Source organism: Panicum hallii, chromosome 4 (genome assembly GCF_002211085.1).
Source record: "Panicum hallii strain FIL2 chromosome 4, PHallii_v3.1, whole genome shotgun sequence".
Lineage (NCBI taxonomy): Eukaryota > Viridiplantae > Streptophyta > Magnoliopsida > Poales > Poaceae > Panicum > Panicum hallii.
This window is the reverse complement of record NC_038045.1, coordinates 49,991,624-50,112,278: the sequence shown is the minus strand read 5'-3', so window position 1 is coordinate 50,112,278 and position 120,655 is coordinate 49,991,624. Positions and strand designations below refer to the sequence as shown.

The following is a 120,655-nucleotide window of genomic DNA, read 5'->3' as shown; positions in this document are numbered from 1 at the left end:
TTTTGACTTGGAGAAACAACTCTGATTCGCCCGTGGCCGTCATCTTTTGTTTAACCGCAGTTGGTGAGCGACAAGAGAACACGATCTGTACCAGTGTTCTCAGAATCAGGCTAGCGGAACGCACGAACTGCAGCCCGTGCAGATCACTAGCAACTTTTACACGAGGGGACAAGAACAATCTGCCACGCACCGTTCATCGGATCCCAGGTAACAGTAGCAGCAGTACCGCAAGCACTCACGTCGACCGATCAGAATTTCTCATCCGCCGCCGTCTTTCCTTAAACTAGCGCCACTGGCCGCCGGGGCCAGGCCAGCCAAGTCCCGGCGCGTCGCCATCGTCGCCACCACCACCCGCGGCCGCCGTCGCGTCCGGGGCAGCAGCGTCGCGACAGCGCCCGCCTTTCCGATTAAATTCCCCCCCGCCACCCTGTCGCCTCTCCGCTTTGTCCGTTCCGCTGGCCGCTCCTGCCGGGGGCGCGCGCGCGCGCCAGCCGGCCGGCTCTCTCGCCTCGTCCGCTACCGCCCCCCGCACCGCGGCACGGCATCTCCAGGGATCCGCTCCGCTGCGCTGATGATCGCGTCGGCTGGTGGTGCCGACGACGATGACGGCGACGGCGACGCTGCTGGCTCGGCCCTGGCGCCGCCCGCCGGCTTGGTTTTTCCGCTGTCCCGGGGCGCGCGTCGGCTGCAGTGGATCGGATACGGGAGTGGCAGTTGGGATTGGTCACTGCCTCACTGGCTCGGGTTTTACTCAGTCGGATCGCATCAGCATAGAAATTGACCCGAGTTGATGATGGTCACGAGCAGTGGCAGCAGGTTTAAAAATCCTGTGGTGGCAAAAGTCTCGTGCTTTGGAGTTTAGCCTACTTGATCGCCGTTAACTTTTTGTTATTGCTAATCAGTGACAAGTCGGATCGATCAAGAAGAACTTGGTGTTTGTGCATCACCCTTGCTAATCTGAACAATCTTACAACTCATCAGACTCATGGACTCAAATCAAATATATACATAAAAACGAGATGAATTCTGCATTCGAAACGCCTGCTTGAGCACACTGGTTTGTACTAGGAGTAAATGCTAACGAGTCAGCTCATCCTTTTCGCCTGCCCAGTTCCAACGTCAACGTAACGTGCCCGACAAGCATTTTTTTTTCTTGAGGGCCGTGCCAGACAAGCTTGGGAATATGAACGACAGATAAAAACCTAATGTGGCTGGCCACGTCAGTTCTAAACTATACTACAACTGTGTAGCAACGACTGTACTGTAGTACATGATGACAGCAAAGTTCCATAAGCATCCTCCTAATTTTTCTATCAGCGGTGCAAAAAGCAAAAACTTGTCCTTTCCGTGAGCACGAAAAGAAAAATGAGTAGCTAGTGCATCTCACCAAACATCCCTGCTGCGCGATGATGGCCCGTTTCGTCTCGGGAGTGGACAAGAGCGGACACGCTTGGGGTCTGTTCGTTCTCTCCTGGACGGCCAATCATTCTGAAATTTTGTGGTTATCTGAATAAAACTTAGTATTGACTAGTTGGCTCGTACTCCCTGTTCTGTCTTCACCTCTACGGCTCTACTGAGTGCCGATTCCTCCTTGTCAGACTTTTGGCCGTTTCAGTTCATTCGATCGTAGTATTTGATTTTTGTAAAGCCCTGCGATTTTATTTGATACAACTTCTAATTCGCTGCCTTCTCAGAAAACCTGTTACTTGCTTTGTGCTAAAACTCCAGCTTGGAGAATAAGATGGTGCTTGAAGGACCGGCCCTGCTTCGAATGCAAGACTTTTTTTTGCATGAAAACCATGAATTCATGGTGTTCATCATGGTATGCGCATGATTTTCGCCATGGTTAAAATGTTGTTTCACTAGCAAGCTCAATATCGTTTATTTAGTTCTTTTAAAAATATATAAAATGGTGAGCTCCTACAAATTTGCATAAATTTGTACAAAAAGAAAAAAATTAAAATAAAATTGGCATCATATTTTCATGCATATGTGACGGTTTAGAAGACATCTAGCAAAATTTACATAAATGGCAAGTGATACAAAAACTATTATTTGACTGGTCATGTAGAATTCAACATTGTTAAATTTTTCTATGAAATAATGAGACGATAAAATAGTTTCATCATTAGTTGATGAAATTAATTTTACATGAACAAAGATTAAGCTTTTCAACTTAATACTAAAAATGAGTTTTTCAATTGGAAATACTGAAAATTTGACACCAAGTTTTTCCGTCAACTTCATCTAATAAAAAACTTGAAATGATTTGCCATAAAGCTTATCGGGCTCTTCATATTTCCAACACTCTAAAAGAATATTTCAATAGGCGCCACAATTCTCAATACTTCTTATTGGCACGCTATTATTTTCCAAAACCTTCAAATCTAAACGTCACGTTCATACGGAGCGGCTCACTACCAAAGCATAAACAAATATGGAAGGAAATGAAGAAGCAAACAAAAGTGATGAGCTGCCAATCATTCAGTACATGGACCCATCTGGCCCCAGATGTCATTTGCACTGCAGTTACCCTGCTGGCCTACTACAGCTTGATCCCTGTAATTATTTTCCAAATCTTCAAAGTGAACGGACATATTTTTTATGCAATGCATCTCTTACATGTGGGCCTAGGTTTGACTAAATTTGAGACTCATTTTTATGCATCACGTTTTTTTCCCCGGATTTGTATCTGAAAACGCATTCAAACCAAGAAATGGGAGATTTTGCGAGTAGAGAAATATCTGGGATAAATGGCAATGTATTAATGAAGAGATAGCCTAGCCCAGCAAACCCTTAATAATCAGGCTGTTTGCCAAATTAAACCACGGATCCTAAAATTTTTTGGAGAAAATCTCAATGCGTTCCCTCCCTCTCTCCTTCCTTCCGTCTCTCAACGACTCTCCCCTATATCTTCTAGTCTCACCTCTTCGTCTCCTCCACCTAGTCTAGTCATCATCTCCCTCTCCCTCTCCCCGCTTCGTTCTCCACAAGCCACTGAGAGCGAGCAATGGTGGAAGCAGCTATGGCGATGAGGCAGCGAAAGATGAAGCAGGAGCGGGTGGCCGAGCCGACCACGATCCGCAAACTTGTTCGCGTCTTCTGGGACGACCGTGACGCCACGGACTCCTCCGGCGACGAGGCTGGCGCCGGCGCCGGTACCGCGGCGCGGGGAGTGCGCAAGTTTGTCAGGGAGATCCGCGTTGTGGAGCATCGAGCGCCTTGCAAGGTCATCACGCCGGCCCCGGCGCCCGCCGGGAGAGTTGCTGCCGGCGGTGGCAAGAGGAAAGCGCCGGGGGTTCCGGCGGCGGAGCCGAGGTACAGGGGCGTGCGGAAGCGGCCGTGGGGGAAGTACGCGGCGGAGATCCGCGACCCGTACAAGGGCGAGCGGATTTGGCTGGGCACGTTCGACACCGCCGAGGACGCCGCCAGAAAGTACGACAGCGAGGCCCGCCGCCTCCGCGGGCCATCGGCGACGACCAACTTCCCGGAAGCCCCGCCAACGCCGGTCCTCGCGCGACCGTCGCCCCACGCCATTCCCGCGGCGCGCTTCGGCGCGGCCGACATCTCCTCCGCCGAGGAGTCCAGCGACGAGTCCCAGCTTGTGGGCTCGCCGGTCTCCGTCCTCCTCCGCGCAATGCCGGGGGAGACGGACGACGCAGCGGGCCCTCCGGCGCTGAAGCCCACGACGGACGCCGCCGATCCCACCGCCGAAGACGAGACCTCCCCGATCTCTGCCGACGCGCTCCTGCCGCAGCTCGACGAGGAGGCGTTCCCGTTCGCCGGCATCATCACCGCCCCGTTCGGCGACCCGACCCTGGGCGTCATGTTCGAGGACCTCGCCGCGCCGCGGCTCGACCACCTCGCCGACGACGACCTCGGCGACCTCCCGCTGTGGCCGGGCGCGGACGGCTGCCGCTTCAGCGACATCGGCGACGGCGACTTCTTCGCCGCCGAATGATCAGCCTCCCCCCGGCCCGGCCGCCGAAAGTTTTGTCATTTGCCTTGTATGTATGGAGCCAGATGCTATCCATTCTTTTTTCTCCATTCTAAAATTCTCGCGTCAACATCTCTCTTCTCATTCGTTCAGTGTGTTGCGTAGCGATTCAGTACATGTATTCAGTGTGTTCCTGTTGCATTAGACAGCTCCGATCCGGATCGATCTGATTGAGAAAAAAAATGTATTGTAACCAGTTCGTGTGTGCTTTCTGTTCGAGCTCCTTCAAATCGATCGCCATATTGTTGCTTCAGAAATCGCGCGCGGTTAACTCATCGTTGACGAAGATTTCGGCGTCTGATTCAGACGCCAGTGATTCACTTCCGGGTCAGTTGGGGGTGGTGCTTGGACGAGAGGCTCGGTGTCACCTTCGATTTCGACACAAACAAAGATGATGGCGCAGGCCTTGAAGCTTGGACTAGTACTTGGCTGGCCTTTGATTGGACGTGACTTGTTGCTAGCGTCTGCATGGCCGACTCTCAAGGTAGCTTGACCGGCCACATATTGAAGCAGGTAGGCAATGGCCAACGCCTCAGCTTCAGCACTCTGCCGGCCATGTCCCAACTCCCAAAGCCCAAGCTTGTGTTGATAGTTTTTTTCATTTCTCAAGCCACCAAGTAGTTCACTTGTTGCTGCCAATGGATTTGAATTTTGAAATGACTTTTTACTAGATGTTGATGTGAAATGTGAGGATGCAGCTTATTGGCTTTGCTGAACTTGTGCATTGTTCTATATGCTTCAATCGCGGCAAGGGCATGTAGACGCCTTATAATGCATCAAGTTATGAGAACTGGATTAATGAATCATGGCGATGCGTTAGCACGCTTGCTAGCGCACGGGCACCACTGCTCGTGCGCTGTTTGCCTAGCCATGTAATCCACGCATTGGTTACTAAAGCGTGAGGGCCCACGCACACGTTTGTGCTTGTCCGGACTCGACAATGTGCTCCTTCCTAAAACTTCCTCCTCGGTCCATACGTGCGTTGGAGCAATTAACCTTTCTTCCATGCATTTCTCCTTTGCTTCCACACTAATTTGTCGCTATTGATCTCGCCACCTGCCCGACGACAGCTATGTTGCCCTCTTTCCCAGTCCGATTCATTTCCCAACGTGGGTTCGGCTGGATCCATGCGAGCAGGCAGAGCCGCGGTGCACAAACATAATGAGTATCGCTTGGCGACGACTGGATTCACAAGGCGGAGGCAAACATTGCTATGCTAGGGCCCACACAACGCCTTTTTTTCACTTTCCTTTTATTTCTTTAAAACATCAACGGGAAATTTTTTTTGTTCAATAAACTTCATTGGAAAGTGTTTTTAAGAAATTTTACAATTTTTCATGAAATGATACGGGAAATTTTTTTTCTGTAACTTATTTTCATGATTTTCTAGCAATTTTTATTATTGAAAACTTTGTTTTTAGAGGAACTTTGTTAAAAGATTTTTAATTAAAAATAAATGTCTGCTCTTTCTAGAAAACTTCTGCTTGAAAGTGTTTTTGGATTATTTTTATTTGAAACTTTGTTTTATCGTTTTCTTGTTATACTTTTTGTGTCAACTATTTCGCCTACATCAAGGCCAAGAATCCAATTTGAGTTGCATGTAGTGGATGCCCATTTGCTCGCAGAACAGCTTCGCAATGCCAAATTGTATGACCATTTGGTTGAAAATTAGGGTTCTAGGTAGGACCGTAGTATCTTAAAATCCGAAGATTGAAGGATGTTCAATTTGTTTGCTGTTATAGCCCATTTGGACTTTATTGCCTTTTATATCACGAAATACGCCTTACAACACATCAAGTTACAATACATGTAGATGTACATACGTACGTGGCAGCACCGTTTTTAGCAGCGTATACTGATTTGTGCTCCTGGCTTCACCCCTGCCGATTCCTCCTCGCGGCGACGATGGCGAACACCGAGAGGGCGGCCACCGACGAGGCCCATATCACGCCGGGGCGGTTGCGGACGAGGAAGCTCGTCATCCTCTTGTCGTGGTACTGCTTCACCTTCTCGATCTCCAGGTCCATGGCCAGGTACACGGACGGGTACGTCGCGTGCCCGTCGATGCTCTTGACCAGCCTGTGCACCTCCTGCACGCCGCCGGACCCGCCGCGGATCACGCCGGCGCGCCGGAGGATGCGGACGTCGGCGGCGTCCTCCACGAGCTCGTTCAGCATCTGGAAGTAGCGCGTGACCGGCTTGCTCTGCCCCTCGTACTCCCGCGCCAGCAGGTTCCGCGCCACCGTGGCCAGCTTGAAGTCGTACACCAGCGCCGGCAGCCACACCGTCGGCTGCGCGAACTCAACCTCGGCGCGGCCGTTCTCGGAGGCCTGCAGCCGGGCCCCCGACCGCCGGAGCTCCCGCGCCGTGGGCATGCGCGCCGGCCGGCCGGTGGCGCTCACTGCCGCGCCCTGCGGCGGCTTCACCACGCTCAGATGCAGGCAGTCGAGCAGCGTGCGCGTCGCCATGTCCTCGTCGGCGGCCACGTCCTTGAACGGGCTCGCCGCCGCCGGCTTCTTCGAGGAGGCGAAGGGCGAGTAGTACCAGCAGAAGCCTTGAACCACGTCGCCGAAGCTGTCCTTGTTGAAGGGCAGCCTGTACTCGCCGCCGCGGGCGTTGGAGCCCACGTCCTTGAACTCGCCGCGCGCGACGGTCGCCGCGACCGCGGCCTCGGCCACGGCGGCCACGTCGAGCAGGTCCCGCAGCGGGAGCTGGTTCTCGAGCTTGACCACGTCCGTGACGATGTCCTGCATGTGCCGCGACTTGAAGCTCTCGTCGACGCCGTCGCGGTCGGCGCCCCTGGCGATCGCCTCCTTGAGCTTCGGCAGGAAGCCGACGACGACGAAGACGCCGTCGACCACTCGCTTCTGCGTCTCGTCCAGGCCCTCCTCGGTGACCTCCGCTGGCGGGCTGCTTTTGCCTCCCTTGGTGCCCGGGTCATTAGGACTCGGAGGAGCACCCCCGGCCGGCACCTCCGGCAGAGCACCTCCTGCATCACCGGTCGGCGTCAGTGCCTGGATCCTGGCGTGGCATTCCCTGGCGAGGGCGAGGAGGAGGCTGTCGGCGCGCGGCATGTTGTCGTCGACGTGGTGGCCCGTGACGGCCTCGTAGACGAGCGCGGCCTTGACGCGGAAGCTGTTGCGGCGGTCGATGGCGCTACGCGGGTCGTGCGTGAAGAAGACGCTCGCCGGCGCGAACTCCGCGGGGTGCTCCGCGCGCATCCGCGCGTACGCCGTCGACCCCAGCATCGCCTGGTACGGCAGCGGCGCCGGCCGGGGTGCGCGGCGGCTGGGCACGCGCCCCGGCAGCTCTGCGGCCGCGGGCGTCCCCCCCACGCGCCGTTGATCTGCTCCCGCGGGCGTCCCCCCCACGCGCAGAGGCCCCGGCAGCTCTGCGGCCGCGGGCGTCCCCCCCACGCGCCGTTGATCTGCTCCCGCGGGCGTCCCCCCCACGCGCCGATTTTGATCTCCTCCCGCGAGCACCTCGGCCTCTGCGCCCATCTTCGCTCTAGCTCCGGCTGGCCTTCGCAGCCTTGCAGGTGGTGGTGGGCTTACGGGCCGGGGCGATCGATCGATGCCTCGATGGTTTTGGTGACTTGGCGTTGGCGTGGTGGGGTTTATTTATAGGGCCTTTGCAAGGGCCGTGGGGACAATGCTGCTTGCTGTATTGTTCCTGAGTTCGCCAGTAATCCCTTGCTTGGCGTGATCAGAGGCAGGCAGGCAGGCAGCTTACGTGACAGGGAGGAATGAGACTGCCCGTTCAACATGACATGGTATCATGGCCCCACCGTTAGGGATCCAGGTAGGCTGGTCCACTTGAAATGGCATACATCTAGGTTCCGGGCCTCCTGGCCCAGCTGTATCCTTGTCCATCATGCACGCACCATGGATTCATGTTTCATAACCTCTTTGCGAAGATTTTGGACGGTCAAACATCTCATACGGCGTGTCAGAAAAAGAAAACCACCTCAAACGGACAAAAGTGAGAATTTCACAACGTGCATTTCTTCTACACCAGGTTCGGTCAAATTGAGAATTTAGTTCAAAAGGAACGAATTTAACGATATTTTAGACAAAGACCGCTCTGGCCCTACTTTATATTGAAAGCAAATTTAACGATATTTTGTAACTGGTCGTTAAGGAATCTAGGTTGGACAAGCAAGACGATCAGGGATAGATCCCAAACTGATGGGTGGTTCCGGAATGGAGGTCCCTGCAAGTTGCCCCGCCAGACTCTCTGGCGTGGTGCCCCGAAGGGCTCCAATGCTCGCGTAGGCGTACGCCGTAGGCCGTGCCCTTGTTCCGAAGGTTACTGGCCAAGCGGACGGATTCCCAAGCGGACAGGGTGTGGTCACGCCAAGGATAATAAACCTCCTAAAGCATTTAGCATATGAAAACCCGTGCCTGTGGACACACGGCAAACCAGACGAACGGCCTTGCGCTTTAAGCTGTCTCCAACGAAAACTTTAAACCGTTCTCTACCCCCTGTATAGAGAAGATTCCTCCGTTCTCTATATGCTCCAGCAGCGTTCTCTAAATGTTCCTCTAAAATAGAGAACGCTACAGGTTTCCTTTATATATAGATTCTCTCTCCTCTTCTCTATTTTTTTTACGTTTTAAACACTGGATTAAATAAAAATAAAATATATCCATATCATTTGAGATATGATAAATACGTACGTACAAAAATTTGGAACAAAATACGTTTCTAATATAGGGTTTAATGTATAGAGAACGAGATTTAGAGAACGTTGTTGAAAAGAAATGAGATATAGAGGAGAGAATCTTGTAAGGCTATCTCCGAAGGTGCTCACTGCTGATACCAACCCATTCAAAACTACGCTTTCAATGTACGGACACCATTGACACTGATGTGGCGTAGCCATCAGCAGTGAGCACCTTCGGCGAACGGTCGAGAACGAGCGCGCACAAGAGGGCTCTTTCGTCAGGTAGTTCATCAAGAAAAACGAGGTATGGTTCTCTAAAGGGTCAAAAGCTATGAACCCTTACATGCAAAGGACAACATGTCATGAGCAACAATCTTAAGAAAACAGCGAGTGGTGTAACAGAAACAGAATCCAGTTGATTTCATATGTACCATCGGGAGGCTGCCTGCGCAGGACCGCTTCCAGCATCCTCCTTATTCTTCAAAACTGTCATTCATCTGGAGTTGGCACTGCATCACGTCCTTTTGAGACAAACCAGCCACAGCAGCAGGGGCCGTAAGGCTGACCTGAACAGTGGAGGGTGTATAGCCGGTCTGCTTCCATAGTTCCATGTATGTACAGGGTTTTTCACTCATCCTTCTGCTCATGGAAGGATGAAGAACTGAGGATATTCAACGAGACGCTACTTGTGCTTCCCTCTTTTATCGGACATAAGGTTGATCGATGAAGGCCCACTGGAAGATTTGTTCATATTGCTCCGCGGCATGGTCCCATGTGAAGTCTTTTGACATGCCCCGCTTCATGAGTCCCTCCCAGGAAGATTTGTGTTCTCTATATGTAGAAATCGCAGTTCGCAATGTCTGCAAAAGATCGTTAAAGTGTCAAAATACCAATTGTGAAATGCTTTGCCCCATTACAGCAGTGGTTTGTTTTACTATTGCTGGGGTCAAGAGAAAAAATAGGCACTGCATTTTAGTAAAACAGTAAACAAATGAATCCTGAAGCCTGGGGTGCATAAACTCTCTACACTACTCTCAATTGTCTTAGAAGAAACTTGCAGCCTTCGTAACTGATAGTTTCCAGGCTTGGTTCTATAACATATTAGTCAAGGTCAAAGCAATTATTAGTACACATATAACATTCTGGACAGAGTAGTAACTATAGGGGTGTTTGGATCCATGTCCTAATACCCAAAAGTGCTAAATTTTAGCACTAACATATCCAAACAGGAGTACTAATGGGGTGGGCTAAACTTTAGCCAAGACTCAAAAACTTTAACAGGAGTATGAGTGCTAATAGGTGCTAAAGTTTAGCACTTAACTTTGGCCCATCCAAACAGACCCACATTGATTGAGGTGAAACGTAATTGAGTGGAAGTTTTAATCAAAATCAATACAAATCACTTCTATTTAAGTATTGAACAAAAATAAAGCTCTATTTGCACATCAGAAGCATGTATCAAACATGTAATGCACATGCACCTGGCAGAAGTTAGCAGTGTTGAACCAAAAGGGTGAGGGGTAGCTGCTGCATTCATATTGAACTATATTTTTCAGGGCTTCATTTCCCACTAAGTACAACTTCCCATATACGTACCAGAATCAAGCATCTTTTCCCGTAGATCCAGTTACACATTGTCATCAGTAGAATCAACTAGACGGATGATGTTAACTCAACTGAGTTCATCAATGTTTAGTACACAAAAAGGGCCATTAGGGTACAACGGACGAGGACATTCTATGGCTAAGATCCTAACAGGAATCAAGGATTCAAGTTTAATGGAAACTCACCCACAGCATGTTTTCCGTTGTTAGGGGTGCGAACGCCCACCTGTAAAATATGTAAGCAGTGAAACTTAATCAGTTCATTGATGAAAGGAGCAAGCTACAGAAACCATTGTAAGCATTCAATTGATTCCACACAAGAAGGGGAAGAGCCTGCAAATACTCTAAAATGGAGCAGTACTTACCCTGTACCCTGCTCTCCGTTATCACCAAAAGGGTTGAAGTTCTCCACTGTATCCTGTTCAATGAAAGAAAAAGGTGAACAAACATTCTGCCTTGGTACTGATATTACAAGCCATTATTAAAGGATAATTGTCTTACTCTAAGCCCCCCAGTTGCATGGACAACAGGAACTGTACCATACTGCATAGCATATAGCTGATTGAGACCACAAGGTTCGAACCTGGATGGCATTAACAATATATCGCAGCTGTACAAAAAGGGAGATATCAGTATCTCACATATAAAATGTATTTGTTATGAGATGGCAAGTGAGTTCTTTGGCGATGTGTTGTTTGTATACCCTGCAGTTATTCGGTGGGAAACCGGAACACTAAATCCAACCCATCCACGAAATTTATCCCTGAAGTTCGACTCTGTAGATCTCATCCAGTCTTCAAGCTCTGGGTCACCAGATCCAAGCATCACCTACATTAAATAATAAAAAAAATCATTTGTCAACTAACTCTAGTTTTAGGTATAAGGTAACTCACGCCTATCCTTCATCGGTCTTCAGTTGAAAGAAGAAAAAAAAAAGAACTCAGGAGCCAGAAGAAGAATAAGGGCATGGCTCTAATTTCTCCAATACACAGCTATCGCTGAGATACTGTTAAATAAATTATGTTTCTTTAAGCGTGCGCACATGCATGCATGTGAAATGTAATTCAGTGTTCCGGAAAGAAACATGTTGAATCCATAGGGAACGATAACCCTCTTTTTTATAAATTTTTCTTGTCCAAGAACTAATTAGCGCCTTTTGTAAGCATACATAAAAAATCAAGTTGAAAAGAGAGGACTGGAATGGAGAAAGCGATTCTGCGCAAGGACATTAGAATATTTTGTCAGAAACTGAATGTTTGACTCAGTTTTGAGCTTACTGTCACGGAAAAGAGTCGGTGCTTACAAATTGAATGTCTTCCCGCATGAGGGTTGGCATGATAAGTTTAATGAGATCAATTCCTTTCTGATAATCCAATCTTCCAATGAAGCCAATCTGTAAATCAAGCTAATAAATCAATCCACTGTATTTTTGGAGAAAAAATGATGTCTGAAGCATTGGTAACTAACCAGAGGAACATCAGGCCTTATAGGTAAACCCAGCTCCTTCTGCAATGCAGCTTTACATTTGGCCTAAAACAACAATGCCAGGACACAAAGGATTAGTCACTGAGAGAAATTCGAGAAATGGGAGGAAGAGAATGAACATAGGAGGCAGTTATCTCAAGTGTCACCATACCTTTCCAGATAGATCATCAGCAGAATAATGACAAGGGATATGTTCGTCCGTGGCAGGGTTCCAATCATTAATGTCAATTCCATTTACAATTCCTGCAGAGTAGAGCCATAACAAATTACTCCCTCCAATCACAAATAAGTGACGCCTGAACACAAAAAGGGTTTCCAAACACAAATTTGACTAATAATTTTAGTTAAATAATATTTATTAAACATAGCAAAAGTATTACTTTTGCGGTACTACATTTCAACTTTCAAGAGGATTCTACTCCTATCATTTTCAGATATTCTAAATTCAACACATAGAAAGTAATTTGTAATTGAACTTTGGAATGATCGACTTAAGGCAACCCCAAAAAAAAATTAGTTATTTGTGATCAGAGCGAGTAATACTTATCATCCCACTCGGTTGTTTCCATGAAACAGTTTTTTTTTTTAAAATAAGTTCCACGAAACAGTTGAAGACAAATAAGTTAACATGAATATTGTTACCGTTTAACACACTCTTCCTGGAACTTAACAGCTCATCAAGGCCTTGTCCACCTTCAGCAGTTGTGACCTCCCATGAATAACCCTGGAAATGAAACGTAGATGAAAAGTGGAAGACAGGCGACAGCAGATTGAAGGAATAACACCTTGTAAAAGTTATTTACATAAAATTGTTATATGTAATATCACCTTACTGACGGTCACAATTCGATCTGCTGTCACAACTGCACCTTTCAAAAAATTAACCGCCTCACCCTTGTCAAGGGCATGCCTCCTTGCCCATTCAGGGAATACCCACTCCAGAGCTCCATACCATTCAGGTGGCAACCCCAGGTCAGGATATGTGCTTGCAGGCTCCACACCCTACCAGAATGAAAAGATATACGGTGCTGAGTGAACTGCACTGTCAGATTGTATATAGACAATGCAAATTGATAAGCTCGAACCTGATGTGCTAAATTATGTATTACTAGAATGCTGCGGGAGTCTTTATAAACACCAAATGGCCTATATTTTGCAGCAAGAAGGCTGAAAAAAATCAATGTTAGGACTATAGTGATTACATAATGGAAGCTAATTTAGCATTTTTTTAAGCCAATAGAAGGGAACAATAAAAAAGGGAAAACAGCAGAGCGCAAAAGGCACGCATCTAAAACCACACTTCAAAGTGATACAGATAACTCACAGTAAGCAGAAAACCATGAGCAAACGCATTAAAAGAAATAAGTATCATCTGAACTCTTTTGTATGAGAATAACATGATACAAGACTACCACTCAACTCTTCTGTTCATTGTGTATGCTTGGTGTTGTCCGAGTCTTTATCAGTCACACATAAAGGACCAGGTTTTACTGTTTACCACATAAATCAGTCTCTAGAAATTAAATGATTGTCATTTCACAGATATCACGTGCAATGACAGACACAACTGCTATCCGAACCATGCCTTCCTGTTTCAAAGTAAAAGGGATGGTTCAGAGTATTTGTAACTGATAGTCTGATAGGCTAAGAACTAGCATTACAATAGTAAGTTGAATACAAAATTTAACTATTTAAAAAATCTTGCTGCACTAAATTATTAGTTAATTCTGAAAATGTTGCAGAACTGATAAGAGGGGGGAATCAATGAATGTTAATGGAATATGACATGCATTGAAAAATAGAGATTCGAGGACAATGAATAAAGGTGTAGGCTTGCAGGGTTTAGATGAGAAGATTCACAACATACACTGGCACAAGGCTGGCATGCCAATCGTTCACAACAAACATGCAATTCTGTCCGTAAATATACCCTCCCAATTCAAGGACCAAAGGAGCCTCACAAGCAGCATAGCAAAGGAGTGTGTATCTGAACTGCAAGACATATATCACTTGATCAAATTTGTGATAGAAACTTAAACAGATCAAATAGGAGCTTAATGTAACAAGCTTCTTACCTGATTATCACCATAAGCACCAAACTTATCTCCATATAGATTTCCAGGTCTGTGATACGAGGGATGGTCAACAAACACCTAAACAAATGGCATAATTAGCATGAATCGAAAAAAAATTTAGCCCAAACACATATAAGAATTCTTCATCACCAATTGCAATAAGATGAAAGACATGACATGTATTAACTAGACACTCCTGCAAACAGTGGCAATCAACAAACATGATCTTCCCCACCTTTGAAAGTTTCCTGCTATCTCGAGCATATCATTATTCATTAATCCTTATCTCTAATGTCATCTTTAGTCGGTATCATGTTTGCCAACACAAATGCAAGACCACAGATGCATAAGACTTTAGGACCAGAGGCACAAGTGTGCTGATTTCATGGACACATCATAGCATTTTGGACCCCTCATTATCTTAATTTGGAAAATATTGTATGTTATCCAGGATACTGAAGACTATGGGACCAATAACATTAAGTACTAAAGTAACATTAGAACATGTACATGTCAAGAAACTCACATGACTAACAATCAGCGCAATCTTACAGACAAAGGTAGCAAGTTATTAATTCTAATCAGAAACAATAAGGTGATATAATACTTACCCAATCAACAGAATCTCTATACTCATGGAAAAAGGTTACTTCATGATCACCGCCAAAGCATGGAACCCTAATGTGCTTCTCGGTGTAAAATGCATTTGCATAATTTTTGTCAGAGGTACCATTTAAATATCTTGGCATTACAACCATCACACGATGACCACGAGCAGCAAGAGCAACTGGTAGTGAACCACACACATCTCCTAGACCCCCTGACTTTGCATAAGGAGAAGCTTCACCCGTTACAAAGACAATGCTATGTGTTACTTTAGCACGAGCTTGCTCCTTCCCAACCATGATCTCAGATTCTTGCTCCTTTCCAACCATGATCTTAGAGTCTTGCTCACTTGCCACAACTACTGTGTTGTTGATGGAATTTTCAGCAATCTCTGTATGTGGAATGAAGGACTCAAAATATTTCTTAAGGCCAGAGTAGAGGAAAAATATTAGCAGAATGTCAAGTAAAAACACAATATGGGTTCTTGTTCCATCATACCAAAACAAGTCTAGGAGTGAATAATAATGGTTCTACCAACATTCTGTTCTCAGCTAAATGACAAATTCAGGTTGCCAGATGCTCACTAGTTTCCTAAATTCGATCATATGGTCAGACAGTGTGTTTAATATATGCAAGGAAACAAAGAAGAGTTGTGGTCCTAGGAAGAGAGCAAGGTGGGCCAACAGCGTATCAATAAATATCAGCAAGGCCCCAAAAGAATAGATTCGTACCAAATAGGAACTAGTAGTCCAGTGAAAGGAACATGTGACTAACTAGAAGGTGCTATGGCTCCTCTAGAATATGGTATCTGACAAAATATTAATAATCTAAGGATCCTAAGATAAATTCTGAGTTTTTTTTCTTTTGCTATTAAACATATAGCTACTGTCATTCCATAACACATCTCCGCTGAAAGTCCTTTCTGATTTCTATCAACTGACTAAGATTTGGTCATTCCACTCTCAGTCTCAGTGTTTCTGAGGGCTGCTGATTCGGTAAAATCAGCTTCTGGCAGACTGATATGACACCCCAAGGTTATGCTAGGATATTCCGTGGTTTGCAACAACCCTGCAACACAGGTTACAATCGCATCACCAAGCCAGGGAAGAGACAAACATGCCAATTTCGCTCTACTTGCAAGGACATATGTGTCACCCGAGTGGCCGAGTTAGCCCCATCCCTCTTCCTACTAAAATATCTATGCTATGTCTGGTCAGATCTAACCACGTGCACGGCCCTCGAAACCTCTGCAGTGCCCCGCATCATACCGAGGTGTCGACACGCCGCCCTGGACCCCATCGTCTCTCATGATCCAATGCAGAAGCCGCAGAGTCGCCACGCGTGGGCTCAAATGCAGGTTTTTTTTCACATGCTACTAGTAATCATGCATACTCGATCAATACTAATTGCGATCAATTCAACACGAAATCCACCCTTCAAAAATCTACCCAACTTCTCAGGCCATTTCGTGCTGAACGACCCGATCAGCAGGGATCTGAACACACGTCGATTAAAAACCAACAAGAGGATTTGGACGCGCCGCTCTTACGTTCCAGCTCGAGGCCGAGGTCGAGGTCCCCCAGGCCGTCGTCGGGCACGGGCGGCGGCGTCGACGCCGGCTCCCGCTCGGGCGCGGGCTCCCGCGGCGGAGCGAGGAAGCCGGGCACGAGCGGGGGCGCCAGCTGCGGCATCGGTCGCGGCGCGGGGCCCTCCCTGCTGAGCTCCGCGACGCAGCGCCGGCGCACCGCCCGCTGTTGCCGCCGCGGGCGCGCCTGGTCGCCGCCGCCGCCGCCCCGCCTGGGCCCCGGGGCCCCGGCGGCCCGCGCGAGGAGGAGGCACGCGGCGCCCACGGCCGGCGTCGCCATCTGCAGCGGGGGAGGCCGGCGGCGTGCGTGCGTGGGGATCGCGCGCGGGGGAGAGCGAGGAGGCTGCGGGCGCGGGTGCGGGGGCGCGTCTCGTCCCGTCTCTTCTCTTCTCTCGCGGTGTGGTGGGGTGGGGTGCCGCCTCGGGCGCGCTTCCCGGGTGGCGAGGGATGGGAGGCGAGGAGGGGTTTTTGGTTTGAAGCACACAGCAAAAACGGATCGCCGGGGGGGGGGGGGGTGAGTAGGGGGGGAGGTGGAGCGGTGGTGGACAGGTGGGGTGGCGCCAGGGCTGCCAGCCACACGGAGCGTGCACGGGAGACGCAGCGGGATGGCCGGACGGACGGACGGACGGGGTCGGAGCGCTTTCAGTGGCGGCGTGGCGTGGCCGCGTGTGGGAAGGAAGAAACGGCTGGCTGATTCACCGGGGGCTCGTGAGCGGGTGTCGCGCTCGGAGACGGAGACGGAAGCTTTTCGTGTCTTCGGGAGAAGAGGAAGGCCGCTGGCTGCATGTGCTCTTTCCCGTCCTGCAGTCCTTGGCTTGGGCCCGCGTGCGGGTTCCGTCGTTCCGTGGCAGGAGCGGACGTGAATCGTGGGCGTCTCGATCTTGTGGTTGAGGTCGTGGGCTTTCGATAGGGTGTCGCCAGTGCTGCCGGTCACGTTCGGCAGCCGGCACCCACCCTACCAATGCTCACGCAACACAGGCACACAGCAAACCAATTAATGCTCTTGCTCTATTTTTCGGAGCTACATAGCCACCTTGGCTTGTACGTAGCCAGCCATCTTGCTTTTGTATCAAGCACGATCCAGAAGCAAGGATAATTCATCTCACTGTGGCCATAATTTCACATGGAGAATATCACAAGTTGGTGTGGGAATAGAATCAAGACACAAATGACTTCGGTCTCACACGCTTAGAAGTAGGATGGTAGGATGCCACTGCCCAAACTGGTGAGAAATTATTACTGGAAAGATGAGAACGTTTTTCCGGCGCTCTAGCCGAGGCAGGCAGATGAGAAAAGAGGATAGCAAATTTTTCACTGTGAATGTGATCATGATGGCTATTACCGGCTAGTGTCTACCAATCTGCACGTATCGATAACGGCCGATGCGAGCTAAAATTGACCTGCTTACATGGAGAAAGACAAAATGGTGATGATAAAAAAAAAACTAGTACCTTCTTTGTGCAGTTTCAGCAGTCTCCATAGTAGCAACTGGTTCGATTCAACTAGACCTGGCTTTTTTTCATCAAACCGAGAGAAGAGAAAGCTCGACCGCCGCGACGCCCACTCCGCCGCCTCCGCCCGCGTCGCCGCGCACGACGCCCTCTTCGCGCGGGAGCTTGCCGCCATCCCGGAGGACCGCTGGCGCTGGGCCCACGACGGCGACTACCTCGAGCGGCCCCTGGACTCGTCGGACTCGTCGCCCCGCCCGCTCTTCGGCGTCTTGTTCAATCCAGGGCATGCCGAGCGAGGACGTGGTGGGCCCACGGAACCGGGACCCCGGCGTCGCTGTCCGGGCGGCGGCCGTGTGCAGCCCGCAGGGGAGGACGGAGGTGGTGCTCACGGTAGGGATCATGGGTGGGCGCGAGGTGCTGGAGGACATGGCGCTCATGGAGGGTCTCCACGCGCCCTTGGGTTGGGCATCCGAGGCGCCGAGCGATTCGATCCATGCATCCCACACGGATCTAGTACTACAGCAGTACAGCTTCGATCTCTCTGACTAGCTTTTGCTTACTGCCCCACTTGTTTTGGTGAATATGATGCTACCAGTACCAGCCCGTGCAGTGTCAGTTCTAGTATTACTTAAAAGTTTCTCTGTTTGGGCAAGAAATACTGTTCTCATCATGTTGTTTTCCCAATTTATTGAAGTCTCTCTGTCATGAAGAGCAAGAAATTCAACGTGAAAAAGCCAAACGCTAACGATTTGTAGTACTAGGAACTCTGAATATCCTAACCTACTTTTGGCTTATTAGTTGATAGATTCCTTTGTCAGTTCATAACTCAATCAGTTTGTCAGTTAGTATGGGCTTATTCTAGAGCCTCTGCCTATGTCTGGCAAAATCTTTAGCTTTAAATTTTCGAGATGATGATTTTTCATCTAAGATTCCAATGTGCATGCTATAACAGTATTCGCAACCAAAATATTGCAGGCAACTGAACAATTAACAAACTCAACACTTCTAACATCTGTTTGCGTTCGTTCAAAAAAGAGACATCTGTTTGCTTGAGTGCCTTCCTCTCGGCGGCCGCCGCCTCCGTGGATCGGAAGAGCTCCTGGACGTCCTCTGCTCCATGTCTGACCAAGCTGATGGATCCCGGGCATCCCGCGCTCGCGGAGCGACTCTGATCCGCAGCGGGACGCACGCTCTGAGTCTCAGGCGTCGGCCATCATGACGTCGCCGTCGTAGTCCCTGCGGACGCCGCCGCCCTCGTTGGCGCGCCGGCGCTCGTCGATCCACTCGTAGTAGACGTCGATGGGCTCCGTCAGCGCGTCGGCGGCGGCGGCGTAGCTCGCCTCGCAGGCCCAGCACGACGCCTCGGCGGCCTTGCGCTTGGGATCGATCCGGCACTCCACGCTCTCGGCGCGCTTGCAGATCGGGCAGCGGAAGACCGTGCCCAGCTTGTTCCGCGCCTTCTTCGGCGCCGCCGTCACCTCGGGCGCCGTCGGGCTCGTCGCCGCGACGGATCCCGCGTTCGCGAAGCTCTGAGCTCGCAGGAGGAGGCGAGACGACTCGTCGGAAAGGAGAACGGAACGAGTTGAGCTGCGCTGCCTGGTCATCTTCTTCTCGCAAGATTTTGCCTTCCGAGAAGATTGTGCTGCCGAGAAGTGCCGAGGGCTGTTGGTTATATGATCGCTTCTTGTTCGTGTCCGACTCGAACTGGATCGTGCCCAGTCGGACTCCAGTACTCCACCCACCATCCGTGGCCCCACATGTCAATGGTTAAGGCGTTGACTGGTCCTCATACATCCAGGCCCCGCAGTGACCCCACCTGTCAGTGGAAGGTGGCTCCACATGTATGTGTGCCATTGCCAGCAACCGACCTGCCGCTCCCGAGCACAGGAGAGGCCGTCTCCTGTGAAATGCCCCGCCCTCGCCATGGCGTGTCGCCCAAACCGCCGCAACGACCACCTGTGCCACGCACGCCAACGGCCAGCGATGGAGTTCTTCCCCGACGGCGTCCACGTGCGGCTGCGGAGCCGCGGGACCGGCGGTTACCTCCACGCCGACGAGGACGGGGCCGGCGTCTCCCTACGCCCGCGCGCCCGCGCGTCGCTGAACGCCGCGTGGAGGGTCCAGCGCGTCGCGTGCCACGGGAGCGCCTACGTCTTGCTCCAGGGCGCCGCCTACGGGCGGTACCTCGCGCTCTCGCCGGAGCAGGCGCCTCCGGGCCACCGCGCCGTCCAGAGCGACCACGACGCGCCGGGCGCGCAGGCCATCATGTGGAAGGCCGTCAGGGCGGTGGACGGGACCGACGACGTCCTCGTGCGCCACTTCTCCTACCGCCTCCTCCGCGCTGACGGCAGGTTCCGCATCTGGAGCACCGGCGTCGCCGTCGACGAGTACGGCAACCGGGGCACGATGATGCATTGGTCGGTCGAGGCCATCCCCCCTAGACCGGCGCCGCCAGTCCTCCAGGTCCTTCTGCTCTGGTGAGCTCGCCATCCTAATAACCTATCCTCCTTGGCGTTCCTCCCACTGATTCGCACGGCCCGGGGTAGCGATTGGAAGTTTGAATCCAACAATTAGAGCATTGTGTTAGATTGATCTCTCTCTGGACCATCGGACCCCAACGGCCCGATGGGCCACCTCACCCCGCGCCCTGATCGGGGGCGTCCCAGCTGATCCCTAGCTGGTGGGCCCCCGTCGCGCCGCGCTATAAAAAGGTGGTGGGGGCCAGCGGCTCGAGACACGAGGTTCACCGGCCGTCGCCACCCCACCCACAGTAAAACCCTAGCCGATCTAGTCGTGCGTGGTCAGCGGCGGGAAGCTCCACTCCGGCCGTCTTCTGCGCCCCTGCCTCGACTTCGAGCTCACGGACGCGACCTCACCGCCGGTCACCGCGAGCGTGAACGCCTACGGCCGGACCACCCCGAGCTTCCGCACTACAACACCAATGACGGGCACATCTGCGTCATCCGCCGCTCAAGGGCACGAAGGTATACTTGCGCCCATCCCCTGTCTATCTCTCAATCTCTCTCTGTTTCTAGGTTAAGCAAATTGCACAGAGCTTTTCCTAGGGCCTGTTTAGTTCGGCGCCTGTAAAGGCAAAAAAATTTTGCGCAAAGAAATCTTACCAATTTGAATTACTAAATGAAGTCTATTTACAAAACTTTTTGCATGGATGGGTTGTAAATCGCGAGACGAATCTAATGATGCTAATTAATCCATGATTAAGCAATAATTAGCGGATGGTTACTGTAGCATCACTGTTGTGAAACATGGATTAAGTAGGCTCATTAGATTCGTCTCGCGATTTACAGCCCATCCATGCAAAAAGTTTTGTAAATAGACTTCATTTAGTACTTCAAATTAGCAAGATTCCTTTGGCATCTTTGCGTTTACGGCTTTTTTGCGTTTTTGCAGTGGGAACTAAACAGGCCCCTAGTCTAATCAATGCAGTAGCAGATCCTTATGTTTAACAATGGTATCAGTCGCCTATCTACTAGCGTTGATTAGATCTTGGAGATCCCAGAGCAAAGAATCCAAAGAAACCCGAGAGAAAAGCCCCAGAAACCCTAGATTAGAAAAACAGAAACCCTAACCCTAGCAACAGAGGAATTGGGACGGCGGGAAAGGGGACTTACCTCTTGTGCCGTCTGCTGTCGGTGTGCTCGGGATGCCGGCACGCCGACCAGACCCCGCGAGCGCTTGGACCTCGCGCGGACAGAGGCCGCGCGGGCCACTGCCGTGCCGCTCGCGCGCGCCAGATCAGGGCACCACGGAGAAGCCGCTCGACGGCGACGCGCCCACCTTGCGGTGGACGCGCGCGCCGGCGAGGGGGCTCGCCGTGGCGCCGCTCGCTCGGTCGCCGCCGGTCGCCGCTCACTCGCGTGCTCGGGTGGGAAGAAGAAGGCGCCGGGGATCGGGGAGAGAATAGAGCTAGGGTTTCGGGGAGAGCCGGTGAAGGCGTTTTTGATCTCCCGAAACGCACGCGCGGCCGTCGATCGCGATCGGACGGTTGAGGCTGATCCGTGCGCCACTGGGCTCCTTTTGGCCCAGGCGGGAGAGTGAAATGGCGGCCCGGGCCCAGGTTGTCTTCGCCCACGCCGCGAGCACTCGCGCGGGGGAGCACCAGGGTGAACAGGCCGGCCCGTGAATGTGACGCCCTAAAAATTTACCAAGTCAAATCACGCGTTAGAAGTTTTCGATTAAAAACCACTCGTCGTCAAACCCTAGCCCTAACCCCTGACCGTATCGCTGTCCCATCCCGCCCCGCCCGGAGGCCTGCCGTCCGCGCGCGGTCACCGCCGCGAATAGCGCCGGCGCAAGTCACTTCCCGCGCAGAGCGCGGATTCCGCGCGCGCGTGGCCGACCGGCCGCGGTCGCCGCCGCGACCGGCGCCGACACGCGCCTCCTCTCTTTTCTCTTTCTCTCTCCTTTTCTTTTTTTTCCTCCCTCTCCCATTTCTTTTTCTTTCTCTTTTCCTTTTCCTTCTTTTCCTTTCTTCTTTCTTTTCCTCTTCTTCCTTCTCTCTTTCTTTCCTGGCTTTCCCTGCCCCGAGGCCGCACGCCTCCTCCCCCTGGCCGAGCACCACGGCCCTCCCCCCCCACGCGCAAGCGCACGCCCGAACCCCCTCCCCGCGCGCTGGCCCCGCCCTGTGCCCGGCTGCCCGTGCCCAAGCGCGCGCGCGCGCGTGCACCGCGTGCCGCGCCGCCCGCCGTGCTGACCGCGCACGGCCGAGCCGTGGCGACGCGCCGCCCGCCGCTGCACCCCGCCTCGCCGCCTGCGCCGCCCCCTGTGCGCACAGCACCCGACCCCCCCCACATGCTTGACGTCGCCCTTGGCGCTTGCCGCCCGCCGTGCCACGACGCGGCCGCCATTAAGGCCCCCGCGCCGCTCGCCGGCCCCCTCCACCGGCCTCCATCGCCCACCGCCCCGGCCGCCTATAAAAGGGGCCGAGGAGCACCCCCGGCACCCCACGACCGCCGCCCCACGACCGGCCCCTCGCCTCCACCGCCCTAGCGCCGCCACCATACACCCCACCACCGGCCGCCGCCCCTCACCGTGGACCCGCTCCCTCACCGCGCCCCAAGCCGAGGTGAGGCCAGGGAACTAGTTCCCCGTGCCCCCCTCCCTCTCATCCCCCATTTCCCCGAGCCGCCCGTGGCCCGGCCGGCCGGATTTGGCCGCCGCCGGCGCCTCCCCCCCCTCCTCTGTTTTGCACGGGGAAGAAGGGGAGAGAAGGGAAAATTTTGCCCGAGGCCCCCTCCTTTTCCTATAATCCCCAAAAGAAACCCCCCCTCTCCTTTAATTATTTCTTTTGCTAATGAGACCCCATTCTTTTTATTATTACAAACCAAACCCCTCGGTGTATAAACCTAGTTATACTCGACACATTTTAACATGCCCAGATTATTTCTAGGAATCGTAAATAGGCCCTTTCTCTTTTGGATATTTACGAACAAGCCCTTGGACCCCTGTTTAACCCCTGAAACCACCTTTAACCCGTCATTTTATGTGCGAAACGACCTCCGATCGACCCGAAACTTTACCACGCCCTTTCTAGTATAGTTTTAGTCATGCCATTAAGAAACCACCCAAAGATATCACCTCTAACTCCGTAACTAAATTATTTCCGATTCAAGCCCAACGATAGAAGTTTTTAGTTCTTTCGCTTGATTGGGTGTCTGTTTGTTTGCGTCGTAGGACACGGAGTGAACGACGAGGTTCCCGACTGCGACCAAGCAACTGAGGACCAGTTCTGCGACCCCGAACCCGAAGGACAGTGCGTCGATCAGGACTTCCCGCAAGGGTTTGACGATGGCAAGTTCAATTCCGCCCTTTGATGCATATTTTTGTCCTAGTTTTTATAAACACAACCCAGTGGCCTGTTTTATAAATTGCATGGTTTTGCGTGCTGAAAACATGGTTGGATAGTCACCGGACTTGTGATAACCATACCTTGACTATTTGGCTTTGCAAAGAAAGTGTGTGTGCGGGTAAAACGTGGTTTTGCAAAGTGAGTCAGACGGGATGGATGGCATTTCTGTGTGAATTGCCGTCGGTGTGCTCGTACCTGTGTGGTAGGGCAAGGGAGGGAGATGTCCGTCCTGTCACCCCTAAGGACCGAGTTCTTGTGACATCTCACCTAGCTTCCTGTCGTGCAAACCACTTGACCGTTGTATGGGCAACGGCTTGGCCTAACCCCACTAGTTAGTCTGATAGCCATCAGGAGAGCTGGGAGCAACGGGTGATCAAGGAGACGGGATAAGCTCTGTGTGACTTATGCCTCGGGTAAACCTCGGTGTTAGGTCGAATGACCCCTTGATAGATCCCGTGGTGGCTAGTCAGGTCTAGCTAAGGTGGGTAAGGGCTTCGATGGGATCTGCACCGGCACTAAGGTGTTCGTGCTGTGGTACCCCACCTGTGGGTAAAGTTGCACACCTCTGCAGAGTTAAAATCTATTCGAATAGCCGTGCCCACGGTATTGGGCAAGTTACGGTGTGGTCACAAAACTAGTGTTTCTCTCTGGGAATGGTTGAGCTGGTGTGAGTTGTTTGGAAAGAATCCGGTGGTTGTGCCGCGTGCTACGGCGGACGGGGAGTCCGGTAGCGGTTGAAACTTGGATCCGTGTGGATCAACATCGTGTGTTCTTTGATACTTGAAAACTTGTTTTGAAAAGTGTTTTTAAAACGAACCCTTGCATATAATTGTGTTTCCGCAAAAGAACCGTAACTTTATCCTTGGATTATCCTGTGCATTTAATTCTGTTATAACCCCCCCCCTCGCGGTGTGATTGGACTTGCTGAGTACGTTTGTACTCACCCCGTTCTTATTTTACAGTGGAGGATCCCGACTACATCCCCGAGAACGACGAGTAGGGTCCTGTCCTGCACCCAGTCTTGCCTGTGGGTGAGGTCACCGTTGGAACTCCGCATGGCGCAAGACTCTGATGATCCCCTTTTCGTAGTTAGTGTAGTAGTATGGGTTTTCGTTGTAATCCTCGCGATAGTGGCGCTCCACTGCCCATTACCGCGAAAAGTTGTACGGTGATGTACCATCTGATGTAATAAAAGTGTTATCAGCCTCCTGGGACTGATAAAGTAACACTTTTAAGTCTTCCCTGATGGGGGGACGCTTCAGTGAAGGGCCGCTGCCGCGGGCCCCGCGCGCGCGAGGGGATGGTCCCGATGGGCCGTCACAGGGGAATGGGCCAACTGGGCTATTTCCAATGAAATGGTTGTGCATCTTCTTCTTTTTCAATTTTCAGAAGTGCCATTTTTCAATAGAATTTGCTTGAATTTGATACATTTCAAATTCAAACTTGATAGCACTTTGATGCACTGCTTATACAAGATATTTTTAGACACCTTTTTGATAGAATTACAGTTTTCCGCTGCAAAGATTAAATAGTTTCATATATTTTTTGATTACTTGTCTTGTAATTTAAATTTGAACCAACGGGATAATTTAAATTCTTCAAGGCAAAAAGATATTTTTCTGAGTTGTAATCTTGTTATTTTTTGACCAACGTTAACAATAACAATATTACAATGGTATTATTTTAATAGATATTTTTCATGTATTATTTCTATTTATGCCCAACGGTATTCTAGATTTAATACACAAAGAGATTATGCCTCAATTTTTGATAGATAATTTTCATGTATTAACTCTAATTCTGCCCAACAGTGTTTTAGTTTTAATACACAAGGTTATTGCATATTTTTATTTATGACCAACGTCGTATTTATACATATGCAATAATTTATTTGACTTTAATTTAATATTTTCACCACTCATGAATGTTTTTCAGGAGGAGTATCAATGATGTTTTCCATCAACGATATTCCTATATTAAAGGGAGACAATTACAATGAATGGTATAGAAAGCTGGACCTCTATTTCATCATGGGTGAATTGGATTGGGTCCTAACTACACCGACTCCCAAAGAGCCTGTGCTTCCTGAGAGAGAGGACACAGACACAGATGCTTCTTGGAAGCAAACAGAGCTTGCTTATAAGAAAGCAAGAGCAGATTATGAGAGACTTTATGCAAAATGGTTCCCTGCCAACAAGAAGTGCTTGGCAGTGATAAAGAACACGATTGAGCCTGCAATTATGGGCTCAATCCCAGATTGTGCCACCGTCATAGAATATCTTGAAAAATTAAAGAACCAGTACACTGGTTCTTCAAAGACTTATGCAACCTAGTTGATCAAACAACTGGTTTCAGAAAGATATAATGGTGGTGGCATAAGAGAACACATCCATCGCATGGTCAACCAGAATAACAAGCTAAAGTCATTGGACCTTGCCTTCAAGGAGGATCACATTGTCCATCTGGTCTTTGCTTCGTTACCAAAAGAGTTTAACATGTTTATTGTCAATTACAACACCCAACCAACCACTTGGGACATTAAAAAGACCATTGTCATGTGTACTCAGGAGGAGGAAAGAATAAGATCCACCACTGGCGGATCTTTAAATTATGTAAACAAGAAGAAAAATACCAATTTCAAGGGTAATTTTTCATCCTCCTCTAAAGGCAAAAGCTCTCATCAACACAGACCGCAGGAAGGACAGGCTCTAGTAGAGAAGGATCATTGTCTCTACTGCAAAGAAAGGGGTCACTACAAGAAGAATTGTCACCGATATTTAAAGATGATCATGGAGAAGAGAGGTGAGAACGTTATTTCATTTGTAAATGAATCCTTGTATATAGAATATTCAAAAACCACTTGGTGGATTGATTCAGGAGCAACTGTTCATATTGCAAATTTGTTGCAGGGATTCCATTCGACGAGAACCACTCAAAGAAGCGAAAAACAAGTTAGAGTGGCAAATGGAGCTCAGGCAGACGTTGAAGCAGTAGGAGACGTTCATTTGGAACTCGACACTGGCTTCATTATTGTTCTTAGAGATGTTTTATTTGTTCCTTCTTTACACAGAAACTTAATAAGTGTGTCTCGCCTGGACAAAGATGGTTATTCCTGTCTATTTGGAGATGGGAGATGCTTGATCGAATGTAATGATACAGCAATTTCAATTGCATTCAGAAAGAATGATCTTTATTTGATATCGTTACGCGAAAGTGTGAATTCCGTATGCGATAAGAGTGCGAATGTATTCTCGTCAACACTCGCGAATAGAAAACGTAAGAGAACTCAAGATGCGTCGTCGAAATTATGGCACTGTCGTTTAGGCCATATTTCGAGGGGGAGAATAGAGAGATTAATTAAAAATGAAATTCTTCCTCCATTAGAGTTCTCTGACTTAGAACAATGCATTGAATGCATAAAAGGCAAATTCGTTAAGAAAATAAAGAAAAATGCTAAGAGGAGCACAGGTGTATTAGAAATAATTCACACAGATATCTGTGGTCCGTTCAATGTAAAGAGTGTGGATGGATATGACTCGTTCATAACATTCACAGACGATTATTCCCGTTATGGATACATATATCCAATTAAAGAAAGATCGGAGGCTTTGGATAAATTTAAAATATTCAAGGCCGAAGTAGAAAATCAACACGATTTAAAGATTGAAATCGTAAGATCCGATCGTGGAGGGGAATACTACGGTCGACATACCCAATATGGCCAAGTTGCAGGACCTTTTGCGAAGTTCCTGATGGAACAAGGCATAGTAGCCCAGTACTCGATGCCGGGCGAGCCTCAGCAGAACGGAGTGGCTGAAAGACGCAATCGCACCCTGATGGATATGGTGCGAAGCATGATCAGTTACTCTACATTGCCAGTGAGTTTATGGATGGAGGCCCTGAAAACCGCCATTCATATTCTCAACAGAGTTCCAAGTAAATCGGTGCCGAAAACGCCGTATGAAATGTGGACAGGAAGAGTACCCTCACTGAATCACCTGCGGGTGTGGGGGAGTCCTGCTGAGGCAAAAGTGTTTAACCCGACCATTGCAAAACTAGATTTCAAAACGGTATCTTGCCATTTTATTGGCTATCCAGAAAGGTCAAAGGGTTTTCGTTTCTACTGCCCAGACAGATCTACAAAATTTGTAGAAACGAGACACGCAGTCTTCCTTGAAGACCAAATGATCCGGGGGAGCGGCACAGCAAGGAAAATTGATCTTGAGGAGAAGCGGGTGTATACACCCAATCCCGTGATTCAGGAATCATTTTTCCCGCTGCCCGCTGAGTCTGCACCGCCAGTGCAAGTCACTGCGATGCCAACACCTGTAATGGCTCCTTCTGTGGTGACGATGAATGAGGAAGAGGAACCCATTCATCAGGCTCCTGACGAGCCAATTGCCGCACAAGAAGAGGAGCACCAGCAGCCCCAAATAGATGAGGCACCACAGGCTCAGGCTAATGCGAGACCTCAAAGAATAAGGAAGCGCGCTATTTCTAACGACTATGAAGTCTATAATAGCGAAGAAATTTAAATGGAGGATGATCCCATTTCATTTGAAGAAGCCATGAGAAGTGAACATTCGTCGAAATGGCTTGATGCTATGGAGGATGAAATAAAATCGATGAGTACCAATAAAGTATGGGACCTGGAGGAAATTCCTAAATGAGCCAAAACAGTAGGCTGCAAATGGGTCTACAAAACTAAATATGACTCCCAAGGGAATATAGATAAATTTAAAGCACGACTCGTGGCAAAAGGATACACGCAAAGAGAAGGAATTGATTACAATGAGACTTTTTCCCCAGTCTCATGTAAAGATTCTTTCAGAATCATAATGGCTCTTGTAGCTCATTATGATCTAGAATTACATCAGATGGATGTGAAGACAGCGTTCCTGAACGGAGATCTAGAAGAAACCGTCTACATGGCACAGCCGAAAGGTTTTGTCGTGGAAGGCAAAGAAAAATTAGGATGCCGTCTGAGGAAATCGATTTATGGGCTAAAGCAAGCTTCAAGACAGTGGTACTTGAAGTTCGATAAGACAATAAAAGAATTCAGGTTTAGAGAAAATATCGAGGACAATTGCATTTACGCAAAGTTCAAGAATGGGAAGTACGTCTTCCTAATCCTATATGTGGACGATATTCTACTGGCAAGTAGTATAGCTGTACATCGGGTCGGGCCGGCCCGGCCCGACTCTTACATGGGCTGTGCCAATCTATAAAAAACAAGCTCGGCCCAGCACAGTTAAACTAACGGGCCGTGCCGTGCCGCCCATCGGGCTGGCCTCTCGGCCCATGGCACGGCCCATACACTCTTAAACGGGTCGTGCCAGCCCATTTAGCACGACAGCCCGTTAGACCCATTAGGTCTGTTGGGCCTTTACAGCCCGTTCATCCAACACATGATTTAATTATTTAAACAACAGAATAGAAGATGTATATAGAAAATTTCAAATATATAGCACTCAACTCAACCAGAAAATATTATACAAATACACAATCAAACCATCCAAAATAGATCACCAAATAGTTTAAGTGATACGAATTGCCCAATTCAGTTATGGGTTGCCTTAATGTTTGGCTGCCTCGTTAAAAACCTTTCTAAGTAAAAACTCATATCAACTACATGAGAAAACCTTAGAAAGGAAAAGAGTACAGCCGACAACCCACTCTCACTTGGGCTTAAGACGGCGCTTCGTCGATGTACAAGTCCTCAAATCCAGAGAGAAGCTCCTCATTCTCCAAGTCATGCTGCTGCCGAGATGCTCCAAGCTCCCAGTCCTTCAAACATGAAAGCATCTCCACCATCTCGCATGTCAAGCTTCGACGCCGCTCTTCAATTACCCTGCCAGCAAGAGAAAAGGTAGATTCTGAACTAATAGTAGACACAAGAACCGTCATAATATCTTTAGCAAGGATAGATAGTACCGGGTATAAGCGCCTGTGATCATGCCACCAGCTCAAAATGTTAAAGTCATCATCAAAATCAGAAATAGGATCACTATCAAGATATGATGACAACTCAGATGGCTGAGAGGCAAGCAGGGGGGTTGTAGCAGTAGCAAATGTAGATGAAGGTGAAGCAACTGCATCAGAACCAATTGCATCAAAACCAAAAATCTTCCCCCAAACTTTCCTCTTCTTTCCAGCAGTATTAATTTGAGGTTGACGATGCGACTGAATGTTACTAAATTTCTGCTCATACTTAGCAAACACTTTAGAAAGCTCAACACGAACAGATTCATAATACCAAGAGTAATCATGATTGGTAAGCTGCGAAATAAGAGAGAGTGCCTTATGAAAGCCTCTAATCTTAGCCCTAGGGTCAAGAATAAAAGCAAATGAATACAACATAGGAATAGTCCTCCAGTACTTAAACAACTTAGCTTTCATAGGCAGTATAGACTCCATAAGCAAAGGATCATTCTCATATTTATTCAGATGAGTAGCAATCTCAATAATATGATGCAACATGATAGGGGCAGTGGGATAGTAAACACCAGACATCTCAACGGTAGACTCATAGAACAATTCAAGAAATGAAAGCAGAGTTTCAGCAACATACCAATGATCTTCAGTGAGAAGGGTCTGACCCATAGCCTGCTTATAGTGAGTATGGATAAAAACAGAGAAGGTACTCTTGTAAGGAAGAAGGTGCTTTAACATGAGATAAGTGGAGTTCCATCTCACATCCATGTCCAAGCCAAACTTTCTAGGACGGACACCCATAGCAATACAATAAGATTTGTATGCAGCAATCCTTTGATTAGATGAATTCAAGAAAGATATGGCAGTTCTGAATGCTTCAAGATAAGGTTTCAAACGCTTCAAACCAGATTTAACAATCAAGTTTATAATATGACATGCACATCTTTGATGCAAGAAAACAGAACCAATGTATCCAGAGAATTTAGGAGTCAAAGAAGTCATGGCATTAGCATTAGCATATGCATTGTCAAGAGTAAAAGAGAAGATCTTATCAGTCAACTTCCACTCATCAAGCACAAAACCAATTCGCTCAGCAATATTAGAACCAGAATGAGAACAATCTATAAGACGCAAGCCAAGCAACCTCTTCTCTAGTTCCCAATTAGAATTAACAAAATGAGCAACCACACTAAGATAATCCTCCTTAGCATTACCATTACAAATATCAGATGTAATTGCAACAGAAGAACATGCATTTAAACAGTCCATAAGCAAAGTACGAGATTGATTGAAAAGCTTAGCAACATCTCTAGTGGTTGTCTGCCTAGAAATAGGGGCAAACCTAGGATTATGAGCACGTTTGATATAATTAACGAAAGCATTATATGCACCAATGCCAAGAGGCAGATCTAACCTAGCAATCATACGACATAATTCAGTACGAGCAAACTCAGCATTGTACTCCCAATTTCTAACAGAACCATCAGAACTAAACTGAAGCACAGATTGAGACCTTGCAAAACGATCAGCCTTCTTACTACATGAAGCAAGATGCCTAATTAAATGACCAGTACCATTAGTAGAAACACTAGTAAGAACTTTCTTGCAGAGGGTGCATTTAGCACCAGAACATACCCTCTTACCATTCACCTCCTCATAGATCTCCTCGAAGTTGTTCCAAACGTGCGAGGTGCGTGCCCTTCTCCTGCCCTTGCTCCCCCGCCCCTGCTGCGCTGCCATGCCGGAGGTCACCGTAGCAGACGGTGCTGTCGGTGACGGCGTCGGCGTGGACGACGGGGTCGATGTGGACAAGGGCACGGAGGTCGGCGAACTCGGAGGGGATCCATCGGCATGGTCGTAGTCGATGCCGGATGGATCGTTGTCGGCATCGGCATCGGCAAATGTCATCCGCGGCGGCTGGAACCGGGGTACAGGAGGAGGTGGGGGACGATCCCCTAGGCTCGGGTTGGCCCGCGACCTCGATGAAGAAGCCATCCAGGGGCTGCGGCCGCGCGGGGGGCCGCCGGTGCCAGGGGCGCGGGGGGCGGGGCCGCCGGGGGGGCGCGGGGGGCCGCCGGCGCCGGTGCCCGGGGGCCGGGGGCGCGGGGGGCGGGGCCGCCGGGGCCCGGGGGGGTCGCGGGGGGCCGCCGGGGGCGGGGGGCCGCCGGTGCCTGGGGGCGCGGGGGGCCGCCGGTGCCTGGGGGCGCGAGGGGCGACGGGGCGGGGCCGCGGGGCCGCCGGGGGCCGGGGGGGCGCGTGGGGGCGGGGGGCCGCCGGTGCCGGGCAGCCGGGGGGCGGGGACGCGGGGGCGGGGCCGCCGGCCGCCGGGGCCCGGGGGGGCGCGCCGGCGCGGCCGCGCTGGGGCCCGGGCGCCCGGGCGTGCGGCGCAGCGGCGTTGCGGGACTGCGGCTGGCGCCTGGCGGCTGCGGGAGCGGGACTGCGGGAGTCGGGGAGCGTGCGTGTTAGGGACTTAGGGTTAGGGTTCTGGGAGGGGGCGCGGTTTATATACTACACGGGGTTATTGGGTTGGGCCGTGCCTTATGGGCCATATCGGGCTGTGACGGGCCACAATTAACTGGGCCGTGCCGTGCCGCCCATCGGGCTGTCTTCTCGGCCCATGGCACGGCCCGGCCTTTTTCTCGGGCCTGGCCCGGCCCATCGTATGTCGTGCCGGGCCTCTTTTGGGCCGGGCCAAAATCACCGGGCTGCGTGCCAGCCCATTTAGCCCGGCCCAAATGTACAACTATAGCAAGTAGTGATGTCAGTCTGCTACTGGAAACAAAAAGATTTTTATCCTCGCATTTCGAGATGAAAGACCTTGGTGAAGCAAGATTCGTTCTAGGAATCGAGATTCATCGAGATAGATTGAAAGGGGTATTAGGACTGTCGCAAAAGACATATATAGAAAAGGTCCTAAAGAAATTCAACATGTATAAATGCAGTGCCTCACCTGCACCTATAGTTAAGGGCGACAGATATGGGGAATTTCAATGTCCCAAGACCCAGTATGAGATCGATCAAATGAAAACGGTACCATATGCTTCTGCTGTGGGAAGCTTACAGTATGCACAAGTGTGCACACGCCCTGATATAGCTTACGTTACCGGGTTGCTTGGCAGATTCCAGAGTAATCCAGGACCAGAACACTGGAAATTGGTAAAGAAGGTTCTGCGCTATTTGCAAGGAACCAAAGGCCTCATGTTAACGTACAAGAAAACAGAATCTCTGCATATCGTAGGATACTCAGACTCCGATTATGCAGGAGATGACAGAAAATCCACGTCAGGATATGTGTTCACCCTGGCCGGGGGAGCAATATCGTGGAAAAGTTGCAAACAAACCGTCACTACATCGTCCACTATGTATGCCGAGTTTGTTGCGTGTTATGAGGCTACAGGGCAGGTGAATTGGCTAAAGAAGTTCGTACCCGGTCTGAGAATGGTTGATGATATATCTAAACCATTACAGTTGTACTGCGATAACGAGCCCGCAGTAATGTATGCTCACAACAACAAGACAAGTGGTGCTGCCAAACACATAGATATAAAGTATTATGTTGTGAAAGATAAAGTCCAAGATCAGATTATAAATCTCGAGCATATAAGCACAGTGAAAATGCTTGCGGATCCGCTAACGAAAGGCTTACCACCCAGCGTGTTCAAGGAACACGTAGCCGGCATGGGGCTAAGGGATAGCCTGTGATCTTCGGACTACAAGGGTCCAAAAGGTTAAAGAATCCGTTTCTGAATGGAAGCGTGAATTGTAGCTGCTAAATCCATCGACAGATGATCGTGACGATGAGGCATGCTCTATACACAAATCTATGACGAAACGCGAAAAGGTAAAAGTAAAAGAAAAGTACAGGGTGAGATCAAGGGGGAGACTGTTAGATTGATCTCTCTCTGGACCATCGGACCCCAACAGGCCCGATGGGCCACCTCACCCCGCGCCCTGATCGGGGGCGTCCCAGCTGATCCCTAGCTGGTGGGCCCCCGTCGCGCCGCGCTATTAAAAGGAGGTGGGGGCCAGCGGCTCGAGACACGAGGTTCACCGGCCGCCGCCACCCCACCCACAGTAAAACCCTAGCCGATCTAGTCGTGCGCAGTCAGCGGCGGGAAGCTCCACTCCGGCCGTCTTCTGCGCCCCTGCCTCGACTTCGAGCTCACGGACGCGACCTCACCGCCGGTCACCGCGAGCGTGAACGCCTACGGCCGGACCACCCCGAGCTCCCGCACTACAACACCAATGGCGGGCACATCTGCATCATCCGCCGCTCAAGGGCACGAAGGTATACTTGCGCCCATCCCCTGTCTATCTCTCAATCTCTCTCTGTTTTTAGGTTAAGCAAATTGCACAGAGCTTTTCCTAGTCTAATCAATGCAGTAGCAGATCCTTATGTTTAACACATTGAACTCTGAAGTCTGCATTTGAGGCACCAACGAACGAATTCGAAAATCTTCCCAACAATGCAGGCCCCTTAACAATTGCGATTTATTCTGAATTTCTGTCTGCTGTTCGTTGATCTGCAGTTCTGCACCGGATCATGATATATCTTTTTAAGCATGACAATTTTCTGGGCGAGCTCTAGTTATCGTCTGGCCTGTGACATCACCATTCTAGTTTTTCTCATATATCATGATGTATGTTTGAATCGAAAATAGACACATCACTGTTAAGGACGGTTGTCTGAATCTGAACATTTCGTTACCATGCATGTATATTCAGTTTTTTTTCCATTCAGTTACCAGTTCGTCAATTTGTTTCGTTTCGCTAAGCACCATCGTTCCATGGCAGCAGAATCTAGTAGGCCTGTTCTGCCGGCCGCGGACAATCCGATACGTGTGGGCCGACGACCACGGGAAATTCGACGAGCTCGGCTGGGCCACGTTCAAGTTCTACGGCCGGCGGTCCTTGTTCAACCTGGACGCAACTAGTTCGGCTTCCAGAAAATGGGATTGAGATAGTTGATTGGTGGCAAAAGGAGCTCGTTCAACTGCCAAAGAAGACACGAAGACTGAAAGCTGCCATGATGATGTATTGTGCATGGAACCTCTGGAAGGAAAGAAACAGGCGTGTGTTCGGGCAGAAGGTCAAGAACCCGGCAGAGGTGATGCAGGAGATCAAGCTTAAAGTGGACACTCGGAAATTGGCTTGCGGAGGGCCAGAGTTATCTTAGTTATTTATGCATTGCAATTTATTTTCAGTTCATGTGAGACCGCTCTTTTATGTAATATCAACTATGTAAAACACTATCCTTACTTCTCCTTCATTTATTCCCCTTCCTTAAATGATAGAGCAGTGCTCCTGCTAGCTTTTCAAAAAAAAAAAAGTATCACTCCGTTTGCCGCGTGGATTTATTTGATTTTTACTTACGAATACTGCTACCACCTACCAATAAAAGCATGTGAGTGCACATCGAATCGTCGTTTCTCAGTTTGTCAAGAGGAACAATTGTTCCACTTTAACAATTTATTTGAACAATTGTTCCGCGTGAACGTTTAAATTTTTTTGAACGTGGAACAATTTATATATCAAGCTGGAATAATTGTTCCACTTTAACAATCAATTTGTTTTACCTCCGCAATTCCAGCTAGAAAAGAAATTGTTCCACCAGAAGTGAAAGAAAAATGTAAGAATAAAATTTACTTTTAGAAATAGGAAAAGAAAAAATGAGAAAGAGAAAAACAAATTGAAAACGCACCAAGAACTAGCAAGTGAAACGCCGGCGCGCTGACGGAACCCGTCGAATGCTACGGCGAGTGGGTGGATACGAAGCGACGGCGATGTCTGACCCTGACCGTGCTGCAGTTAGTTTCAGGCGGCTCCACGTTTCAGGCCGATGTGTTGCTACCATTTTGCCTGATTTTGCCGGGGCTCGAAACTGCAGCGCAGAGAGAAACAGGATTCTGACCTGGAAACGAGTAGCATATCACTATATTGTAGTTATCTTCGGCTTGGCACAGAGGCGTGAGCACGCAAACGGCTTTGCAAATTGGGAACATGCAGCAGTGAAGATTGATTGTGCATACTCAAAATTCAGTAAATAAAGGGTGCTCGATTCTCTGCCAGGAAGAGCAGATCTCTGATTCCAAGTCCTTGAGCACATGTGATCAGTGATCTAGAATGCTTAAAGACTAGGATCTGATATAATGTGATACCAATCTCTACTTTGTCAAACATCTCCCATAGTCACTTTCGATGTATCGGTTGCAGTTGTGCATAAAAGGACCAGGCTAGGTTATCACAGTGTTGACTGATATTGACAGATCAATAAGTGGTTGTCACCCAATACAGATGAAGATACTATACAACCAATGTTACTGTGCAAAATCTTGAAGCATTATTATGCTTTCACCAGTTTTAAAGTTCTGAAGCTGAAATTACGATTCAAACCACTTCCAGACGTGTTGACTTTTCAGAAGTTATCAGAACAAAAGCAGTGCTACCAATTCTCATCTCATTGTATCCAAAGCAGCAATAGTTCTGATTTCTGAAGGTGAAGAGATGAATTGTGACATTGTTATCAGAAACCTTGCTCTCGTATTCTTCTATTGTGCATCAATATTTGGGTGCCGCAACTCCAAAGCCACTGAATTCACAAAGGAAACAGGGTTTAGTAAACTAGGTAGGAAGCAACGGTGTTGCAATTGTCGCAGCAGTGCAAGATAAGCTGTTCAGCATCAACATCAACATCAACATATCGGTTGACAAGTGAAAATTTTGAAATTTTGGACGGTGATCCAAGCAATGGCACAGCTTAATTTTCTGAACTGATGTGGGAATATCTAAATCCAATAAGCTCTATATTCGGACTATTCTTAGTAAAAGATACTGCAAAGCCCAAGAGAAATGCAAATGAACGACAAAACCTGAAACTATTTATATCAATCTACCCCTGCTTATGTATCGCTTGTTTTAGATTAGTCACCACCAAACAAACCATACCATTCTCCTATACGCATGACTAAAATAAGAAATGAAAATCCCAAGAAGAGGATATAAACGCAAACAACTATACATTCAAAACTAGAGAAAGTCTCTGAAAATATGTGAGCTATAGCCTAAACTAAACGGTAGGCAAGTTACTTTTACTACTGTCATCTGTACAGTACCACGATTTTCTGAACATCTGCCATGCAGAAACAAATTTATTGATCTACAGCAAATTCAAGACCACAGAACTTCCCTGAGCATATGACCAATTATACTGTGTTTTGAAGTTAGTGTACCTACTGTGGTCTCATTAGCATGGTCAACTGAACCCCTTTCATGAACAGAGAAACAGATAAAAGTTGCTGAACAGACAACTGAAAAAAACTGCAAAGTTCTCACCTGGTGACCCTGTTGTGAGGACAAAGATGTCCATGGGCTCCTCGCAGCGAGGCAGGTCGATGACCAGAGGGGTCCGCCGACCATAGATGCCTGCTTGCACGCACACCGTGATGCTGAAGTTCCCTTCGTCGCCGATGAAGTTGGGTTCGTCCAGAAGGTACAACACCCTGCAAATCAGGAGGTACACGGACCTGCCGTAGAACTGGAACGTGGCCCAGCCGTGCTGGTTGAAGTGGCCGTGATCATTCACCCGCACGTACCGGATCGTCCGCAGCGGCTCTACGCTGGGCTGGGCACGCCAGGTGAACAGGCTGATTATGCCGGGTCCTCCTAGATTCTGTTGCAATGGTGGCAGAGTAATGTTTAGGAAACCAAAACAAATAGACAGCAGCAGCAACTGAATGAACGAATCTGAATACACATCGACGAGAAAGAATTCTTGCAGAATCAGAACTTCAGAGCGACAGGAGTAGTAATCTTGGCACAAAATGTACCAAGAATAAAGTATTACAGCCTGAGCTTCAGTAAATTCAGACTATGGCAACAATGCAGTTATCAGATCGAGAAGTTCTTGGAGAGAATCTACGCAAAAATGGAACATACAGGATTGGTGTTCCAAGTAGTAACCCGTTCATGGAATCGATAGGTTCGAAGAATCATTCTCCGCCCAAATCAAATGCGAGAAACCATTCACAGATATTTTTTACCGTGAATGTTCTATCAGTAAACAGGACAGGATTGGTTGTTTTCGAATAGTTCCAGAACGAACTTGTCAGTGAGACCTTGTCGGTTTTGACATTAAAGAAAAACTTATCAGCTTCTAGCTTTGTGTTCGGGGACCTTGGGGAGTAGTCGTCGTAGCCGTGAACGAGGCCTGTAAACTGGTGGCCGGCCATCTCCAGCGGGCCCTGACGACCTGGCGTCAGCGCAACAGAGAATGGGCTCCGTTAGAAACACACAGGGCACGCCGTGGCCCAGTCTATTCGAATTTCGAACCGCGCCAACACCAACACGGCCCAACCGAAGTACCCTGCATAGCTACGGGCACTGTCAGCGCTGATAGTTAGCTTAGGACCGATCGATCCTCCTCTGTTGTTACACCTAGCGCTAGTCTTCAGTTCAGGTAACACGTCGCACGGCCGAGGCTCGCGGCAACAGATCATGAAACTGGAAGACGCTGCACACTATACATAGAGGATTGGTTCCAAACGCCGAGTTCAGAAGGCACTGCAAAGTCGTTCAGGCATTATTTTCAGATGGCTGTTTTGGTTTCAGCAGTATGCGAGTTCATCAACAGGAGGACCAAAACAAGCCGTTCCCTGTCATAGAACGCATGGATGCTAACGAGCAGAAACAGATAGTTGTCGAGCTTTCTGAAACTATCTGAAGTTCTGAACAGAAGAACGGCACCCAATTCCAATTCTGCTGTCCTTGTTTCTTCGCCCGAAGCAGTGATACTTTTGATTTCTGTAGTCTGTAGAGATGAGTCGCGAAGCTGCTGTCACAAGTCCTGGTCTTGTTAACTCTAGCGTGCATCCATATCTGGGCGCCGTAACCCCGCAGCTGAATTCGCAGGTCCACCTTCCGCTGACAGGTGGGACCATTGTCGCGGCATGGATGCGAGTCGGCCACGCAGCCGGTGCTTGGTTCGATTCAGACGCGGGCACGGCCTACTGCTGTGTGTACTTGTATACCCAGGGGGCTCGCCGCTATGCTACGCAACTACTAGTCCCCTGCATCTACGGAGACGAGCCAATCTCGCGCGGCATGGGTTCCACGGCGGCGGCGGCGGAGGATGCGCGCGTCGCGAAACGCGCAAGGCTAGCCCCACCGGCCGGCGACGCCGACCTGATCAGCGGCCTCGACGACGACGTGCTCCTCCGCGTCCTCGGGCTGGTGGGCGACGCGAGGGACGCGGCGCGCACGGGCGCGCTCTCGCGGCGGTGGCTCGGCCTCTGGACGCGCGCCCCCGCGCTCCGCTTCTCCTCCCAGCCGGGGGGATTCTGGAGGGCGGCGCCAGCCAGCGCCGCCTCCCTGGAGCGGTACGCCGCCTCCGTCGACGCCGCCCTCGCCCGGCGCGCCCGATCCGGCTGCGCCATCGAGCGCCTGTCGATCGCGTACGCCGCGGGCTCCGAGCACTACCCGGTGGAACAGCCGTCGTTCGCCGACGCCGCGGAGTGGTGGATCCCGTGCCTCCGGGACACCGTGACGGAGCGCATCCTGGAACAGCTGATGCCGGCGTCCGTCCGCGCCGCGCGGGGGTGGATCGGGTACGCGTTCCGGCACGGGGTGAAGTCGTTTGACCTGGACCTGCAGCTCCCTCTGGTGCGGTCGAATTTTCTGTGGGAACGTGACGGCGTCGAGGAGGTGGAGCTTGACGACGAGCTCCCTAGCGCTGTCAGGCTGGAGACCATGCGTCTGGCGTTAGGCGGCGCACAGCTCCGGCTCCCCGCCGCCATGACATTCGCGTCACTGACGAATCTTTCGCTTGAAAGGATCGGGATAGCAGCCGGCGGCGCTGCCCTCCTCGGCCACCTCGTGTCGTCGGCGACCTGCCCGCGCTTGCAAAAGCTGCGCGTGAGGTGGATTTACCTTCCTGCTTTCCACGAAGAGATGGCGATCGAAGCCGACGTGCTCTCGGAGCTGTGGATGGAGGACGTTAGGATCCTGATGTCACTGAAGCTTAGAACTCCTAGGCTAAGGGTCTTGCACATATACAAGTGCTTCCACGTGGCGCTCAGGATCTCAGCTCCGAGGCTAGAAGAACTTGCAATAATATTTCAACCAGCATGCCCACCTAGGTGGCTTGAGATCGATGGTGACTTGCCATGCGTGCGAAGCCTGAAGATCTGCCTGTGGTCGCATCTCTCTCGTTTCTCTGGTTATCGCGAGGCTGATAACGATAAAAACATGTTGCTCCTCAGACAGTGTAGCTCCCTCACATGCCTTCAGGTGTTCCTTCGCGGTGCAAAGGTACGTCTCCCTGTGTCATTACTAGCATAGCTAAAACCAAACACCCTATGAATGGCTAGCTTCAGTAAAAAAACGTATGAGGAATGGCGGGCAATACAACTGCATTTAACTTTCCATTGATATTACATTTAACATCATTTGTGAGTTAAAAGTAGACAAGTTTTTTTCTTGGCGAAGTTGAAAATAAAATAGATGAGTTGCTCAGTTTTTCTTGTACTTCTATCTCAGATGACTTTAACTTGATTAATGTTTCCACTGAATTGTTAATTTTACTAACATTCTTCAAATGAAATTTAACAGTCCATCCCTCCAAATATTTGTGCTTGTATCTCCTATGTGTTTCTTTCTTAGACTTGCATTTGTTCTACAAACTGGATTTGCATAAATTTGTCATCCTATTTGCACAAATGTTCAATTATCTATAACCTCATTGCTCCTTTCCCCCCTCTAATAAGGCTTCCAAGAAGGACGTGGACATGATAAAGAGTAGGGTACCACACCTCCCTCATATCACATCTTTGGCCGTTAATGTTGCTTGTTCGTTTAAGCGGCATGGCTATGGTGCTAGCGTGGCAAGCCTCCTCACACGATTCAGCAATCTGAGACGGCTCAGCCTACATTTGCCCTTCTTCGACGAACTGGTGAGCACCTGCTTATCCTAAATGTTATATTGAAGTACTTCCTTTCCGCTGCTCTAAACCTACATGTATGTATAAATATCTGTGCTGCAGGGCAATAATCTACCTGCAGGACTAGATCTCTTGTGCCATCACCGATACCATTGGAAATCCAATGAGATTTCCATGGCTCACTTGCAGGAAGTAGAGCTCACAGGGTTGACAGGAACTGACTGTGAGGTCTGGTTCATGAAAACCATGCTGGCAAGCGCCAAAGGACTCTTTAAGGTGGCTATAAGTTTCAACCCATACTGCTGGCAACATCAGGGGAAGATGGATGCGTTTGAGCGTATGCTACTTGATGAAGGAATGTGGACTTCCCACCGTGACACACATATGCTTACATGTCTTAGGGAATCGATACCTGCATATATAACTTGTGAGATGTGAGGTGTGATGAGACTTCAAAAACCTATGTTTAAAATAAAACGCCAAGTAAGTTATGTTTGTGTATTATGTATGCACTAATGCCTTTTTCCAATTATGACCCAATGAACATGGTTACTACAATCACTACTGCTACTGTATAATGGTTTCAGATTTTTTTTTTCAAGTTCTGAAACTCATAGGCCAATTCAAACCGCATCAGGTCAGCACAGCACATCAAACCTACTAGCAAAAACAGACAGGACTTGCCGAGTCTCCTGAAGCTACCAGAAGAAAAGAAGTACGGCCTATTCTCATCTCATTGTAGCCAAAGCAGTAATACTTTTTGATTTCTGAAAAGATGAACTCTGATATTGGGTACAGTAAAAACTGACACTGGTCAGGGGCAAGGTGCAGAGCAAACACCAATATGTATCACCAAACAGAATGGTGGTAACTACAACTAAGGTTACTGTGCAAAATCGTTGCAGCACTATTTCCACATAATGCTTTCACCAATTTGTATGAGATCAAAAGAACAATTCAAACTTCTTCGGATCAGCACTAGCGCCAAACTTACTACCATAAACAGGAGTTTTTTGATGGAACAATATCAACAGTTGCAGTTCTGCATTCTCAAAATAAAAGACAAATTACAGTTCTAAAATTTGTACGGTAGATTTTCAAAAAAAAATGTACGGTATACTAGACTATTTTCAGGATTCCATTACTTTCCAAATAATAATTAAGAAAAGGAGAGTTGATAAAGTTCTGGGTAGAGTGTGATTTTCAGTTGGTGACTCCAAACCTAGTTCAGAAAACATTGGCTGTGCAAAATCGCCCAAGCATTATTTCACATAATGCTTTCACCAATTTCAATTTCTGAAACTCGTAGGCCAATTTAAACAATATCCGGTTAGCAGAGTTCATCAGACCTACGACCAAAAACAGGACCTGCTGAGATTTCAGAAGAAGTACAGCCACATCTCATTGTTTTCACATAATGCTTCTAGCAAATTCAAGTTCTGAAACTAAAACGCCAATTCAAAAAACGTTTGTCGTCAGCAAAACGCATCAACCCTACTAGTACCAAAAACAGGACATGCTGAGTTTTCTTTAGCTAATCAACTATCGGGATAAAAGAAGTACAGCCGATTCTCAACTCATTGTTTCCGAAGCATTGATGTTTTGATTGTCAAGTCTGGTTTTGTTGTCAGAAGTCTTGACTCTGCTATTCCTCTACGGGGCGTCGACGTTTGGGTACTGTAGCCCTTGGGCTGCTGAATTGGAAAAACAATGGTCCAGTTAGGAAGTAGGCACCATGTATTAGTGTTGCAACAGTTCAAAATTTGATATTCAGTAACAAGAGATAAGATCATCATGTAGGTACACAAGTGCAAAAATGTAAATCCTGAAAGCAATCTAAAGTATTGTCACATCTGAATTTTCTGAACTGATACAGTAATAGATGGATCCAGTAACAACTTCTAAATTCAGAGCATCTCTCGCATCTGTGAGAAAGACAAATACACTATAACTACAACTAACGATAAACTATTTATATTCATCTACCTCCTCCTTATCCATATCTTGTTTCATATTGCCATGCAAATGACTAGAATAAGAACCAGAAACCCAAGAAAAAAACTAGAAAAGCATAAAACTATGGCCTACTGAATATATTACAAGCAGCGACAGGTTTTTTAAACTCTCACAAAAAGTTCAAAACTAAAGAAATGCTGTGACTGCAAGCATATGAGCAATGGCACACTGTATCCTCACCTCTGGACCAGCTCTCATAAACAACAATCTCCACAGTTTGGTTATTGAGAGGCAGGTCGACGACCAGAGGGGTCAGCCGCCCGTGAGAGCCTGCCCACACGCACATAGTAATTCTAACAGCGTGCCACTCCTCCAGCAGGAATGCCAACTCGTCCCTGAGGCGGGACACTGAATGGCCCTCGAAGACTAAGAGCTTGGTGCTCTCATAGTCAATATTCCCGTATTCGTCTGCTTTCATGTACAGGATCATGCGGCGCAGCAGCATGGGATTCTGTTGCAATGGAACAGAGCACTAGTGATACAGAACCAAAACAAGCAGACAAACTGGTAACTGAATGAACAAATCTGAATATGTTTCACGGTGAGAAAGGAAAAGTGCAGACCAGACCTAGATAAACTGCTCTAGTGATCTATCAAGAAATGACCAAGATTCGACACTACGTCGAATAGCTCAAATTGTCCAAACAAACGTCATGAGAAAGAATTCAGACAACTGCTGCCTAAAGTAAACCAGGTTCCGAGGCATAAGAATGTAACAACCAAATACACAGAAATAGAACTTTTGAGCGGAATTGCTGCAATCATTGGGCATGAACGTAACATAACACGCAGCATCCAGTAACTAAAGTTTCAGTAACAGAGGGAAAACATCTGACAAGAATGCAACGGTTGCGCCCAGGAGAATCGAATCATCAGGTTTCAGTAGTTCTTGCAGATGAATTAAAAAGTTCGATAGATTCCAACAACTCTGCTCGGCCCAAATCAAAAGCGAGAAGGTGGAAGGATGGGGAACGGTGAGCTCACCGGAGTCGGCGGTGGAAGAAGTGGCGGTCCCACCCTAGCGGGGACGGCCTCGACCGCCCAAAGCCGTGACCATCTGCGGTTCTCGGGGTTGTGGAGGAATAGGGCGTCGCCCCGGTACCCGACGGCCTCCCAGAGGATGTCTTGCTGGTCTAGGTCATTGAAGTAGCAGCACTGCACGACTCCGTCGACTCCGTCTGGTGCGTAGTTGATGTACTCCGGTGAGGACGCGAGGTAGCGGCCGTAGGCGGCGCTGTGCAGGAGGACGAAGCTGTTGCCGCTGCGCTCCACCCGGTGCACCGCCCAGACCGTGCTCAGCGAGGCGCGGCGCGACCTCAGCGAGACGCCCACCCCGTCCTCGTCGGCGTACAGGTACGTCCCGTGCGCGGGGCTCCGCAGCCGCACGTGCGCACGGTCGGGGAGCAGCTCCATCGCCGGCGCTGGTCGCCTGGTGCTGCTGCTGCGGCCGGGGCGGAGGCGGACGGCGGCGAGGGAGTGGGCTCCGTTGCGAGGAGGGAGGCGGTGGATAGGGGAGAGAGCAGAGCAGAAGGTGTTCGTTGCGAGGCGGTTTCGTTTGGGCGCCGAGGAGGAGGCGGGGGCATTTCAAGCAAGGAAGGCGACGGGCTCGGGTGGAATCGCAAGCGCAGGTCGGTTACGGAACGAGCCACCTGTCCGCCGGCTGGCAGCCAGCGCTCCAGCCTCTGTCATGTGGGCCCAGCGCTCCGGGGCCCAGGTACGGGGACGCCGGCCAGTGTTCCAGAGAATGGCCAGCGCTCAGGTGCGAGGCGGACGTCGTCGGGGAGGGCGTTGATCCCGCACCCGAGGCCGCGCCGCCGGGAATGCCTCTGGCATGGTTCCAGGCCTTCGGGTCGCAGGGCGTTCCATCGAGCAGGTAGCGCTCACGCAAACTGAATTTGTCAAATCGGTGAATGAAGGAGCCGGGAATCCATGGAGCATCAGAAGAATCGCAATCCTGCAGGAAAAGCAACAATCGGACAGCAAAATGACAGAAAACGAATCGGATCGAAGAGGAGATGGGGAGAGGAGGGAGCTACGGACCTAACCGAATGTAGTCTGCAGCCTGCTGCCTGCTTGCCGGCAAGCCTGCAACCGAGCGTCTGCCGCGGGAGCCGAGTTCCACGGTTCCGTTCCAGCAAAAGCTGTGCTGCTCATCAGATTTTCCGATTCATATTCTATACCTCCTCCTCATCAGACATCAGATGTACTACTTTTCGTGAGTGCTCCTCAATTGTTGTTTATAACAGACCAAAGATTGCTAAGAGGTCACGGTGATATGGATGCAACTATGTAAGAATAAAAATCGAATTGGTTGCCCAGATGGCTTATGCTGTGAAAAAAAAAATGAATCAGGTGCCAGAATTGTGTCCAAACCAAGTTGCTTCCTGTCAGAGTAATGCATCAAACCTACTACCAGAGTTTCTGAGATAACTGAAACTTGAACTTAAAGGCGACAGACGATTCTCGTCTTTTTATCTGAAACAACGACATTTTTTATCTCTGAAGAGATGGATTGCGAAGTTGTAATCAGCGGTCCTGGTCCTGTATGTCTCCAAGCCTCCAAGGTGCATCAACATCTGGGCGCCGCAACTCCTCGGCGGCTTGAATTCGCCACAGGCGAGGTGGTAACATATTCAGTTAGGCAGAATGTCATGGATGATGCTACTGTTGCAGCAGTTCTTATAGTCTAACATACACTTGTAAATTACCAAAAGAAAGAAAACAAGAACAGTAGTTTGTCGGGGGGAAAATAGCCACTAATATTTCAGGCATTTGGAAGTTCTAAACTGGGGATCGGATTTTTGACACAACTGAATGTTCTGAGCTTCGCGTGGTCGCAGTTTGCAAAATGTGTGTCTGCTCGTCAGTATGACCAACTGATCACCTTTCAGACGACTAGGAGAAGGGACGCCAACTCACCAATTCTGGCACTGGAAGGACTGGCGGTGACACTCTCGGGGTGACGGTCTCGGACATCCAGTGCACCATTGTGCTCCGGTTGTTGCGGTCGTCGACGGTGACGCCGGTGTCCGCCCTCTGCGCCGACGGCCGTCCACATGACGGCTTCCAGGTCCGGCTCGTCGTAGTTACGCTGGACGGCGCGGTTGGAGCGCGAGGTACCGGCCGTAGGCGGCGGCGCTTTGGAGGAGGATGTAGGTGTGGTCTCCGAGCCTGAGCGCAACCTGGATCAACCAGTGCCCGAGCACTGCATGGAGCATCTGATGCTGGCGTCCGTCGACGCGGCGCGACGGTGGATCCGCTACGCTTTTCAGCACGGGGTGAAGTCTCTGATCATGGACCTGCGTCTGCCGGAGCCTACAAACCTTTTCGGAATGTACTGTGACTACGACGACGAGGACCATGGCGGCAAGAACGGCAACGTCGGCAAGAAGCCAGTGGTGGTGCTCCTTGACGATGACCTCCCTAGCCCTGCAAGCCTGGAGACCATGCGCTTGGGATTAGGCCGCGCGAGACTCCGGCTCCCCGCCGCCATGAAATTCGCATCGCTCACGGATCTCTCGCTCGAGAGGATCAAGATCGTAGACGGCGGCGCTCGCCTCTTCGCCCGCCTCGTGTCGCCGGCGAGCTGCCCGCTTCTGCAGAGGCTGCGCGTGGCCAGGCTCCGGTTCCCCAACTTCAGCGAAGCGTCGCGGCTCGAAGAGCTGCTCTCGGAGCTGTGGGTGGAGGACGTCAACGTGGTGGCGCTGGAGCTGAGGACCCCTCGCCTCCGGGTTCTGCACGTAGACAAGCTGTACCACCGGGAGCTCGGGGTCTTGTTGTTCCAACTAAGGTGCTCGCCTAGGCGGATCGAGGTCGATGGAGACTTGCCGTGCGTGCGTGTCCTCAAGCTGTATCTGTGGTCACATTACTGTCACCAAGCCGTTCATTGCGGTGAGCAGCGCAATAACGATGGTAGCATGCTCATCCTCAAGCGTTGTAGCTCAGTCACAAGCCTTGACGTGACTCTTGACGATTCAACAGTCTTAGGCACCTCAGCTTGCACCTACCCTCCTTCCTCAGCCTGGTGAGCACCAACTTAAACCTGCCAATCCTACCTACTTACCTTTGCAGTTGATTCCTCTCCCCAACCTGTTGCACTAAATCTACATGTACCTGTTGCATTGCAGAGCTATGACCTGGGTGCAGGAATAGGCCACTTGTGCGATCACCGAGACCATTGGACATTTAGCAACAACGAGATTTCCATGGCTCACCTGGAGGAAGTAGAGCTTACCGGATTGACTGGGACCGACTGCGAACTCCGGATCATGAACGCCGTGTTGGCAAGTGCGAGAGGACTCCATAGAGTGGACATAGGTTTCAACCCAAAGTGTGGGCAACATGAGGGCAAGATGCATTTGAGCGCATGCTACTTGACGAAGGAATACGGGCCGCCCACCGTGTCACGCGTATGATTGCCTTTCGCAAGTAATTCATATACTAAGGTTGCCACCGTTTGATATAAAAAATTTGTCAAATTTGACTAAATTTTTTGTTGCTCAAAGTCCATTGGCAAGACTAATAGCGTAACATCCCGGGTTTCCACCCAGAATGTTAATGTGCAAAAATTTGAATTTTCGAAAAAATTTCGTGTGTATGCCTTGGCTAGAACCAAATTTAAGTATAAGCTCTCTCCATCTCGAAATCTTAGTAAATTCAACTCAACATTTTAAATTAAGGATCACTAAGATGTTAGTGTGACTATTTGGAGTCTTTTGGACTTAATTTGCAATTTATCATGTTTGAAATTGTTGTTTGGTTTCTATTTGAATGGCCTTCAAAGTGCCTGATTCAATTGAGTGGAATTTGAATTTGATTGGGACATTCAAATTCAAATTCAAACCCTAATCACCTTAACCACCATGGGCCGGAACCCAACACACGCACAGCCCACCGGCCCACACGCGCACGGCCCAGGCCAGCTTCTCTCCTTCTTTCTCCCACCGCACAGCGCAGCCCACGCGGCCCACAGGCCACGGCCCAGCCCAGCCAGCCGGCCTCACCGCACCGCGCCCTTTCACCTTCCGCTCGGGGCAGCTGACAAGCGGGGCCCGCTTGTCAGCTTTACCTTCCCACTCTCTCCGTGCCTTGCAGCGCTCCGTCCCGGCTCCGCTCGCTCCGCCCCGCGACAAGGCGCCTAACCGCCGCGCCGTTTCCCCTTTCGCCTGTGCCGCGCTGCCCCCGCTCGTGTCACTGGCTGCCCTGCGCCTCGCCTGTCCCCGCTCCGCGACACGGGAGCGAAACCGCTGCGGCTCCCGTGTCGGCCACCGAACCGCGCAGCACCGCCGCGATGCTGCCATGCGTCCCGGCACGGATGTCGAGATTTCCCGACCGCAGCCGCACCCCCAGCCCTAGCGCCGCGTATAAGAAGCCTAGCCGCAGCTGCGAAACCCTAGCCACCCTGTTGCTTTTCCCCTTTCCGCCGTCGCTACACCAGGAGAGGAGGAGGAGGAGGAAGAGAAGGAGCAGGAGCACCGCGAGGACGGGGACGATGCCACCGCGCCAGGAGCACCTCCACTAGGCTTGTGCCCGGACGACAACATCGACGCAGCCGCGCGCCATGCATGGCCCCGATCCGCCTGCACCGACCCACCACCGCGTCAGGCCTCTCCCCTCGCCAGCGAGCCCACCGGTGAACATCGCCGCCACTCACCTATCCCTTGCTATCGGCGTGAGCCACGGGCCGCCGATGAGCCCTCCTTGGCCCAGCCTTAGGACCCCTTTCCCATCCGGCCATCGTGCCGCTCTTGTGCAGGAGCCCGCCGCGCCGCTTGTCGAGACCGCAACCGTCGTCGCCCTCCGCCGCCGCGTCATGTCGCGGGCCCGGAATGCCGGTGCCCCGTGCACGGCACGGCCACGCCGCGGCCCTCGGAACCCAGGACCCGTGCGCATGCATGCGCAACCGCGCCGTGAGGCCGAGCCGTGCCCCCGCCTCGCCGCGCCGCCGCTCGGCCAAGCCGTGCCCCCACACCGTGCTGCACCACGATCCCGCCACGGCCTTGCCGTGCGCGGTGACCACGCAACGCGGCCGCGACGTCGCGTTCGCGTCGCGGCCAAACCCCCTCGAGCATTCCCTCAAGCACGCCCGGGGCGCTTGTCACACACACTGGCACCCACACACACACACGACCACCCGGGGCCCGAGCCGCACTGAATCTGGCAGCCACACCAGATCTGGTGGGAGACCGTCAAGCAGGCCCCGCCTGTCGGGGGGGGGGAGCGTGGGGCACTGCCCCTGGGCCCGTTTTGTCAGAAAGAGAGAGGGGGAGAATTATGGGTTGTGGACCAGCTTGTTAGACCAAGCCGGCCTGCACGCCTAGCCAGCCCAAGGACCCGAGCCGGCCTGTTGAGTCGCAGGTCGAGCTGACCCGTGAAGCCAAGCCGAGCTTGGTTGTGCCTTGAGCCGGTCGTATCCCTTTTCTTTTTCTTTTACCCGACCTGATTGGGGGCCCCACCTGTCAGCCTCTGGGTCAGACTGACCCGTGGGACCCACTGACCCTATGACCCGTTGATCGGTCAGCGATGACATCAGCAGGGCCCACTGCTGACGTCAGCAGGTACTGACCCCACCAGTGATGTCATGCTGACATCAGCATGCCACGTGGCATGCTCTGGTGATGCCACGTGTCACTGCTGAATGTTTTTCTTTTCCAAAATTCATTTATTAATTCCAGAAATAGGTTTTTCCTTATAAAATTCATAATAAATCGAGCGGATCTCCAAAAATTATGAAACTAGTTCCATAATTCCTCTAAAATCATGAACTAACCGTTAGAGTATGTTTTGTGGTGATTTGGATCTTATTTGGAGAATTTTGAGTATTTTTGCACTTTGGTCCTTGCTCTTACTTATATTTGCGAATAGGACCTGACCACGAGGAGTTGACCGACGGCCAGGACTACCCGGAAGTCCAGGAGGACTTCAAAGAGACGCCAGGTTCACGCCCATCTATGATCTAAATACCTACTGGCATTGCTTGCTAGATATGCTATTGCTACTTGTGTAATTCTATCGAGATGAGCGTGCATAGCCTATCTTATTTACCCGTACTCCTTGCAATCCTATCACACTTGTTAAAATATATGAAAAGCCTTGCCGTACCTTGAATGTGTATGTGTGAGAATGGATGGATAGTCTTGGCGTGAGTGGAGATACACTACTTAGGAGTTGGTGTTTAGGGCTTTTAGCCGGGAGCGGGCGAACTTAACTCGATCATGGATCGAGGGCTTGGGGTGTGTATCTTGGCACACCCTACGGAGTACCTGTGGTGGGTACAACTTGCTGGTTACATGGTTGAGGTGTTGAGGGCACCCGTCAAGGGTGCAGTTGCGGACCACCGTGGTGGAGACGTATAGGATGAAGATGCCCGTTTCGGCAGTTAAGGACCGGGTGAGGGTAACTATGACTTGTGAAAATATGTCAAGCGTGCACACAACTTACCCATTATGAGGGTGGACCCGGTTTGGGGCTAGCAAGTGCGGCACCAAGCCGGCAGGAGGATCGAGTTCGGTGCAGGGGCAGGAGGTGCTGACCTCACGTTCCTTGAGACGCATGGGAGGCTTCACGGTCCCGGGACGACCTCTTGTGGGAGGATGCGCCCAAGACCCGGGAAAGCCGAATGGTGCCGTGGCTCCTAGTCCTGTTTCAGTAGACCGGTGTTATGTCTATTAGTCGGCTGATCTCCGACTTGTGTCGATTCGAGTGGGTCCAGGTGTACAATCCCTGCAGGGTGAAATCTATACGTATAGCCGCGTCCTCGGTCATGGACATCCCTACTCCTCTGTTGCTCTCATTAGTTAGTGTTACTCATGATTTGTACCTCCCTCTTGAATGACGCCCTGCTAGGGGGTAGTTGAGATGCGAGGAAAATGAGTCCTCACATCGACTTGGTGGTTTGGAAGCAGGTGTGCGTTGACCAGGAGTCCGGAATGCCGGAAGGGCCCGAGTCAGGGATGGAAGAGGAAATGAATACTTATATATGATGTTGCATGCATAGAAAACTCCAGCTTTATCCCTTGAACTTTGTTATACCTTTAGTATAGTCCACTGTAAAGTTTGCATTCAGATGGTGACCTGAACCTATCCCACACCTTGGGGATAGCCTGGTACGATGCAGGATCCGATCCGGAGTTCGACCCCAACGATGATGGTTGGTACGACTGAAGCCCGTGCTACGCTCGAGTTACCTGTGGAGAAGGTTCCAGAAGATGAAGGACGGCGAGAGGCCTAGTTACCGCTTTGCGTTTTCTGCTTGAATCGCTCTAGCCGAGAGGCTTGTAATAAATTCTGTACTACAAATCCTATAGATTTATGTAATAATTAAACCCATATTTGATCTTATGTGGAGTATGACAATAATATTATGCATGCAATGAGTTCTGTATGTGATAGCGCTTGATCCAGAGACTATCACAATGATACAGAGAGTCGGATTCCTCGATTTGAAAATCCGGTTTGTTTCAAATAGGATCTTGTTACACTTTATTGAGTCATGTATGCATGAGATCCCGTTTGCTAGAAAAGAATTTTGCCACACACTACACCAAAACAACTCAATTTCATCGGCCGCATTTATTTTCGTCAGCCTATGGCAAGTTGATGAAAACTTTCATCGGCCTACCCAAGCCGACGAAATTAAACTTATTTTCGTCCATCTAGTCACGACCGACAACAGAGTTAATATTTTCGTCGGCTTGGCCAAGACCGCATGGATTTATTTGATTTTTTACAAACGAAGACTGCTGCCACGTACCGATAAAAGCATGTGAGTGCACATCGAATCGTCGTTTCTCAATTTGTCAAGAGGAACAATTGTTCCATTTTAACAATTTATTTGAACAATTGTTCCGTGTGAACATTTAATTTTTTTTGAACATGGAACAATTTATTTATCAAGCTGGAATAATTGTTCCACTTTAACAATCAATTTGTTTTACCTTCGCAATTCCAGCTAGAAAAGAAATTGTTCCACCAGAAGTGAAAGAAAAATGTAAGAATAAAATTTACTTTTAGAAATAGGAAAAGAAAAAATGAGAAAGAGAAAAACAAATTGAAAACGTACCAAGAACTAGCATGTGCTGCAGCGTTCGGGACGCGCACACAGCTAACCAGATGACGTAGGCCACAGGCTAAGTAAATGGGCCAAAAAATCATGTCACACCTCGCGCGTGGGCCGTGAACGAACAGTCGGGAAAATGGGCCGTGAACGAAGAGGCCATTACTGGATACTCCAAAATCACCACATGGGCCACGGCTACTTTTTTTTTTTGCAACGCCCATGGCCCAACACAATACATCCCTCGGTCCGCGCGCGAGGCTTCCCCCCGCGGTCGTAGCGGCCCAGGTAGCAGGCCTCGCACACGGTCTCAGGCCCACAGCACAGAGACACGTGGCGTCCGTTCCATTCTCCTTTCTCCCCTGCCAGCCCATTGCATCTCGCCGCCCTCCTGCTGCAAACGCGATCGCTGGCGGCGGCGCAGCCGAAGCTAGACCATCACGGTCTTCACCTGCCCAAACTGCAAGCATGGACCACCCCGGCCGCGTCAACCGTCGAGTGCCGCACCGACCTCGAGCACGGGGTCGCCGAGGCGTCATGCGGCGTCTCCGCGTCTACGACCTAGGAGCCCCTACGGCGCCGGCGCCCGCGCGCTGACGGAACCCGTCGAATGCTACGGCGAGTGGGTGGTTACGAAGCGACGGCGATGTCTGACCCTGACCGTGCTGCAGTTAGTTTCAGGCGGCTCCACGTTTCAGGCCGATGTGTTGCTACCATTTTGCCTGATTTTGCCGGGGCTCGAAACTGCAGCGCAGAGAGAAACAGGATTCTGACCTGGAAACGAGTAGCATATCACTATATTGTAGTTATCTTCGGCTTGGCACAGAGGCGTGAGCACGCAAACGGCTTTGCAAATTGGGAACATGCAGCAGTGAAGATTGATTGTGCATACTCAAAATTCAGTAAATAAAGGGTGCTCGATTCTCTGCCAGGAAGAGCAGAGCTCTGATTCCAAGTCCTTGAGCACATGTGATCAGTGATCTAGAATGCTTAAAGACTAGGATCTGATATAATGTGATACCAATCTCTACTTTGTCAAACATCTCCCATAGTCACTTTCGATGCATCGGTTGCAGTTGTGCATAAAAGGACCAGGCTAGGTTATCACAGTGTTGACTGATATTGACAGATCAATAAGTGGTTGTCACCCAATACAGATGAAGATACTATACAACCAATATTACTGTGCAAAATCTTGAAGCGTTATTATGCTTTCACCAGTTTTAAAGTTCTGAAGCTGAAATTACGATTCAAACCACTTCCAGACGTGTTGACTTTTCGGAAGTTATCAGAACAAAAGCAGTGCTACCAATTCTCATCTCATTGTATCCAAAGCAGCAATAGTTCTGATTTCTGAAGGTGAAGAGATGAATTGTGACATTGTTATCAGAAAACCTTGCTCTCGTATTCTTCTATTGTGCATCAATATTTGGGTGCCGCAACTCCAAAGCCACTGAATTCACAAAGGAAACAGGGTTTAGTAAACTAGGTAGGAAGCAACGGTGTTGCAATTGTCGCAGCAGTGCAAGATAAGCTGTTCAGCATCAACATCAACATCAACATATCGGTTGACAAGTGAAAATTTTGAAATTTTGGACGGTGATCCAAGCAATGGCACAGCTTAATTTTCTGAACTGATGTGGGAATATCTAAATCCAACAAGCTCTATATTCGGACTATTCTTAGTAAAAGATACTGCAAAGCCCAAGAGAAATGCAAATGAACGACAAAACCTGAAACTATTTATATCAATCTACCCCTGCTTATGTATCGCTTGTTTTAGATTAGTCACCACCAAACAAACCATACCATTCTCCCATACGCATGACTAAAATAAGAAATGAAAATCCCAAGAAGAGGATATAAACGCAAACAACTATACATTCAAAACTAGAGAAAGTCTCTGAAAATATGTGAGCTATAGCCTAAACTAAACGGTAGGCAAGTTACTTTTACTACTGTCATCTGTACAGTACCACGATTTTCTGAACATCTGCCATGCAGAAACAAATTTATTGATCTACAGCAAATTCAGGACCACAGAACTTCCCTGAGCATATGACCAATTATACTGTGTTTTGAAGTTAGTGTACCTACTGTGGTCTCATTAGCATGGTCAACTGAACCCCTTCCATGAACAGAGAAACAGATAAAAGTTGCTGAACAGACAACTGAAAAAAACTGCAAAGTTCTCACCTGGTGACCCTGTTGTGAGGACAAAGATGTCCATGGGCTCCTCGCAGCGAGGCAGGTCGATGACCAGAGGGGTCCGCCGACCATAGATGCCTGCTTGCACGCACACCGTGATGCTGAAGTTCCCTTCGTCGCCGATGAAGTTGGGTTCGTCCAGAAGGTACAACACCCTGCAAATCAGGAGGTACACGGACCTGCCGTAGAACTGGAACGTGGCCCAGCCGTGCTGGTTGAAGTGGCCGTGATCATTCACCCGCACGTACCGGATCGTCCGCAGCGGCTCTATGCTGGGCTGGGCACGCCAGGTGAACAGGCTGATTATGCCGGGTCCTCCTAGATTCTGTTGCAATGGTGGCAGAGTAATGTTTAGGAAACCAAAACAAATAGACAGCAGCAGCAACTGAATGAACGAATCTGAATACACATCGACGAGAAAGAATTCTTGCAGAATCAGAACTTCAGAGCGACAGGAGTAGTAATCTTGGCACAAAATGTACCAAGAATAAAGTATTACAGCCTGAGCTTCAGTAAATTCAGACTATGGCAACAATGCAGTTATCAGATCGAGCAGTTCTTGGAGAGAATCTACGCAAAAATGGAACATACAGGATTGGTGTTCCAAGTAGTAACCCGTTCGTGGAATCGATAGGTTCGAAGAATCATTCTCCGCCCAAATCAAATGCGAGGAGCCGAGGAGCGCAAGAAGGAACTCACCGTTTTTGGAGTTGGAAGGACAGGCGGCGCCTGTCTCGGGGGGATCTCCTCGACCATCCAATGCATCGTCGTGCTCCTTTCGCTGAAGCTGCCAATGTCATCATCGACGGTGACGCAGGTGTGCCAGCGGCGGTACCTGCCGTTGGCGCGGAGGCTTCGGGCGAAGCCACGGTGTCGCAGGACGACGACGCCGTCGCCGGCATCGCCCGCCCCGATGGCCCTCCACATGACGGCGTGCAGGTCCTCCTCGTCGTAGTCGCGCTGGACGGCGCGGCGGCCGCGGAGGCCGGGCGGCGGCTCCATGGCGGGCGAGAGCGCGAGGTACCGGCCGTAGGCGGCGCTGCAGAGGAGGACGTAGTGGAAGTCGCCTCGCTGGACCAGGTGCACCCGCCACGCCGCGTTCAGGGATGCGCGGCGCGGGCTGAGGGAGACGCCCACCCCATCCTCGTCGGCGTAGAGGTACGCGCCGCGCACGAGGCTCCGCAGCCGCACGTGGATCCCGTCCGGGAACCGATCCATCGCCGGCCGCCGATGGTGGTGGTGCGCGGCGGCGAGCGGCGGAGCGCGCTGCTGCGAGGGGGAGAGGAAGAGCCGGGGGCGGAGCAGGCAGGTGTTCGTTGCGACGGTTTCGTTTGGGCGCCGAGGCGGCCATGCGGAACGTTTCAAGGCGAGGCCAAGTCGGTTGTCGCCGTGACGTGCCGCCCGTCCAATGACAGGTGGGCCAACGTCTGGGCTTAGAAACGATCGAGACGGCCTTCCAAAAAAATTAAACAAATATGCATGAGAAAAAAAACCTAAAGCACAGTACTATTTTTTAAACAAGTGGCTTCGACAGTGATTAGCCCTGCGAAACTAAAAACATTTAGCAAAGCTGAGCTAGAATTAAAAACAAGACCATCAATCCACTATCGCACGGGGTGAAAGAAATAAAACATCAAATCCAACATTAAAAACTAGTTATTAAGCTAAAAGGTAATTCATGGGATGAAAGGAATGCAATCTATCGCCAATGTCAACAAAGTTCGACACGCTCGGATTATCATCTCCCTCTGGTGTTCACGGCGTTGCAACTGAGCCCAATGCTGGAGTTAGTATCATATGTTCTTGAAGCCCATAATAATAATATTAATTTTGATCTTTTATTTAATTTACTTTTTGCAAATTCTATGTAATAATTGACACTATTTTCAATGCAACTTAATAGGATGATATTTTATCAGCTAAATCACTTAAAATGTGATTTATATCAATTATATGTGGTATCGTAGAATCGTAATCGTATGGAGCCTTCGTGCCCTACATGATAAATGAAAATTAAGATACTAGATTGGATCTGTATTATTTTGGCTTGATAAGATCGTATTCTAATATTTCAAGATATGGATTGGCATCCTGGTAAATAATGAACCTTGAAGTCCTTACCGATCATTTTCCCTTTAATTAACTCTCGTGCCCGAGATTGCGTCAATTTTATTGTATACTACACTGCAGTAGTACTTCGTTTTTATTTACATGTCGTATTAGGTTTCTCCTAAGTCAAAACTAGTTAACTTTGACCAAATCTTATACTATCCAACGTATGCACTATCAATATAAATTTGATATTGTAAATGTTAGTATTAGATTCAATAAAATAAATTTGATATTGTAAATGTTAGTATCAATGTATACTTTATGATGGTCAAAGTTTGTTAAATTTAACTTCGGATAAAAATAAAAACATAGGGAGTATAGAACAAGTTTTTTACTGTGAATGTTCTATCAGTAAACAGGATTGGTTGTTTTCGAACAGTTCCAGAACGAACTTGTCAGTTTTGGCTTAAAAAAACTTGTCGGTTTTGACATTAAAGAAAAATTTATCAGCTTCTAGCTTTGTGCTCGGGGACCTCGGCGAGTTGTCGTCGTAGAGGAGGGCCGTGATCGAGGCGTGGCCGGCCATCTCCAGCGGGCCCTGACGACCTGGCGTCAGCGCAACAGAGAATGGGCTCCGTAAGAAACACACAGAGCACGCCGGGGCCCAGTCTATTCGAATTTCGAACCGCGCCAACACCAACACGGCCCAACCGAAGTACCCTGCATAGCTACGGGCACTGTCAGCGCTGATAGTTAGCTTAGACCATCTCCAGCAATATTACCCATCTCCTAACCCATATTGGGGAGAATCCTATGGGACCCACAATTTATCCGAACTCGGTCTGTCCTCCGTTTCCAGCAGTGTCTCGGTTCGGCCTCCCCATCCGGCCGGCGGCGCTCGCGGCGGTTGGTTCCCGCGGGCGGGCGGAAGAAGGCGGAACAGTCGCCGGCGGGCGGAAGAAGGCGGAAGCTCACGACGCGGCCACGGCCTGATCTCGACGCCTCGACGCGCCCACGGCCGAAGCTCACGGCTGAAGGTATGTCTCTCTCACCCACATCCATCGTCTTCCCCATCTCCCGGCGCGGCGGCGCGGCGACGCCACCGAGCGACCGACGCCGTCTTCCTACTCCCCCCCCCCCGACCCTCGCGTCCTGACCGTATCGAAGGTTGTTTCACGCCATCCACTAGCGGCCCCTCTCCGCCGTCCACTGGCACTGCCTGCCTTGCTCATCCTCTCTGCCCGACCAGGCTGCGCTGCCCGCCGTCCACTAGCACTGCCTGCCTTGCGAACCCCAGACAACAAAAGGTAAGCAATCCCCTTCGTGACACCTCTCAATTTTGTGGGATTTGATGTTGAACCCTAAAATTTGGGGGCAAAATCAAGAAGCCCTACATCTAGGAGCATGGCTAGTGCTCGCTTTCACTAGAGAGCGTCAATAGGAGGCTAGTAGGATAATATTCACTTATTAACACTACACTTGCATGCCATTTTTACCTGCCCACTCTTTTGGCTGTGCTGTCTTATTTGCGTGTTGTCTCACTCTTTAGTCTCCTTTCCTATAGATATTGTGCTCAAATTATATGATAATGTGCAACTTTGATATGGATACGAGCTATGCATGGATGATGTCAAATAGTGTTTGCATTAGTATGCAAATTGCAATTTAGTCTACCTGTCACCTGGGAGGAATATAGTCCAAGGACTAGCCTTGAGGGCAAAGAGTGCTACAAATCAGAACAGGTGAAACTTTGGGTGCTATTAAATTGTAGTGGAACATTTCCGTGCTATTTTGCTAAAGTTGGGAGTTTTGAGGGAAACAAGCCATGGTCACCAAATCGAGCTGAAATTTTGTTCACTGGGTTAAGTGGACAATGTGGCTTCACTCACCAGGAAATTGTTAGTGTTCACTATTGCAAATTTAATTCAACTCAGGCTATTTTTAGGCTGCTTACAGCTCAAGTTAGATTTTTCGGTCCCTGGAGTTGTGAGGTTGCAGAGGGTTTCTTTTTCTTTCTCTCTCTTTTTCTTTTTTTTATTGCAGGAGGTTTTGCCCCCAAATCCATTATGAACCTGATGATGTTACATACTGAACACTAAAAACTAGGGCATTGAGTTAGGATATAGATATAATTTATACATTTATACAGAGTGATTCAAAGCAGATCCCTAAACTGATTTACCACTTGCCACTGTATGGAATGAAATATACCTTTTGTTACTTTAATGACAAATTGCTTGTGACAATGCTGTGCAGGTCAATGTTTGTGCAGCTAGAGGTAAAATTTTCCTTTGTTGCTATTAAGTTATCTGTGAGTTTTGTATGATTCAAGGAGACATAGTCTTCAGCTAGTGGGTGTGCTCGTTGATGGAAGACGACCAGATTTTAGTTGAGCCAGATGTAAATGTAGCTTGGTTGAGTGCCAATGTTAACTAAATACTTTCTGCAATCGTTGCCATTTCATTACGTGTTCTGAAATCTTGACAGTACAGTTTGAAATGATAGCTCATGTGTATGTTTCGATTTAGGTTTACGATGGCATGGCTTCGAAAGCTTCGGCGTGAACACAGGCAAGGGAGTTGCAGTGTGTACGACGACATATTGGTGGCGACCACCATTGCTCGTATCGGCACAGAGGAAGAAGAAAACAAACCTAACCCACGTCGGGGTTCAATTGTAGGACGCCGGACCATTGCACGAGATAGATACAGTGGGTATTGCCGTTTGGCGGAGGACTATTTCGTTTCCAACTCGGTCTATGGTGAAAACTTGTTTCGCCGCCGGTTAGTGTCCAACTATTTGTTTACCTTCTCTCCATCCTTATCTTATTATGGTTTCGTTGTCTTCACAGGTTCCGAATGACAAAGAATATGTTTGAAGATATCAAGGACGCATGTGAGCAAGCAAACGTATACTTTAAATGGAGACAAAATGCTGCGGGAGTTTGGGGCTTGGCTCCAGTACAAAAGGTAACTGCTGCTTTGCGCATGCTTGCATACGGAGGTCCAGCTGATAGCCTAGATGAGTACCTTCGGATGGGAGAAAGCACCATAATTGAGAGTGTCAACCAGTTTACACGGACCATTGTTGATCTATACGGTCCTAGGTACTTAAGGCAGCCAACAAGAGATGAAATACAAATATTATTGCAAGTTGCTGAAGCACGTGGATTTCCAGGGATGTTGGGTTCGATTGATTGTATGCATTGGGAGTGGGAAAATTGCCCTACCGCTTGGCATGGTCAATATAGAGGTCACTTTAAAAAACCTACTCTTATTCTTGAGGCAGTTGCTAGCTATGATACATGGATATGGCATGCTTTCTTTGGACTTCCTGGATCATTGAACGACATCAATGTGCCGCATCGTTCACCAGTGTTTGACAATCTAGCAGCGGGTAATGCTCCGGAGGTTCAATTTAATGTAAACGGTAGGGAGTATAACATGGGCTACTATCTGGCAGATGGTATATATCCCCCATGGGCTACTTTGATCAATGGTATTCAACAGCCCAGAACTAACAAGCACAAGGAATTTGCGAGCAGGCAAGCAGAATTTCGTAAAGATGTGGAACGGACTTTCGGTATTTTGCAAGGACAATATGGAATCATCAAAGGGCCAGCGAGGCTATGGGATCAGGTCGACCTAAAGTACATTGTAGACTGTATCGTCATACTACACAATATGGGTATCGAGTACGAGAGAGGATTGCCTCAGCTGCGGGCAACGGACTATGAAGGTGCGACGGATCCCAGATTGGGCGATGACAATACAAACGTGCCGGAGCTAGCATTGTTGATGGAGAACCACCGTAGGATCCAGAGCCGACAAGGAAATGCACAGTTGAAGCTTGACCTGATCGAGCATATTTGGAGCAAGTATGGAGATAGGGCCAACAATTAGTGTGCAGTGTTGTATGGATTAATGTATCAGTTTTTGTATGGAGTCCTGTATGGAAACATGGGTATCAGTTGTTGTATGGAGTCCTGTATGGATTAATGAATCAGTTGTTGTATGGAGTCCTGTATGGATTAATGTATCAGTTTTTGTATGAAGTCATGTATGGATTAATGTATCAGGGATGTATGGAAATGAACAGTTGAAGCTTGATCTTATTAGCCATTCTGAATGGATTGTATTTGCATACAGGTTGATGCCATATTGAAGTATATACAGGTTGCTGAAATTTGCCCTATTGAACAGCATAATTCCTGAAAATAATTTGCCATATTGAAGAAACATTTGCTTGAAACAACAGCAGACAATGTACATGCCTAGGTTCAATTATCGTCATACTAATAACAACAAACAAACTGCACCTCACAACATTGTTTTCACAGAACTCTCACAGTCTCAAAATACAACTTGCTGCCATATTGAATACAATCTACGTACAGCTAAAACCATATAGAAGCATAATTCTCATAAGCATAATTCTCAAAGCTGAAACCATTATTCTCACAAGCATAATTCGCACAAATATTACAAACCATTGTTCTCACAAATACAAATTTTACAAACCATTGTTCTCACAAATACAAATATCCTAAACCATTGTTCTCACACATACTCGATACATGGCTGTCATGGCTGACAAGCAGCCATTACTTAACTAAAACAATACGGCTGTCATGGTTGTCAAGCATCTGAACGCCCGCCACTTGCAAGCGCCCTCGAGGCAATCTTCTTCTGCTTCGCAATATAGTAATCCCTGACCCATGGTGCCAACTTCTCCACATCAAGACTCATGACCTTATCTTCTTGTTCTTCCTTTTGCAGGTTCAAAATCTGAGTTGCAATCTCCAGTTGTTTCTGCTGAATCGAAACATGTTGCTCCTGCAGGGCAAGCTTCCTCTCAGCCCGTGTAGCAATCGCCTGGGCTTCCTCAATGGTTGCAGCCTCTACTCTTGCATCGTACTTGGACCTATCTTCATGAATCTTTTGCAGCACGTCTATGTATGCTGAACTACTAGAAGAGGTGTCAGCAGGGGTAGTGCGCAGCCTTTTTGACTTGTCTCTTCCTGGTGGCCGGGTAGGAACAGATGAACCCTCAGTCCCATCTTGAACACTAGCACCCGGAGAACCTTGAGACACATCTTGGACACTAGCCTTCTTGGTGCCTTTCTGTCACTCCTTCGCTAACCAATCATTCCATTTGTTTGAATGGCGAAGAATTAACCAGCAATGAATCAACTTGAATGGGTTTCCAACGATACCGGCGTACATTTGCAGAGCGTCCTTCACCTATACATATATAATATAAGCTTGCGCCGACACATGTATCACTTATGAACCATCGAAACTATTGAAGAATTACCTTGTCATCTTCACTTTTCCCACTCTGATTGCACCTAACAATGTCACTATAGAAACCACAGAAGCGGGCGGTATCTTTTTGGATGTCTCCCCATCTGTGTTGCAGAGAACTGAGAGACCTCACAGTAGGATTCCTAGTAACTTCATTGTAGTACTCACTTATCCTTGTCCAATATGACTTGTAAGTTTGGTTCACCCCAACTGCAACATCCTTTGACACGTTTAGGTAGGCAGAGCAGAGTGCCTCGTCTTCATCTTGAGCAAAATTCTTGGACCTCGAGGTAGTACCCTTCTTTTTTCCACCAGGAGCCAGCATACTTGCGGCCTCTGCCTCCTGAAACACAGGACCATCAATCATTCCAGAATGAAGCACCTCCTATATGCATATTCATAACCTGGTCACTGAGAACTATATACGACATACCTGGTCATTCGAAGGCACATCAAGCGGGGTGCCATTCATAGCAGTGAGGTCAATGGTGGGTGTGTAATTTATTTGACCATTGTCCTGCCCCTGGGAACTAAATTCATTCCAGATTGATTCCATGACAATTCTACAAATGTAGAAGCACAAGATAAGTCATGTAAACTTAAGCAAATAAAATTTGTACAAAGTGCATCTCATGAGAGAAAACAGGAGTACTCATGATGTATATTTCTTATATATTTTCTTGATGTTCTTCAGATACTGTCTACTCTGTTTTCTTCATGGTTCTATGGAAAATAGCAGCCTGGTATTGGAGTAAGATAATCTCATGAAGTTTAGGTTAATCTGCTGTGTTGGTTTTGCATTAGGGAAATAGACCATTTTGATAGCAGCCTGTGCTTTACTGTCATACATTAGTTTAGTACACAAATTCAGACAATGGAAACACAAAATTATTTTGCTTCGCCAATGGGCTAAACCACAAGAAACATAGCTAGATGATAATTTATACAGTTAGTTATATTACTTTGCGAGTCCGCGTGACCATTCAATAGCTTCTGGCTGCATGTCAAGAATAGATTTCCCTTATTCACCTATGCTTGGACTTTTCTCTGTTGTCAGACAATGATTGATCGGTTGAACGACACACGACAGGATCAACGAAACAGATGGACAAGAATATCTGAAATGAGGATATCTCAGGATAAGATGCACGATGCAATATCTGACCTATAGCTATTGGTTGCTTTGATGGAAATTCAACCACCACCCTTCGATTATATTTGCACCCTTCGATTATATTTGCAGTATGTTATATTAGATTGGCAGAACCATTTTTTTATGGGAAGTCTGAACTTTCATTGAACATTGCTCTTTTAATTTATATTTGCAGTATGTTAGGTCAGATTGACCGCTTCCATGGTGTGGATTTAAGGTTGTTTTACTATTTGATTTGGGGCTGGATCAGTAGATCAATGAGCATGTGCTGCTAAATCTGGTTCTTGGTTTATGAACCTATTGCTATTGGGACTTATGTTGACATAGTATTAGGGAGCTCACTGCTAATTCATTGGCATTGAGGTAAGTCTATTCCCTGATCCATTATGTGCCCATTTCAATCACAACAACTATTCTCGCATTCATATTTCTTATCTTCTCTGTCGTGATGCATGATAGTTTCATGGTTCATCAGTTTTCCATCAGCAACAAAGTGCCTTTCTGAATAAAGTGCTTGATAGTTCAGTGTTCAGCAAATTTTGTTCATGAATTCAAGAGTGAAAGCTAGCTATTTTCCAAAATATACAGATTGGCTAAACTATCTACAGTGGCATCAGTTCCATCTTTTCCCTTCGCCTAGATCTGAGAGGGAAATCCCTAGGTCAAGGGGGAAGGGCAGAGCAGGGGCATGCATACCGGGTGGGGGTGCTTCTGGACCCGACGAAGAACCTCCCCTAGTAGGGCTTGGCCTCCGGAGCTTGCAAACCGTGCCGTCGCCGTCGACCTCCGACCTCCTGCCGATATACAGGCTCGATGCGGTGCCTACAGGCCACAAAAATGCATGGGCGCAGTACACCGGGGAAGGGCGCAAGTGCGGAGGAAGGAAGTAGAGAGTGCACCGCCGCTGAATCCAGTGCTGGCGGAGAGGGGGAAGACGAGCGAGAGAGAGTACCGTGGGGGAAGACGAGTAGAGGAAGATGAGCAGAGGAAGACCGTTGGCTTCGACCGATGGGGGAGAGAGAAACACTCGTACAAATGGGTGGCTGCGGGGGGCGCTGCGGGTTTTGGGGGGCACGTTGGGGTAATTGTTGGAGGCGTGAACAGTACCGAATATCCTTTATTTTAGGAGAAACGGTGGGATACGGGGTGCTGCTGGAGATGGTCTTAGGACCAATCGATCCTCCTGTTGTTACACCTAGTGCTAGTCTTCAGTTCAGGTAACACGTCGCACGGCCGAGGCTCGCGGCAACAGATCATGCGCATGTATGAAACTGGAAGACACTGCACACTATACATAGAGGATTGGTTCCAAACGCCGAGTTCAGAAGGCACTGCAAAGTCGTTCAGGCTGTTAAATACGGATCGGCTACCGCATTGATTAGATTAGGAAAAACATTGATGCTAATACAAGCCGTGCAACAGAGAGAGACAGGGGAGGAGCACGGGTATACCTTCGTGCCCTTGGGTGGCGGCTAACATCGACGTGCCCGCCATGGCGATGTAGTGCGGGAGCTCGCGGTGGTCGAGTCGAAGGCGTTCGTGCTCGCGGTGGCCGAGGTCCAGGTCGCGTCCACGGGTTCGTGGTCGAGGCAGAGGGCGCGGAAGATGGCCGGCGGTGGAGCTTCCCGTCGCTGCCGCGCACGACTTAGATCAGATAGGGTTTGACTGTTGGTGGGGTGGCGGCGGCCGGTGATTCTCGTGATCCGTGCCGCTGGCCCCCACCTATCTTTATAGCGCGGCGCGACGGGGGCCACCAGCTAGGAAAGAGCTGGAGCGCCCCCGATCAGGGCGCAGAGGTGAGGCGGCCCATCGGGCCCGCTAGGGTCCGATGGTCCAGGGAGATCAAATCTAACAGTCTCCCCCTTATCTCACCCTGTACTATTCTTTTACTTTTACTTTTTCGCGTTTCGTCATAGATTTGTGTATAGAGCATGCCTCATCGTCACGATCATCCGTCGATAGATTCAGCAGCTACAATTCACACTTCCATTCAGAGACGGATTCTTTAACCTTTTGGGCCCTTGTAGTCCGAAGATCACAGGCTATCCCTTAGCCCCATGCCGGCTACGTGTTCCTTGAACATGCTGGGTGGTAAGCCTTTCGTTAGCGGATCCGCAAGCATTTTCGCTGTGCTTATATGCTCGAGATTTATAATCTGATCTCGGACTTTATCTTTCACAACATAATACTTTATATCTATGTGTTTGGCAGCACCACTTGTCTTGTTGTTGTGTGCATACATTACTACGGGCTCATTATTGCAGTACAACTGTAATAGTTTAGATATATCATCAACCATTCTCAGACCGGGTACGAACTTCTTTAGCCAGTTCACCTGCCCTGTAGCCTCATAACATGCAACAAACTCGGCATACATTGTGGACGATGTAGTGACGGTTTGTTTGCAACTTTTCCACGATATTGCTCCTCCGGCTAGGGTGAACACATATCCTGACGTGGATTTTCTATCATCTTCTGCATAATCGGAGTCTGAGTATCCTACGATACGCAGAGATTCTGTTTCTCTGTATATTAACATGAGGCCTTTGGTTTCTTGCAAATAGCGCAGAACCTTCTTTACTAACTTCCAGTGTTCTGGTCCTGAATTACTCTGGAATCTGCCAAGCAACCCGGTAACGTAAGATATATCAGGGCGTGTGCACACTTGTGCATACTGTAAGCTTCCCATAGCAGAAGCATATGGTACCATTTTCATTTGATCGATTTCATATTGAGTCTTGGGACATTGAAATTCCCCATATCTGTCACCCTTAACTGTAGGTGCAGGTGAGGCACTGCATTTATGCATGTTGAATTTCTTTAGGACCTTTTCTATATATGTCTTTTGAGACAGTCCTAATACCCCTTTCAATCTGTCTCGATGAATCTCGATTCCTAGAACGAATCTTGCTTCACCAAGATCTTTCATCTCGAAATATGAGGATAAAAACTTTTTCGTTTCTAGTAGCAGACTGACATCACTACTTGCCAGTAGAATATCGTCCACATACAGGATTAGGAAGATATACTTCCCATTCTTGAACTTTGCGTAAACGCAATTGTCCTTGACATTTTCTTTAAACCCGAATTCTTTTATTGTTCTATCGAACTTCAAGTACCACTGTCTTGAAGCTTGCTTTAGCCCATAAATCGATTTCTTCAGACGGCATCCCAATTTTTCTTTACCTTCCACGACAAAACCTTTCAGCTGTGCCATGTAGACGGTTTCATCTAGATCCTCATTCAGGAATGCTGTCTTTACATCCATCTGATGTAATTCTAGATCATAGTGAGCCACAGGAGCCATTATAATTCTGAAAGAATCTTTACATGAGACTGGTGAAAAAGTCTCATTGTAATCAATTCATTCTCTTTGTGTGTATCCTTTTGCCATGAGTCGTGCTTTAAATTTGTCTATATTCCCTTGGGAGTCATATTTGGTTTTGTAGACCCATTTGCAGCCTACTGTTTTGGCTACTTTAGGAATTTCCTCTAAGTCCCACACTTTGTTGTTACTCATCGATTTTATTTCATCTTCCATGGCATCAAGCCATTTCGACGAGTATTCACTTCTCATGGCTTCTTCAAATGAAGTGGGATCATCCTCCATTTGAATTTCTTCGCTATTATAGACTTCATAGTCATCAGAAATAGCGCGCTTCCTTGTTCTTTGAGGTCTCCCACGAGCCTGAGCTTGCGGTGCCTCATCTATTTGGGGCTGCTGTTGCTCCCTTTCTTGTGTGGCAACGGGCTCGTCAGGAGCCTAATGAATAGATTCCACTTCCTCATTCATCGTTACCACAGAAGGAGCCACTACAGGTGTTGGCATCGCAGTGATTTGCACTGGCGGTGCAGACACAATGGGCAGCGGGAAGAAAGATTCCTGAATCACGGGATTGGGTGTATACACCCGCTTCTCCTCAAGATCAATCTTCCTTGCTGTGCCGCTCCCCCGGATCATTTGATCTTCAAGGAAGACTGCGTGTCTCGTTTCTACAAATTTTGTAGATCTGTCTGGGCAGTAGAAACGAAAACACTTTGACCATTCTGGATAGCCAATGAAATGGCAAGATACTATTTTAGAATCTAGTTTTGCAATGGTCGGGTTAAATACTTTTGCATCAGCAGGACTCCCCCATACCCGTAGGTGATTCAGTGAGGGTACTCTTCCTGTCCACATTTCATACGGCGTTTTCGGCATCGATTTACTTGGAACTCTGTTGAGAATATGAATGGTGATTTTCAGAGCCTCCATCCATAAACTCACTAGCAATGTAGAGTAACTGATCATACTTCGCACCATATCCATCAGGGTACGATTGCGTCTTTCAGCCACTCCGTTCTGCTGAGGTTCGCCCGGCATCGAGTACTGGGCTACTATGCCTTGCTCCATCAGGAACTTCGCAAAAGGTCCTGGAACTTGGCCATACGGGGTATGTCGACCGTAGTATTCCCCTCCATGATCAGATCTTATGATTTTAATCTTTAAATCGTGTTGATTTTCTACTTCGGCCTTGAATATTTTAAATTTATCCAAAGCCTCGGATCTTTCTTTAATTGGATAAATGTATCCATAACGGGAATAATCGTCTGTGAATGTTATGAACGAGTCATAACCATCCACACTCTTTACGTTGAACGGACCACAGATATCTGTGTGAATTATTTATAATACACCTGTGCTCCTCTTAGCATTTTTCTTTATTTTCTTAACGAATTTGCCTTTTATGCATTCAATGCATTATTCTAAGTCAGAGAACTCTAATGGAGGAAGAATTTCATTTTTAATTAATCTCTCTATTCTCCCCCTCGAAATATGGCCTAAACGACAGTGCTATAATTTCAACGACGCATCTTGAGTTCTCTTCCTTTTTCTATTCGCGTGTGTAGAAGAGAATACATTCGCATTGTTATTGCATACGGAATTCACACTTTCGCGTAACGATATCAAATAAAGATCATTTTTTCTGAATGCAATGGAAATAACTGTATCATTACATTCAATCAAACACCTGCCATCTCCAAATAGACAGGTATAACCATCTTTGTCCGGGCGAGACACACTAATTAAGTTTCTGTGTAAAGAAGGTACATATAAGACATCTCTAAGAATCATAGTAAAGCCAGTGTCGAGTTCCAAATGAATGTCTCCCACTGCTTCAATGTCTGCCTGGGCTCCATTTGCCACTCTAACTTGCTTTTCGCTTCTTTAAGTGGTTCTCGTCGAATGGAATCTCTGCAATGAATTTGCAACATGAACAGTTGCTCCTGAATCAATCCACCAAGTGGTTTTTGAATATTCTATATACAAGGATTCATTTATGAAAGAAATAATGTTCTCACCTCTTTTTTCCACGATCATCTTTAAATATCGGTGACAATTCTTCTTGTAGTGACCCCTTTCTTTGCAGTAGAGACACTGATCCTTCTCTACTAGAGCCTGTCCTTCCTGCGGTCTGTGTTGATGAGAGCTTTTGCTTTTAGAGGAGGAAGAAAAATTACCCTTGAAATTGGTATTTTTCTTCTTGTTTACATAATTTAAAGATCCGTCAGTGGTGGATCTTATCCTTTTCTCCTCCTGAACACATATCGCAATGGTCTTTTCTATATCCCAAGTATGTGGTTGGGTGTTGTAATTGACAACAAAAGTGTCAAACTCTTTTGGTAACGAAGAAAAAACCAAATGGACAATGTGATCCTCCTTGAAGGCAAGGTCCAATGACTTAAGCTTGTTATTCTGGTTGACCATGCGATGAATGTGTTCCCTTATGCCACCACCATTGTATCTTTCTGAAACCAGTTGTTTAATCAACTAGGTTGCATAAGTCCTTGAAGAACCAGTGTACTGGTTCTTTAATTTTTCAAGATACTCTATGACAATAGCACAATCTGGGATTGAGCCCATAATTGCAGGCTCAATCGTGTTCTTTACTACTGCCAAGCACTTCTTGTTGGCAGGTAACCATTTTGCATAAAGACTCTCATAATCTGCTCTTGCTTTCTTATAAGAAAGCTCTATTTGCTTCCAAGAAGCATCTGTGTCTGTGTCCTCCCTGACAGGAGGTACAGGCTCTGTGGGAGTCGGTGTAGTTAGGACCCAATCCAATTCACCCATGATGAAGTATAGGTCCAGCTTTTTGTACCATTCGTGGCAATTGTCTCCCTTTAATATAGGAATATCATTGATGGAAATCATCATTGATAATCCTCCTCAAAAATATTCATGAGTGGTGAAAACATTAAAATAAAGTCAAATAAAATTATTGCATATGCAAAAAAATACGATGTTGGTCGGAATTTAAAACATGCAATAAACTTATGTATTAAGTCTAAAACACCGTTGGGTAGATTTAGAGATAATACATGAAAATTATCTATCAAAGATTAAGGCATAATCTTTTTTGTATTAAATCTAAAATACCGTTGGGCATAAATAGAAATAATACATGAAAAATATCTATTAAAGACAATACAGTAGTAATTGCAATATTGTTATTGTAACGTTGGTCAAAATTAACAATACTACAATTCAGAAAATTTTCTATTTGCCTTGAAAAATTTAAATTATCCTGTTTGTTCAAATTTAAATTACGAGACAAGTAATTAATAGCATATGAAACTATGTAATCTTTGCAGCGGAAAACTTTAATTCTATCAAAAATATGTCTAAATTTGTCTTTTATAAGCAGTGCATCAAAGATCAATCAAGTTTGAATTTGAAATGCATCAAATTTAATCAAATTCTATTGAAAAATATCTCTGGAAAAGGGGAAAAACTATGCACTATTTCTGTTTGAAAACAGCCCAGCCAGCCCAGCCAGCCCAAAACATCTGGCGGTGGCCCAACTGCAACTGGGCCCGCATGCACGCAGCGCGCGCGCGTTGCTGTGCTGGACGGCGGCCCGTTAGCGCTCCCCCGCGTGCGCTCGCGGCTCGGGGCCGAGGCAACCTGGGCCCGGGCCGCCATTTCGCTCGCCCGCCTAGGCCAAAAGGAGCCCATTCACGCGCGGAACGATCGCGATCGACGGCTGCGCGTGGATCTCGGCGGAACAAAAACTCCTACCGAGCCGTTCTCCCCGAAACCCTAGCTCATTTCTTCTTCCGTTCCACGCCTCCTTCTGCCCACCCACACGAGCGAGCGAGCGACGGCCGGTGCGGAGCGAGCGGCGCCACGGCGAGCCCCCTCGCCGGCGCGCGCGGTCACCGCAAGGTGAGCGCGCCGCCGTCGAGCGGCTTCACCGTGGCGCCCAGATCTACGGCGAGGCGAGCGGCCCTATGCCGGGTCTACGGCTCGCGCGGCCTCTGTCCACGCGATGCAGGAGACCTCGCGGGATCTGGTCAACGCGCCGGCATCCCGGGCGCGTTGACGGCGGACGGCCCAAGGGGAAAACAGGTGAGTTCCCCTTTTACCGCCCCTTTTCTGTTGTGAGCTAGGGTTAGGGTTAGGGTTAGGGGATCTGTGCTGGGATTCTCTGGGTTCTTTTCTGAGGTTCTACTCTCTTAACCTTCCAATACTAATCAACGCAAGTAGTTAGGCGACTGATACCAATGTTAAATACGGATCGGCTACCGCATTGATTAGATTAGGAAAAATATTGATGCTAATACAAGCCGTGCAACAGAGAGAGAGAGACAGGGGAGGAGCACGGGTATAGCTTCGTGCCCTTGGGTGGTGGCTAACGTCGACGTGCCCGCCATGGCGATGTAGTGCGGGAGCTCGCGGTGGTCGAGCCGAAGGCGTTCGTGCTCGCGGTGGCCGAGGTCCAAGTCGCGTCCACGGGTTCGGGGTCGAGGCAGAGGGCGCGGAAGATGGCCGGCGGTGGAGCTTCCCGTCGCTGCCGCGCACGACTTAGATCGGATAGGGTTTGACTGTTGGTGGGGTGGCGGCGGCCGGTGATTCTCGTCATCCGTGCCGCTGGCCTCTATCTATCTTTATAGCGCGGCGCGACGGGGGCCCACCAGCTAGGAAAGAGCTGGAGCGCCCCCGATCAGGGCGCAGAGGTGAGGCGGCCCATCGGGCCCGTTAGGGTCCGATGGTCCAGGGAGATTAAATCTAACACAAGCATCATTTTCAGATGGCTGTTTTGGTTTCAGCAGTATGCAAGTTCATCAACAGAAGGACCAAAACAAGCCGTTCCCTGTCAGAGAACGCATGGATGCTAACGAGCAGAAACAGATAGTTGTCGAGCTTTCTGAAACTATCTGAAGTTCTGAACAGAAGAACAGCACCCAATTCCAACTCTGATGTCCTTGTTTCTTCGCCCGAAGCAGTGATACTCTAGCGTGCATCCATATCTGGGCGCCGTAACCCCGCAGCTGAATTCGCAGGTCCACCTTCCGCTGACAGGTGGGACCATTGTCGGGGCATGGATGCGAGTCGGCCACGCAGCCGGTGCTTGGTTCGATTCAGACGCGGGCTACTGCTGTGTGTACTTGTATACCCAGGGGGCTCGCCGCTATGCTACGCAACTACTAGTCCCCTGCATCTACGGAGACGAGCCAATCTCGCGCGGCATGGGTTCCACGGCGCCGGCGGCGGAGGATGCGCGCGTCGCGAAACGCGCAAGGCTAGCCCCACCGGCCGGCGACGCCGACCTGATCAGCGGCCTCGACGACGACGTGCTCCTCCGCGTCCTCGGGCTGGTGGGCGACGCGAGGGACGCGGCGCGCACGGGCGCGCTCTCGCGGCGGTGGCTCGGCCTCTGGACGCGCGCCCCCGCGCTCCGCTTCTCCTCCCAGCCGGGGGGATTCTGGAGGGCGGCGCCAGCCAGCGCCGCCTCCCTGGAGCGGTACGCCGCCTCCGTCGACGCCGCCCTCGCCCGGCGCGCCCGATCCGGCTGCGCCATCGAGCGCCTGTCGATCGCGTACGCCGCGGGCTCCGAGCACTACCCGGTGGAACAGCCGTCGTTCGCCGACGCCGCGGAGTTGTGGATCCCGTGCCCCCGGGACACCGTGACGGAGCGCATCCTGGAACAGCTGATCCCGGCGTCCGTCCGCGCCGCGCGGGGGTGGATCGGGTACGCGTTCCGGCACGGGGTGAAGTCGTTTGACCTGGACCTGCAGCTCCCTCTGGTGCCGCCGAATTTTCTGTGGGAACGTGACGGCGTCGAGGAGGTGGAGCTTGACGACGAGCTCGCTAGCGCTGTCAGGCTGGAGACCATGCGTCTGGCGTTAGGCGGCGCACAGCTCCGGCTCCCCGCCGCCATGACATTCGCGTCACTGACGAATCTTTCGCTTGAAAGGATCCGGATAGCAGCCGGCGGCGCTGCCCTCCTCGGCCACCTCGTGTCGTCGGCGACCTGCCCGCGCTTGCAAAAGCTGCGCGTGAGGTGGATTTACCTTCCTGCTTTCCACGAAGAGATGGCGATCGAAGCCGACGTGCTCTCGGAGCTGTGGATGGAGGACGTTAGGATCCTGATGTCACTGAAGCTTAGAACTCCTAGGCTAAGGGTCTTGCACATATACAAGTGCTACCACGTGGCGCTCAGGATCTCAGCTCCGAGGCTAGAAGAACTTGCAATAATATTTCGACCAGCATGCCCACCTAGGTGGCTTGAGATCGATGGTGACTTGCCATGCGTGCGAAGCCTGAAGATCTGCCTGTGGTCGCATCTCTCTCGTTTCTCTGGTTATCAAGAGGCTGAGAACGATAAAAACATGTTGCTCCTCAGACAGTGTAGCTCCCTCACATGCCTTCAGGTGTTCCTTCGCGGTGCAAAGGTACGTCTCCCTGTGTCATTACTAGCATAGCTAAAACCAAACACCCTATGAATGGCTAGCTTCAGTAAAGAAACGTATGAGGAATGGCGGGCAATACAACTGCATTTAACTTTCCATTGATATTACATTTAACATCATTTGTGAGTTAAAAGTAGACAAGTTTTTTTCTTGGCGAAGTTGAAAATAAAATAGATGAGTTGCTCAGTTTTTCTTGTACTTCTATCTCAGATGACTTTAACTTGATTAATATTTCCACTGAATTGTTAATTTTACTAACATTCTTCAAATGAAATTTAACAGTCCATCCCTCCAAATATTTGTGCTTGTATCTCCTATGTGTTTCTTTCTTAGACTTGCATTTGTTCTACAAACTGGATTTGCATAAATTTGTCATCCTATTTGCACAAATGTTCAATTATCTATAACCTCATTGCTCCTTCCCCCCCTCTAATAAGGCTTCCAAGAAGGACGTGGACATGATAAAGAGTAGGGTACCACACCTCCCTCATATCACATCTTTGGCCGTTAATGTTGCTTGTTCGTTTAAGCGGCATGGCTATGGTGCTAGCGTGGCAAGCCTCCTCACACGATTCAGCAATCTGAGACGGCTCAGCCTACATTTGCCCTTCTTCTTGGAACTGGTGAGCACCTGCTTATCCTAAATGTTATATTGAAGTACTTCCTTTCTGCTGCTCTAAACCTACATGTATGTATAAATATCTGTGCTGCAGTTCTATAATCTACCTGCAGGACTAGATCTCTTGTGCCATCACCGATACCATTGGAAATCCAATGAGATTTCCATGGCTCACTTGCAGGAAGTAGAGCTCACAGGGTTGACAGGAACTGACTGTGAGGTCTGGTTCATGAAAACCATGGTGGCAAGCGCCAAAGGACTCTTTAAAGTGGCTATAAGTTTCAACCCATACTGCTGGCAACATCAGGGGAAGATGGATGCGTTTGAGCGTATGCTACTTGATGAAGGAATGTGGACTTCCCACCGTGACACACATATGCTTACATGTCTTAGGGAATCGATACCTGCATATATAACTTGTGAGATGTGAGGTGTGATGAGACTTCAAAAACCTATGTTTAAAATAAAACGCCAAGTAAGTTATGTTTGTGTATTATGTATGCACTAATGCCTTTTTCCAATTATGACCCAATGAACATGGTTACTACAATCACTACTGCTACTGTATAATGGTTTCAGATTTTTTTTTTCAAGTTCTGAAACTCATAGGCCAATTCAAACCGCATCAGGTCAGCACAGCACATCAAACCTACTAGCAAAAACAGGACTTGCCGAGTCTCCTGAAGCTACCAGAAGAAAAGAAGTACGGCCTATTCTCATCTCATTGTAGCCAAAGCAGTAATACCTTTTGATTTCTAAAAAGATGAACTCTGATATTGGGTACAGTAAAAACTGACACTGGTCAGGGGCAAGGTGCAGAGTAAACACCAATATGTATCACCAAACAGAATGGTGGTAACTACAACTAAGGTTACTGTGCAAAATCGTTGCAGCACTATTTCCACGTAATGCTTTCACCAATTTGTATGAGATCAAAAGAACAATTCAAACTTCTTCGGATCAGCACTAGCGCCAAACTTACTACCATAAACAGGAGTTTTTTGATGGAACAATATCAACAGTTGCAGTTCTGCATTCTCAAAATAAAAGACAAATTACAGTTCTAAAATTTGTACGGTAGATTTTCAAAAAAAAATGTACGGTATACTAGACTATTTTCAGGATTCCATTACTTTCCAAATAATAATTAAGAAAAGGAGAGTTGATAAAGTTCTGGGTAGAGTGTGATTTTCAGTTGGTGACTCCAAACCTAGTTCAGAAAACATTGGCTGTGCAAAATCGCCCAAGCATTATTTCACATAATGCTTTCACCAATTTCAATTTCTGAAACTCGTAGGCCAATTTAAACAATATCCGGTTAGCAGAGTTCATCAGACCTACGACCAAAAACAGGACCTGCTGAGATTTCAGAAGAAGTACAGCCACATCTCATTGTTTTCACATAATGCTTCTAGCAAATTCAAGTTCTGAAACTAAAACGCCAATTCAAAAAACGTTTGTCGTCAGCAAAACGCATCAACCCTACTAGTACCAAAAACAGGACATGCTGAGTTTTCTTTAGCTAATCAACTATCGGGATAAAAGAAGTACAGCCGATTCTCAACTCATTGTTTCCGAAGCATTGATGTTTTGATTGTCAAGTCTGGTTTTGTTGTCAGAAGTCTTGACTCTGCTATTCCTCTACGGGGCGTCGACGTTTGGGTACTGTAGCCCTTGGGCTGCTGAATTGGAAAAACAATGGTCCAGTTAGGAAGTAGGCACCATGTATTAGTGTTGCAACAGTTCAAAATTTGATATTCAGTAACAAGAGATAAGATCATCATGTAGGTACACAAGTGCAAAAATGTAAATCCTGAAAGCAATCTAAAGTATTGTCACATCTGAATTTTCTGAACTGATACAGTAATAGATGGATCCAGTAACAACTTCTAAATTCAGAGCATCTCTCGCATCTGTGAGAAAGACAAATACACTATAACTACAACTAACGATAAACTATTTATATTCATCTACCTCCTCCTTATCCATATCTTGTTTCATATTGCCATGCAAATGACTAGAATAAGAACCAGAAACCCAAGAAAAAAACTAGAAAAGCATAAAACTATGGCCTACTGAATATATTACAAGCAGCGACAGGTTTTTTAAACTCTCACAAAAAGTTCAAAACTAAAGAAATGCTGTGACTGCAAGCATATGAGCAATGGCACACTGTATCCTCACCTCTGGACCAGCTCTCATAAACAACAATCTCCACAGTTTGGTTATTGAGAGGCAGGTCGACGACCAGAGGGGTCAGCCGCCCGTGAGAGCCTGCCCACACGCACATAGTAATTCTAACAGCGTGCCACTCCTCCAGCAGGAATGCCAACTCGTCCCTGAGGCGGGACACTGAATGGCCCTCGAAGACTAAGAGCTTGGTGCTCTCATAGTCAATATTCCCGTATTCGTCTGCTTTCATGTACAGGATCATGCGGCGCAGCAGCATGGGATTCTGTTGCAATGGAACAGAGCACTAGTGATACAGAACCAAAACAAGCAGACAAACTGGTAACTGAATGAACAAATCTGAATATGTTTCACGGTGAGAAAGGAAAAGTGCAGACCAGACCTAGATAAACTGCTCTAGTGATCTATCAAGAAATGACCAAGATTCGACACTACGTCGAATAGCTCAAATTGTCCAAACAAACGTCATGAGAAAGAATTCAGACAACTGCTGCCTAAAGTAAACCAGGTTCCGAGGCATAAGAATGTAACAACCAAATACACAGAAATAGAACTTTTGAGCGGAATTGCTGCAATCATTGGGCATGAACGTAACATAACACGCAGCATCCAGTAACTAAAGTTTCAGTAACAGAGGGAAAACATCTGACAAGAATGCAACGGTTGCGCCCAGGAGAATCGAATCATCAGGTTTCAGTAGTTCTTGCAGATGAATTAAAAAGTTCGATAGATTCCAACAACTCTGCTCGGCCCAAATCAAAAGCGAGAAGGTGGAAGGATGGGGAACGGTGAGCTCACCGGAGTCGGCGGTGGAAGAAGTGGCGGTCCCACCCTAGCGGGGACGGCCTCGACCGCCCAAAGCCGTGACCATCTGCGGTTCTCGGGGTTGTGGAGGAATAGGGCGTCGCCCCGGTACCCGACGGCCTCCCAGAGGATGTCTTGCTGGTCTAGGTCATTGAAGTAGCAGCACTGCACGACTCCGTCGACTCCGTCTGGTGCGTAGTTGATGTACTCCGGTGAGGACGCGAGGTAGCGGCCGTAGGCGGCGCTGTGCAGGAGGACGAAGCTGTTGCCGCTGCGCTCCACCCGGTGCACCGCCCAGACCGTGCTCAGCGAGGCGCGGCGCGACCTCAGCGAGACGCCCACCCCGTCCTCGTCGGCGTACAGGTACGTCCCGTGCGCGGGGCTCCGCAGCCGCACGTGCGCACGGTCGGGGAGCAGCTCCATCGCCGGCGCTGGTCGCCTGGTGCTGCTGCTGCGGCCGGGGCGGAGGCGGACGGCGGCGAGGGAGTGGGCTCCGTTGCGAGGAGGGAGGCGGTGGATAGGGGAGAGAGCAGAGCAGAAGGTGTTCGTTGCGAGGCGGTTTCGTTTGGGCGCCGAGGAGGAGGCGGGGGCATTTCAAGCAAGGAAGGCGACGGGCTCGGGTGGAATCGCAAGCGCAGGTCGGTTACGGAACGAGCCACCTGTCCGCCGGCTGGCAGCCAGCGCTCCAGCCTCTGTCATGTGGGCCCAGCGCTCCGGGGCCCAGGTACGGGGACGCCGGCCAGTGTTCCAGAGAATGGCCAGCGCTCAGGTGCGAGGCGGACGTCGTCGGGGAGGGCGTTGATCCCGCACCCGAGGCCGCGCCGCCGGGAATGCCTCTGGCATGGTTCCAGGCCTTCGGGTCGCAGGGCGTTCCATCGAGCAGGTAGCGCTCACGCAAACTGAATTTGTCAAATCGGTGAATGAAGGAGCCGGGAATCCATGGAGCATCAGAAGAATCGCAATCCTGCAGGAAAAGCAACAATCGGACAGCAAAATGACAGAAAACGAATCGGATCGAAGAGGAGATGGGGAGAGGAGGGAGCTACGGACCTAACCGAATGTAGTCTGCAGCCTGCTGCCTGCTTGCCGGCAAGCCTGCAACCGAGCGTCTGCCGCGGGAGCCGAGTTCCACGGTTCCGTTCCAGCAAAAGCTGTGCTGCTCATCAGATTTTCCGATTCATATTCTATACCTCCTCCTCATCAGACATCAGATGTACTACTTTTCGTGAGTGCTCCTCAATTGTTGTTTATAACAGACCAAAGATTGCTAAGAGGTCACGGTGATATGGATGCAACTATGTAAGAATAAAAATCGAATTGGTTGCCCAGATGGCTTATGCTGTGAAAAAAAAAAATGAATCAGGTGCCAGAATTGTGTCCAAACCAAGTTGCTTCCTGTCAGAGTAATGCATCAAACCTACTACCAGAGTTTCTGAGATAACTGAAACTTGAACTTAAAGGCGACAGACGATTCTCGTCTTTTTATCTGAAACAACGACATTTTTTATCTCTGAAGAGATGGATTGCGAAGTTGTAATCAGCGGTCCTGGTCCTGTATGTCTCCAAGCCTCCAAGGTGCATCAACATCTGGGCGCCGCAACTCCTCGGCGGCTTGAATTCGCCACAGGCGAGGTGGTAACATATTCAGTTAGGCAGAATGTCATGGATGATGCTACTGTTGCAGCAGTTCTTATAGTCTAACATACACTTGTAAATTACCAAAAGAAAGAAAACAAGAACAGTAGTTTGTCGGGGGGAAAATAGCCACTAATATTTCAGGCATTTGGAAGTTCTAAACTGGGGATCGGATTTTTGACACAACTGAATGTTCTGAGCTTCGCGTGGTCGCAGTTTGCAAAATGTGTGTCTGCTCGTCAGTATGACCAACTGATCACCTTTCAGACGACTAGGAGAAGGGACGCCAACTCACCAATTCTGGCACTGGAAGGACTGGCGGTGACACTCTCGGGGTGACGGTCTCGGACATCCAGTGCACCATTGTGCTCCGGTTGTTGCGGTCGTCGACGGTGACGCCGGTGTCCGCCCTCTGCGCCGACGGCCGTCCACATGACGGCTTCCAGGTCCGGCTCGTCGTAGTTACGCTGGACGGCGCGGTTGGAGCGCGAGGTACCGGCCGTAGGCGGCGGCGCTTTGGAGGAGGATGTAGGTGTGGTCTCCGAGCCTGAGCGCAACCTGGATCAACCAGTGCCCGAGCACTGCATGGAGCATCTGATGCTGGCGTCCGTCGACGCGGCGCGACGGTGGATCCGCTACGCTTTTCAGCACGGGGTGAAGTCTCTGATCATGGACCTGCGTCTGCCGGAGCCTACAAACCTTTTCGGAATGTACTGTGACTACGACGACGAGGACCATGGCGGCAAGAACGGCAACGTCGGCAAGAAGCCAGTGGTGGTGCTCCTTGACGATGACCTCTCTAGCCCTGCAAGCCTGGAGACCATGCGCTTGGGATTAGGCCGCGCGAGACTCCGGCTCCCCGCCGCCATGAAATTCGCATCGCTCACGGATCTCTCGCTCGAGAGGATCAAGATCGTAGACGGCGGCGCTCGCCTCTTCGCCCGCCTCGTGTCGCCGGCGAGCTGCCCGCTTCTGCAGAGGCTGCGCGTGGCCAGGCTCCGGTTCCCCAACTTCAGCGAAGCGTCGCGGCTCGAAGAGCTGCTCTCGGAGCTGTGGGTGGAGGACGTCAACGTGGTGGCGCTGGAGCTGAGGACCCCTCGCCTCCGGGTTCTGCACGTAGACAAGCTGTACCACCGGGAGCTCGGGGTCTTGTTGTTCCAACTAAGGTGCTCGCCTAGGCGGATCGAGGTCGATGGAGACTTGCCGTGCGTGCGTGTCCTCAAGCTGTATCTGTGGTCACATTACTGTCACCAAGCCGTTCATTGCGGTGAGCAGCGCAATAACGATGGTAGCATGCTCATCCTCAAGCGTTGTAGCTCAGTCACAAGCCTTGACGTGACTCTTGACGATTCAACAGTCTTAGGCACCTCAGCTTGCACCTACCCTCCTTCCTCAGCCTGGTGAGCACCAACTTAAACCTGCCAATCCTACCTACTTACCTTTGCAGTTGATTCCTCTCCCCAACCTGTTGCACTAAATCTACATGTACCTGTTGCATTGCAGAGCTATGACCTGGGTGCAGGAATAGGCCACTTGTGCGATCACCGAGACCATTGGACATTTAGCAACAACGAGATTTCCATGGCTCACCTGGAGGAAGTAGAGCTTACCGGATTGACTGGGACCGACTGCGAACTCCGGATCATGAACGCCGTGTTGGCAAGTGCGAGAGGACTCCATAGAGTGGACATAGGTTTCAACCCAAAGTGTGGGCAACATGAGGGCAAGATGCATTTGAGCGCATGCTACTTGACGAAGGAATACGGGCCGCCCACCGTGTCACGCGTATGATTGCCTTTCGCAAGTAATTCATATACTAAGGTTGCCACCGTTTGATATAAAAAATTTGTCAAATTTGACTAAATTTTTTGTTGCTCAAAGTCCTTTTGCAGTGGCAAGACTAATAGGATCTTGTTACACTTTATTGAGTCATTGATGCATGGGATCTCGTTTGCTAGCAAAGAATTTTGCCACATCTGTGGCTGCAACCAAACATTTAATTAAACTGGTCAAACTTGGCTAACCTTGAATGTGGCAAAATTATGGCAAGTTATACTTGCAAACCATTCAGATCCTATAATTGAAGTAGTACATAGCACTGTTTACAGAATCCAAAATTTTGCATATAAAAGCTGCATTATTCTTTCTTTACTCATATAATGATCTTATGACATTTCAAGATATTCAACTATGAATGAATTCGATTTGTTTATTACCCGTAGCAACGTACCAACATGATGCTAGTAATTGATCAAGTTCGAAACGTTTAGAGAGTTGCCGTACGGGCGCTGCCGTCTTCTCGTCACCGAGCCACAGCCTGCCCGCGGAGCCAGCCACCCCCGCGGCCCGCCTTGATGCCATCGTGGCCCGCCTTGTGCAGGGTGCATGCACTGGCGGAGTACAAGACCAGAGCGATGGAGGCCGGTGCCGTCCTACATGGTGAAAAATGTGAGCCCACCAACAAAGCCTCCCCTTGCTACAACGCAGACCGTTGTGTGGACAGGCCGCACCCAACCACATTGCCGGCCAGATCGGTCATCAGACATAGTGGACGGAGAGAATAATATGCGCATATTAATCTCTCAAAAAGAGGAAGAAAGAAGAAGCATGAAGCACGTGGGCGATGCATGTGAAAGTAGTACTCAGCCGAAATGCAAAAAAGTTCTATTTCAGACACGATGTATGTGATTTGGAAAGCAATTTATATATACCAGTACATATTAGAAAAAATGTTTTATCATAAAAAAAATTTAAGCCGCTTTTCGGTATAATCTATTTCCATCATTTCTAAATATCCAAACGTGGCACTAAAAAAACTCTATGCAACCGGAGAAAAACCACTTATTTGTGAGTTTAGGTTTAGTGCGCCAACATGAATCCTTAGCTGATTGCTCTAGCAATTTTCACTGGTTTCCACCTTAATTTCCTTTAACTTTTAAACTTGGTTGGTTTTCTCCTTTTCTTCAACTTTAAAATTTGCTAAAAAAAATACCACCCCTAACTTTTACAAGTTGGTAGTTTGGTACCGTGCTACGTGTGGAACCGTATTATTTTATTTTATATACGGACGACTGTACACATGTCGATGAGTGGATCAAATACGCACGTGGGTAAAACGAGGGAAAAAAAATGAAGAAGTCGGAGACCAGCCGGCCAACTACCAGACGCGAGGCAGGCAGGCGCACACGGTATTCTTGAATTAAATGAAAAAAACTTGGCCGAACCCAACCGAAGACGGAGCAGCAGTAGAGTCCTTTACTCCTCGTCTTCGTCTTCCGCATCGCAATCCTCGCCTCGCCCGCCCATCTTTATTTACCCGCCGGCCAGATTTCCAAATCAAGCGAGGCGACGAGGACGAGCAGTTGGGGGATCGCCGCACCCGGAAAAGCTAGAGGCGTGGACCCGGGCAGGGGGCAGGGATGGCCATGGACCACGCCGCGGCGGAGGCGGACCACCTCGCCGCCGAGAGGGCCGCGGCGCGCTTCGACGTCGAGGCGATGAAGGTCGCGTGGGCCGGCTCGCGGCACGCCGTCGACGTCGCCGACCGCATGGCTCGGCTCGTCGCGTCCGACCCTGTAAGCGGTTGCTCCACTCGATCCCCTTCAGCCCTTCTTCTTCCCTGATCCCCAATCCCGCCTGCTTCCGCGTAGATCAGAAATTCAGAATCGTATGCGCCTCCGCTCCGCTTTCTGCTGCTTGCTTGCGGCATCCTGCATCTGTGTAGCTCTGCACTTGCCCCGACAGAGATTTCCTCCCCCAACTTTTCATCTCCGCCACTTAGTTGACTTCATAGAATCCATGCTTTGCCTTTTCCGTTCCCGCGAATTAATTACAATTTTCACTTTTTTAGTAAAGCGGCATGACCTTTGCATCTGATTTCCGTATATTCTCTCCGTGCCAAAGGAAAAAACAATCAAGCAAACGGATTTCAGCTGACTCAATTCAGCTTTGAACGCGTTCACCTCACCCGCTTTTCCTTATATTATTAGGATTTATGAATATTCTTAGCTCCACTGTTGACTACCAATTTTCTCAGTGCTTCCCTATTCGTTAACCTCACGATGCTGACTCAGACCATAAACTTTTGTCTTCAACAGTAATTAACGTGTTGGCTTATTCTAGCATACATGATTGCTTTCCGGTTTCAAACTGGATATTAGGCTCCATGTGTTTTGTCCAAGAAGGCAACAGTTAGATTGTAACAGTCATGCTAAAGGCTAAAATTGAACCAAACAAACACCCAGCCTTCGGCTCTCTAATGTGTGTGTTCAAGACAAGACATTGCATCAAGAATTCAAGATACATGTTGCTTCAATTACAATTATTAAATTCCCTTCTTGACAAGTTTTCACTTACATTTGCACCTGCTTGACACATAGGTCTTCCGCAAGGATAACAGGACCATGCTCTCCAGGAAGGACTTGTTCAAGGACACTCTAAGAAAAGCAGCCCATGCGTGGAAGCGCATTGTCGAGCTACGTCTTACAGGTCCCAAGTCAACTTATGGATTACCAGCCAAAGATCTATCAAGCCATATTTCTACATACAGCAGTCTTAACTGATGTTCTACTGCCTTCTTCTGTTGTGGATTGACAGAGGAGGAAGCAGGTCTGCTGAGGCAATACGTCGATCAGCCTGGTTATGTTGATCTGCATTGGGTACGACTATCAATTCTTTATTGCATCAAAATATGTTCTGATCATACTACGATGAAGCCTTTGTTACCCATGCTGTGTGCTAATGTCTTCTGGAGATAGTGCTAATCCTCAGCATATTGTTCTTCCTATTGTTCTTGTATTTCTGTAAAAACATGGCCTTCCTTTTAATAAGAAACTGTAATAAGATTCGCGCTATTGGATAACAGATAGTTGCTTTGTAGAAGCTTCATCTATATTGTTAACTTATGAAAACTATGACATCTTGCAGGGCATGTTTGTTCCTGCTATAAAAGGGCAAGGAACTGAGGAGCAGCAGAAGAAGTGGTTACCTCTGGCTTACAAGTTCCAAATAATTGGGTGCTATGCTCAGACTGAACTTGGTCATGGCTCGAACGTTCAGGGCCTTGAAACAACCGCTACATTTGATCCAAACACAGATGAATTTGTCATCCACAGTCCAACTCTGACCTCCAGCAAAGTAATTTTTTTATGAATTACCTGCTGTCTTATTGACTTATTTAAAGGATGTATTACTTTCCTTTTCCTTTTTTTAATATTATGTTAGCCATTAATATCTTCTTAAAGATCTTCTTCCACAATTTGTTACATGTTTCCTTCATGTTGGCAGTGGTGGCCTGGTGGCTTGGGGAAAGCTTCCACTCATGCAGTCGTGTACGCTCGGTTGATAACTGAAGGAAAGGACTACGGCATACATGGTAGAGTGTTTGCTTTTTGGTTACCTTTAAGTACTCTCTTTCTTTGTGACTTATGCATGTCCGGGTTCCAGGTTTCATTGTGCAACTGCGAAGCTTGGAGGATCACTCCCCGCTTCCTGGTGTTACCCTTGGTGATATTGGTGGGAAATTTGGTAGTGGTGCATATAACAGTATGGACAATGGTGTTCTGCGATTTGACCATGTGCGCATCCCAAGGGATCAAATGTTGATGAGGTTTGCCCCTTGAGTTATTATATTTCATTCTGGCACTTTATCAATTCTTTTTTTAGGCTAACCCTCTTCAAACCTGATGTTATTACCTTTTCTTTCTAGACTTTCACAAGTTACAAGGGAGGGGAAATATGTTCATTCAGATGTTCCAAAGCAGCTGCTTTATGGGACAATGGTTTATGTTCGTCAATCAATTGTGGCAGATGCTTCTAAGGCTTTGTCCCGTGCTGTTTGCATTGCTGTACGATACAGTGCCATTCGAAAGCAGTTTGGCTCTCAAGATGGTGGCCCTGAGACTCAGGTATGCTAATACTGAGCCTTTTGTATCGTCATTTAATTCATTTTCTCTGTTAATTTCTGAATAAATTTGTGAATCAACTGCCTAGTGTTATGCCTATGCTTAACATGGATACTTTCTTTGTCATTTGGTTATCAACAGGTGACTAATGCATTCAAACTGGTTACAGGTTCTTAATTACAGGACTCAACAAAGCAGACTCTTTCCATTGCTGGCTTCAGCATATGCATTCAGATTTGTGGGTGATTGGCTCAAGTGGTTATACACGGATGTCACTCAGAAACTGGAAGCTAAAGATTACTCAACACTGCAAGAAGCTCATGCCTGTACTGCTGGTTTGAAGGCTGTGACTACATCTGCAACAGCTGTATGTATCATTAAATAATTTCAGTGATTCTTTAGCTATCCACTTTTTAATGGTTTATTACTGTTTGTACTGGATGGGGTATATTCATTTGCCCTCATTGGCTCTAATTTACAATTAGTTTGAAGCAGAGTTGAATTAATAATGGTTATTCCCAAGTAGTATAAAGTGGTTTGTAAAACTCTTCCCACTACGAAATGGGCAAATGTTGCCTTTGTCACTTCATCTTTCTTAGGTATTAGTAGTTCATAAGCTGGAATCGTGTGTTACCTAGATTGTCACTTGATATAAATTATCAGTTGATTTACCTGTAGACCTGAAGCTTCACTCTATTTTTCCAACAGAGTAAATTCTGGCCTGAAGTTTGAGCCATATGCATGTTCTATAACGGTCTAGTCAATATGTATAACAAAGGATGTCTGACAATTCATCGTTCTTATGATAACTCCTATCTGTTATGCAGGATGCAATTGAAGAATGCAGAAAGCTCTGTGGTGGACATGGTTACTTGAACAGCAGTGGGCTTCCTGAATTGTTTGCTGTCTATGTTCCTGCTTGCACTTATGAAGGAGACAATGTTGTTCTGCTTTTGCAGGTTTGTATGGTTCTGATGATACTAATCAACAGCAGTACTTTTGGCTACTGTTATTGGTTGAGTATGTGTCGCATGGCATATTGCATTCCATAGAAGCGGTTTTGCCTTTGCCTCTACTCCATTTTGGTTAATGGTATATTAACATGCAGCCTTTTGATGGTACCTGCAGGTTGCAAGGATTCTAACGAAAACTGTTTCTCAATTGACCTCTGGAAAACAGCCTGTTGGTACAATGGCTTACATGGGCAATGTACAACATCTGATGCAATCCAAATGCGCTGTCAAAACAGGTACTCATTTATCTCATTCTCAAGTACATTTGTACTTGTTCCAGGCATCTTGAGTATAATGCCTGCATTGATGATGGTAATAATTCATGTTTGATGACTCTCAACAGCTGAAGATTGGCTTAACCCTGCTTTCATACAAGAGGCATTTGAAGCTAGGGCTCTCAGGATGGTGGTAAACTGTGCCCAGAACATAGGCCAAGCGGCAAACCAAGAAGAAGGTAGGAAACATCACGCAATATCACATTCCTTTTTTTCATTAAATTTTACTTGCTCAATTCTCTTCGGAATCAACTGTACTAACGATGATTGTGTGCCTTGCAGGTTTCTATGAGCGGTCCCCAGATTTGCTTGAGGCTGCGGTAGCTCACATCCAGTTGATCATTGTAACCAAGTGAGTATCAATTCTTTTCAACCTTGTTGATGATGTGCCATTCCTTCCATCGTCTCTTTAAAAAAGGGTGATGATTCATTGTTACTCCTCTTCTTTATGTGGTGCTAGGTTCATCGAGAAGGTGCAGCAGGACATCCCTGGACATGGAGTGAAGGAACAGCTCCAGAACCTCTGCAATGTTTATGCCCTCTACATTCTTCACAAGCACCTGGGTGACTTCCTGGCAACCGGGTGCATCACACCCAAGCAGGGAGCGCTGGCAAACGAGCAGCTGGGCAAGCTTTACACACAGGTATGCTGGTCTCTGTCTCCTCTGCTAGTAGCATTATTATGACAACAAAGTGTAAGTCGGTTGCTGGATGGTGATCTCCAACAGGTGCGTCCGAATGCTGTTGCACTGGTGGACGCGTTCAACTACACGGACCACTTCCTGGGGTCGGTGCTGGGGCGGTACGACGGGAATGTGTACCCGGCGCTGTACGAGGAGGCATGGAAGGATCCCCTGAACGAGACGGTGGTGCCCGAGGGGTACCACGAGTACCTCCGCCCCTTGCTCAAGCAGCAGCTCAAGCTCTCCAGGCTCTGATCTGACCGGACACCTCCAGGAATTCACCATGGTGGTGGTGTCCTCGGAGAATCCAGCACCCCCTCCTCTGAACGGATGAATTAACGGGTGAAATGAGCAATTCTATTCTTTGTCAAAGCCACGAAAGAGGCATATATATAAATATACATGTAATACCTTGAGTGCGGATCATATCAGAGGTACATTCGATCAATAAAGAGAAGCGGGAGTTTGAGCATATCTACTCTGTTGCTAAGTATTGTACGTAGTGTGATAGGTAGAATAATATGTATATGGACAAGTGCGTGTAGTTGATGAAGTTCCATTTATTTGCTGGTATCTATTCTTCTTGTCACCAAACAGAGATTAAGGTGCTATCTACAACTACAACCAATCATAATTTGTAAAATTGTTCAAGTATTACTTCCACGTAAAGCTTTCAGCAATTATTAAGCTCTGAATCTTTTCAAAAAGAAAAAAAAAATCTTAAGTTCTGAAACTGAAAGGCCTGTTCAAACACTTCAGGAAGCTGCTCATGCCAGCTGGCAAACGGCAGGTAGGGCCAGTCAGTCAGCGCTGCAGCTTTTAACCACTGGCATGTGGGACAAGGGTAGCATGCCCTTCCCAAGCCGCAGCGCAATTGGCAAGATTGTCCAATAGTGGTTGCTAATCTAAAAAAGTTTGAAAGTTTTTTTTTTATCGTTCTTACAAAATTGCAGAGCATGATGTCGCTGGAGCTGACGACTCCTAAGCCATCTTCTCCACTGCACGTGCAAGTGTGAGCGTAGGAGGGACACCACGGGCCATATATTACCTGTGCTTTTACGAGCAAGGAACAGGTTCAACAGTGTCCTTAATCTCAAAAGAAAAGATATATTACACTTTAAAAGTCTACTGGACCTTGTTTTCAGCATAATCTTCCACTCATTTCTAAAAAAGAAACATCATACAAATCATATGGAAAAACTAAGTTCAGAAAACTCTTGATGCCAGGTGGAGGGTAAACAGCAACATCTATTTACCAACCAATAGAAATGAAAATGGTAACTGGGTAACTGCAACCACTGTGTCAGTTCCAAGAAGTCTACGTGAGCAGCGCTGCAATTTCTCCCAAGCGTCGCTGTTGCCCACCAGTCTTGGAACCCCATACCTTGTCTCCGGTATCTTAACCATGTTGCTAGCACTGGTCCCAAATGGGCCAACGCATGCATAAATTCATTACAAAGCAAAGCCCGGGACGCAAAATGGAATGAGCAAAACTGGTTGAAACCAAATGTATTAGTTACTTATGCCCCCTTAGGGAGGGCTCCATAGGAGGGTGGAGCCGGAGCCGGATCAGGCGGAGCTGGGTTTTCCGGCTCCGCCTGGTTGCTGCACAGAAGGGCTCTGGCTCTCCCATCCTTCCCGCCGGCAGGAGCGCTCCGATGAAGCGGGTGTTTGGGAGGGCTCCTACAGGAGCTGCCGGCGGAGCCATTGCGGAAGCCCTTCCAAACGGACTCTTACTAAGACTGGTAAGCATAAATTTGTCACGGCGGGAAGTTCGCATTTCTTCATCAAGTAGCCTACGCTCAAATGCATCCATCTTGCACTCATGCTGCCAGCATTTTGGGTTGAAACTTATATCCACTTTACGAAGTCTCTCGGCGCTTGCGATCACGGCTTTCATGAACCAGAGTTCACAATCGATTCCTGTCAATCCAGTAAGCTCCACTTCCAGCAGGTGAGACATGGAGATCCCATAGGATGCCCAATGGTCTGGGTGATCACATTCCAGATATAGTCCTTCACCCAGATCATAGTACTGCAGTACAGATGTATATATGTAGGTTTAGTGCAACAGATTGGAGACAGGGATCATCTTAAGCAAAGGGAAGTAAATAGGATGGACAAGTTTAGAGTTGGTGCTCACCAGGGTGACGAAGAAGGGTAAATGTAGGCTGAGGTGTCTAAGGTTGGTGAATCTTGTGAGGAGATTTGCCACGCCAGCTCCGAAGTCATGCCTCTCAAATGCTTCAGAAACCTTAACCGTCAAAGATGTGATCTGAGGGAGGTGTGGTACCTTCCTTCCCTTTTATCAAGTCCACATGTTCCTTGACCAAATTATTCTTCGGAGTGAAAAAAAAACAGGCAACGAGGCAATAGATATGTTGGACATCATAACAAATGCAAATCCAGCACGTACGGTACAACAAAAGTAACCAAAAAAGAAAAGAAAAGAAACAACTCGTACCTTTGGGCCGCCAAGAGTGACTTGAAGGCGTGTGCGTAGGCTGCAGTGCTTCAAGAGGTGTGTGTAGCTATCGTTCTGCTCGCCGCTACAATAATGGAAGTCACGAGCACGATGCGAGCACATACAGAGCTTGAGGCTCAGCAGGCACGGCAAGTCCCCGTCGACCTGAAGCAACCTAAGCGGGCATCCTTGTCGGAAGAACAAAGCAACTTGTTCCAGCCTCGGAGTCCCACCTAACCCGCCACGGCCTGTCTAACTTGTGGCGCTCAAAACGGCCGCCACACCTGCGGCGGAAAAAGTGTGGCGCGCCGTGGCGGGTTAGGCGGCACTCCAAACAGCCCCTAAGCACCTCGAGGTAGCAGTTGTCTATGTGCAGAACCCGGAGGCTAGGAGTGCTCAGCTCCAGCGAGCCAGAGCCTTGCACCGCCCAACGACAGACGCATGGTCTCCAGCCTCGCAGGGCTACGGAGGTCGTCGGGAAGAAGCACTGCCGGCTTCTCGGCGCCGTGGTCCTCTTCGTCATCCTCACGTACTCCTCCACAGAGCTTTGGACGCGCTGGCATCAGATGCATGTCGAGGATCAAAGACCTCACCCCGTGCTGAAATGCGTGCCGGATCCACCCTTGCGCCGCGTCGACGGCCGCCGTCATCATCAGCCGTCGCTCCAAATCGTGGTCAGAGTCGGCACCGGTTGATGCGTCCCTGTTACACGAGATCGCCAGGCTCTCGATGGCGGCGCCGTCGGATTGGGTAGCACGCCTGGCGAGGATGCCGTTGACGAAGGAGACGTACCGCTCCACGGCGGCGCACCTTTCGGCGGCGCTAACTGCGGCCCCGGGCACCGGCCGGGACGCGAAGCGGAGCGCGGGGGCGCGCGTCCACAGGCGGACCCACCGCCTCGAGAGCGCCGCCATCCGCGCCTCGTCCCGCACGTCTGCCACCAGGCCGAGGACGCGGAGGAGCACGTCGTCGTCGAGGCCGCTGATCAGGTCGGCGTCGTCACCGGGTGCGGGTGGGGTTAGCCAGGGCCGTCTCCGAGAATGCGAGGCCCTGGTGCCAAAAAAAAAAATTAGGCCCTATCTTAAAAGAAAAGATCACTATAAATTGCACAATTTCGATACAAAGATACGTTCTTAATAGGTACTAATGTTTACCTTATCTTCCGCTGAACAATATCCATCAAATTTTCTAATTCTTGAACTAGAGGACATGATGAGTTGATGACTATTTGATATTTGATCAGCTCTACAGAATCGACAATCTACAAGTACGGCAATCTACAAGCAGGAACAACAAATTAAAACATGTGGCTAACGCTAACGGAACGTCAAGCAGGGCAGAAAATGAGAAAACTAATCTGCTGTCGCGTGCGATCAGCCGATCAGGATCAGGCGTGCTTGCGTACTGTACTACGGTGGAGTTGCGTGATTGCAGCCTGCGTGATTGCGTCCGCCAGTCCACCCTCTGCAGTTCTGCTGTCGCGGCCTCCGTTCTTGCGGGCTTGCGGCAATGCGGCGTTGCGTTAGGTCTAGCGCAGGCGGCGGCGATGTTCTGCTGGAGAGTAGAGAGAATTTGGATGGTGCGAGACGTGGGTCCTGGAAGGTCGATCGTCGGGCGCAAGGCATCGAAGACCCAACCCAAGGAAGTCACGTAGACTAGACACACGTAGACAGGTGGGCTGCTGATCGCTGATCCGTTTTGGGCCTTAGGCAGGCCTGCAAAATTGTTATTAATCTTTTTATTAATAGTTAATGTACTAAAATTTGGAGGCCCCAACCAAAACGAGGCCCTATACCATCGCTCCAGATGCGCTGCTCCAGCGACGGGCCTGCGGTTAGCCTCGCTCGTTTCGCGGCGCGCGACATTGGCCTGTTCACTAGCTTACTATTGGATTGGAAGGCTACGACGTACGCGTGCCAGGAATCGTGCTTGGTCTTAGAATAGGACCTTTTTTACTTCAACTTGTTCACGCCTTATTATTATATATAGAAGTCGCCGCATGTTCTCATCCGCATCATCTCCAAATAGGAGATCTTCCAGCGCGCAGATATGATCATCTACGAAAGGGAGAGACCCTTCCAGCCCCCAGATATGATCATCTCCGAATAGGAGACCTTCCAGCGCACGATATGATGCAGAGGCCAGTGGAACACCTATAGTAAGACAACGCGTTGAAACATAAACAAGCAGGCGGTGCGCTCTCACGGCATAGTATTTTTCTTTCTCATTTTCATATATTTACTAGTAAATATGCTCGTGCATTGCTACGAGAAAATATATAAATATATATATTGATTAGTATATAAATATATTTTATATATTTTATAATAATATGGTATGTGTCGAGCGAGGATTTTAATCCTTTTCTATTTTACTCTCCAATTGCTAATTCTAAATGGTTTTGGACTTTTAACTCAACAAACGGTCACCTGGATTCCGATTAGAACTTCGGTTGATGGATCAAGAAATCATTGCTTACATTTTCTTCCAAAATATTTTACTTTCCTCTATTTTTCCCTTCTAATTTTATCTCTATACATATTTAGTTATTTTTTTCCTTCTAAACTTTAGGTAGACATTCCTAATTCATTTTCCATAATTCAATATCATCGTCTACTTATTGATTACTATGTATACTAATGTATACTAATGTGCATATGTTTTTTCCATTCATATCTTTATTCTCATTTTTCTATTTTTTGTTCTTCTTATAATCCTTTGATGTATAATGTTTATTTCTATTTTTGTTTCCTTCCTTTTTCATTCTAAATCTCATGTGGATATCTATTCTTAAAATTGAAACTCTTCTTTTTTATATATTCTATACTAATTTATTCGCCTAATTTGTTCGTGAAATAATTTATTTACTTTATATACTAACTTATTCAGCACCTGTTCATATTCTGTTTATCTAAAAAATTAATTTACTTGTGATGTGGATGAAGTTTGTCCTTCATGTCAAATTATTTATCAACGTCTAACTAATTTGTTCGTAATATTAAATTATTTGTTCATTTTTAGACTAATTTGTTCGGTGATGTTGACTCATTTATTTGTGATATTCAATTTTTATTGTTTATCCTATACAATCAAATATTCATGGTGTTTAATCTTTTGTTCATGCTACACTATTATTTGTGTGCTATGTTTAATATTTTGCATGTTGTTTGATTATTTGTTCCCAGTCATCGAAATTAATTATTTCATATTAAAATTTACCTTTAAAAGAATATCTTGCAAACATAGGCAACTGTGATCTTATTATGAAGATCTTATCATAATAATATAATGATGCAATCTAAATTTATTTTAGATGGTTGGTTTAATATCTATACAATATTTATTTTAGAATTTGCATGCACGTGGATGATATCATTATATTTATCTTCTCTTGCAAGCATACACTAACTCTCTCTCCTTAACATCAGTAGTCTCATAACTAATAAAATATGTAGGGATGAGTCGCTGTCCGCAGTGGATACATGTATACATTTATCCGTGCAATTGCGCTGAATTATTGGGCTCCGGTTCATCCAATACCGTACCAATTAACCGCTTCAGGATGGTTTACGGTAGTGTCCCCTCAGGTGACGTCTAGCGACACCCGGATCTCACTGAAGTATATCCGGTGTAGAAAAGGGAAATGCAATCCTTTTCCTTCTCCACATGGCCTAATACTAAGGTTAGTGGCATCTCTAGAGATCTTCCAATAAGTCTTTTCTATCTCCTCTCTTTAATTCTACGCCTGATCATGGGTCGGGTCAGGTTCGAATTGGGTTTAAAAAACTCAGTATTTTTTCTTCAATCCGAGTCCGGCCCAATCCGACCTCGGATTTTTCGATCTGAGCCTGACCCGATCACCCAACACGTGACGTGTCAGATCGGGTTAAAGAAATATAGTATTTTTTCTTTGATCTGAACCCGGCCCAATCCGATCATCAGACCGGATTTTTCAGTCTAAGCCTGACCCGACACGTGGTGGGTCAGATCGGATTGGATTAAACCCTATTTTTATGTACTTCCGATTGAGTCGAGTTTTTTTTTGGAGGGGGGGGGGATTTTGGCCCGAGCCCAGCCCACATATTGATCGGGTCGGTCGGGTCTTTTTTCGGGCGAGTCAGATCAGATTCGTCAGGTCATCCGAACCCGTGATCAAGTATTTTAATCCTAACTGCTATGGGTAATATAAGTTATGTTGTTCTTCTAGGATCTATGCATTTTGATAAAATAATTCGATCGTAAATGATATAAAATTATATTACGCACAATGAATAATTCTATTTAAGAAAAAATTGCCTGGAGTAAAACGGCCTCCACAGCCCAGCCCGCGTTCTCGAGAGTAGGCCCAGCAGCTACCCCCGGGAAAACGGCCCAACGGACGGAAAGGAAGTGAGCGCGCAATTTTGAATTTCAAATTACCCCGCGCGTAAGATTCTTGCGGCGGGACGCCAGGAAGGCCCGAGCAGAAAAGAGGGAAGCGAAGAGAAGAAGGCGGAGTTGACCAACCGAGCAGACGCAGCTGGCAACGATGAAGTTCAAGATGTTTTTTTGACGACGCCGGGGCGACATAGATCATAGATGCCGGGACTAGCCATGTGAACGGAAAAACGGTGGCGGAGGAACCGAGCGGCAGAAATTGAGAGCGGAGCATGGAAAGGAACGATCCAGAACTCAGAGCTGGAAGGGGTGTCGTCGGAGGTGCTAGCCGTAGCAGGAACCGAGAGTGAGTGGAAGTGCAGGAGAGCAAGCTCAGCGAAGGACACACCTGGTGGAGCGGAGTTCGACGCGCGCGCGTGGCTCGCCGCCTCGCGCTCGGCGCTCGTCATACCGGCGCGCAGCAACCTGCTTGCCTAGCGGGAGCTGCCTGTCGCTTGTCGTCCTCGTCGAGCCGCGGCCGCTATTTGGCATTTGCTCCCTTGACGCTCGGGCGACGGTCAGGATGCCCCTAGGCCCTGGAGGGGCGGTGTTGCGGTCTTGCGGAGCGCCGACCGGGAGTGGAACCGTGGCGCCCAGCGAACGGAGGGATGGGATGAGGTTCTCTGGTAGAGGAGGAATGAGGAGGAGGGGAGGGTGATGAGAGTCGAGGGTACAGTGGAGGTTCCAACGGCCGGGCAGCGGAGGAGCAGGCCGGCGCGGGGAGTTCCGTGGACGCGAGCGAGCGAGGAGCTCATCCCAGGAGCGGTTTTTCATCCGGACAACTTGGATCGGAGGGAGATGGAGGAGGGGACGGAAGCGAAGGCGGCGCGGATGGAGTACTCATCGGCGGCGGCGTTCGTGGAGGGCGGCGCCCAGGACGCCTGCAGCATCTGCCTCGAGGCCTTCTCCGACAGCGGGCCCCTCCGGGGTACTCCTTCCTGCTGCCCTGCGGCCATGCTGAAGGAAATTGGTCTTTGGATTTGGGTTGTTCGGCCTCTTTAACACGCTTGCTCTTTCTTGTTTGTGCTTGGCGCAGGTGACCAGCTGCAAACACGAGGTCCACATCCAAGGCGTTCTTGAGTGGTGAGCAGCTGCTCTGTAACAGATTCCTGCAGTTCTTCAGGTTCTTTTCATATCTGCGTTGCTAGGGTCATAGTGGTTGCGTCTAGGACTGCACAGCTCTTCAATTGTGTTGCCATGTACTCGCTGGTAATCTTGGATGAGTGATAAATGCACCACTAATCTGAATCGGATGGATTGCGATCTCTGCTCTGAAATGTTTGGTTGTCAGTTGCCAGCATTGGTGTATTACATGTGTATTGTAATTGCATTATGCTTTATTATCCTTAACTGTTACTCCCTCCGTCCTAGTATATAAGGCGTAACCACATCTATAGATCAAGGAATATATTTAATTCTCTCTATCAACACTAGTATTACAGCATCGATGTACGTGCGTATAGAGAGGACGCGCCTTATATTATAGGACTTGAGTAAAAAGTGGTTACGCCTTGTATATTAGGACGGAGGGAGTACTTCTGAATTCTGATGCATTTTGATTGATCTTGTAGCATTGTAGGTGCCAAAGAAGTTCCTAGTGTCCCATGTGTTGGCAGGCAATCAGCATGAAGGACCCTATGAGGTAGAAATTCTACTATACCAATGCATCGACTGAACTTCAGTTTACGATTACAGCTTGGTCTGACTTGGATTTCTTGCCTACCGCAGCCAAGAGCTCCTTGAGGCTGTCGAGGAAGAGCGGAATGTGCAAGAAAATCATGCTTGTACAACAACTATTTTTTGCCAGCCTCTGCTAGTCTGCTTGGAGATTATGAGGTGTGGTACATGCTGATATTCATATTTGGGAGTGTGCTTCCAGTAATGGCAAATGATGGCACGCCTAGTGATATTCAGATTTTGAGGTCTGGGGGAAAATATATTCTACTTTCTACCTTGTTCAGTTATTGCATTATTGAGTTATTGGTTCACTTGTGAGTTGTGAGGATGCTGAAGTGAGGTGAGAGCAGCGCGACTGTTATGTTTGGGCGTCGAGGATGAGGCAGGGGCATTTTAACTTTTCAAGGAAAGCGATGGCCTCCTGGTGGACGGTGGACGGTGTACCAGCTGTCAGCCAGCCCTCCAGCCACTGTCATGTGGGCCCAGCGCTCCAGTCCCTACTAGTAGTCGCTATCGGCAACACGCAGGCGCTCCAGTGCCTTAGGAAGCCCAACACGCAGGCGTCCGAGGCCCAATTCACGGTGTTTCTCAATATTGTTGACAGCATAATGCCCCACTCATTTCCTGACAACAATATTGAGAAACGGGATCACACAAACTTTAAGCCTGTAGCCTTTGGTGTATCAGAAGCAAGGTGCAGAGTAAGCAGCAACATCTATTTATCACCCAGCAGAGATGGAAGATGCTAACTACAACCACTGTTACTGTCCAAATAGTTCGAGCACATGATGCTTTCAGTAATTTTCAAGTTCTGAAACATCTAGGCCAATTCAAACAGCATCCATCCAGTCAGCAGAAGGCATCATGCCATCATTCCTAGTTTCTTACTACCAAAAATAGGAGGACTTGCAGAGTTTTCTGAACCTATTGCACCCCAAGAAGTACAGCCATTTCTCATCTCATTGTATCAGAAGCAGCAATGCGTTCCATTTCTGAAGAGGTGAACCGTGATGTTCTTGCAATCTTGCCAGAAGTCTTGCTCTCGTATTCCTCTACGCTGCATCAACATCTGGGTGCCGCAATGTCAAAGCTGCTGCATTCACGAGGGAACAAGGAAAAAACATACAGTTAGGCACTAGCAGCATGCTGTAGCTGTTGCAGCAGTTCAAAATAAAACATTCAGCATAGGATCAAGATATTGGTTGGCAGGTGTAAAGAAAACTGAATTCGCAAGGGAACAAGGAAAAAACAGTGACAAGTTAGGCACTAGGCAGCATGCATTGGTGTTGCTATAGCTAAAAAAAAGGAAAAAAAAGAACAAATTGGGTGACAAGTGAGAAAAAATACTGAGATTTCGCGCAACTTGTTTTTCTGCACTAATGCGATAATATATTAATATACGAATCGAGTAATTTCTTATGAATTTTCTCAGACACGAAAGACAAGAAGGCAATACTACATGCAGAAACTGCATATTCAGAACTGCAGAGCTCTCTGAACATCTGAGCTTCTATTGCCATCAGTGTGACACTACGATCTATTGAACATCTGACATGCAGGAAAGGATTTACTGATCTCTCATGGTAAATTCCAAACTACAGAACAGCCGTATTCAAGCTACCCTGTTGCTCAATTCCCATCGGTATGATCAACTGAACACCTTTCATGAGAACACAAACAGATAACAGGTTCCGCAATGGCTACTGAAACAACTGCAAAGCTTTCACCTTCTGACCCGGTGGTAAAGACAACGATCTCCATGGGCTGCTCATCGGCAGGCAGGTCGATGACCAGAGGGGTCAGCCGCCCCTGCGAGCCGGCCAGCACGCAGAGCGTGATCCGGTGGAAATTCTCGCGCAGCTGGTTCGCCAGGTCGCCCGTCAGGTGGAACAAGGACCGGCCGGAGAACCCGTACGTTCTCCTGTCGAGCGGGTCGAACTTCCCTTGGTTGTTCGCCCGCATGTAGATGATCGTCCGCCGCAACACCACTCCACGGGGAAGCTGTTGCAATGCAACACTGGTGTTCAGGACAGCACTGGCAACTGAATGGACAAATCTAAACACATGTCGCAAAGAGAACAGAATGTTCAGAGTTTCAGACCCACCCAGATAACTAATCCTGATTGTGATGTGGCAAGATCAGAAAATCAAGAACTGCACTGGGCACTCAACTAAGAACCCCATGCTTTCAGAACACCACGGACTAATGCAGATTAACTAAAGGAAGACAAATTCATAAGGCAGTCGTAGTTGTTAATCCTACCTTATTAGGGGCATTTTGCAAGAAGATGGCAAGTTTTGGTCATCTGGTACGAAATGGGGCGGCGAAAAGGGCTAGTCTGATGACTCTGATCAAGAACTGCTCCCTAAATGCAGAGGACCAAGGATTCAAGAACCCAAAACCACTGCGGCCAACAGAACTGAAACCAGGACTTTTGACAGAAAGCAGTAGTGATCTTGGCACAAAATGTACCAAGAATTGCGTGAATATCAGGCAGAACTCAGAAACTGACAGCATCAGCAACAACGGAGGATCATCAAGTCTCATTATTTCGCGTCTTCTTGCAAATTGACTAGAACTTTCGCAGAATCGACAGATTTCAAGAACCATGCGCCGCGTCCCCCCAAATCAGCTGGAGAGTTCCAAGGAAAGGGGACGGCGAGCTCACCTCAGTTGGGCCTGGAAGGACTGGCGGCGCCTGTCTCAGGGGGATGGGCTCGACCACCCGATGCATCATCGTGCCGGCGTTGTCCATGTCGACATAGACGGGGGAGCGCAAGACGGGGTTCCAGGTGGCGGCGCGGAGGAGGCGGTTGGAGACGTGGAGCATGAGGACGTCGTCGGCCTCGTCCGCCACCCTGACGGCCTCCCAGAGGACGTCGCCCTGCTCCGGGGCGTCGTAGGCGGCCTGGACGGCGGTGTGGCCGGCGTAGACCAGCGACACCCGCTGGGGCGAGAGGGCGAGGTACCGGCCGTAGGCGGCGCTGTGGAGGAGGACGTAGCCGCCGCCGCCGCGCCGGACCCGGTGCACCCGCCACGCCGTGTTCAGGGACGCGCGGCGCGGGCTCAGGGAGACGCGCGCCCCGTCCTCGTCGGCGTGGAGGTACGCGCCGTGCATGCGGTTCCGCAGCCGCACGTGCGTCCCGTCACCAAAGAACTCCATCGCTGCTCGGCTGGTGGCGGCGCTGCTGCTTCCGAGGGTCGACAGCGGACGGCGGCGAGGGAGCGGGTTTCTTGATTTCTTGGCGCTGTCGCGAGGGAGAGGCGAGGAGAGAGCAGAACAGGTGTTCGTTGCGACGGTTACGTTTGGGCGCCGAGGCGGGGCAGGGAATTTCAAGCGACGGTCTCCTGTCTGGAGCCTGGAGGGCTCGCACGCGTCGTAGGTCGGTGGCTGGTTGCTGCACATGCCACCTGGCAACCGGCAGGTGGGGCCAGTCAGGTTCGGGCTTTCAATCAGCCATCGCTGCTGCCATTGCCCTGTGGGGCCATGAACGATCGAGCTCCTACCTGTCAGGGATCAAGTTCGAGTCCGACGCGAACAAAGGCTCATGCAGGTCGCAATTCTTGCTGCGTACACCTGACTGAATTCAGCCTCTCGAGTCTCGATTCTTTCTGCTGGAACGAGGTCGTTGATCGGCCAAATCAAATCAGAGTTTTCTTCGCGGCGTTGTTCATGCAGCTGTGAGGATACCGGAAGCCTGAAACTAGGAGACCCTCATTGCAAGTGCACGTTCAGATATGAAGCTTTCGATTGTGCTCTTTGGGGGCAAGGGCAAACCGGTCCTTGTCCTCATTCTCCACTGCAAGGTGAGCAGAGCAGTCTACTTGGGTCTTGGGGACGACACCGGAGAGATGGGCAGTGAACTGTTATATGCATCTCAAATGAACTGCAGATACAAGTATACTACATAGAGCTGAGAGCCTGAGATGTTGCTTCCATTCAACTTTTTGTGCTTGCCTAGATGCAGCAAATGTTTCAAATATATCTTTGGACAGCAGTTGTAGTTGTGCTTGTAAAAGCAAGAAAAGAGGGCGTAATATCAACAATGCACCTTCATCTAAAAAAAACTCAAATTACACGTTCAGAAAATGTGCACTATCTTATTTTGAAAAAAATAGTGTGCAAACTTTTTCAGCATCATGCCCCACTGGTTTCCTGACAATATATCGAGAAACGTTGGTAGAAGTAGAACTGTGACTTTCAGTTTAGGAGCAAAGGTGCAGAGGAAACATCAATATGTATTGGTATTATCACCAAACAGAAAGGTGGTAAGTACAACAATGTTACTGTTTAAAAGTGTAGGTTCTCAAACTGAAGGGACAGTGACTTCAAGGACTTCCGATCAGCAGAACGCATCAAGCCTACTACCAGAACCAGGAGTTCATGAGTTTTCTGAAGCAGTCAGAGTACAGCCAGTTCTCTTCTCATTGTATCCGAAGCTGCGAAGCAATGATAAATTCGGTTTCGGAAGAGATGAACTGTGATGTTGTTGTCAGAAGTCATGCTCTCATATTCCTCTACGCATCAACATCTGGGTACACTAACTCCTGACCCTGAGCAGCTGAATTCACAAGGGAACATGGCACAGTTAGGCACTAGGCAGCATGCACTGTGTTGCAATGCAACAGCACAAAATAAGTCATTCCTTACAAGATCAACATCGCATTTGTTATCAAATCAGTAAATACTTTCTATATGAATTTTCTTAAACACAAGTCGAAACCAAAAATCCAAGTACATTATACTACCTGAAGCAACCACATATTCAAAACTCATTATCTCAAACAAAACATATTCCAAGCTACAGAAGGTCTCTGAACACCTAAGCTAGAGCTAGAGTAAGCAAGTCACAGCTTCTGTTGTCATCAGTACAGCACTAGTTCTATTGAGCATGTCACTTGCAGGAACAATTTTACCGATCTCTCGCAGCAAATTACTTGCATATGAGCAATGGTACACAGTATTCAAGCTAGTCATCTACTCTATTCTCGTCACTATGATCAACCGAACACCTTTCATGAGAAGTGGAACAGATAACAAGTGCTGCGCAGACTGACTACTAAAGGAAACTGCAGAGTTCTCACCTGGTGACCCGGCGGTGAGGACGACGATGTCCATTGCCTCCTCGTTGGCAGGCAGGTCGACGACCAGAGGGGTCAGCCGCCCCTGGGAGCCTGCCCGCAAGCACAGCTTGATGCCGAAGAACCGCTCGCGCAGAAGGATCGACAGGACGCCCGTCAGCTGGAACACGGACCGGCCGTAGAAAATGAACCTCCTCCTGGCAAGCGGGTGCGGGTCGAAGTTGCCGTCATCGTCCGCCCGCACGTAGGCGATCGTCCGCCACAGCACCATTGGACGGGAGAGCTGTTGCGATGGACATCAAAACAAGCAGACAACAATGGTGAGCGGTAACTGAATGCACAAATCTGAATTCACGTTGCAGACAACATAATAGGCAGAATTCAGTAATAAACAGGTTCGGTAACAAAGGAGGAAAATCTGGCACGAACGGATTCTACAATTTCTCCCAGGAGAATCAAATCATCAAGTTTCAGTAGTTTCCGCAAATTGGCTAAAAAATTCGAACACTCGATTGATTTCATGAACCCTACTCGGCTACTCCGACCAAATGGATGCGAGGAGTTCAGAGGAGGGGGACGGCGAGCTCACCGGAACTGGAGCTGGAAGGACCGGCGGCCTCCGCCTCGGGGGGATGGCCTCGACCACCCAATGCGTGCGCCGGGTGTCGTGGCTGTCGTTGTCCCCGGTGACGCCGACGAAGGACGTGCCGTCCCTGCCGTGGCGCAAGAGGACGTCGTCACCCTCGTCCCCCGCCCTGACGACCACCCAGAGGACGTCGTCCTGGTCCGGGGCGTCGTAGGTGCGCAGGACGGGGCGGCGGCCGCGGCCCTGCGGCGCGGACCGGGCCCGGAGGGCGAGGTACCGGCCGTAGGCGGCGCTGCGGAGGAGCACGTAGGCGGCGCCGTCGCGCGCGACGCGGTGCACGCCCCACGCCGCGCTCAGCGGCGCGCGCTGCGGGCTCGTGGAGACACCCGCCCCGTCCCCGTCGGCGTGGAGGTACGTGCCGTGGACGCGGCTCCGCAGCCGCACGTGCGTCCCGTCGGGGAAGAGCTCCATCGATCGCCCGGCGGGTGGCGGCGCTGCTGCTGCCGGGGCGGAGGCGGACGGCGGCGTGGGAGCGGCGCTGTGTTGCAAGGGGGAGGGTGGGAGAGGAGCGAGCAGAGCAGGGCAGGGCAGGTGTTCGTTGCGCGACGGCTCCGTTTCGGCGCCGACGCGGGGCAATTCAAGGCGACGGCCGACGGGCTCTGGTGGAGGACTCGCGAGTGCAGGTCGGTCCTTGGGCTGCTGGCAACCGACTGGTGGGGCCAGTGAGCCACGGTGCCACTGGCTTGTGGGGCCATGGACGGTGGAGTCCCTCCCTCGTTCGTGCCCACCGCTGCTAACTTGCTTCGCGAACTTGTGTCGAACTGTTGCGATTCTTGCTACGTGAATTCAGCCCCCCTCTCGAGTCTCATTTCTTTCTGCGGCAACGAGGTTGCTGGTCGGCCAGATCAAATCAGTGCTCCAGACGGAAGTGCCTTACCTGCTGTCAACCTTTGTCGCCTGTGCAATCCCGCAGAGATGAACAGCAGAGCTTGTTGTCACAAGTCCTTCTATCATACGCCTATAGAAAAAAAAACTGCAAATACAAGTAACAAGTACTATACTATGGAGCTGAGATTGCTTCCATTCTACTGTTTCTGCTCATCTAGATGCAGCAAATATTTTACTGATATCTAATTTGGACAGAAAATAGCTGTGCTTGTAAAAGCAAGGAGCAGGTTATTGTTGGGTTGCCTAATGTCAACAGCGTACTTCTTCATTTCAAAGGAAAACACATACTCCTATTACACTTCTAAAAATGTGCACTCTATACTAGACCTTTTTTTTCAGCATAATTTTCCACTATTTCCTGACAATACATCGAGAAAAGGTGTTATAGCTGTGATTTCAGTCTAGGACTGAAAGCTAGGTTCAGGTTACATTGACTGTACCCTTTGATGCATTACGAGCGTGGTGCAGAGTAAACAGTATTTTATATTCATATTATCATCATCAAACAGAGATTAAGGTGGTAGCTGCAAGCAATGCAGAATCATATTTGCATTATTTCCACATAACTGTTGACCAATTTGTAAGTTCTGAAATTAGAAGGCCAATTCAAACCGCCTCTGCTCAGCGCATTGCATTAAACTTACTACCAAAAACAGAAAGAGTTCCTACATTTTCTGAAGGCATCCGATGCATTGATTCGTTTGATTTCTGAAGAGATGAACTATGGTGTTCTTGTCACAAGTCTTGCTCTAGTATTCCTCTACAGTGCAACAACATCTAGGTACACTAACCCCTGGTGCCTGAATTCACAAGGGAACAAAGAAAAACAGTTGCACAGTTAGGCACTAGGCAACAAGGATTGTGTTGCAACATCTCAATATGATTCATTCAGTAACAAGATCAACATAAGTTGACAAGTGATAAAAACTAGAACTTCTAAACGGGTTATTGGCACAACTTAAACAAAGAAAAACAGTGAGGCATTAGGTAACAGGATGAGTCTTCTCTGCAGTTACTGAATATGAGTCATTCAGTAACTAACTAGATCAGCATATTAATTGATAAAAAACTATAACTTCTAGATGGCGAATCAAATTATCTGCAAAACTTACTATTTTTCAGAACAGATGTTTAATACATAAATCTGATACTTTCTGTATGAATTTTCTTAAACACAAATCGAACCAAAAAATCCAAGTAGACAATACTACCTGCAGCAACGACATATTCAAACCAGTAAGCAAGTTATAAATTGTCATCAGTACAACACTATGATCTACTGAAAACATGACTTGCATGAACAATTTTAAAGATCCCTCACTGCAAATTCCAAACTACAGAACAGCCGTGAGCTTATGAACACACTGCAGCATTCAAGCTAGTTTTGATCAATGCTACTATTGTCTTCTCCTAAGTCAAGTTACCGACTGCTCTGCGGATAAGTTTTATAAAACTGTAATGCCAAACTTGTACATTTGTTTCTTGAAGTTGACGATTCATAGGGTATCAATTTGAGTATGGGGATTAGGGCCGGGTTTAGGGTTCAGTGTACCTTTTTTTCAAAAAAAAAGAAGAAAATTGAGTATGGGGAGATAATATAGTGCTGGGAGGCGTACCTTTAACCTTTGCACCGTCAAGAGTCACGTCAAGGCATGTGACTGAGCTACAACGCTTGAGGATGAGCATGCTACCATCGTTATTGCGCTGCTCACCGCAATGAACGGCTCGGTGACAGTAATGTGACCACAGATACAGCTTGACGACACGCACGCACGGCAAGTCTCCATCGACCTCGATCCGCCTAGGCGAGCACCTTAGTTGGAACAACAAGACCCCGAGCTCCCGGTGGTACAGCTTGTCTACGTGCAGAACCCGGAGGCGAGGGGTCCTCAGCTCCAGCGCCACCACGTTGACGTCCTCCACCCACAGCTCCGAGAGCAGCTCAGCTTCAATTCGAGCCGCGACGCTTCGCTGAAGTTGGGGAACCGGAGCCTGGCCACGCGCAGCCTCTGCAGAAGCGGGCAGCTCGCCGGCGATACGAGGCGGGCGAAGAGGCGAGCGCCGCCGTCTACGATCTTGATCCTCTCGAGCGAGAGATCCGTGAGCGATGCGAATTTCATGGCGGCGGGGAGCCGGAGTCTCGCGCGGCCTAATCCCAAGCGCATGGTCTCCAGGCTTGCAGGGCTAGGGAGGTCATCGTCAAGGAGCACCACCACTGGCTTCTTGCCACCGTTGCCGTTCTTGCCGCCATGGTCCTCGTCGTCGTAGTCACAGTACATTCCGAAAAGGTTTGTAGGCTCCGGCAGACGCAGGTCCATGATCAGAGACTTCACCCCGTGCTGAAAAGCGTAGCGGATCCACCGTCGCGCCGCGTCGACGGACGCCGGCATCAGATGCTCCATGCAGTGCTCGGGCACTGGTTGATCCAGGTTGCGCTCAGGCTCGGAGACCACACCTACATCCTCCTCCAAAGCGCCGCCGCCTACGGCCGGTACCTCGCGCTCCAACCGCGCCGTCCAGCGTAACTACGACGAGCCGGACCTGGAAGCCGTCATGTGGACGGCCGTCGGCGCAGAGGGCGGACACCGGCGTCACCGTCGACGACCGCAACAACCGGAGCACAATGGTGCACTGGATGTCCGAGACCGTCACCCCGAGTGTGTCACCGCCAGTCCTTCCAGTGCCAGAATTGGTGAGTTGGCGTCCCATCTCCTAGTAGTCTGAAAGGTGATCAGTTGGTCATACTGACGAGCAGACACACATTTTGCAAACTGCGACCACGCGAAGCTCAGAGCATTCAGTTGTGTCAAAAATCCGATCCCCAGTTTAGAACTTCCAAATGCCTGAAATATTAGTGGCTATTTTCCCCCCGACAAACTACTGTTCTTGTTTTCTTTCTTTTGGTAATTTACAAGTGTATGTTAGACTATAAGAACTGCTGCAACAGTAGCATCATCCATGACATTCTGCCTAACTGAATATGTTACCACCTCGCCTGTGGCGAATTCAAGCCGCCGAGGAGTTGCGGCGCCCAGATGTTGATGCACCTTGGAGGCTTGGAGACATACAGGACCAGGACCGCTGATTACAACTTCGCAATCCATCTCTTCAGAGATAAAAAATGTCGTTGTTTCAGATAAAAAGACGAGAATCGTCTGTCGCCTTTAAGTTCAAGTTTCAGTTATCTCAGAAACTCTGGTAGTAGGTTTGATGCATTACTCTGACAGGAAGCAACTTGGTTTGGACACAATTCTGGCACCTGATTCATTTTTTTTTTCACAGCATAAGCCATCTGGGCAACCAATTCGATTTTTATTCTTACATAGTTGCATCCATATCACCGTGACCTCTTAGCAATCTTTGGTCTGTTATAAACAACAATTGAGGAGCACTCACGAAAAGTAGTACATCTGATGTCTGATGAGGAGGAGGTATAGAATATGAATCGGAAAATCTGATGAGCAGCACAGCTTTTGCTGGAACGGAACCGTGGAACTCGGCTCCCGCGGCAGACGCTCGGTTGCAGGCTTGCCGGCAAGCAGGCAGCAGGCTGCAGACTACATTCGGTTAGGTCCGTAGCTCCCTCCTCTCCCCATCTCCTCTTCGATCCGATTCGTTTTCTGTCATTTTGCTGTCCGATTGTTGCTTTTCCTGCAGGATTGCGATTCTTCTGATGCTCCATGGATTCCCGGCTCCTTCATTCACCGATTTGACAAATTCAGTTTGCGTGAGCGCTACCTGCTCGATGGAACGCCCTGCGACCCGAAGGCCTGGAACCATGCCAGAGGCATTCCCGGCGGCGCGGCCTCGGGTGCGGGATCAACGCCCTCCCCGACGACGTCCGCCTCGCACCTGAGCGCTGGCCATTCTCTGGAACACTGGCCGGCGTCCCCGCACCTGGGCCCCGGAGCGCTGGGCCCACATGACAGAGGCTGGAGCGCTGGCTGCCAGCCGGCGGACAGGTGGCTCGTTCCGTAACCGACCTGCTCTTGCGATTCCACCCGAGCCCGTCGCCTTCCTTGCTTGAAATGCCCCCGCCTCCTCCTCGGCGCCCAAACGAAACCGCCTCGCAACGAACACCTTCTGCTCTGCTCTCTCCCCTATCCACCGCCTCCCTCCTCGCAACGGAGCCCACTCCCTCGCCGCCGTCCGCCTCCGCCCCGGCCGCAGCAGCAGCACCAGGCGACCAGCGCCGGCGATGGAGCTGCTCCCCGACCGTGCGCACGTGCGGCTGCGGAGCCCCGCGCACGGGACGTACCTGTACGCCGACGAGGACGGGGTGGGCGTCTCGCTGAGGTCGCGCCGCGCCTCGCTGAGCACGGTCTGGGCGGTGCACCGGGTGGAGCGCAGCGGCAACAGCTTCGTCCTCCTGCACAGCGCCGCCTACGGCCGCTACCTCGCGTCCTTACCGGAGTACATCAACTACGCACGAGACGGAGTCGACGGAGTCGTGCAGTGCTGCTACTTCAATGACCTAGACCAGCAAGACATCCTCTGGGAGGCCGTCGGGTACCGGGGCGACGCCCTATTCCTCCACAACCCCGAGAACCGCAGATGGTCACGGCTTTGGGCGGTCGAGGCCGTCCCCGCTAGGGTGGGACCGCCACTTCTTCCACCGCCGACTCCGGTGAGCTCACCGTTCCCCATCCTTCCACCTTCTCGCTTTTGATTTGGGCCGAGCAGAGTTGTTGGAATCTATCGAACTTTTTAATTCATCTGCAAGAACTACTGAAACCTGATGATTCGATTCTCCTGGGCGCAACCGTTGCATTCTTGTCAGATGTTTTCCCTCTGTTACTGAAACTTTAGTTACTGGATGCTGCGTGTTATGTTACGTTCATGCCCAATGATTGCAGCAATTCCGCTCAAAAGTTCTATTTCTGTGTATTTGGTTGTTACATTCTTATGCCTCGGAACCTGGTTTACTTTAGGCAGCAGTTGTCTGAATTCTTTCTCATGACGTTTGTTTGGACAATTTGAGCTATTCGACGTAGTGTCGAATCTTGGTCATTTCTTGATAGATCACTAGAGCAGTTTATCTAGGTCTGGTCTGCACTTTTCCTTTCTCACCGTGAAACATATTCAGATTTGTTCATTCAGTTACCAGTTTGTCTGCTTGTTTTGGTTCTGTATCACTAGTGCTCTGTTCCATTGCAACAGAATCCCATGCTGCTGCGCCGCATGATCCTGTACATGAAAGCAGACGAATACGGGAATATTGACTATGAGAGCACCAAGCTCTTAGTCTTCGAGGGCCATTCAGTGTCCCGCCTCAGGGACGAGTTGGCATTCCTGCTGGAGGAGTGGCACGCTGTTAGAATTACTATGTGCGTGTGGGCAGGCTCTCACGGGCGGCTGACCCCTCTGGTCGTCGACCTGCCTCTCAATAACCAAACTGTGGAGATTGTTGTTTATGAGAGCTGGTCCAGAGGTGAGGATACAGTGTGCCATTGCTCATATGCTTGCAGTCACAGCATTTCTTTAGTTTTGAACTTTTTGTGAGAGTTTAAAAAACCTGTCGCTGCTTGTAATATATTCAGTAGGCCATAGTTTTATGCTTTTCTAGTTTTTTTCTTGGGTTTCTGGTTCTTATTCTAGTCATTTGCATGGCAATATGAAACAAGATATGGATAAGGAGGAGGTAGATGAATATAAATAGTTTATCGTTAGTTGTAGTTATAGTGTATTTGTCTTTCTCACAGATGCGAGAGATGCTCTGAATTTAGAAGTTGTTACTGGATCCATCTATTACTGTATCAGTTCAGAAAATTCAGATGTGACAATACTTTAGATTGCTTTCAGGATTTACATTTTTGCACTTGTGTACCTACATGATGATCTTATCTCTTGTTACTGAATATCAAATTTTGAACTGTTGCAACACTAATACATGGTGCCTACTTCCTAACTGGACCATTGTTTTTCCAATTCAGCAGCCCAAGGGCTACAGTACCCAAACGTCGACGCCCCGTAGAGGAATAGCAGAGTCAAGACTTCTGACAACAAAACCAGACTTGACAATCAAAACATCAATGCTTCGGAAACAATGAGTTGAGAATCGGCTGTACTTCTTTTATCCCGATAGTTGATTAGCTAAAGAAAACTCAGCATGTCCTGTTTTTGGTACTAGTAGGGTTGATGCGTTTTGCTGACGACAAACGTTTTTTGAATTGGCGTTTTAGTTTCAGAACTTGAATTTGCTAGAAGCATTATGTGAAAACAATGAGATGTGGCTGTACTTCTTCTGAAATCTCAGCAGGTCCTGTTTTTGGTCGTAGGTCTGATGAACTCTGCTAACCGGATATTGTTTAAATTGGCCTACGAGTTTCAGAAATTGAAATTGGTGAAAGCATTATGTGAAATAATGCTTGGGCGATTTTGCACAGCCAATGTTTTCTGAACTAGGTTTGGAGTCACCAACTGAAAATCACACTCTACCCAGAACTTTATCAACTCTCCTTTTCTTAATTATTATTTGGAAAGTAATGGAATCCTGAAAATAGTCTAGTATACCGTACATTTTTTTTTGAAAATCTACCGTACAAATTTTAGAACTGTAATTTGTCTTTTATTTTGAGAATGCAGAACTGCAACTGTTGATATTGTTCCATCAAAAAACTCCTGTTTATGGTAGTAAGTTTGGCGCTAGTGCTGATCCGAAGAAGTTTGAATTGTTCTTTTGATCTCATACAAATTGGTGAAAGCATTATGTGGAAATAGTGCTGCAACGATTTTGCACAGTAACCTTAGTTGTAGTTACCACCATTCTGTTTGGTGATACATATTGGTGTTTGCTCTGCACCTTGCCCCTGACCAGTGTCAGTTTTTACTGTACCCAATATCAGAGTTCATCTTTTCAGAAATCAAAAAGTATTACTGCTTTGGCTACAATGAGATGAGAATAGGCCGTACTTCTTTTCTTCTGGTAGCTTCAGGAGACTCGGCAAGTCCTGTCTGTTTTTGCTAGTAGGTTTGATGTGCTGTGCTGACCTGATGCGGTTTGAATTGGCCTATGAGTTTCAGAACTTGAAAAAAAAAATCTGAAACCATTATACAGTAGCAGTAGTGATTGTAGTAACCATGTTCATTGGGTCATAATTGGAAAAAGGCATTAGTGCATACATAATACACAAACATAACTTACTTGGCGTTTTATTTTAAACATAGGTTTTTGAAGTCTCATCACACCTCACATCTCACAAGTTATATATGCAGGTATCGATTCCCTAAGACATGTAAGCATATGTGTGTCACGGTGGGAAGTCCACATTCCTTCATCAAGTAGCATACGCTCAAACGCATCCATCTTCCCCTGATGTTGCCAGCAGTATGGGTTGAAACTTATAGCCACCTTAAAGAGTCCTTTGGCGCTTGCCAGCATGGTTTTCATGAACCAGACCTCACAGTCAGTTCCTGTCAACCCTGTGAGCTCTACTTCCTGCAAGTGAGCCATGGAAATCTCATTGGATTTCCAATGGTATCGGTGATGGCACAAGAGATCTAGTCCTGCAGGTAGATTATTGCCCTGCAGCACAGATATTTATACATACATGTAGGTTTAGAGCAGCGGAAAGGAAGTACTTCAATATAACATTTAGGATAAGCAGGTGCTCACCAGTTCGTCGAAGAAGGGCAAATGTAGGCTGAGCCGTCTCAGATTGCTGAATCGTGTGAGGAGGCTTGCCACGCTAGCACCATAGCCATGCCGCTTAAACGAACAAGCAACATTAACGGCCAAAGATGTGATATGAGGGAGGTGTGGTACCCTACTCTTTATCATGTCCACGTCCTTCTTGGAAGCCTTATTAGAGGGGGGAAAGGAGCAATGAGGTTATAGATAATTGAACATTTGTGCAAATAGGATGACAAATTTATGCAAATCCAGTTTGTAGAACAAATGCAAGTCTAAGAAAGAAACACATAGGAGATACAAGCACAAATATTTGGAGGGATGGACTGTTAAATTTCATTTGAAGAATGTTAGTAAAATTAACAATTCAGTGGAAACATTAATCAAGTTAAAGTCATCTGAGATAGAAGTACAAGAAAAACTGAGCAACTCATCTATTTTATTTTCAACTTCGCCAAGAAAAAAACTTGTCTACTTTTAACTCACAAATGATGTTAAATGTAATATCAATGGAAAGTTAAATGCAGTTGTATTGCCCGCCATTCCTCATACGTTTTTTTACTGAAGCTAGCCATTCATAGGGTGTTTGGTTTTAGCTATGCTAGTAATGACACAGGGAGACGTACCTTTGCACCGCGAAGGAACACCTGAAGGCATGTGAGGGAGCTACACTGTCTGAGGAGCAACATGTTTTTATCGTTATCAGCCTCGCGATAACCAGAGAAACGAGAGAGATGCGACCACAGGCAGATCTTCAGGCTTCGCACGCATGGCAAGTCACCATCGATCTCAAGCCACCTAGGTGGGCATGCTGGTTGAAATATTATTGCAAGTTCTTCTAGCCTCGGAGCTGAGATCCTGAGCGCCACGTGGAAGCACTTGTATATGTGCAAGACCCTTAGCCTAGGAGTTCTAAGCTTCAGTGACATCAGGATCCTAACGTCCTCCATCCACAGCTCCGAGAGCACGTCGGCTTCGATCGCCATCTCTTCGTGGAAAGCAGGAAGGTAAATCCACCTCACGCGCAGCTTTTGCAAGCGCGGGCAGGTCGCCGACGACACGAGGTGGCCGAGGAGGGCAGCGCCGCCGGCTGCTATCCCGATCCTTTCAAGCGAAAGATTCGTCAGTGACGCGAATGTCATGGCGGCGGGGAGCCGGAGCTGTGCGCCGCCTAACGCCAGACGCATGGTCTCCAGCCTGACAGCGCTAGGGAGCTCGTCGTCAAGCTCCACCTCCTCGACGCCGTCACGTTCCCACAGAAAATTCGACCGCACCAGAGGGAGCTGCAGGTCCAGGTCAAACGACTTCACCCCGTGCCGGAACGCGTACCCGATCCACCCCCGCGCGGCGCGGACGGACGCCGGCATCAGCTGTTCCAGGATGCGCTCCGTCACGGTGTCCCGGAGGCACGGGATCCACCACTCCGCGGCGTCGGCGAACGACGGCTGTTCCACCGGGTAGTGCTCGGAGCCCGCGGCGTACGCGATCGACAGGCGCTCGATGGCGCAGCCGGATCGGGCGCGCCGGGCGAGGGCGGCGTCGACGGAGGCGGCGTACCGCTCCAGGGAGGCGGCGCTGGCTGGCGCCGCCCTCCAGAATCCCCCCGGCTGGGAGGAGAAGCGGAGCGCGGGGGCGCGCGTCCAGAGGCCGAGCCACCGCCGCGAGAGCGCGCCCGTGCGCGCCGCGTCCCTCGCGTCGCCCACCAGCCCGAGGACGCGGAGGAGCACGTCGTCGTCGAGGCCGCTGATCAGGTCGGCGTCGCCGGCCGGTGGGGCTAGCCTTGCGCGTTTCGCGACGCGCGCATCCTCCGCCGCCGCCGCCGTGGAACCCATGCCGCGCGAGATTGGCTCGTCTCCGTAGATGCAGGGGACTAGTAGTTGCGTAGCATAGCGGCGAGCCCCCTGGGTATACAAGTACACACAGCAGTAGGCCGTGCCCGCGTCTGAATCGAACCAAGCACCGGCTGCGTGGCCGACTCGCATCCATGCCGCGACAATGGTCCACCTGTCAGCGGAAGGTGGACCTGCGAATTCAGCTGCGGGGTTACGGCGCCCAGATATGGATGCACGCTAGAGTTAACAAGACCAGGACTTGTGACAGCAGCTTCGCGACTCATCTCTACAGACTACAGAAATCAAAAGTATCACTGCTTCGGGCGAAGAAACAAGGACAGCAGAATTGGAATTGGGTGCCGTTCTTCTGTTCAGAACTTCAGATAGTTTCAGAAAGCTCGACAACTATCTGTTTCTGCTCGTTAGCATCCATGCGTTCTATGACAGGGAACGGCTTGTTTTGGTCCTCCTGTTGATGAACTCGCATACTGCTGAAACCAAAACAGCCATCTGAAAATAATGCCTGAACGACTTTGCAGTGCCTTCTGAACTCGGCGTTTGGAACCAATCCTCTATGTATAGTGTGCAGCGTCTTCCAGTTTCATGATCTGTTGCCGCGAGCCTCGGCCGTGCGACGTGTTACCTGAACTGAAGACTAGCGCTAGGTGTAACAACAGAGGAGGATCGATCGGTCCTAAGCTAACTATCAGCGCTGACAGTGCCCGTAGCTATGCAGGGTACTTCGGTTGGGCCGTGTTGGTGTTGGCGCGGTTCGAAATTCGAATATACTGGGCCACGGCGTGCCCTGTGTGTTTCTAACGGAGCCCATTCTCTGTTGCGCTGACGCCAGGTCGTCAGGGCCCGCTGGAGATGGCCGGCCACCAGTTTACAGGCCTCGTTCACGGCCCTCCTCTACGACGACTACTCCCCAAGGTTCCCGAACACAAAGCTAGAAGCTGATAAGTTTTTCTTTAATGTCAAAACCGACAAGGTTTCACTGACAAGTTCGTTCTGGAACTATTCGAAAACAACCAATCCTGTCCTGTTTACTGATAGAACATTCACGGTAAAAAATATCTTCTATACTCCTATACTTTTATTTACATATTGTATTAGTTTGTCCGAAGTTAAATTTGATAAACTTTGACCATGATGGAGTATACATTGATACTAACATTTACAATATCAAATTTATTTCATTGAATGCATCATGATACTAACATTTACAATATCATATTTATATTGATAGTGCATATGTTGGATAGTATAATTATTGCTATATTTTTCTATAGATTTGGTCAAAGTTAATTATCTTTGACTTAGTAACGATATGTAAATATAAATGAAAGAAGTACTACTGCAGTGTAGTATACAATAAAATTGACGCAATCACGGGCACGAGAGTTAATTAAAGGGAAAATGATCGGTAAGGACTTCAAGGTTCATTATTTACCAGGATGCCAATCCATATCTTGAAATATTAGAATACGATCTTATCAAGCCAAAATAATACAGATCCAATCTAGTATCTTAATTTTCATTTATCATGTAGGGCACGAAGGCTCCATACGATTACGATTCTACGATACCACATATAATTGATATAAATCACATTTTAAGTGATTTAGCTGATAAAATATCATCCTATTAAGTTGCATTGAAAATAGTGTCAATTATTACATAGAATTTGCAAAAAGTAAATTAAATAAAAAATCAAAATTAATATTATGGGCTTCAAGATGGGCAAGCCTAGCCTTAGCGGGAGCGTGGCGCTTTGGACCGATTAAGATCAAACAAGAAGATATGATACTAACTCCAGCATTGGGCCCAGTTGCAACGCCGTGAGCTTCCGCCTTCTTCCGCCCGCCGGCGACTGTTCCGCCTTCTTCCGCCCGCCCGCGGGAACCAACCGCCGCGAGCGCCGCCGGCCGGATGGGGAGGCCGAACCGAGACACTGCTGGAAACGGAGGACAGACCGAGTTCGGATAAATTGTGGGTCCCATAGGATTCTCCCTAATATGGGTTAGGAGATGGGTAATATTGCTGGAGATGGTCTAAGCTAACTATCAGCGCTGACAGTGCCCGTAGCTATGCAGGGTACTTCGGTTGGGCCGTGTTGGTGTTGGCGCGGTTCGAAATTCGAATAGACTGGGCCCCGGCGTGCTCTGTGTGTTTCTTACGGAGCCCATTCTCTGTTGCGCTGACGCCAGGTCGTCAGGGCCCGCTGGAGATGGCCGGCCACGCCTCGATCACGGCCCTCCTCTACGACGACAACTCGCCGAGGTCCCCGAGCACAAAGCTAGAAGCTGATAAATTTTTCTTTAATGTCAAAACCGACAAGTTTTTTTAAGCCAAAACTGACAAGTTCGTTCTGGAACTGTTCGAAAACAACCAATCCTGTTTACTGATAGAACATTCACAGTAAAAAACTTGTTCTATACTCCCTATGTTTTTATTTTTATCCTAAGTTAAATTTAACAAACTTTGACCATCATAAAGTATACATTGATACTAACATTTACAATATCAAATTTATTTTATTGAATCTAATACTAACATTTACAATATCAAATTTATATTGATAGTGCATACGTTGGATAGTATAAGATTTGGTCAAAGTTAACTAGTTTTGACTTAGGAGAAACCTAATACGACATGTAAATAAAAACGAAGTACTACTGCAGTGTAGTATACAATAAAATTGACGCAATCTCGGGCACGAGAGTTAATTAAAGGGAAAATGATCGGTAAGGACTTCAAGGTTCATTATTTACCAGGATGCCAATCCATATCTTGAAATATTAGAATACGATCTTATCAAGCCAAAATAATACAGATCCAATCTAGTATCTTAATTTTCATTTATCATGTAGGGCACGAAGGCTCCATACGATTACGATTCTACGATACCACATATAATTGATATAAATCACATTTTAAGTGATTTAGCTGATAAAATATCATCCTATTAAGTTGCATTGAAAATAGTGTCAATTATTACATAGAATTTGCAAAAAGTAAATTAAATAAAAGATCAAAATTAATATTATTATTATGGGCTTCAAGAACATATGATACTAACTCCAGCATTGGGCTCAGTTGCAACGCCGTGAACACCAGAGGGAGATGATAATCCGAGCGTGTCGAACTTTGTTGACATTGGCGATAGATTGCATTCCTTTCATCCCATGAATTACCTTTTAGCTTAATAACTAGTTTTTAATGTTGGATTTGATGTTTTATTTGTTTCATCCCGTGCGATAGTGGATTGATCCCTTCTTTACGGGGAGGACGATGCCTACTTATTTTTTCATTATCTAAGAGAATATGATGGTGTTGATTTTAATTCTTTCTGGGCTTTGCTAAATGTTTTTAGTTTCGCAGGGCTAATCACTGTCGAAGCTACTTGTTTAAAAAATAGTACTGTGCTTTAGGTTTTTTTTCTCATGCATATTTGTTTAATTTTTTTGGAAGGCCGTCTCGATCGTTTCTAAGCCCAGACGTTGGCCCACCTGTCATTGGACGGGCGGCACGTCACGGCGACAACCGACTTGGCCTCGCCTTGAAACGTTCCGCATGGCCGCCTCGGCGCCCAAACGAAACCGTCGCAACGAACACCTGCCTGCTCCGCCCCCGGCTCTTCCTCTCCCCCTCGCAGCAGCGCGCTCCGCCGCTCGCCGCCGCGCACCACCACCATCGGCGGCCGGCGATGGATCGGTTCCCGGACGGGATCCACGTGCGGCTGCGGAGCCTCGTGCGCGGCGCGTACCTCTACGCCGACGAGGATGGGGTGGGCGTCTCCCTCAGCCCGCGCCGCGCATCCCTGAACGCGGCGTGGCGGGTGCACCTGGTCCAGCGAGGCGACTTCCACTACGTCCTCCTCTGCAGCGCCGCCTACGGCCGGTACCTCGCGCTCTCGCCCGCCATGGAGCCGCCGCCCGGCCTCCGCGGCCGCCGCGCCGTCCAGCGCGACTACGACGAGGAGGACCTGCACGCCGTCATGTGGAGGGCCATCGGGGCTGGCGATGCCGGCGACGGCGTCGTCGTCCTGCGACACCGTGGCTTCGCCCGAAGCCTCCGCGCCAACGGCAGGTACCGCCGCTGGCACACCTGCGTCACCGTCGATGATGACATTGGCAGCTTCAGCGAAAGGAGCACGATGATGCATTGGATGGTCGAGGAGATCCCCACGACACAGGCGCCGCCTGTCCTTCCAACTCCAAATACGGTGAGTTCCTTCTTGCGCTCCTCGGCTCCTCGCATTTGATTTGGGCGGAGAATGATTCTTCGAACCTATCGATTCCATGAACGGGTTACTACTTGGAACACCAATCCTGTATGTTCCATTTTTGCGTAGATTCTCTCCAAGAACTGCTCGATCTGATAACTGCATTGTTGCCATAGTCTGAATTTACTGAAGCTCAGGCTGTAATACTTTATTCTTGGTACATTTTGTGCCAAGATTACTACTCCTGTCGCTCTGAAGTTCTGATTCTGCAAGAATTCTTTCTCGTCGATGTGTATTCAGATTCGTTCATTCAGTTGCTGCTGCTGTCTATTTGTTTTGGTTTCCTAAACATTACTCTGCCACCATTGCAACAGAATCTAGGAGGACCCGGCATAATCAGCCTGTTCACCTGGCGTGCCCAGCCCAGCGTAGAGCCGCTGCGGACGATCCGGTACGTGCGGGTGAATGATCACGGCCACTTCAACCAGCACGGCTGGGCCACGTTCCAGTTCTACGGCAGGTCCGTGTACCTCCTGATTTGCAGGGTGTTGTACCTTCTGGACGAACCCAACTTCATCGGCGACGAAGGGAACTTCAGCATCACGGTGTGCGTGCAAGCAGGCATCTATGGTCGGCGGACCCCTCTGGTCATCGACCTGCCTCGCTGCGAGGAGCCCATGGACATCTTTGTCCTCACAACAGGGTCACCAGGTGAGAACTTTGCAGTTTTTTTCAGTTGTCTGTTCAGCAACTTTTATCTGTTTCTCTGTTCATGAAAGGGGTTCAGTTGACCATGCTAATGAGACCACAGTAGGTACACTAACTTCAAAACACAGTATAATTGGTCATATGCTCAGGGAAGTTCTGTGGTCTTGAATTTGCTGTAGATCAATAAATTTGTTTCTGCATGGCAGATGTTCAGAAAATCGTGGTACTGTACAGATGACAGTAGTAAAAGTAACTTGCCTACCGTTTAGTTTAGGCTATAGCTCACATATTTTCAGAGACTTTCTCTAGTTTTGAATGTATAGTTGTTTGCGTTTACATCCTCTTCTTGGGATTTTCATTTCTTATTTTAGTCATGCGTATGGGAGAATGGTATGGTTTGTTTGGTGGTGACTAATCTAAAACAAGCGATACATAAGCAGGGGTAGATTGATATAAATAGTTTCAGGTTTTGTCGTTCATTTGCATTTCTCTTGGGCTTTGCAGTATCTTTTACTAAGAATAGTCCGAATATAGAGCTTATTGGATTTAGATATTCCCACATCAGTTCAGAAAATTAAGCTGTGCCATTGCTTGGATCACCGTCCAAAATTTCAAAATTTTCACTTGTCAACCGATATGTTGATGTTGATGTTGATGCTGAACAGCTTATCTTGCACTGCTGCGACAATTGCAACACCGTTGCTTCCTACCTAGTTTACTAAACCCTGTTTCCTTTGTGAATTCAGTGGCTTTGGAGTTGCGGCACCCAAATATTGATGCACAATAGAAGAATACGAGAGCAAGGTTTCTGATAACAATGTCACAATTCATCTCTTCACCTTCAGAAATCAGAACTATTGCTGCTTTGGATACAATGAGATGAGAATTGGTAGCACTGCTTTTGTTCTGATAACTTCTGAAAAGTCAACACGTCTGGAAGTGGTTTGAATCGTAATTTCAGCTTCAGAACTTTAAAACTGGTGAAAGCATAATAATGCTTCAAGATTTTGCACAGTAACATTGGTTGTATAGTATCTTCATCTGTATTGGGTGACAACCACTTATTGATCTGTCAATATCAGTCAACACTGTGATAACCTAGCCTGGTCCTTTTATGCACAACTGCAACCGATACATCGAAAGTGACTATGGGAGATGTTTGACAAAGTAGAGATTGGTATCACATTATATCAGATCCTAGTCTTTAAGCATTCTAGATCACTGATCACATGTGCTCAAGGACTTGGAATCAGAGATCTGCTCTTCCTGGCAGAGAATCGAGCACCCTTTATTTACTGAATTTTGAGTATGCACAATCAATCTTCACTGCTGCATGTTCCCAATTTGCAAAGCCGTTTGCGTGCTCACGCCTCTGTGCCAAGCCGAAGATAACTACAATATAGTGATATGCTACTCGTTTCCAGGTCAGAATCCTGTTTCTCTCTGCGCTGCAGTTTCGAGCCCCGGCAAAATCAGGCAAAATGGTAGCAACACATCGGCCTGAAACGTGGAGCCGCCTGAAACTAACTGCAGCACGGTCAGGGTCAGACATCGCCGTCGCTTCGTATCCACCCACTCGCCGTAGCATTCGACAGGTTCCGTCAGCGCGCCGGCGTTTCACTTGCTAGTTCTTGGTGCGTTTTCAATTTGTTTTTCTCTTTCTCATTTTTTCTTTTCCTATTTCTAAAAGTAAATTTTATTCTTACATTTTTGTTTCACTTCTGGTGGAACAATTTCTTTTCTAGCTGGAATTGCGGAGGTAAAACAAATTGATTGTTAAAGTGGAACAATTATTCCAGCTTGATAAATAAATTGTTCCACGTTTAAAAAAAATTAAACGTTCACGCGGAACAATTGTTCAAATAAATTGTTAAAGTGGAACAATTGTTCCTCTTGACAAATTGAGAAACGACGATTCGATGTGCACTCACATGCTTTTATTGGTAGGTGGTAGCAGTATTCGTAAGTAAAAATCAAATAAATCCACGCGGCAAACGGAGTGATACTTTTTTTTTGAAAAGCTAGCAGGAGCACTGCTCTATCATTTAAGGAAGGAGAATAAATGAAGGAGAAGTAAGGATAGTGTTTTACGTAGTTGATATTACATAAAAGAGCGGTCTCACATGAACTGAAAATAAATTGCAATGCATAAATAACTAAGATAACTCTGGCCCTCCGCAAGCCAATTTCCGAGTGTCCACTTTAAGCTTGATCTCCTGCATCACCTCTGCCGGGTTCTTGACCTTCTGCCCGAACACACGCCTGTTTCTTTCCTTCCAGAGGTTCCATGCACAATACATCATCATGGCAGCTTTCAGTCTTCGTGTCTTCTTTGGCAGTTGAACGAGCTCCTTTTGCCACCAATCAACTATCTCAATCCCATTTTCTGGAAGCCGAACTAGTTGCGTCCACTCTTCCATTCTCTCCCACACCTGCCTTGCAAAGCTGCAATGCAGAACAAGGTGTGCAGCCGTTTCCTGCTCCTGATTGCAAAGTGAGCATACAGGGTTGCAGGGCCATTGCCTACTCATCAGCTTGTCTGCTGTTAGAATTTTGGATTGCACCAAAAGCCAAGTGAAAAATTTGTGTTTGCCCTCGGAGTCTGCCTTCCAAATAGAGTTTCCATGAAACTGACTGTAGGACCCTAGGAATTGTGCATTATAGGCTGACTTTGACGTATACTCCCCATGTGCTGTCCATTTCCAAGTTATCTTATCTGGTTCATCTGTCAGCTGAACTTCTTGTACTGAATCCCAAAGCTTGATGAAATCTGCCATTTGAGCAACTGTCTGCATACGCCACAAACCTCTGACCCAATTTTGGTTGTGCACCTCTTCCTTGACCATTTTGTTCTTCCTCCATGCTAGCTTGAATAAGTCAGGGAAGAGATCCATCGGCGCCCGTCCATTCAGCCAGGAGGACCGCCAGAAACTTGCTTTAGCTCCATCACCTAAGGTTACAATCGTGCTTGCCCGAAAGAGTTGCCTGTCAACTGCATTCACTGGTGGAGTAGTGCCTACCCAAGGTTTTTCAGGAGAGACCCACTCGTACCACAGCCATCTTAGTCTTAAGGCCCTACTGAAAAGATCTAGGTCCAAGATGCCTAGCCCTCCAAAGTTCTTTGGCTTCATTACTTTACTCCATTTCACCAAGCAGTGCCCCCGTTTGCCTCTTTTGCTCCCTTCCATAAGAAGCTTCTCCTCAGCTTAACAATTTTCTTAATTGCCCATTTTTGCAATCTGAATACTGTGAGGTAATAGGTTGGTATCGAAGTTAGCACAGAGTTGACTAAACGTAATCTTCCAGCCTTGTTAAGTAGCCTCTGTTAGAATTGATCTCTCTAGACCATCGGACCCCAACGGGCCCGATGGGCCAGCTCACCTCCGCGCCCTGATCGGGGGCGTCCCAGCTGATCTCTAGCTGGTGGGCCCCCGTCGCGCCGCGCTATAAAAGGACAGGTGGGGGCAGCGGCTCGGATCACGAGAATCACCGGCCGCCGCCACCCCACCTACAGTTAAACCCTAGCCGATCTAGTTTGGCGCGGTAGCGGCGGGAAGCTCCACTCCGGCCATCTTCGGCGTCCCTGCCTCGACCCCGAGCCCACGGACGCGACTGCACCTTCGGCCACCGCGAGCGCGAACGCCTACGGCCGGACCACCCCGAGCTCCCGCACTACATCACCATGGCGGGCACGTCTGCGTCAGCCGCCGCCCTAGGGCACGAAGGTATTCTTGTGCCCCTCCCCTGTCTATCTCTCTATCCCTCTCTGTTACCCGATTAAGTCAATTAAACAGAGCATATCCTAATCTAATCAATGCAGTAGCCGATCCATATGTCTAACAATGGTATCTTAATATTAATATTAATTAAAGGGAGACAATTACAATGAATGGTACAGAAAGCTGGATCTATATTTCATCATGGGTGAATTGGATTGGGTCCTAACTACACCGACTCCCAAAGAGCCTGTGCCTCCTGAGAGAGAGGACACAGACACAGATGCTTCTTGGAAGCAAACAGAGCTTGCTTATAAAAAAGCAAGAGCAGATTATGAGAGGCTTTATGCAAAATAGTTTCCTGCCAACAAGAAGTGTTTGGCAGTGGTAAAGAATACGATTGAGCCTGCAATTATGGGCTCAATCCCAGATTGTGCCACCGTCATAGAATATCTTGAAAAATTAAAGAACCAGTACACTGGTTCTTCAAAGACATATGCAACCCAGTTGATCAAACAACTGGTTTCAGAAAGATATAATGGTGATGGCATAAGGGAACACATCCATCGCATGGTCAACCAGAATAACAAGCTAAAGTCATTGAACCTTGCCTTCAAGGAGGATCACATTGTCCATTTGGTTTTCGCTTCGTTACCAAAATAGTTTGACACGTTTGTTGTCAATTACAACACCCAACCAAATACTTGGGACATTGAAAAGACCATTGCGATGTGTGTTCAGGAGGAGGAAAGAATAAGATCCACCACTGGCGGATCTTTAAATTATGTAAACAAGAAGAAAAATACCAATTTCAAGAGTAATTTTTCTTTCTCCTCTAAAGGCAAAAGCTCTCAACACAGACCGCAGGAAGGACAGGCTCTAGTAGAGAAGGATCAGTGTCTCTACTGCAAAGAAAGGGGTCACTACAAAAGAATTGTCACCGATATTTAAAGATGATCATGGAGAAGAGAGGTGAGAACGTTATTTCATTTGTAAATGAATCCTTGTATATAGAATATTCAAAAATCACTTGGTGGATTGATTCAGGAGCAACTGTTCATATTGCAAATTCGTTGCCGGGATTCCATTCGACGAGAACCACTCAAAGAAGCGAAAAGCAAGTTAGAGTGGCAAATGGAGCTCAGGCAGATGTTGAAGCAGTAGGAGACATTCATTTGGAACTCGACACTGGCTTCATTATTGTTCTTAGAGATGTTTTATTTGTTCCTTCTTTACACTTCTTTACACAGAAACTTAATTAGTGTGTTTCGCCTGGACAAAGATGGTTATTCCTGTCTATTTGGAGATGGCAGGTGTTTGATCGAATGTAATGATACAGTTATTTCCATTGCATTCAGAAAAAATGATCTTTATTTGATATCGTTACGCGAAAGTGTGTATTCCGTATGCGATAACAATGCGAATGTATTCTCGTCTACACTCGCGAATAGAAAAAGGAAGAGAATTCAAGAAGCGTCGTCGAAATTATGGCACTGTCGTTTAGGCCATATTTCGAGGGGGAGAATAGAGAGATTAATTAAAAATGAAATTCTTCCTCCATTAGAGTTCTCTGAATTAGAACAATGCATTGAATGCATAAAAGGCAAATTTGTTAAGAAAATAAAGAAAAATGCTAAGAGGAGCACAGGTGTATTAGAAATAATTCACACAGACATCTGTGGTCCGTTTAATGTAAAGAGTGTGGCTGGTTATGACTCGTTCATAACATTCACAGACGATTATTCCGTTATGTATACATATATCCAATTAAAGAAAGATCGGAGGCTTTGGATAAATTTAAAATATTCAAGGCGGAAGTAGAAAATCAACACGATTTAAAGATTAAAATCGTAAGATCCGATCGTGGAGGGGAATACTAAGGTCGACATACCCAATATGGCCAAGTCCCAGGACCTTTTGCGAAGTTCCTGATGGAGCAAGGCATAGTAGCCCAGTACTCGATGCCGGGCGAACCTCAGCAGAACGGAGTGGCTGAAAGACGCAATCGTACCCTGATGGATATGGTGCGAAGCATGATCAGTTACTCTACATTGCCAATGAGTTTATGGATGGAGGCCCTGAAAACCGCCATTCATATTCTCAACAGAGTTCTAAGTAAATCGGTGCCGAAAACGCCGTATGAAATATGGACAGGAAGAGTACCCTCACTGAATCACCTGCGGGTGTGGGGGAGTCCTGCTGAGGCAAAAGTGTTTAACCCGACCATTGCAAAACTAGATTCCAAAACGGTATCTTGCCATTTTATTGGCTATCCAGAAAGGTCAAAGGGTTTTCGTTTCTACTGTCCAGATAGATCTACAAAATTTGTAGAAACGAGACACGCAGTCTTCCTTGAAGATCAAATGATCCGGGGGAGCGGCACAGTAAGGAAAATTGATCTTGAGGAGAAGCGGGTGTATACACCCAATCCCGTGATTCAGGAATCTTTTTTCCCGCTGCCCGCTGTGTCTGCACCGCCAGTGCAAGTCACTGCGATGCCAACACCTGTAG

At 48.4% G+C, this 120,655-nt stretch overlaps 15 protein-coding genes across 21 annotated transcripts; 6 read left to right on the top strand and 9 right to left on the bottom strand.

The window, feature by feature from the left end:
* The first annotated feature begins 3,010 nt into the window (after nt 1-3,010).
* Nucleotides 3,011-3,961, top strand: LOC112890630 (ethylene-responsive transcription factor ERF037-like). The gene has a single exon (XM_025957485.1). The coding sequence runs from the start codon at nt 3,011-3,013 to the stop codon at nt 3,959-3,961; it is 951 nt and encodes a 316-aa protein (XP_025813270.1).
* A 1,761-nt stretch (nt 3,962-5,722) lies between these two features.
* On the bottom strand, nt 5,723-7,594 carry LOC112889938. Its single transcript, XM_025956742.1, has one exon. The coding sequence runs from the start codon at nt 7,495-7,497 to the stop codon at nt 5,872-5,874; it is 1,626 nt and encodes a 541-aa protein (XP_025812527.1). The 5' UTR covers nt 7,498-7,594; the 3' UTR covers nt 5,723-5,871.
* A 1,322-nt stretch (nt 7,595-8,916) lies between these two features.
* LOC112889301 (starch synthase 1, chloroplastic/amyloplastic) lies at nt 8,917-16,298 on the bottom strand. The gene is made up of 15 exons (XM_025955862.1): nt 15,983-16,298; nt 14,439-14,824; nt 13,828-13,905; nt 13,620-13,744; nt 12,838-12,919; nt 12,581-12,754; nt 12,395-12,476; nt 11,904-11,995; nt 11,735-11,797; nt 11,571-11,660; nt 10,971-11,095; nt 10,769-10,877; nt 10,633-10,685; nt 10,454-10,493; nt 8,917-9,523 (listed from the first exon to the last, which is right to left on the bottom strand). Exons 1-15 carry the CDS (start codon nt 16,296-16,298, stop codon nt 9,365-9,367), a joined length of 1,974 nt encoding a protein of 657 aa, XP_025811647.1. The 3' UTR covers nt 8,917-9,364.
* A 21,985-nt stretch (nt 16,299-38,283) lies between these two features.
* Nucleotides 38,284-40,701, top strand: LOC112889482. Of its 3 annotated transcripts, none has more exons than XM_025956153.1 (3): nt 38,284-39,577; nt 40,033-40,218; nt 40,396-40,701. In XM_025956153.1, exons 1-3 carry the CDS (start codon nt 38,372-38,374, stop codon nt 40,642-40,644), a joined length of 1,641 nt encoding a protein of 546 aa, XP_025811938.1. In that variant the 5' UTR covers nt 38,284-38,371; the 3' UTR covers nt 40,645-40,701. The 3 variants fall into 3 exon arrangements, with proteins under 3 accessions (XP_025811938.1, XP_025811937.1, XP_025811939.1); XM_025956152.1 differs by having other exon boundaries at nt 40,309-40,701; XM_025956154.1 differs by having other exon boundaries at nt 40,328-40,464.
* Nucleotides 40,702-41,774: 1,073 nt separating this feature from the next.
* Nucleotides 41,775-44,034, bottom strand: LOC112889484. Of its 2 annotated transcripts, none has more exons than XM_025956157.1 (3): nt 43,207-44,034; nt 42,403-42,673; nt 41,775-41,897 (listed from the first exon to the last, which is right to left on the bottom strand). In XM_025956157.1, the coding sequence occupies exons 1-3, from the start codon at nt 43,633-43,635 to the stop codon at nt 41,860-41,862; spliced, it is 738 nt and encodes a 245-aa protein (XP_025811942.1). In that variant the 5' UTR covers nt 43,636-44,034; the 3' UTR covers nt 41,775-41,859. The 2 variants fall into 2 exon arrangements, with proteins under 2 accessions (XP_025811942.1, XP_025811941.1); XM_025956156.1 differs by having other exon boundaries at nt 41,798-41,900.
* Nucleotides 44,035-53,238: 9,204 nt separating this feature from the next.
* On the bottom strand, nt 53,239-54,703 carry LOC112890629. Its single transcript, XM_025957483.1, has 3 exons — nt 54,185-54,703; nt 53,474-53,810; nt 53,239-53,270 (listed from the first exon to the last, which is right to left on the bottom strand). Exons 1-3 carry the CDS (start codon nt 54,701-54,703, stop codon nt 53,239-53,241), a joined length of 888 nt encoding a protein of 295 aa, XP_025813268.1.
* Nucleotides 54,704-56,333: 1,630 nt separating this feature from the next.
* LOC112889483 lies at nt 56,334-59,644 on the top strand. The gene is made up of 4 exons (XM_025956155.1): nt 56,334-56,574; nt 56,787-56,844; nt 58,066-58,320; nt 58,389-59,644. The coding sequence occupies exons 3-4, from the start codon at nt 58,073-58,075 to the stop codon at nt 59,437-59,439; spliced, it is 1,299 nt and encodes a 432-aa protein (XP_025811940.1). The 5' UTR covers nt 56,334-56,574; nt 56,787-56,844; nt 58,066-58,072; the 3' UTR covers nt 59,440-59,644.
* A 943-nt stretch (nt 59,645-60,587) lies between these two features.
* LOC112889485 (glutathione S-transferase T3-like) lies at nt 60,588-63,099 on the bottom strand. The gene is made up of 4 exons (XM_025956158.1): nt 62,693-63,099; nt 61,277-61,406; nt 60,854-61,186; nt 60,588-60,780 (listed from the first exon to the last, which is right to left on the bottom strand). Exons 2-4 carry the CDS (start codon nt 61,397-61,399, stop codon nt 60,664-60,666), a joined length of 573 nt encoding a protein of 190 aa, XP_025811943.1. The 5' UTR covers nt 61,400-61,406; nt 62,693-63,099; the 3' UTR covers nt 60,588-60,663.
* Nucleotides 63,100-70,510: 7,411 nt separating this feature from the next.
* Nucleotides 70,511-72,840, top strand: LOC112890628. Its single transcript, XM_025957482.1, has 3 exons — nt 70,511-71,716; nt 72,172-72,357; nt 72,448-72,840. Exons 1-3 carry the CDS (start codon nt 70,511-70,513, stop codon nt 72,781-72,783), a joined length of 1,728 nt encoding a protein of 575 aa, XP_025813267.1. The 3' UTR covers nt 72,784-72,840.
* Nucleotides 72,841-73,909: 1,069 nt separating this feature from the next.
* Nucleotides 73,910-76,169, bottom strand: LOC112891150. Of its 2 annotated transcripts, none has more exons than XM_025958085.1 (3): nt 75,342-76,169; nt 74,538-74,808; nt 73,910-74,032 (listed from the first exon to the last, which is right to left on the bottom strand). In XM_025958085.1, the coding sequence occupies exons 1-3, from the start codon at nt 75,768-75,770 to the stop codon at nt 73,995-73,997; spliced, it is 738 nt and encodes a 245-aa protein (XP_025813870.1). In that variant the 5' UTR covers nt 75,771-76,169; the 3' UTR covers nt 73,910-73,994. The 2 variants fall into 2 exon arrangements, with proteins under 2 accessions (XP_025813870.1, XP_025813869.1); XM_025958084.1 differs by having other exon boundaries at nt 73,933-74,035.
* Nucleotides 76,170-80,197: 4,028 nt separating this feature from the next.
* Nucleotides 80,198-85,429, top strand: LOC112889609 (peroxisomal acyl-coenzyme A oxidase 1-like). The gene is made up of 14 exons (XM_025956333.1): nt 80,198-80,557; nt 81,362-81,470; nt 81,579-81,640; nt 81,909-82,118; nt 82,269-82,356; nt 82,428-82,590; nt 82,690-82,888; nt 83,055-83,252; nt 83,713-83,844; nt 84,014-84,134; nt 84,242-84,352; nt 84,456-84,525; nt 84,634-84,817; nt 84,902-85,429. The coding sequence occupies exons 1-14, from the start codon at nt 80,402-80,404 to the stop codon at nt 85,109-85,111; spliced, it is 2,013 nt and encodes a 670-aa protein (XP_025812118.1). The 5' UTR covers nt 80,198-80,401; the 3' UTR covers nt 85,112-85,429.
* Nucleotides 85,430-95,042: 9,613 nt separating this feature from the next.
* LOC112890626 lies at nt 95,043-96,577 on the bottom strand. The gene is made up of 3 exons (XM_025957481.1): nt 96,083-96,577; nt 95,727-95,779; nt 95,043-95,469 (listed from the first exon to the last, which is right to left on the bottom strand). Exons 1-3 carry the CDS (start codon nt 96,575-96,577, stop codon nt 95,043-95,045), a joined length of 975 nt encoding a protein of 324 aa, XP_025813266.1.
* A 1,355-nt stretch (nt 96,578-97,932) lies between these two features.
* On the bottom strand, nt 97,933-99,553 carry LOC112890625. The gene is made up of 3 exons (XM_025957480.1): nt 99,086-99,553; nt 98,500-98,779; nt 97,933-97,976 (listed from the first exon to the last, which is right to left on the bottom strand). The coding sequence occupies exons 1-3, from the start codon at nt 99,551-99,553 to the stop codon at nt 97,933-97,935; spliced, it is 792 nt and encodes a 263-aa protein (XP_025813265.1).
* Nucleotides 99,554-104,228: 4,675 nt separating this feature from the next.
* LOC112890624 lies at nt 104,229-106,180 on the top strand. Its single transcript, XM_025957479.1, has 3 exons — nt 104,229-104,657; nt 105,191-105,461; nt 105,964-106,180. The coding sequence occupies exons 1-3, from the start codon at nt 104,229-104,231 to the stop codon at nt 106,002-106,004; spliced, it is 741 nt and encodes a 246-aa protein (XP_025813264.1). The 3' UTR covers nt 106,005-106,180.
* Nucleotides 106,181-107,162: 982 nt separating this feature from the next.
* On the bottom strand, nt 107,163-109,590 carry LOC112890041. Of its 3 annotated transcripts, none has more exons than XM_025956867.1 (3): nt 108,287-109,590; nt 107,646-107,831; nt 107,163-107,468 (listed from the first exon to the last, which is right to left on the bottom strand). In XM_025956867.1, exons 1-3 carry the CDS (start codon nt 109,490-109,492, stop codon nt 107,220-107,222), a joined length of 1,641 nt encoding a protein of 546 aa, XP_025812652.1. In that variant the 5' UTR covers nt 109,493-109,590; the 3' UTR covers nt 107,163-107,219. The 3 variants fall into 3 exon arrangements, with proteins under 3 accessions (XP_025812652.1, XP_025812651.1, XP_025812653.1); XM_025956866.1 differs by having other exon boundaries at nt 107,163-107,555; nt 108,287-109,589; XM_025956868.1 differs by having other exon boundaries at nt 107,400-107,536; nt 108,287-109,588.
* Nucleotides 109,591-120,655: the final 11,065 nt, after the last annotated feature.

What these genes read in the sequence shown, in the direction of transcription:
- LOC112890630 (XM_025957485.1), top strand. Translation starts at nt 3,011, where the DNA reads ATGGTGGAAGCAGCTATGGCGATGAGGCAGCGAAAGATGAAGCAGGAG.
- LOC112889938 (XM_025956742.1), bottom strand. Translation starts at nt 7,497, where the DNA reads ATGGGCGCAGAGGCCGAGGTGCTCGCGGGAGGAGATCAAAATCGGCGC.
- LOC112889301 (XM_025955862.1), bottom strand. Translation starts at nt 16,298, where the DNA reads ATGGCGACGCCGGCCGTGGGCGCCGCGTGCCTCCTCCTCGCGCGGGCC. An exon ending in CAGGAAGAGTGTGTTAAACG is followed by an intron (nt 11,996 to 12,394) that starts GTAACAATATTC and finishes TCTACTCTGCAG; the next exon opens with GAATTGTAAATGGAATTGAC. An exon ending in TCCCACCGAATAACTGCAGG is followed by an intron (nt 10,878 to 10,970) that starts GTATACAAACAA and finishes CTTTTTGTACAG; the next exon opens with CTGCGATATATTGTTAATGC.
- LOC112889482 (XM_025956152.1), top strand. Translation starts at nt 38,372, where the DNA reads ATGGGTTCCACGGCGGCGGCGGCGGAGGATGCGCGCGTCGCGAAACGC. An exon ending in TGTTCCTTCGCGGTGCAAAG is followed by an intron (nt 39,578 to 40,032) that starts GTACGTCTCCCT and finishes CCCTCTAATAAG; the next exon opens with GCTTCCAAGAAGGACGTGGA. An exon ending in TGCCCTTCTTCGACGAACTG is followed by an intron (nt 40,219 to 40,308) that starts GTGAGCACCTGC and finishes TCTGTGCTGCAG; the next exon opens with GGCAATAATCTACCTGCAGG.
- LOC112889484 (XM_025956156.1), bottom strand. Translation starts at nt 43,635, where the DNA reads ATGGAGCTGCTCCCCGACCGTGCGCACGTGCGGCTGCGGAGCCCCGCG. An exon ending in TTCTTCCACCGCCGACTCCG is followed by an intron (nt 42,674 to 43,206) that starts GTGAGCTCACCG and finishes CCATTGCAACAG; the next exon opens with AATCCCATGCTGCTGCGCCG. An exon ending in TTATGAGAGCTGGTCCAGAG is followed by an intron (nt 41,901 to 42,402) that starts GTGAGGATACAG and finishes TTTCCAATTCAG; the next exon opens with CAGCCCAAGGGCTACAGTAC.
- LOC112890629 (XM_025957483.1), bottom strand. Translation starts at nt 54,703, where the DNA reads ATGGATCGGTTCCCGGACGGGATCCACGTGCGGCTGCGGAGCCTCGTG. An exon ending in TCCTTCCAACTCCAAAAACG is followed by an intron (nt 53,811 to 54,184) that starts GTGAGTTCCTTC and finishes CCATTGCAACAG; the next exon opens with AATCTAGGAGGACCCGGCAT. An exon ending in CCTCACAACAGGGTCACCAG is followed by an intron (nt 53,271 to 53,473) that starts GTGAGAACTTTG and finishes TCTGCATGGCAG; the next exon opens with ATGTTCAGAAAATCGTGGTA.
- LOC112889483 (XM_025956155.1), top strand. Translation starts at nt 58,073, where the DNA reads ATGGCATGGCTTCGAAAGCTTCGGCGTGAACACAGGCAAGGGAGTTGC. An exon ending in GAAAACTTGTTTCGCCGCCG is followed by an intron (nt 58,321 to 58,388) that starts GTTAGTGTCCAA and finishes TTGTCTTCACAG; the next exon opens with GTTCCGAATGACAAAGAATA.
- LOC112889485 (XM_025956158.1), bottom strand. Translation starts at nt 61,399, where the DNA reads ATGGAATCAATCTGGAATGAATTTAGTTCCCAGGGGCAGGACAATGGT. An exon ending in ATGTGCCTTCGAATGACCAG is followed by an intron (nt 61,187 to 61,276) that starts GTATGTCGTATA and finishes CCTGTGTTTCAG; the next exon opens with GAGGCAGAGGCCGCAAGTAT. An exon ending in GGAAAAGTGAAGATGACAAG is followed by an intron (nt 60,781 to 60,853) that starts GTAATTCTTCAA and finishes ATATATGTATAG; the next exon opens with GTGAAGGACGCTCTGCAAAT.
- LOC112890628 (XM_025957482.1), top strand. Translation starts at nt 70,511, where the DNA reads ATGGGTTCCACGGCGCCGGCGGCGGAGGATGCGCGCGTCGCGAAACGC. An exon ending in TGTTCCTTCGCGGTGCAAAG is followed by an intron (nt 71,717 to 72,171) that starts GTACGTCTCCCT and finishes CCCTCTAATAAG; the next exon opens with GCTTCCAAGAAGGACGTGGA. An exon ending in TGCCCTTCTTCTTGGAACTG is followed by an intron (nt 72,358 to 72,447) that starts GTGAGCACCTGC and finishes TCTGTGCTGCAG; the next exon opens with TTCTATAATCTACCTGCAGG.
- LOC112891150 (XM_025958084.1), bottom strand. Translation starts at nt 75,770, where the DNA reads ATGGAGCTGCTCCCCGACCGTGCGCACGTGCGGCTGCGGAGCCCCGCG. An exon ending in TTCTTCCACCGCCGACTCCG is followed by an intron (nt 74,809 to 75,341) that starts GTGAGCTCACCG and finishes CCATTGCAACAG; the next exon opens with AATCCCATGCTGCTGCGCCG. An exon ending in TTATGAGAGCTGGTCCAGAG is followed by an intron (nt 74,036 to 74,537) that starts GTGAGGATACAG and finishes TTTCCAATTCAG; the next exon opens with CAGCCCAAGGGCTACAGTAC.
- LOC112889609 (XM_025956333.1), top strand. Translation starts at nt 80,402, where the DNA reads ATGGCCATGGACCACGCCGCGGCGGAGGCGGACCACCTCGCCGCCGAG. An exon ending in CAGTTGATCATTGTAACCAA is followed by an intron (nt 84,526 to 84,633) that starts GTGAGTATCAAT and finishes ATGTGGTGCTAG; the next exon opens with GTTCATCGAGAAGGTGCAGC. An exon ending in TGGGCAAGCTTTACACACAG is followed by an intron (nt 84,818 to 84,901) that starts GTATGCTGGTCT and finishes GATCTCCAACAG; the next exon opens with GTGCGTCCGAATGCTGTTGC.
- LOC112890626 (XM_025957481.1), bottom strand. Translation starts at nt 96,577, where the DNA reads ATGGAGTTCTTTGGTGACGGGACGCACGTGCGGCTGCGGAACCGCATG. An exon ending in TCCTTCCAGGCCCAACTGAG is followed by an intron (nt 95,780 to 96,082) that starts GTGAGCTCGCCG and finishes CTCTGCATTTAG; the next exon opens with GGAGCAGTTCTTGATCAGAG. An exon ending in CCTTTTCGCCGCCCCATTTC is followed by an intron (nt 95,470 to 95,726) that starts GTACCAGATGAC and finishes ACATGTGTTTAG; the next exon opens with ATTTGTCCATTCAGTTGCCA.
- LOC112890625 (XM_025957480.1), bottom strand. Translation starts at nt 99,553, where the DNA reads ATGGAGCTCTTCCCCGACGGGACGCACGTGCGGCTGCGGAGCCGCGTC. An exon ending in TCCTTCCAGCTCCAGTTCCG is followed by an intron (nt 98,780 to 99,085) that starts GTGAGCTCGCCG and finishes CCATCGCAACAG; the next exon opens with CTCTCCCGTCCAATGGTGCT. An exon ending in CCTCACCGCCGGGTCACCAG is followed by an intron (nt 97,977 to 98,499) that starts GTGAGAACTCTG and finishes TTGTGAATTCAG; the next exon opens with CTGCTCAGGGTCAGGAGTTA.
- LOC112890624 (XM_025957479.1), top strand. Translation starts at nt 104,229, where the DNA reads ATGGAGCTGCTCCCCGACCGTGCGCACGTGCGGCTGCGGAGCCCCGCG. An exon ending in TTCTTCCACCGCCGACTCCG is followed by an intron (nt 104,658 to 105,190) that starts GTGAGCTCACCG and finishes CCATTGCAACAG; the next exon opens with AATCCCATGCTGCTGCGCCG. An exon ending in TTATGAGAGCTGGTCCAGAG is followed by an intron (nt 105,462 to 105,963) that starts GTGAGGATACAG and finishes TTTCCAATTCAG; the next exon opens with CAGCCCAAGGGCTACAGTAC.
- LOC112890041 (XM_025956866.1), bottom strand. Translation starts at nt 109,492, where the DNA reads ATGGGTTCCACGGCGGCGGCGGCGGAGGATGCGCGCGTCGCGAAACGC. An exon ending in TGTTCCTTCGCGGTGCAAAG is followed by an intron (nt 107,832 to 108,286) that starts GTACGTCTCCCT and finishes CCCTCTAATAAG; the next exon opens with GCTTCCAAGAAGGACGTGGA. An exon ending in TGCCCTTCTTCGACGAACTG is followed by an intron (nt 107,556 to 107,645) that starts GTGAGCACCTGC and finishes TCTGTGCTGCAG; the next exon opens with GGCAATAATCTACCTGCAGG.